The following is a 142778-nucleotide window of genomic DNA, read 5'->3' on the forward strand; positions in this document are numbered from 1 at the left end:
TTCATTGATTAATTAACTGTTAAAAATCTGCAAAATAGCTACAGAAATTCTCAACAGCTACTTATATTCAGCCAGAACCTTACAGAGACATTCCTCCACAACCAGTGATATAGTTGCTGGAGGACAGTGATTTAACTGCAACGTGACATTGGCACTCAGCAATTTTGCTTATAGGAACCAGAATATAAGACTTGAATAAAGAAAATTAATCAAGCCTGAGATGAAGCATATTGGCCACTGCAAAAACTGCCATTGCCAAGCTCAGGTTCAGAGCCAACATGTATTACAGGTAATAAAATTCCCTAAAATAGAAAAATAGTTAATGATAATATAGATTATCAACGTAGATTGCAAACAAGAGGACCTTGAGCTTGACTTTTTTGTCAGTTCACTAATTTGTCTTTTAATAAAATAAAAACAAGTTAGACAAAGAGCAGACAATTTCACCTTACATCATAAAATATACAGACAATTCCTCTGCTTTTAGCCAAAAACACTACCAGCTTTATACTCACTAAACCAGCTGCTTATTATCTTGATCTTCTGAGAGAGATCTGTAGAGTGAGAAAGTCCTCTGCCAGAATCACATCTACCCCAGTGTCCTGCAAAGCCTCTTCAGCCTGTCTCTTTAACTCTGAAACATGGTCTTCATCTCCTTCCTTCACCATGGCGCTGGGTTTGTACCGCTGACTGAAGTGATTTAGCACCAGCCTCCGTGCACAGCAAGCCCGTGCTACTGCCGCTGCCATCTCAGGTGTGCTGTGCCCATGGTCCACTGCTTTCTCTCGGTGCTCGTTCCCAAGGGTGGCCTCATGAACCAGAATGTCCGCTCCGCTGCACAACCTCTGCGGCCCTTCCCCAAGCACCGAGCTACAGTCCCCTAAAATGCAGACTTTCCTCCCAGGAATAGCTTCTTCTAGCACCTCACTAGGCTGCACCACACGCCCGCTTTCAAGAGTTACTGACTCCCCAGCTTTGAGGCGCCCATAGAGAGGGCCTGGTTTCAGGCCTGTAGGATACAAAATGAGACCAGCTGCAAGGGTTGCTTTTCTGAAATTGTTTCTTGCATTAATAAATAATTGGTGACGACAGTTATTTCCATCTACTTTATATGCAGGGAATTTATATTTTTAATATTACACAAATAATGAAGAGATATTAAAAGAACAGAAAATGCCTCTCACCTAGTTCCTTCAGCAGTTCTGTTTTCAACCTTCCAGGTCGATCTCGCTCCTGAATGCAAAAACCAAAGGAAGGGATGCGGTGAAACAACCTGAAGGCTTTGACCGCAAACTTCTGGTCTTCAAAGAGAAGATAAGTGTCACTGGAGACATCCAAGGAGATTGTTCTGCCTGGTTGCTCCTGAGGATGGAGAGGACCGCACTCTGCTGCCATCTGGGGAGACAAGAGAGGTGCTAGTATTCGTCAGAAAAAAACAGCATACAAGTGGACAAAATACAAAATGTAAATGCTCAGGTGGAAACTGCCATAACTGGTGAGCTGAGGAGATATGCTCAAACATGTACCAGCGCAAGTCAAAGGAGGCATATCAGCAACAATTTGCACGCTGATGTCTTTTAAATAAACAACTAAACTATCATGCATAGTAATAAAAAAAAAAACAGAAAAAAGCTACAATTTAAAGATGACCCTAAACACATCACACACAGGGAAGTGATCATGTAAAGAGGAAAGCTGTGAAGATGCACTTTCTCTGGAGGAAGAGTATGACTGTCCTGCATGACAGAAAATCATATATATTTTTATAAAAACATAAATGAAATGATGAACCCACAAAAAGAGAATTTTTTTTAATCTTTTTGGCAAACATAGACTTTTTCATACCTCTTCAAAGTCTTTTTTAGGGCTAAGATCAACTTTTAAAGTAAAAGTTGGAATTAGGTTTAGATTGAGGGTTTAGCACACAGTTAAACCTAGGGGTAAGAATCTTAAGAAGGTATTACTGTCAGTGAATGTCCTCACAAATATAACACTTACACTCTGTCAGATCAACACGATTGGTGTAGCTAGTGGTGTATTTAAGTCTGTATTAAAATGTTGTGATGAGCAGTACTGAAAGCTGCACTGAGGTCTAGCAGGACAAGGACAAAGACAAGACCACTGATAGAGGCCATAAGATCACTAGGAACTTTCACTACATCTTTATCATTTTCTAAATAGAAAATATGAATTCCAGATTTCATCATTTAGTAAAAACAGGGACTGACAGCAGGGAGAGGTGATATTCTACAACACAGGAACATCAAAACAACAAAATCAACGACTTACCTCTGGGTTAAGTTTTCCTTCTTCTGGGCTCTGGTCAGGTGTGGGCTCCAATTCATGCACTAAAAACCAAGAGAAAAGATGTGAACTATTATATCTTTAACCAGGATATAACTTAGGTATAACTTGAATTATTTGATCAGTGTTCATCAAGCAGCATATCTGAGCCATCTACTAGGTTTCTTAAAGATTCTTTTTTAAAATGATGCAGCTGCATTAAAAAAAAAACAGCAGCAAATTATAAATAGCCCAGGGAACAAGATTCAGACTCAGAGAAACTAGTAAACAGAGCATCCACAACAAGCTACACCGTCTGCTTGTTCTTAAACCCCTGTATTGAATGCTTTCAATCTTGTATCAATACACCAATCAGGTATAACATTATGACCACGTGCAAGGGAAGTCAATAACACTGACTAACCCATCATGCCACATGGTAATCAGCGGGATATATTAAGGAACAGCTGAACATTTTGTCTTCAAAGTTGATGTGTTAATCGCAGGAGAAATGGGCAAGTGTAAGGATTTGAGTGAGTTTGGGAGCCAAACTGTGATGGCTAGATGACTAGGTCAGACCATCTCCAAAACTGTAGCTCCAGTGGAGCGTTCCTGGTCTGCATTTGTCAGTTTCTATTAAAAGTGCTCCAAGTAAGGAACAGTGGTGAACCAGCATATGGGTCATGGGTGGTCAAGGCTCACTGATGCACGTGGGGAGCAAAGGCTGTGTATAGGGCTGCATAGCTGCAGACCAGTCAGGGTGCCCATGCTGACCCCAGTCCACTGCCAAAAGCGCCAACAATAGGAATCTGAGCATCAGAACTGGACCACCGAAGTTGGCCTGGTGTGATGAATCATATGTTCTTTGACATCATGTGGATGGCTGGGGGGGTGTATGAAAAAACCTGGGAAACACCCATATAGCTTCTGTATTGAGCTTCCAGTTCATGGAAATGGTATTCCCTGCTGGCTGTGGCCTCTTTTAGCAGGATAATATGCACTGCACACTTGATGTGTTGACTTGGTTTCCAAATTCTTCAGATCTCAATCCAATTGAATCTGATCCATGGATGCCCACTTCGCAAGTTACGGACTTAAACGATCTGTTACTAACACCTTGACGCCACCACAGCACACCTTCAGTGGTCTAGGGGAGTCTGTGCCACGATGGGTCAGGGCTGTTTTGGCAGCAGAACCGGGGCAAACGTCAGGCAGGTGGTCATAATGTTGTGCCTGATCAATTTATCAGGCCTTGGACCTGCCTGCGTAAGGGAAGAGCAGCTGTGATCCAGTGATGCCAAGAGTGACTCTGAGAAAGTGTCTGAGACCCCGTGGCCCATAGATGTCCACACAGTTCAGGTCCTGCTGAGATTCAGGGCTGGTGTTGAGACTCACAGTGCAGAGGAGACCAGGTAAACCGAACAGGTGATCTCCATGCAAGTGGGAGATGAAAACCTTGGTGATTCGCCCTGTGTGAAAAGCACATCACATTTTTACACCTTCATATCAAGTCGGGCATTTTGCTGTAAACTGAATTAAACTATATGCACTTAAAACAGGTTCATGTCAAGATGGAGATGAGGAATTTTTTTTTCTTTTCCTAAACAACACTGTGCACTGTTTTGTCTGTTTCATATTTATGAGCACTTATAAAAGGAAGTCTTAATTAGCCTACAAACAAATGATTTGGGGTATGGAAAGGCATGAACAGATTTGTTTCAATGACAGGAAGTTTATTCAGGGGAAAACTTTTTTTTATTTTTCCAGAAATATTTAAAGGACAGACAGACTGTGTGTGTGAGGATCTGAAGTGGCACACCGGCTCTGAGCTGGCTCTTCATTAGCTGGATCTGGGTTCCCTCTCCGCAGTCAAACAGCCAGCACTCCCCGTCCGTCCGCAGCACCAGAGCCGAGGCACCGCGGTGAGGGGACGGGTACGCCGAGCCCGTCCCGAGGAAAGTCAAATCCATGGTCATCCTCCCGGAGTTACAGAAAACTGTTTTTTACTATCTGCCACACAGTAGCAAGCATGCCATGTCAATGAAAATACTGTCGCCCGCTGATGACGTAGGATGCGTGACGTGTCCGGTTAGGTACGATTGGTCGTAATTTTAAGATCACATATCAAAGACGATGTTATATTCCCTCTGTATCCTATTGGGGAAACTGCGGGGAGAAATTGAACTGGGTAAAAATATGACCTCTTCCACAAAATTTCTTAATTCTTATTAAGTTAAAAAAGTTTCTTTTATCCAACCAAACACTTCCTTCTGAAATATAAAGCTTATGTAGATATCTCCTACTCTTTCTGTAAGCTTATCCGTGGACATGTATTCATTTTTTTTATTTTTTGAAAATGTACCCATTCACAGAACCTTCGGAAAGACATTGCTGCTCTGATCTATTAATGTCCAACCTGATTTTCTGCTGTTTGTTTGTTTTTGTTTTGATTTTGGTTGGAATCACAGAGCTCAATGTGAAAGACTCATCTGTTGTATTTTTTATCAGTCTGATTTTGTTTCATGCAAAATTGCTATATCTATAAAAGCAAAACAATGAATGGGAAACCGCTTTTTGACCTCTTTGTAAAGGATCTGTCCGGTAAATGGTGCAGAGAGTGTTCAGTGTCCTCCTTTCCACCACAGCTTCAGAAGTGTCCATTTTGCAGTGAATCACAGAGCCACCCTTCCTGATCACTGTATTTAGTCTATTGTTTACCGTGTTACCAGCTCCAACCCACCTCCAGCAGACCACAGCAGTGTGCTGGGCCCACCACGACTGAGTGATAAGAGTATCACCATCATTTCTGCAGCTTACTTCTCACCCCCTTTTGGTATACAGCCTCTGTATCGGTTTTCCAGTTCAGCTTGTTGTCAGTATGGATGCCCATGTACCTGTACTTCTTCAAAACAAAGGACGTCACAGCCTCGGGCCTGATGCTGTCAGGGCCAGCAGCCTTGCTTTGGTTCTCAGGCTGTCTCCTAATCTGGCCAGAAGTCACACTCAAACAGAAGGTGTTTAACCGATGTGGGGGTGTTATCTACAGAATTCACTTGAAGAAGTGCAGCGTGGAGGCCAGTGTGTGGTAGAGAAGGCAGTAGAAAGCTGTGAACTAAAGAATCTGTGTAGCTCTTTGCTCTCTCCATAGAGTGCTCACTGGCTGGCTGTCACCTTAAACCCAGAGATCTTCTTTCCACACCACACATCACTTATGTTGTTCGGCTTGAGCTCAGCCTCCAGCTTCCTCCTGTAGGAGTCCTTGGAGTTCCTCAGCTTCCCCCTTAGGTCGGGCTGCACTCTCCTCAGTTCTCCTCTTTCAGCTTTCTTCTTTTTATTAAGCAGTTAAGATCAGTAGTGATCAAAGTCTTATTGTTCTCAAAGCAGCATGCAGTCCTGGGCTGGTAAGTTGGCATGTTTACAATTTGATGCATTCGGTAATGCAGCCATGAAAACTGTTAGTGTCCTCTTTAAGTGGTCCACAAAATACATTCCAGTTGTTGACTCAAAGCGGACTCATGCATCGTCCTCCTAACAACTGGACACAGCTAGCTGTTTAGACGAACGTACTTTGGTATCAGCAGGATTAAATTATAGTGAGAATATAGAGAGAATTCAGTAAGGGTTCAAAAAGGAGGTCACTGTAGTAAACTGCCTGTTAAAAGCAGTTTAAAAGATGAATCTGTTAAGAAAGAAAAGGAAGAAAAATAAATGGGATTAAAAAAAATAATAATAAATTGAAAGACAAGGGAGCCGATGTAAAAATTGGTTTTATTCTGGAGTTTTCACACCTCAAGTATAATAAAACAAACATACTGCACTCTGGTATACAAACATGACTGCACCAAAAATCAGTGTCAGACTGCATGGGAATACTTATGAATACTGAAACCACTAAGAGTCACATGAACTAACCACTCATCGAACAAAACAGCAAAAACCTCAAACTGGACAATTACAGTCAACATCTTAACAAACACGTGAGCAACACACCGATGACATTACAGTGTTTACATATCATTAAACCACTGAAAAGTTTGCATTAAATCTAACATTTATTAGAGAAAGCACTGTATGCTCAATGCTACAGTTACACCATTTCATAACAAAACAATAATGTCAATAATTATAGTGTGGCTATCTGCATGGTTAACTTAATGAGGCATGGGAGTGACTATGAAGGGACACTGTAATTTGTGCAGGCACTTAAATGTATGCGGTTGGAAGGTCCTTGAGTTAAAGTTTTACAGTGTAAATCGATGGATGACAATTTAAAGGAAAAAGAAGGCGGCTTTTTGCTGGCATGGTTACAGGGAGCATTCACTGCATATGAACCATGAAGCACTTCTATCCTGATGTAGGTGCCCTCTCCTTGTTAAAATACTCATTTTCTTTCTTTAACCTGTCAACCATCTCCATTTTACACACATCTCTGAAGACCAATGTGCAATGCTGCCAATGCCCCTGTCATAAAGCAGTTTAAAGTCTTAGAAATATGATCAGAGCATAGATTGAATCCTGCATTTTACATGAAACACTGTGGTATACCTTTAGTTTATTTGCTATTACAATGCAGCAATCTGTCACAGAACTGAGCAAAAACAAAGCGCTAACAGAGAACCTCAGCAGGTTAACGGTCAGCAGTGTGTCCTACTGGTATTAGGTCAGTACATCAAACTGACACGTGGATTTGTACACTGTATAGCCGACTTGCACTTTATCACAAAGATATTTTGCCAGTCTATACAGTGCTTAGGCACCATTGCTATTCAGTACGAAGGACTTAATCAACCAGGGCTTTTCAGTCAATATTTTCTAATCCCAATAATATTTTCAAACAGTTCAGTTTACATCACTTGGCTGAGTCAAAAAAGACTTATTACATGAGGAGCACTTGTGCTAGAATACATAACCTGTGTTTTAACCTCGTGGTGGATCATAACACTGAAGAGAAGCTTGGCCTGTGAGTTTGTACAGTCTGCTCAGACGAAACAATAGTAGTAAAACCAACATACCTCAATGCCACACACTGCGCATCAGACCAAAAAAGTTCATTTAACAACATAAATGAGTATCTAATGATTATATACTGCACATATTTTCTTAAGTATTCATATAACACTTAAGCAAAATTGTTCATTTTATGGGATACATTCTTCATGAGACCATTCCTTAAGGAGTGTTGAAGAGAGGCTTTTCAAAACAGTTGAATACAAAAAAAAAAAACATGAATTCAAAGAAATAAATATTAGGTGACACAATTAATCAAACAAACAAAAGGCTGGAGTGGATGTTAAAAGGTTGTCTGCCTACATTTTTTTTTAAATATATAACTTTCATGTATTTTCCCTTCAGAAAATCTCAATTTTAGTGAATCGGTCTTTGTTTGCCTCTAACAGAAAGGCTCTCCTCTTCAGTCCTCTGCTCTGCTAGATGTCTTATACTGGGTATTAATGAGAAGAGGAAAACTGACCAGAGCCTTATTTAAGGTGGACAAAGGCAATACACAAATACATACTGGATATTACTAAATGTTACGAAATTGAGGTCATTTCTTGCAAGCTTGCAAGAATACTAGAAGACGGAGTACAAGTAAAGAATGGAGTTTGTGCGTGCTAACTGAAGACAGCAAATATCAGAAATGTACACAACAAAATGACAGATTAGTCATTATTAGATTACAGATACAGTGAAACAATAACATCTTAAAAATTAATGGGAAAAAAAATTCATGAAATTTATGCAAATTTAGTGCTGAGTTTTTGATGGAGCAGCATGGAAAATAGATGTAACCACTGCCCATTTCCACCACCAGGTGGCCATCTGGCTTTGTGCAGGTTTCTACATTATGCACATAATGGAGAAGTGTAATTTAAAATGAGAATGGCTGATCTCATTTCAATGCCCTTCTCTTCACTTTCCACTTTGACTGTTCACAGATCCAATAAGACTGGTTTGGTGAAAATGTAGCAGCATGGCTACTGTGGTCTATTTTTAAGCATATGTTTAAAGTAAGGCAATCTTACAAAATCTGTGATTAGGTATAAAGCAGGAAAAAAAGGAAGAGAAGGCCATTATGACATGAGCCACAGTGAGTGTGCCCTATTTCTAGATGGACTTGGGGCTAAAGTTGACACCTGGCCAATCATAGGTGTCCGGCAGGAAAGATTCATAGTCGGTCTTCCAGACAGTAGCCCGCACAAAGGCGTCCTTGTCCACTGGCTCAGGGTAGTGGAACGCCATGCCTTTAGCATAGAGATACTCCACCACCTTTAGTGGGAAAGAGAAAATTTATCACTGACCAAACGTAAGGAGTGACACAGGAACTACAACATGACTTTGACCAAAAGGAGAACAGTGTTTGATAGGTTATGTTACGGTTTGTCCGGCTGCAGGGCATGAATTTCTTTTTTCAAAAAAAAAAAAATCCGTTGAACACAGAGATTATTTCTTGGAGACTGTTAATATGTAAACTGACCTTGACAATAACCAAAATTTAAACTGGAGGAGGCTTACCTTGACAGCCATCTGGATAGAGACCTCCCTGATGTTGGACAGAGGAGGGTAGAGTCTGCCTTCTGCAAGCTCTTTATCTGTCAGCTGCTCTGCAAGTGTCTGAAAGGAACATAAGATTGCATTTACAATAAAGAATAATTTCTAGGTCACAAAAACCAGACAAAACTACTACTACTGTTTGTCTACCCACACTAGTCATGTGATTTTGGCCAGTTGTCATTACAAAAGTAATCAAACCCCTTCTAGTACTATTAACACCATGCAAATCAGTGTTTCTGACACTGAACAGTAACAAAAACACTGGCAACAAAGCACAGTGATCATCTGTTGCACTGATTAGTGTTAATGTATCAAATGCAGCCCAGCAAAGAGAAGCTCTTCATCTGTTATGCCAGTCTAAAAAGAGAGGGAAGAGGAGACATCGAAGGGTTAAACAGGGCTGAGATGAGCATATAGTGAATATAGAATAGAAGAACAGAATGCCTTTATTGTCACTATACAATTGTACAATGAGATACAGAGCATCTCCTACTCAGTGCAAACATGCTGGGGGGGTCAGTTTTGCAGCACTATATACATATGAACAGTATTAACAGAGAAAAAAAATATATAAAATGTACGAATATACAAACCAGTGTAAAAAAGTAAATATGTAATAAATAGTGTTATGTATATATGGATGGATATAAGGGTGGTTATGGGCTTTGGGAAGAAACTGTATGAAGAATATGCATACATGAAAGAGTCAGCAAGACAATACAGGATGGAGTGAGGGAAAAGTTAAAGATGAACTTAAAGAACAGGTAGAAAAATATTTAGTAGTGTCTTCAGACCTTGGCAGCCTCTAAGAAAACCGTGTCACTGATGTGTCTCACTCCACTCAGGATCACAGCCAGGCCCACGCCTGAAATGCATGAAGACCAATTACAACATACTGCATTCAAATTTGCAGGATGTAATGCAATTCATACCATCTTAAGAGTGCTGCATTTAATGTAAATAATGAATAATCAATTTTTTTTCCCCCTCTCACCTGGAAAAATGTAAGCGTTGTTCCCTTGTCCTGGTGTAAGGATGCGACCATCGCTCAGAGTCACTGGACCGAAAGGGCTGCCGCTCGCAAAAAGACATCTTCCCTGTGAGACACAGAAACAAATCTTGAGAGGTGATGAGGTAGGAAAAACACAATCTGAATGCATAACTTAAGAGTTTGTCAAAAAAGAGGAAAAAAGTTAAGCCTAGAAAAAAAAATGTGTACATCTGTCAGAGTGTAGGCCTCCTCTGCTGTGCACTCTGCTTTATTGGTTGGGTTGCTCAGGGCAAAGATGATTGGCCGTTCATTCAGGGTTCCCATGGACTTGATGACATCATGGGTAAACAGACGTCCAGCTCCTGCCACACCTGGAAAAAAGGAGAGACTGATTTATTATTACTGTTCAAAGAAGGTCTGAAATAAGACTACAACCTTTTTGTAACTGACTGAGTTTATTGTTTATTATTAACAAACAATATTTTAATAAAATAGATATTTGTATAATTCTTTCTGGTTGGCAAGCAGTGCTACAAGGCTACAATTATATGAATACAAAAAAATAAATAAATAAATTAAAGGTCCACACCAATGATAGCTGTAGGTTTGATGGCATTGACAGCATCTAGGAAGCTCTGTACATCCCCTGGACTCTCATGGGTAAATGCTTCCTGGTTAGAGTCAGTTCCCTGCTGTCTGCCCTGGAGTCACATGTGACACATTAGACACAATTACTAATAAACACTTGTTCAGTGAAAATGCCGTTGACTGTTTAGACCGTGGACCAGCCAGGAAAGTAGACAAAATTGTATCATTTTCTTATTATAAATTCCTGTGTCACACACTTACCTTTACAAGTAAGCCATCTTTATCATACATCCAGATTTTCTTCCTGGCCTCAGCTTGGGTCATTCCCGTCTCCATCATGGCCATCACAATCAGATTGGCAATTCCAAGGGCAGCCTACCAAATAATAAATAAAAGAATGAATAAACAAAATAAAAACACAAAAAAATTTACACAAAGAAAACATGAACGATTATTCTCTAAATAGACAATGGAGCAACTCCTCAGGTTTTTTGTTCTGTTTGTGGTCAGTCGGGAACAGTACGCTTCTTCCAATTGTGCCTTTTTTGCCATTTTCAAATACGTAACTTTCATATAGCAAAGTCAAGAGAACAAAAAAACAAAGAAAATCTTGAGAAGTTCAATTGATTAAAACGATGAATATCAGCTTACCTCTCCTGCTCCCAGGAACAGCACCCGGTGTTCAGTGATGGGTTTGCCAACTGCTCTCTGAGCTGCTAACAGACCGCCAAGAGCTACAGACGCAGTGCCTGGAAACATGTAGACAAACAGAAGAGTAAACAATCGAGTCTCTGCCTCAAAGACATCCAAACACTCATGATAATTTGTCTAAAATCAGAAAGATTTTCAAGGAAAACAGCTCATGAATGCATCTTATTTCAGCATCACTCACAACAGATGATTTCTGAAATGCTCCACAGTAATTTAATCCAACAATAAAAATTTACATTGAGTTTCAGGTGGACTCTAATAAAGCAGCGATCCTTTTAGAAACAGCTCCAGTAACTTAACAGTTAAGGCCGTAAGTCATTTGTATGGATGGGCCTAAACTTGCAAATCTTATAGAACTGTTCTTAGGAAATACTCCGATCTGTAAATATTGCTAAACTTTGAGCCTTTGAATCAGCTGGAAAAATACATAAACATAAAACTGTAAGTTAAGCACTTTGTGTGGTGTAACCTGAATGTGAATTAGGACGACAGAGTCATACAACAAGGTAGACATTATCTGCACCTATTTAACTACAGTAGTCTCAAAGTGCTGTGTCAGGGGTTATGTGTGAACCTTGGATGTCATCGTTGAAGGTGCAGTACTTCTCCCTGTACTTTCTAAGGAAGCGGAACGCGTTGTGGTTCCCAAAGTCTTCAAACTGGATCAGCGTGTCCTGCCCGTATTTGTCCACGACAGCTTCCATGAACTCATCAATGAGATCGTCATATGCTTGGGAGCGGTCTCGCTTCTGGTACAGCCCCATGTAAAGCGGATCCTTAAGGAGAGTCTAACGGGAGGACAAGGGCAACCATGAGAAGCCAAAGTAAACACAGTTATTATATTTCTCTTCTCTCACACATGCAATAAACAGAAAGAAAAAAAACAAAACAAAAAGCCAACACCTAGCCTTCCTACCTCGTTATCCGTCCCAACATCGATCACCACAGGGAGACATTTCTCAGGTCTGATGCCAGCACAGGCAGTGTACAGGCAAAGTTTCCCAACAGGTATTCCCATTCCATAAACACCCAGGTCCCCTAATCCCAAGATACGCTCTCCATCAGTTACTACTACTACCTACACAAAGAAGAGATGGAAGAAGCACATTAGTTGGAAAACTGAAGATTAAAATTTGACATATTTATAAGCAACTGTCATATCTTTATGACATATTTTTTGACTTTTTTTCCAATGTAATATCTGAAAAGGTTTTACTATAGTGAGGATTTTGAGACTTACTGCAACATTAGTGTCTGGCCAGTTGTCAAGGATGGAGCGGATATGTCCTCTGTCCAGAATGGAGATAAACAGGCCTCTAGAGAGATAAACAGGATGACAGTTTAGCTATTGCAGCAATCGTGATTAAATCCTAACTTTAACTAAGCAGAAAAAGAAAATGCATCTTCAGCATAAAACCACTTTTTAACATTATGTGCATAAGATTCAATACGCCTGCCATCAAAAATAAAACACGTAAGAGCTTTTCCTGACTAAAGCAGGTCTCCCTTCACTTGGTAAGGTCTCAAAGGTCTCGCCTGAAAGGAGCTTCTGTCCTAATTTTAGAAGAATCAATAGGATCTTGCATACATAACATTCCTGCTCCTTTAGACTGAAGATAAGAGCTGTGTTAGCCATATTTGGATAGACAATCTCAGACATGAACACAGTATTATTTGTCCTTGTAAGGATATAGCCTTCAGAACTGGCTGTCAATATGCTGTGTCAAGACATATAGCAATCTCTCTTCTCTTCCATATCAAGCTTTTCTGCACACCTCTGGACGATTTCCTCCCAGCGACAAAATACCTGGCTGTGTAGAACTGGAGCAACAAAACCTACATTAAAAACTCAAATTATCTGCTAAGGCCTTACTTTGGTCTTCTAAAGATATGTCCATACTGCGTACAGGCAAGCCCTACAGTGGGAGTGTAAACAATCGGCATCAGCTCCTCTATGTCTTCCATCAACACCCTATAGAAAAGCTTCTCATTCCTTTCCTGGATGCCCATCAGGTAGATGTACCTGTATGGAAAAAGAAAAGTTAAGCTGTGTACAGGAAGACAAATGCTCGGTTTTTATTTAAAAACATGTTTACGCTTTCCAGTACAACAAGAAAAATGCATCCTTACTTCTCCAGGGGATCGTGCAGCTTTTTGAGATTTTTCTGAAAGCGCAGGGCCTGAATTTCCTGAGTCTCCACTTTGGGAGGCAGCAGACCATGTATCCCCAAAATCTGACGCTCCTGAAGGGAAAAGGCCATACCCTGTGGAGGAACACAAAAACATGACATTTTAGCTTCTTCAGCTCTGCATTTCTTTTCCTGACTGCCACCGTCTCCAAACCACACACAGCAGGTCTCACCACCATCTTTTTCCACTCTTACTGCTATCCTTCTGTCACAAATCACCTCTGACACTTGCCTCCACCCGCTCGACCCTGCCTGCACTCTCATGAATAATATGAGGGGTATTTTTAATGTGTGTGGTCAGGGTTGTTTTCATTCTTCAGACTACTTAAAGAAATTGAAAGAAAACTTGTCTGAGAGTTCAGCCTGTATTATAGAATAAAAGGTGGCCTTGTGTTTATAAGACATGTTCATATAAATCTGCACTTGCTTCAATAAATTGCTCCACCTAGTTCCCATTTTTCTAGCAAAATATTAAGAAATAATGGGTGAGTCAAGATTTTTGCACACTACTGTATATTGCGTCTATTATCAACCTCTACTTGGGACGCTAAAAGTACTAACGCAACACCCCCTGTAACCGTCTGACATCAAAGTCTGCTGTAGCCATTTCTTAACAGGACCGTTTTTGTGAAATTTACTGGCAAACCATAAAAAACAGGACTCCTCCTGCAACCTGTAGTTGGGGGCAGGGCTTTATTTGTTTATGTCAACCATCCCCCTACTCATGGCTAAGGCATACCACATTTCTGTCCTGTTCTTTATAAAATATAGCAGTTTCTGGACTAACTGTTCATGTACTGTAATGGAGTTTGTTTAGACGGTGCACTGCCTCATTATGGGACCTTTAACTGAGTTTACCTTTTCAGCATTTACAGAAATAAATTCAGGCTGACGGAATGAAGAAAAACAAAACGAAAGCAATTTTGCAGCAGGACAAAGACGGACGGAGAGTGGGGGTAGTAGTGGAGGAGGAGGAGTAGCCTCAAAGAAACCAATGAAGACCACTGTGGGCTGAAACACCCCAATTTTTAAATGAGAGGATGGGGGAGGTGAGAGGTGGATGCAATGTGTTTGCATGTCCCTGCAGTGTACAAGCTCCTATCCGACTGAAATATGGGCGTAACAAAGAGGCCGCCATGCCTGGGGCTGCAGAAGGGGGCGGATTATTTTGTCAGAATGATGAATGCTGGGGCTCCCCTCGAAAAATGCTTAGTCATGCTGATAGAGCATTTCACTTCACACAGCTCTACCAATCAGTTCCTTTCAGCGCAATGCCACATGCTGCAAACACCTTAATCTAGCATTTGTCCTTTTGCATAAAATTGAAAGTAACATTTTTGTAAGATTTCAGGAGCTGAGCACTTCCCTATGAAAGACCATCTTGAGCAAGCCCATGATTAGCACTTTAGAAATGCAATTTCAACACTTCCAAGACAGGAATATACTGGATAAAGGTATTAATACATTCTGTACAGTGAACACTTTCCCTGCACAGCTCACCCTACATTTAGGGTGAAGGAATTTGAGATCCTAGCCCTTTTAACAGTCATACCAGACTACATTTCAAACACAGTGACCTTTACTGCTACAGTACACTGCTGATGCAAGTCACATCAAGTACTGCTCTTATATTTGTAATCTAGAACCAGCTGGCATGTTCTCGTTTAGAAACTGAGACTTTTAATGCAAGAAGAATTTCAAGTTGACTTTAAAAAATTTTTTTTTTAAAAAAATGCCGAACCAAACCATGGAATTAGGTTTGTGCCTCTTTCTTGAGTGCAAGTACATAAACTCAATTTGTAGAGAATTTACTATAATGCAATAATTTTAATTTGAGCAAATAAATAAATGGATTTTAAAGTTTTATCTAATGCTGTTTACTTATTATCTCAGTTATGTATGTGGGTGTCCTTTTCCTGGATGCCTGCAAACTCTCGGACTCCCACTCAGGATTTTTAATAGGTGCCAATTACAGTCATTTTGCCCATGCCTTTAACTTTAGGATACAGCATGCCATATATTGTCTGGCAGTGCTTGGTTGGTATGGTTGCTAGTTGTATTGTGAGGTAGTCAGGGAGGAGGGGAGTACTGACAGACCTGAAAGCAGCTCTATAGGCCTTTTATATCAGTGTTTTTCTATATACAGTCTTCATTGCAAGCCTGCTTTTACAAACCATTATTAAATCAAGCATGGAGCTATGCAGGAGCTCAAAAACTGGCTGAAAAAACAGTAGTTGAAACCCCAGTTTGTGGGACCACTGGTCAGCTGGTCTGTGTCCAGTTTGCATGTAGGTTGGAATTTCTATATTTATCTGGTATGGGCTAAGTTTAGCAAAAGGTCAAATCACCTCAAGCAGCAAAATGTACATGTTACAAATATCACTTGTAACTCTCAGTAGTTGGCAAACCTCCTGAAAAATCAAACCCTCCAAGCCAAATGCTTCACAGCATCATTTCAATTTAGCAAATACACGACACTGTAATTGTCTCACTTGTATGCGCACTGCTAGATACCCTGCTGTGAGCATTTTAAAACAGACAGCGAAAATCACAAACACCTTAAAGAAAAATTCAGAAAGCAGCCAAATAACAATGTGCTAGACAGGCATTGACAGACAGGCACCGTTCATCATAAATAGTCAATAGCTACAGATATGGGAATACAAATAACTGAAGCATAAACTTCTTTTACAACTTTTGTATTTTGGTTGCAGACTACTAAAAATGGTTATGCCAGTTTATATCAGTCACACACAAGCTTAGCTCCCCACTATTCTATTGTCTGAGATATAAACAGATATTGGCATCTGCAGTGGGATAGACTATGGCATTTAAACGTGTGGAAAATATACAGGCCTAAAATTTAAAAGATTACATTATAACCACTGTTATGACATCTTGCAGTAAATTTCTACTCATTTCTGGACACTGTAACCAAACAATAACATTTCAACAATTCATTATAGTTATTTTCTGTCCAGGCACACAGAGAAAAATAATCCTTCTTCACATAATGACATAATTAACATTGATCAAGACAAAAACGGGCTGTCGTCACCGTGTCTTAAAACCCCAACACAAGGTAGGTCCACCTACTTTGTTGGTGCGAGGGCTGAGCATGAGGGGCTTGCCCTTTTCTTTGGTGTGGACCCATCTGCAAAGAGAGATGCATGGCCTCAGAGACCAGGTTGTCCTTAATCTGGACAACATGGTAGACAGTCACCGGTGTGGGTCCACTGGTGCTTTCTAGAAGATCCACTGGTTTCTGAGGGAGACAAGACAGGGAAAGATGAAAAAATACTGACCATGTGCAAATGATATGCACAACCTGGCTGTAGAAATGATTATAGCTTTACTGACAAAAGTATTGATGTGCAGCACAGTGATTACATCACCATGGTGACACATTTCAGATTTTAAGTTGTTAAGTCTTAACTGTCTACATGGTGCATTACCATTTGGGCTTTTTGGCAGGTTAGAGTCAAAGACTTACTATTAATTATTCTTGTTTCTGACAGTCAAACCGTGCAGTGCACTGTTACCAAAGCCTTTTAATATGACAGTATCAGATTATCACATCTTAATACGTTATAAAGCTAACCGCAGTCAGTGCTGTCAGCTTACAGACACACACACCTATTCACAGTAGCCAATGAATCCTCTTTGTGTGCATGGACAGCACTTGAGGATTACAAATGCTGGAAGCAGTGGCCAACATTAATCTGGACGTGGCCTGAAGCGATTTAGTGTGCGCTCTAAGAAACAAAGCTTTGACAGATTGTCATAATCCCTTTCGTGATGAGCTCTGCATGAAGACACAGAACAAGATAAATCGCTATGGCATCACAACAACAACAACAATCTTTATTTATAGAGCACATTTAAAAGCCTTGGGCATACCAAAGCGCTTTACATAAAACAATAAAAAAAATAAAACAGTTCACACATTAACATCAAATACATAAAGGTAACGAATTATGCTCACAGATAAAAGCCACCAATAAGAGTAAACTGCAGCACATAGGTTATAGCAAGGTAAGACTGTACCACCATGATAAAAGACACCAATAATGGAAAGATAGCAGAGAATTTAATACAATAGGTCAATAGGTCACTGCAAGCAAGCCAGCATTTAACTGGTAAAAAAGGCAAGTTTAAAAAGATATGTTTTTAGCTGTGATTTAAAAGAATGAATAGAATCAGACGCCCGGATGCCAATCGGGAGATTGTTCCACAGCTCTGGTGCAACTAGAGCAAACGATCGATCACCTCTAGATTTCAGTCGAGATCTGGGCTGAACCAGCAGTAACTGTGAGGATGACCTTAAAGCCCTAGCAGGAGCATATGGGTTTAAAAGTTCCTTAACTCATTCACTGCCAGGGTTTTTGAGCATTTTTACTCATTTTTGAAGAGCCACAGAAAACTGTGTGTTATGATCACATAAACGCTGAACCTACCAAAATGAAGAACAGACTCTCTTCTTCCATCCACAAAAAAAAAAAAGCTTGTTTCTACCATTTTCTGTTCTTTAGTAATCAGCTGTAGAAGAGAGGTGGGTTCCACCAAAAATGCCTGTTTTGACCAAAAAAAGGGAGAAAACGAGCTTTTTGTGAAAAATACATTTCAAGCAGTCTGATGTTCACTGACAAGCTGCCCGAGGTTTTATTCTAGCCCCTCCCATTGAAAACGTAATTGACGTCTATAGACGTCAATGGCAGTCAACGTAAGTTTTTCAATTGACGTCTATAGACGTCAATGGCAGTGAATGAGTTAAGATAGCTTGGTGCAGTGTTATTGGTAATTTTAAAAGTAAACAACAAAATTTGAAATTGAATACGATATTTGACAGGCAACCAGTGCAGATCAGCAAGGACAGGAGTAATGTGGGCAAACTTCTTGGTTTTAGTTAGAATGCGTGCTGCAGCATTCTGAACTGTCTGTAATCTATGTAAAAGGGAAGAGTGGAGACCACAATAAAGTGAATTACAGTAATCTAGCCTTGACGTTACAAAGGCGTGGATGAGCTTTTCTAGGTCTTTATACGGGATATAGTGCCTGGCCTTAGAAATAAGGCGAAGCTGGTAAAAACTAGATCTGACAACAGCAGACACTTGTTTATCAAGTGTAAATGAGCTGTCAAATAAGACACCCAGATTCCTAACAGTGTCAGAGAAAGAACTAGTGAGAAAACCAAAGGCATCCCGAAGTTTGGCACGAAGGGCATTACTACCAAAAATCATAATTTCGGTTTTCTTATCATTAAGGATAAGAGTATTTGCCAAAAGCCATTTCTTGACCTCCCACATGCATTCTCGGAAGCTATTCAAAGACAGAGCAAGATCATCGTTTAACTCAAAATAGATCTGGATATCATCCGCATAATAGTGAAAAGCAATGTGGTATTTCTCAAAGATAGCACTTAAAGGAAGCATGTACAATGAGAAAAGGGTAGGGCCTAACACAGATCCCTGGGGGACACCACAGCAAACAGGTACAGCCGAAGAAGAGGATGTGGCCAGATGTACCGAAGAGAGCCGATTGGAGAGGTAGGATTTAAACCAATCCAAGGCAGCGCCCTTAATGCCTACAGTGTGCTCTAGTCTCGCCAGTAGTATGTTATGGTCAACCATGTCAAATGCCGATGAAAGATCCAATAGCACTAGGACAGAGGGGCGTCCATTGTCAGCCATTAGTAAAAGATCATTGAAAACACGAAGCAGCGCTGATTCAGTGCTGTGATGTTGTTTGAAGGCCGATTGAAATTTATCATTTATATTATTCTCATCCAGGTAGGTCTGCAGTTGAAGCAGAACCACCTTCTCAAGAATTTTAGCCAGAAAGGGAAGCTTAGAAATCGGCCTATAGTTGGCAAAATCACTATGATCAAGGTTCCTTTTTTTTAGAACAGGTTGAATTATAGCATGTTTGAGAGCTGAAGGTACATAGCCAGAAAGCAAGGAAAGGTTCAATATGGACAATAAACAAGGTCCAATTGCATTAAAACAATCCTTGACTATACGGGATGGGAGAACATCATGTACAAAATTAGTATTGTTCAGTTTATCAATTAGACGCTTCAGAGTAGAGAGTGAAACGGGTTCAAATTGATAAAGAGTAGCAGAACAATCAGGAATAGACATACTATCAGTCACCAAAGGAAGAGTAGATTTAAGAGATAAAACTTTATCTAAAAAATAGTTTGAAAATTTTTCACAAAGACCCGGGGAGCACGGCAGTGGCATAGAGGGGCAGGGGTTCACCACAGAGTTAAAATTTTTAAATCATCCAGCAATGGACCGATGGGAAAGACAGACAAACAACAGGGATCGCATGACAGAAAGCAAGACTCCAACTAATAACTGCAGAAATGACCTGGCATGTGTACTGCAAACAAGAAGGAATGCAAAGATTTTCACTACTTTTAGACTAAAGCAGACAAAAAAAACCCCAGTAAAGAACTTGGAAAGAAAGCGATTGGACTTCTTTAAATTTTGTGAAGATGTTAAAAGAGATGTAAACCACTTCTTACAATTTTTTTGTATCTAGCAAAATTCCTGTTAGCCTTCCTTAATGTCACAGGAAATGCAATTTGACAACATTGCAGTTTCTATATCAGTTCCTTTTAAATAAGCAGCCAAGGCTTGCATTTCTGCAAAAAACATACTAAACTGAAATGCAAGACGCACAAGGAAACCACAGCAGATTATTAGAAATAAGAATTAACAAAGTGTATTTTTCCATTGCAATTTAATCCCAGTGAGGCTTGAAATAGAATTTGTATTCATTTCTCGGCCTGGAACAACATGCAGCTGAGCTCAGCTGGCAAAAAAACAAAGTTGGTGTCAGTTAATGTGACAAAAGGCACTCATGTGTGCGGTCAGTATTATCCTGCCTCCTTCCTTTCCTTGTTCATCCACATTTGATCATAATTAAAAATTACCAACACAAAATTAAGTAGTATTAAGCTAAACAAATATTAAAAATACAATATGCTATGCTGATGAGCAGCTATATCAAAACAAGAAAACAACTGAAAAGCAAATTAGCCTATCCTTTTCTGATCAACAAATTCAAGCACTTCACACTGAATTATGTATCCCTCTATTTGACCATAATGTCTGGATGAAGGAAACAACAAGTGGAGCCAGCTGGACGAGATGCTGCTTAGAAAGCAGCATTAAAGCGGCAGACTGCATAAGCAGCTCCAACAACCAGCAGACATTTTAATGATCTGTTGATTTGATATCAAAGAGGAAGCTGTCTCGATGCAGCGTCTGTGAAATGTCAGTCTTTATGACTCAAACTGTACAAAGATCTTTTCTTGTTAGGTTAGGTTTGCGACCTCTTTCAGAAGCAAAAAAAGGCCACGGCTAATGGGAAGGATAATATTTGATGTGGTGTAGATACCAAATAATTTTTCCATTTGTAGCAAACAAGGTAATCTTTGTACATGTGCCAGCTTCGCATCATTATTGTAACACAGAGCATGAATGCACACCATTACAGCCAGAAAGTGCTTGGGACTTTTTGTAGGAGTAATTGTCTGCAAACAGAGTATGAATGGAGACAAGAAACCTGCCTATAATTATGCACCTGGACTGCTCTAAATGGGAATCAAAATGATAGCAAAATTGTGCTGAGATCAGAAAATGTACAGCATGAGCTCACCAGTACTGCAGCTAGATACAGATGCTCTGTAAGTTTAGAAACCATAACTTAGAAACGTTTAATTAAATGCCATTCAAAATCAGGCATCTCACTTGCCATCTGTCTTCCTGTGGAGTACTGGTAATTTAATTTCTTTGTAAACAGGTGAGACAAATAAGGCAGTACAATTTAAACTGCTAATAAATCTTTTCTTATTGGTTCTGGAATAATAACTGGTGCAAACAACAACTGTGTTAACTAAACCAGTCATAATGTAATAACATGCATTGTATCCACCCTCTTGTGCACACTGGGCACCTTTTTTCAAGCTCCGAATCTCACCCACATGCATGATTTTAAGTGTAAATCTTTTATGGTCTCACATGATCAGGGTAAAGTGGTTTGAAGACAGATGATACTTTAGGTTATTAGTTTCCTCAACTGACCAGACAGACTTAACACAGCTGTTAGGTGTGGCCTTACTAACAGGTTATTGTTCTCAGTCTTTCTCACTCACCCTGTCAGTGTGTCTGATCACTGAACGTAAAAAACCCACCGGTGGAGGTTAAATATTAGCAGAACCTGCAATAAAAGGCAAGGAAATACTCAACTGTCCCAAGCTTTAACACTCAAGGGAATGAGAAGATAATTGGGGGCAAATGCCAAATGTGACCTTATAACATGTTGGAGATCTTTCAAAAACAAAACCCCCCAAAAACTGATATCCACCACAACTGCAAGCCATTAGCCTCACAACCACAGGAGCTAAAAGCTAACCTTTTGCTAACTTTAAGTTAAAATAAAGCAGAGGGTGTCGTCATTTGAACACCTCTGTCACCTAAGTCTTAATGTCTGAAGCTACTAAACTGATTAAGCACACCGACACTAGGCACTTTTTATTCGGATGACTTAACTAAATGCAGTCACTTACTCATCACAGCCCTGCTTGCTGCCATCTCTCTTGGCTCAGTAAGCAGGAAGTTCTCAAATGACACACACTTTCTACAATTTAGAGAACAACGACTCCGCTTACCTGCTCTTGAGTAATATAATACTGCCGTTCAATGTCTGTTAGGCACAACTCTTATGATATTCGCTGTGCCTAACTTCTGTGGACTGACCCTGGGATTAGCCTGCCTGCCAGCACACATACACCAGATTGAGTCGCGAGGAGAGGAAACGCTGTAGAAGAACCCGGCCGCTCGACCAATCAGATGCTGGGGTTTCCCCTCTCGATTACCGTAAATACTCCAACACGCGCATTTTATTTTGCGCATGTTATGTCATATTACTAGTTTATCCTAAGCTGTGGTACTGTATTGCGTAGAAAATTTGTGGCTATGTGGTGCGTGCGTGGTTTACATATTTATCTAAGAAGCAAAACATCCCTGTTCAGTCTTAGGAGAAGACATCTCTCTGGGATGTGTCAGGAAGTGCATCCAGGGTAAAGAATCTGCCAAATCAGACATGCGGAGCTACCAACTGTGCTCACCCCTTGTGAATAAGGAAGTATCTACCATATATATTTATTTGAAGGCTACACAGCACAGAAACTGGTAGATAATGATGAACTGAGTTTAATAGTGCCTATGCTCTGAGTAAACACTCATTGCTCTCCTAAACTAACCTACAATAATATTGACAGATTAACAGATGTTAGGATATTGCTAGAGGTCTTAACAGAAGAATGCAAAAAGATCACGAAAGGCATATTTATATATTTATCTGAAAGCAACAAAAATGGAATGTATATTTATTGGCATGATTTAATGAATGCTAAATGTAGATTGTACATAAAAACTGACAGTGTCTTTCAGTCGATATGTATGCTGATATTTTTTTAACACACTATTTTATACAAGAGAATGCATTTACATTTTAAATGCAATTTAAAATACAAATTTAGCGAAACAAGCCAATTTTCTAACAGTTTTTTCAACCCTCCCCCCAAGTGCATTATCATAAACTGAGTAACGAAATATACATTCTGTATTCTGATTAGTCATAACATTTCCCCCTCGTGTTGCCAAAACAACTCTAACATGTGGACATAGAAACTGTGGGGGCTTCCTGTGAAAGCTGGCAGATCATTTGGATTCTGTGGATTTTGGGCTGAGACTCCCATCTGTGCTTGACAGAGTTAGGATTGGAGTTGTGTTTCCTGCTAGGGAGTGTTGCTGCCTGAGTTTCCCCACCATTACATTATTATACCAGTGCAGTCAAATATGACATCAAAAAATTTGTTTTAGTACTGTTTTATTAATTTTCCAGCAAGAACAGAAACTCCAAAAGAGATACTATCAATATAGAGAGAATTAAAAATGTCACAGATTCTCCCAAATGAAAAGCTGAGGCCTCCCTGAAGCATGGATACAACATAAATAGGTGCCCACAGAAACATGACTCTTATCACAAAGTGACACATGATGAAAACAACAACCGTTGAGCTTTTTGAAGAGCCATGCAGAAGGAAAAGGACACGTTACATTCAGCAAGCTGGAAGTATTGAGGTGTACCGAGGCACATTTTCTACATTGCTTTAAACACTTAAAATAATTAACTTCGGCTCAGTACCGACATGTGTTACAGATACTTTTCAGTGACGTTATTGCTGGCTTTGCTCTACCTGCAGCTCAGAAGAAATTTGCTAATGCAAAATATGATCCTTTGTGTTTGACTTAAAGCAAAATTCCTTTTGATTAGGTGGACCGCAGTTTACTGGCAAAAAATAGGGTGAACTCCTGTATTTCTGTATGTGCTAGTGACACTACCTGTGCTTCACTGTGATGTTTAAAAGAACCAACTCGGCTTTGCTGTCTCGTAGGTTGTACTTATGGCAAATCTCATGTATGGCTCAATTCTTTGGAAGTCATACTAAGTTGTGCAAGTGAAAATGTGCCTACAGCATCTGTATGTAGGCTACACCATGCATTACAGGTGCAGACAGCATGAGAGTCAACTGTTTTAGAACAACTTACATCTGCACAGTTAACAGCTAAGACTCGAGACAACTTCGACCTGTGTGTGGCTTGTATGGATTTTAAGGAAGGATTCAACTTATTATTTGATAATACGAAAGGAATAAAACATTCTTATTCTGTTGTGTTGCTGGCAGTATGTTTCACGTACACTATATGGACAAAAGTGACAGGCCACACCCTTTAATCTTTGAATTCAGGTGTTTTCAGTCCTGTGGTATATAAAATCAAGCATTTATACAGTCTACCTGTACAAACATATGTGAAGGAAGTAATAGGATGCTAAACACACAGTTACACAGTAAGAATGCCACTGTTGCAATGCCAGTTTGTATTTATGTGTGTCTGTGGATGGATTTTGTCACTTTTTCAAATGTATTTTATCTTCCATTATCAACTTTAAGGGTTATTTTTTGCACTGCTGACTCAATAACTGCAGTGATCAAAACCTCCTCTGGCATTCACATCAGGACAAAAACTGTGCACGGGGAGCTTCGTGGAATTGGTTTCCATCCCAGCTCCTGTAGGGGTAATATTTAGGTGCCCCAGTACTTCTATCCATATAGTGTATTTCAGCATTACAACTCAACTCGTACATTCTTTGATCAGTTAACAGCAGAATATCACATTTCAAACAGTGACATTTGAGATGGAGGGATTGAGGCCACAGAATAAAAGGAATGTTAAATTAACTGGGTTACGTTTGGCACTAGCGTTGAAGAGTTTTGTAAAGCCAGTTTTAGCTCCACAGTTCAAGAGAATGTGAGAAGCTCTTGACTAACAGACTATGAGGCACAAGCCAGCAGCCTTCACCTACTGCTTAATGTTCACCTGCCATTTACCTGGGTCTATTTTTTAAATTCTTTTTATTTGAGTTTCATGTATTAATCTGGCTGCTGCAAACCACTAAAAAGTTTTGAGTACAAATAATTTCCTGCAAAGGTTGTAAAGTATCCATATACTTCAAAATATAGTATACCGTTGTTTGCATGAAAGCTTTCTGTGTGGCTGTCTTGGAACGAGAGGATAGTATATGTTCAGTGTAAAACAGACCTTGCTTGGTGCATCAAGCAAACAAGAAACCATAGCTGTCTGATAGTCAAAAATTACTACCACAGGGCATTCCACATTCAACAAGAACACAATTCACTCCAAATAACATGAACATGGGTTGTAGCAATGAACAAAGAGCACAAGAAAAATACAAACACAAAAATACTAGTCATTGAGAAATATAGTATGTAATTAAATCTGACTGTATTTTTTACAAGTTGACAGGCCGTTTGGAGCAGTGACAAAATGAAGTTGCTGTTAGAGTGTTAAACTCCTTATGGGTCATCGTGTAGCATAATATGATGGATTATTTTTCCAATAAATACATTCAGAGACACACCGGAAAAACACCTTCTGTGTCACTATTATTAGCTGGTGAAACTCACCGCTGGAAGACCACTTGAATTTTTGTTCTGAAAAGGATTACAAACAGTAAGAAGTAGAGAATAAGTACAGAATCTTGTAAGAAAAACAAATTGAAAGCAAGCCTAAAACAGGCTTAAGCTATTAGTTATTAATAGCGTAGGGAGGTGATACCAGCAGCTGACTGTTCCTTCTTTTGTCATTTGCAAATGTTTGTGGCACAAAATGAAATTGTTGTCTGATCGATCAGAGCAAACCTCAGTTAATAAGGAATGTCAGCTGATTGCTTTAAAATATGCTCATGTAAATCAAATCTTTGCTGCTTGCATTGGCAAATGTGGTCCACATTTCTGACCTCTAACTGCCTGAGAACATCTCACGACGAAGCTGGAAGATTGCTTGCTTAAGTCAGGGGGTTGTTTTATCACAGCATATAGTGCGTTGTTGCAATAGTACCAAAAAAGACAAAAGCTGCTAACACTATGGTCTAATGTTTAAGCAGCATATTAAACCACGGGCACTGCTCACAATGTAAAGCACTATGAGCATTTGGGAGTGCTACCCGGTATGATGCTGTGGTGTACCTGCAGTTGAAATTCAACATCAAGAGTTGGGAGTCTGTGGTGATGGAGTCCTGTGCTCTGGGAAGCCGGGTACTTTTCGGTTAATGTTTGGCTGTTTGCTTTCTTCCATCCATCCTCCTTCTTTCGCTTTCTTCCCGCTTGCTTTCTCCTTTCTCTGCCTGCACAGTTTCAGTGCTCGGGATATAAACACATCTAGGTCAAACAGACGCTCTTTTTGTTTGACAGGAAGAGACTCCAGGGAGTCAGCGTTTACTGGCTGAGAAAGGGAAGAAGTGGAAGAAAGCGGCTGAGATTCTGTGGGCTGGAAAAATTGTGTGGTGGTGGTGGGGGAAGACACCGTTTGATATGAATGAGGAGGATGTAGGGAGGTGGGAGATGAAGGAAGAAGTAATGGGAGGGCATAAGAGGAAGACATGATAGGGCGAAATGGGCTTAGTCTGCCTTCATCGTACTCTGATGGTTGCCGCACAACCTCCGTGTAGTGGAAGACTGGAGTTGGGAGGTCAGTAGGGGACAGAGGGAGAGGTGGCGAGGAAGTGTAGCAGGAAGGTGACTGCTGCTCCAAAGAAGGACTGGGACTGGGTGAGTGCAGACGAGACTGGGTGCTCTCAACCCAGCGAGAGATTTCCTGGAACAAATCCCCTGTCTCCTTGTCTTCCTCTTCCTTCGCTGCCTCCTCCTCCTTCATCTCTCCCAGATCCTCCATGCTGCCACCAATAGGCTCAGGAGGCACAAGGAGGCTGTTAATGTTACGCTTCCAGTGTGACAGATCAAGGATGAGCTTAGGCTCTGAGTAGTGTTGAGGTTTTCCCTCTCGCCAGGCAATTTTATCCAGATACGAAGGAGAGCCCACTTTGTAATCACAGGAGCGGCCACAGTCAACCTCCCCGTATCCCAAACCGCAGGCACGTTCCAGAGAGGAGTGAGAGTTTTCCAGGAAGCGCTCCGCCGAGCTGCTGTGGGAATATTTGCGTGGATCAACCTATATGAGACAGTTGGTGAGGGAAAAGTAATTAATTTCAATAAGCAATTAATTCTAGTTGTGTTGACTCATATCCCATGTGTTCAATGAAACTTAAGCTCATGACAGAATAAATACTACAGAGAAAGGACAAAAGCATAGTCAAGTGTGACACAGTCAAAAGTTGCCAGAATAAGTTATCAGCAGGTCTGAAATATACTCAGAAGCCTGGCCATGTAGGGTTTTATATGTAATTAATAACATTTTAAATGAATTCTGAATCTCTGTGGAAGCCAGTGAGAGGAAGCAAGAAGAGGGGGGAATTATAGGAACTGAGACAATATGGTCATCTCACTGTGACAAGAGCCAACAGGGTTACAAGAACTGCTGACACTTGCAGTATCCCTGCTTTAAAATGTAGAAAAATTATTGACCAACATCCAACATCTTCACTTATGTCTTTGCATAACAAAGACATTACAGTACTAGTAGTGCCAGTACAGCAGTCTCCTAGTATCTAGAAAAGGGAGGAAGCATATCCAACCTGAGCCTCCTCTACAAGTGAGCTGGAACTGGCCCGGGGGTCTCTCTGCACCTCCTCTTCCTCTGTAGTGTCTCCCAGGTCAGAGGTAATGTGACAAGGGGGCACGCAGCGACACCTCCCACCTGATTGTTGCCAGCACATAACTGTTGATAAACTGTTTTCGTACCTGCAGAAAGGCAGAAATTACAAGTCAGGAGTAAATAATTTGTGCTCAAACACATACATTTAAGTTGTAATCTGAAAATACACGAATGAACAGCTGAGATTGGTAGTTGATTTGATGAGAAAATGATCAACAGATCATTTTTAGTAGTATTTTTATTATTAAAACATACTAAGAATGACTAGGAAAACATGATCCAATTTTCCCCACTGGTGATTAAAAAAAATCCACACACCTGTCCCACTGGATGCTGGAGGCCTGACTATTGCTGTTGCTGAGGCTCTGCTCAGTGATGAGGCTGTCCTCCAGCTCATCCTCAATGCGGAAGGGATGCGATGAAGTGGGCTCGTCCTCTGGACAAGAGTACTGCTGAAGGAAGGGGTGAGACAACGCCGCTTCAGCTGTCAGGCGATCCATGGGGTTAAAGGTCAAGATACGCTCAAGGAAGTCCACAGCTGGGAGGGGAAAAGAAGGTGTGGGAGTAAAGCCTAAATTATATGTGTTAGACCTCCAAACATCTTCACACGACTCCAGCATCACTTCATCTGTCACAGGTCAGAAGAGCTGTGGTTTTCTATATCTTTTTTTCTCCCTTCTAGCACTTCCATTATTTGTTCCCTTCATACTTTAAAGTCCTTGACCTTCCTCTTCTCCCCATCACTCAGTCCCCATCACTCACCCTGAGGATCCACTTCAGGCAGAAGTTCAGAAAAGGGTTTCTTCACCTTCCATTCATGACTGACATATGAAGGCATCACCTAGAAATGCATGGTTAAAATATTACTTATGTTTCATTATTTTATTTATTTATTTTGTTTACATTTAAGGCATTCCACGCTGAAAAAAGACACATTTAACCTTGTACAAAATTAAGCCTTTCAGAACATCAGACGTTAATAACTTGATTAATAAAAATGATAATATCTCACTATTCAAAGAAAATTTGGGGAAAAAGTAAAAGCAATAAAATGGTCGGGTGAATGAAACATATATTTTGTTCATCATGCGTCTTATTGCGTCTTGTTAGATTTATTAAATTCAAAATGCAAGTTCACAGAGGTGAAGTGACATAGTCTTTAGTCTACATTCATAACAAAAACAGGGGGGAGTGCATGATTATTTCAGATATTATAATATGTGCAGTTCTTGACATAATCAATATTTTTTTTTTCTTTTTTTTAAATTGCTCTCCAAAGCTGGGAAAATGAATGTCAGGCTTAATAATCAGTCAGACATTATAATGCTAATATGACTTGCAGTAGCCTCTGATGTTTGACCTGTAGCAGATCCTGCCTGTCCTCCTCTCTCAGCACCGGCACTGTGTTGAGAATCAGCTGCATCTGCTCCAGCTCATGAGCTCCTGGGAGCAAGACACAACCAATCAGAAGCAAGTTCAGAAGAGACAGAGGATCAGTTACATAAGCTGGGGGGAAACGTCAACTTTAAGAGTCAAGCATGAATATCTGGGAGATGGAAGATGTCAATTTAAAGACACAGTAAGTTAACAACTAGGTGGAAATTACTACTAAAGCATTCAAATTTCACACCACACCCTGTGGAATCAGTAAACTTGAAACTTTGGGCACACTGTTCTTTTGGCCACTCTCACATTAAGGAATAAACATCCTGCAACCCATCTACACTGGCAGACATCTACTCTAACTACCCTAGCTTGTTGCTGTGCCTGCATCAACTGGGAGGAATCAGTTGTCGTAACTCAGTTATAGTTCACAAAGAGCATTTTACCTCTGACAGCTGGAGGGAAAATTCATATTTTGAAGTCACTGAATGCGGAGTAATCAGAAGTGTAGCATGCTTCTGTGGCATGCAAGTCTTCTTCTAACACAGAGCAGCAAAGCAGCATTTTCAGCTCATCTGACACATGGTGAAGTTCCCTTTAAATGTTTCATAAAGCCAATGGACACCAGCAGGTGGAGCTATATCAACAGAGTCGTAGCTGCAAGAAATATGCAAGCAGTGGTAGTTTGTTTGGAAGGGAGAATGCGGTCTCCTCTCTGGTAAACAAATATATGCTGTTTCCACTCTAGTCTGCGGGTTAAGTAAAAGCCAAGGAAAACACCTCTAACATCTGATGTATGAAATTTAAAAAAATGCAGGAACACTAAGGAACAAAGAACACCTATATGTTTATGATGCCAGCCCTGTGGTGTAGAGGGCTGATGGAGGTCAAACCAGCCTGTGAGGAAGAACTACATCTACTCTGGAGAGTGAGAATTTCTCTATCATCATTGTCATTCTAGTCAGGCAAAGAAGTAGTGTGCAGAAAGAGAGCAAAGTGTCTTTGGTGGAGGACACTGTCAAAGGAAAAAAAACCAAACTCTCTTTGCTCTAACTGGATGGCGTCACTAGTGTGATGCAATTATTATAATTATGTTCAGTTCAGTTCAATGACAACAACAGTTGTCTCAAGGTGCTTTATATTTTAGAGTAAATGCAAAAACAAAAACAAAAAAAAACCCCAAACAACAATCAGATGAGCAAGCACTTTGGTGACAGTGGGAAGGAAAAACTCCCTTTTAAGAGGAAGAAACCTCCGGCAAAGCCAGGCTCAGGGAGGGGCAGTTATCTGCGGTTTGGGGTGATATATTAGTAATAAGGTTGAAAATGACAGTACTTAAACGGTGAACGCATTAAAAACAGTAGACATACCTGCAAATAGCATGCGTCCAGTGAGCATCTCAACCAGTATGCAGCCCGCAGCCCACATGTCTATGGCCTTGGTATAATTGTTGGGTGACAGCAGCAGACGTGGGGAGCAATACCATTTAGTTACCAAACCTTCCGACAGATAGCCCTGGATAAGGAAAGCAGAGGGATAAAATTGTTGAAAGTGAGAAATACAGAAAATGAAAGCTCTGAGAATCTTAAGTTATTTTCATATACGACGGGCATGCATCAGATTGGACTGTTAGCAGGCTGCATGTACTTGAATACGTATAAAGTTTGCTGGTAGTTGTTTGTCTTTAAAATGGATTGCCCTGAATTTCCACCGAAGCAACAACATAAGTCCTCATTAGTGCTGCTCTGACAGGATTCAGAGGACTCTATCTAATTCTCTAAAAAATCCTCTGTGAATAATGATGTTATGCACAGAGATACGCCAGTCACCACAGAGATAAGTCCGCATATTCCCTGATGTAGAGATAATGAGATGTTTCTGCCTGTTGCTATCATTAACACTTTCCCCACCTCTTGTATATCACCCCACCTCTCACTCTCCAGCCTTGTAAAATCTCAAAATACCTTCACTTACTACATCATATTTCTATTCCCCTCGTAGTTCTCCTGAGCCAAATTTCACTGCCCCAGGCTCTTAAACTTCTTCACAGCCCAGCTTGAAAAGAGAGCAGACTGCACGAGAAAATGCGGTTATATTTCCCCTCACACATTTTTAGATTTCTTGGCAGGAAAAGGCAGATGTAGTCTTCACTGCTTTTCCACTCAGCTGCTGTGAATTGTTTTATAATGACTGACATCACTCACATAAACTTTTCATTGTGCTGGGACGCTATTCTGTTGCCCATCTCTCAGGCTAATTTGAATTTGATGACTAACTGGCAAAGATCAGAAATAGATAGAAAATGAACCCCACAATGGCTCATGGCATACATGTCTAATATGCCTCTTAGCACTATTCTCTTATCCTTTCTGCCTCTCTAGCCCTCATTTTTTTTTATCCTCGTTGCTCTTCTTTCCTTCTATCCTCCGCTCTCCTAAAGTAATTTTCTATTCTCCTTTTCACCAGTCTCCTATCTTCTTATCTATTTTTTGGGGGGAAAGAGTTACTCTATTTAAGCCAATAAAATACAGACAGCTTGAATTTTTTTCCTCATTCAGATAAGCTATCACACTTGAAACTCTTCATGTCAGTAAATCATCTGGGGGTACTATGCCAAAAAAGGGCTGGCCTGCTTTCTCACGCTTTTGATGCGTCCCAAAGCTGCTTCATATTTTCGACAGCTTGAAAATAAGTGCCTTCTCGATAGGAAAAAGAAAAAGGGTAATTTTTCTTGATCAGCAGGTTATGAGTATGACTCAGAGTCTTCTTCACTGTGGGCCACCCACACCAAGATTCCCACTTAGACATCGCTGTGCGCGGTGTGCCTGGCCGAAGTAGGTTTTCTTTGCATGTCAAAACGACTGTACAACTCTTTTTTAAAAAGTTAGACTACTCCTACGTGCATTGAATGTAACTGCTAAGTCACTGCCTGTTCTCTTCTTTGTGGCAGGAGACAGTGCAAAAAATGATGCTGACTACTCAGTGACCTTATCTTCTATCTGTCTGGCCCGCTGTTGCCTTTTCATATCTGAGCTCTTGTTTACGCTCCCTGGTGAGAGTTTGATAGATGTTTCAAAAGTACCAAAGTACATTTCTTTCAGGGCCAACCCAAGCCTGGACACAGTTTTTAAGGGAAAAGCAAATTTAGGCCTCAGTTTTATAAAGCAATGCATAGATGTGGTCACATATGTCATTTGTAGCTGTGTTTGCTTTGTTTCCAAAACTATCCCCACTTCTGTTTTAGTGTTTTTGCTACTCTTTAAGATTACGGGGTGATTTCCCCCATCTTTGCTTCGTCTTTGTCCCCATTGACCTTCTTCCTCCTGCTTTTTCCTCCCACTTTTTTTTATCATTCGTTCATCCCAACCTCCCACCTCAGTATTTCTCTGCGTCATCATTAGCTGCGCCTGTTCCCCTTCCCTTCCTCTTTTCTTCACACTTATTCTCTTTCTTCTAGCCTTTAGTGCATCTCAACAAGCTTCCTTTACCTCCTTTCTCATCTGTTTCTTCCCTCCTTCTCTTCTCTCCAGGTACTTTTAAACACTCTGTCCTTATCCAACTGTCTTCCCCCTTCCTCTGCTCTGACCTTCATCCAGGTAATGAATAATTTCTGGGCAGATCCAGCACTGCCTCAGCAGGTGGCATTCACACATACACATTCACAGAAGCACCAAGATCTTACCGGTGTAGACTGTAAATAACATCACAAATAATGTTGTTTTCCCCCTCTGTTTTCTGCCTCTCTCCTCTCAGCCCTTCTGTCATCTCTCTCTGCCTGAGTAAATGTTTGCTCTGTGTAGTCAGAAACACACTTCCAGACAGCTCTTCAAACAACCTAATTTCAATGCCTGGACTGAGATACAGTACAAGTATTAAAAGGTATGGCTAATGCAGAGAAGAAGTCTGTCTGATCATTGAGTAGGAAGAATTACACATCACAACTTTCTTTCAAAAAAAAACATGATATAAAATCTTCATAAGTTCTTCTGTGATACTAAAGCATTAACCAGTCTTATTTAAAGTTAACAGCATTTGTGAATTTCCATCACAGCTGAGGTTAATGCGGCCTACGCCCATTAACAGAAAATGCCTGAAAAGGCACTTTTGGTTTGCATTATTGAATAAGAGCAACAGAGAGAGAATGCTATTGTATTCACTGAAAGCATCTGCTTTGGTATCAAAACTGCATCACAAATAGCCCAAATAGCATCAGACGTTATCCATCCATAATAATTTGAGAAATCCTTTGCAGCATTATCTAACTTATGAATGAGATTATTCTTCTTTTCTTGAATATTTTGCAAAAATCTTTAGACGTTTTTAATTTGTGTGAGCTGTCATCTGAAGATTGGTCCATGTTGTTGTCAAAACCATTTAAAGCATATTTATAGAGCTTAAGTGCAACACAGATGCAGCACTTTGTGAACATACTGGATTCTGCCTAGATAAACATTCATGGGGGTAATAACCAACCACCTTGAAGATGAAGGATGTGATGTGGGTAGAATACAGAAGACATCCCCTTGTTGCAGTACAAGGAAGAGTATTAAGTGCTTGGTCATGTAGCCAAACAGAGGGACAGAATGTCCACTGGTTCCTAAGACTATTTTGCTACTATAATAAAGCCTATTTTTTTTTGGCATTGACAGTCTGCATGCCATTGTTCTGTTTTTATCTTTTTCCTTTTTCTTTTGTATTGCTGTATTTTACTTCATTTTCAATTATAGGATTCTTTTTCTACAACAAATACTAATCTTTTGCTTTATAAGGTAGAATTTAAAACCTTGAAAACAACATCCAAAGAGTATTAGCTTTGATTCGTATTAGCAGTCAGTTATTCTCAGCAAATCAATGGTCTGATACAATAATATCAGTCATGATACGCAGGACAAGAAACAGTCGTGTGAAAAAGAAGAGACACCATGTTTCAGTGCTGAGGACAATAAACATAATTTAGAATATTGTCTGTAGTCTATATTATTAAAATACAAACCCAGATGTTAAACAACAAAACATATTACACCATGTCATTATTTATTAAAAACTAAAGCAAGCCAAATATAGAAGCAGTGTGTGAAAAACTAATTACACCCCATCATTCGGTGGTTTGAGGAAGCACCTTTGGCAGCAATAACTTGAAGTAAGCATTTTCTGTCTGACTTTATGAGTTTTTCACATTGTTGTGGAGGATTCCACTCAAATTTGAAATATTGCTTCAGTTTATTGAGGTTTGTGGGCATTTGCACAGTTCTCTTAAAGTCACACTACAGCATTTCAGTCAGGTTGGGGCCTGGACTTTGACTGGGCCATTTGATTCTTGTCATTGTGACTCATTCTAATGTAGACTTGGTGGTTTGTCTGAGATCATAGCCTTGCTGCATGACCCAGTTTCAGCCAGGCTTTACATGACGAACAGATGACCTCGCATTTAACTCTAGAAAACTTTGGCAAACAGAGGATGTCACGGCTGACTCGATAACTGTAAGGTGCCCACTTCCTGTGGCTGCAGAACAAGCCCAAATCATCATCCCTCCACCACCATGCTTGACAGTTGGTATGAAGTGTATGCGCTGATATGCTGTGTTTGGTTTTCTCCAAGAATCTGCTGTATATTATAGCCACGCATTTCCACCTTCGTCTCATCTGTCCAAAGGAAATTTTCCAGTAGTCTTGTAATGTGGTGAGATGCAGCTTTTCAAATCTAAGCCATGCTGCCCTGGTTTTGTTTTTTTTTTAGAGAGAGAAGAGACTTTCTCTTGTCTCCTAGCAACCCTTCCAAACAAGCCATACTTGTTCAGCTTTTTTCTAATTGTATTTCCATGAACTTTAACATTTAACATGCTAACTGAACTCTATAGAGTCTGAGATATAGCTGGTGGATTTCTTTTGCTTTTTTTTTGCAGGGTCTCTGAGCAATACACAGTTTGACCTTGGGGGGAATCTTCTGTGACGTGCATTCCTGGGAAGACTGGCAACAGACTTGAATGTTTTCCACTTGTGAATAATCTTTCTCGCTGTAAAATCACAAGCTTCAAATTGTTTAGAAATGGATTTCTAACAGCAGCAACAGTTACTTGTCTGAGATCATTGCTGATGTCTTTGCATTGTGTTAACAGGCAGTCGAATACTGCAGACCAGCAAAATGACAAAACCTCTGCTTTATAAATGTGCTCAGTTAATCGGGTTGATTTGATTAGCAGCACCTGTCTGTTACTTACTCTCTTAATTCCTATGGAAGTTGGTGGGTGTTGGAAGAGAAAGGTTGAATATGTGTTTTTCCACACACTGCTTCTGCATTTAGGCTTAATATTTGTTAAATAAATAATGAGATGTGACATGTAATATGTCTGAGGTTCCATTTATCTAATTGCAAGACCTGATAAGGACAAAAAAAATTAAAATTGTATCTTGATAATAAAAAAATCTTAGAACCAAAAGCGAGTGTACTTCACATTCACATGACTGTGTGAGTGGTGTTGGAAAACACTTTTTCAGTACTGAAATAGTGTTTTGGAGAAATGTGTTTGAAAAACTGTAGCCTCTGACTTTTTCTCGCCCTTGTCTGACGTCTCCGCTTTGAGCTTTTCTCCACGTTCTTTCTTTTTCTCCCTGCCTCTGCTTTCATACTTTTTTACAAAGCTTTTTAGCTCTTTCGCTCAGCCTTCCCCGGTTTAAAATTTCTCACTCTTGCTTCTCATCTGTTCTTTCTCTCCCTTCTCTTCTTCCCTTCCACCCCCCCTCTCCGAATGCACCCCTGTGTCTGCACCCAGCTGATCCCCAGTCCCGTGCTCTGAGCTGACAAAGATCGCCTTTCACAAGAGCTCCTCTTCACAAGCACAAACCCAAACCCCCCCACACACAAACATATAAGCTTGCACACACATTCAGTCCCGCTAGTGTTACAGTGTGGCTTTGGGCTCTTTGCACACAATAAAGCTGAACAATAGAGCAGTAAATCTTCACACTAATCTTTCAGAAGTCTTTATATGCCATTGCCAGACTATCCACAGAGTTTAATTAGTGAAAAACTTGATATCAGCTCTGGGAAGAAGACATAAATAGCTGGGTTCGGGGTGAAGGGGAAGCTTCTTGTGAAAAACGCAGGTTGGCAATATCAAACAGGGAGATGTGTAATCAGAGAATATATGAAACAAACATTAGCCTGCACTGCAATGCGTAAGGAGAGATACATCAGTTACACACTTCTCAAAATTGGAGATTATGAAATTCTGGCTGCTTGGTCCACAGGTGCACTTTACATACGCAGGATCAGACTATTGATAAGCATCCAGTTGTAAAATAAAATGGAAACCTGATAGATTCCTCATTGCAAATTGAAATATAGAAAGAATTTTCTTTGAAAGGATTCTTTTACAGCACTACACTATTTATTGTGTGTGATCAGCTGCCTGATAACCACATAGGGTTTGAGGAATTGGTGTCTCTTCCCTAATAACAACTCTACCATAATGAGATGGAGCAGAGATAATGTTTGATATTACAATGTGCTGCCTAGATGTAGCCATCAGCAGTTGAATGGCATACGGTGCTTCAGAGAAATGAGAAGAGAGGAAAAGAAATCCCCTGCAAGTTGGCTGAAATGTTTGGTATGATTAGTTTTTGTAGAACAAGCTGCACAAAGTATTTCATTTTTTATTTTTTTTATTTTGATTTCAAAATCAATGTGGCCAACAGAGCCCTTCGTGGTTGATCAGGGATTTAAAGATTTATATAAAAAAATGAAAAGGCATTAATTAGCTTCCAGTCAAAATAGATCTTGGCACTCTGGCTTTATTTACATGCCCTACAAAAACATTAAGTGAGAATAATTGGGATACATCTGGGAATGTTTGTGCACATATCACAATCTCTTCTTTGGTCATCACACCAGTATTTTCTTATAGACATGCACTTAAATAAAGACTACAAAAACTACAGTACTGTGCAAAAAGCTTGAGCACTTCTTATTTCATCATCCATCCATCGAGTTCTGGGTCACAGGAGGGCTGGAGCATATCCCAGCTGTCATAAGGCAAGAGGACATGATCAATCAAATTTGAAAATTTTGTTTCTAATCGTTGTCAATGATGTATGGAGGAGGTCCGGATAGAGGTACAACAATACGTCAAAACTGATGGAATTATGAACGCAGAAAGTACAGTCGGACTTTGATCCACCATTCAATACCATCTTGAAAGCATCTGCTTGGCAGCAGCTTCATTTTTCAGTGTGACAGTGATTCCAAACACAATGCCAGTCCAGTAAAAACATGCCCTGATAGAACTACACACTGAAACACTATCATAGATTGGCCTCCCCAGAGCCTGGATCTCAACATTATTGGATCAGTGTGTGATCATCTTGACAGAGGACGGAACAAAAGGCAGCTAACATCCAAAGAAGAACTTAAGGAAGCCTGGAGACTACCTGAAGAAATGACAATAAAATTTGCCTTGGAGAGTTCAGGCTGTGTTGGAGGATGAAGCTGGTAACACTAAATATTGACATTCAAACTTCTTAGAATTGTACAAACTCGTGTTTTAATAAATCGATGCACCAATCTCCAGTTTTCCTTGCAAAATAGAAAGAAATGAGGGTTGGCTCAAGACTTTTGCACAGTACTGCTGTAATATGACTCATCCATTTACCAATTTGAAAAGACACTGTAGGCCATTTGGAAAACTTTTTTGAGCGAGCTATCCATGCAATGAGCTGCCACCTTGTCAGCATGAGTCTCCCTGCAGATCATGCACTTCTGTGTGTGTTTGTGTGCCTGTGTGTGCGTGGGTCCTTCAGTGGTCCTTGTGCGTCTTCACGCTTACCTTATGAGAATAATGAGGGTCGACTATTCTGGCCAGCCCGAAGTCTCCGATCTTGAGCAGCAGTTGGTCCGTGTTGATAAATGTGTTGGCTGGCTTCAGGTCTCTGTGCAGGACGTTGGCAGAGTGGATAAACTTCAGTCCCCTCAGCAGCTGGTAGAACAGCAGAGTAGCATGACCTGCTCAAGGGCAAAAATCAAATCAGCACATCACGATGTACCCCAATGTCCATATGCAATGTATAAGCACATATTTTCTTCTTTAAAAAACATCTATTATCATGTCTGGATATAGGTAATAGTAAAAAATAAATACGTATCCCTCTGGCCTGTATTTCTGTTTATCCATCTTGACTGTTTTGATGTGAGATTTCTGCCTTGCCAAATTGTTATAAAAAAAACCCTGCTTTGTTTATAACTTTGTGGTGATTTGCTGGGCAAGTTTTCTGTATTCTTCCTTTTATTTACCTGTATGTAGCGGCCCTTGCTCCAGCAGTCGAGCCAGATCAGTCTCCATGCACTCCTGGACAATGTAGAGGGCGCTGAGCTGGGTTGGATCTCGGGGCAAGGGCCGTCCATATGGAGCTAAAACCTCGTGGACTCTCACCACATTTTCATGGTGCAGCCGTCGGGTGATCTTTACCTCCCGCAGGGCATGTTTCACCGTCACGGCGTCTCGCATCACCAGCTTTTTAATTGCTACACACTTTCCAGTCCGCTGGTCCACAGCAGACAGGACCAAGCCTGTGACACCTGTACCGAGAGGTCGAGGGTCAACAAAGTGACCACCGAGGTCGAAGCCATGGAGAAAGTGCGGTGTGTCCTGTGTGGCCATCGCTGCTCACTCTGGAGGTAACAGGGATGTATGATTCGAGGTACCAGACGGTAGATTTAATCTCTTGATTAGCAATGATTGTTTCACTCTTTTATGCACACGTTACATCTTGCTGGTGAGTGGAGACCTGAATTTTATTTACTTAGCTGCTGCATTTAGATACATGTAGATAGATGTTTCCTTGTAGACAAAAGCACAATGCAGGACTATTCCTACGGAAAATGGTGACAATTCAAGAGACCAACCAAAACTTTAAAAGGGATTATTAAGAAATGCTTGTGCTGAATTTCAGAGCTATTCTTAGTATTGCAAGAAAAGAAATGATCTCCATGGGATCTAAAGAATAAGATTTTGTGCGTCATTTGACCTCTTCATTTAGTCCAGTGTGGAGCAATTCAAGTTGCACTTCACCATCTGTTGCCTGTGTGTCCCAAACTAAGGACAAAGAAGATGAACTCTGATGCCTTTGAGAAAAGGTGCAACTGAGCAAAACCTCAAACTCAGTACAGCTAAAAATATGCAAAACTGTAATGTTCGGCTTTAGTCAGTGATCACACAGGGACACTTTTAACATGCTGGTAAAGCCTCTACAGTGGATGTTTAAAAATAACTTATTTTTTTCCTCCAGCATCTTCCTCTTGACTCTTGATGGTGATGATGTCTGTCTCTCCCTCACAGATTTTTTATTTTAGAGCTGAAGTCTGCTGCAGGGGTGTACTTCTAATCTCTGCCTGTATCTTCATGCACAGATAGTCAGAATATCAGGGAGCCTTATTAATACTACTCAGGGCATGGGGTATCCATAGAAACAACCCTCCGTGTGGCTGATTCTTGACTTGATGTATCATGGGACAGCAGCAGCAGCAGCAGGCGGATGGTCGGCTCTGCACTCTTCTCTGTTTATGCACGCTCCGCTGTTTGTTACAAGTCATCAAGCAGCCTTTGATGGTGAGGCAAGGAAAAAAAAAGGGAGGAGCAGTCATGTGTTTTATATTCAATAAGACTCTGTTGGCTCCTCCTCTTCTTCCATGATACCAGTGAGTGCCTCTCTCAGGCACGCGAGTTCATTCAAAGGGAGCTCCACACCTGGGTGCCAGCCAAATCCTAGAACTGTGGTATCCGCTCAGTATGCATATGTGTACATGTGCTTGGGTGTAATCCCTCAGAAATCTGCTTCCTGTTGCCTTTTCCTGAATGTAGGGATTTCAGCAGCATCAGCATCAAGGCCAGTATAGGAAGACACCACCATTAGCTGCGTCGCTCAGCACATCTGCTGCTCCTGCTGCTGGGGAGGGAAAGAGGAAATGGGGTGAGAGCTTGGAGACGAGGAAGATAACAAGGAAAGTTAGACGGCAGCAGAGCCCGGGTGTTAACGTTGTCTGTTGCGGCAGAGTTACCATTACATAACACCAAATGGCAGTGTAACCTAATCTATGCAAGCAACTTTGAGTGCATAGAGAGAGGATGATCAATTTTATGGTGCTTTAATATGCGCTATATGAAACTGTTATCACATCAAAGCAAAAAGTCTATTTGACAGGGTGGACTAGATTGACATGATTGCAGTTTCTTGTTCATCCTTTCAGTTTTTGATCTGCTTTAGACAATTTTAGTTCCAATTTCTAACCCAGGAAGGTCACATAGAGGTAGCAAACAAAAGAATTGACTTTGTCCTTCTCTTCAGCCCCAGAGGTGAAGTCATCAATCCATAAAACAAATCTCTGTGCTACCGGAAGCCTCGAGGCACGGTTGAGAATGAACTCATCCCTCTTTTAGCTCTTTCTTACTTGAATTGGAGAGCATACACCCTGTAACTGAACTGGACTGCAGGTACTTTTATCCCCCCCCCCCCCCATTTCCACAGCCTTTAAAATACTTAAACACTCATGTTAAGCTCAGTCAGAGGCTGCAAGAGTGTAAGGTGAGAACAGAGAGACTAGAGAGGCAGCACTGACAGTGGGTCTGGGTGGGAGGTGCAGCACTGGGGTAACTTTATAAATAATGCATAACCACTAACGACATGTTGGTGCTCTCTCTCTCTCTCACACACACACACAAACTGAGCATTTATTCTCTATATTTCTTCGGGTTATGCAACAGTGCTATATATTATGAATAACAATGCAGTGGCTTTATCCAGTCCAAAAAATGTTTATGTCAAAAACAATTGATTTAAATTCAGAGTGCATGCTTTTTAAAATAATATAATGTAGTTATTCATTCATATTTAAGAGGAGGGAAATAAAAGTCAACTCTTGGCATGAGCCAATATGATGTTACTAAATTTGTAGGTGATAGCAGATATGAGCAAATAAGGGCACATCTGTCATACTCCTGGCTTTGTGCTGATGATTTTCTGTCCCAGAGGAACCTCTGTAGCTTTGTTTTCTACTCTTTCTTTTCCATCTTCCTCTCTCTCTCTCTCTCTCTCTCTCTCTCTCTCTGTCGCGCTCTCTTTTATACTCGGTTTACTTCCCAATAAGCGTAAAGGCAGTTTTAGCCCACTTTACATCATGGGAAACACTACATGTTCTTCCTCTGCGCATGCTGGCTTGATGCAGCTGCCTTTGTGTGTCTACACACACTCTAGAAACGCCCCTCTGACAGAACAAAAACAATGTAATGGAAGTGCATGTAATAAAACATAAAGCCCAGTTTATAAGGGGAAAAGTATTCCAAACATTAACAACCCTATGTCAGACACATATCTCAGATATCTTATCAGAGCATCTGTTCTGTGGCAAACGACAAGAGGAAGAAGAAAGAAATACACGCAAAGATAACACCAGGAACCATCCAGCACTCACCGGGGCATTACACAGCCGCAGCCTGCCGTCCAGAAACAAAGATCCGGGGAAACGATGCGAGCTCCGTGCAAGCAAAGAAAGTGAAACACGACCGCAGCTCTGCCTCTATGGTGTGTCGGGGAGATTCAGTTGATAGAGAGGGGAACAGTCGGTGCGGGTCGGCACCGGGGCTGGGGGGAGATGAGATAAGCCGGAGGCTGCTACAGAGCCGGTTATTGTGAGCGACTGTCCGCTCTCTGTCAGCGCTTCAGAGCGATGATCTGAGTGAGGGGGCGGAGAGGAAGCGATCACCCCGATTCAGGTGCATCCAGCAGACCCGAGTGGCCTCGTAGGCTCTCTCACACACTGCACCACACACGATTAAGTACTAATCTCTCTCCCTCTCCCTCTCCCTCCTCACTTTCACATCTCTCCCTCATATCTCCGTGACTCCCGGCAGCATCTCCCAGACCTTAGTTTCCACGAGTGTCACAGTTACTGGTCTCCAAACCCGCTGAAGGATAAACAAAGAGAAAATTATAATTCAGACCCCATCTTTCTCATCCCTTCGCCCCTCCATCTCACTCCAGTTTCGTTATTATAGCTTGATGATTACCACGGCCATCTATCATCCTGACAGGCACAACATCTGTGGGTCTGAGATCCCCCAAGACAGGAAGCCAGAGAGGAGCCTTTGTTGACTGTGGGTTCTGCAGAACATCTACCTGGTGAGGAGCTGGTGAGGAGAGTGAAAATGAAAAACACACGGCTTTTGTGAGCATGGCATTGGTTAGTGTTTAAAAGAGGAACAGAAGAAAATGGCTGCTGATGAACTAAAGTGTGCCAGTTTTATTATATAAATTATGATGAAATTAGTCTATTTCACAAGCCATTTGAGCCATGCTGTTGTTGCTAAAAAACTGAGGGGAAAAACAGTGATGTTAAAGGTAAATCTACAGCTATAGTTGGATAAACGCAGTGTGATTGGTTCCTCATTCTCAAGCCATATTAAGATATGATTTCTTGCTTTCCTAAACCCTTTTCTGACAACTCCAGAAAACTGCGTGAGCTCAAAGTGTGTGGGTTGTTGACCTTTATGAAGACTAACAGAGCGGAAAAAACAGGAAAAAGCAAAGTTTCTCCAGCATCTCAATAATCTGTTGACTTACAAACCTCAGCAGCCGCTGGAAGGTCACGGTGAGCGTAATAATTATGCAGGGTTGCTTCAGCTGAGGGATTAATAAAGAGGAGAGAGGCTCCACAGAGAACAGATCCATGAGTCACCTAATGTAATGAACTGTGTGTGATGCTGTTATGATGTTGTGGGTTTGTCAAGGAGAAGACACAGTTACAGATACACTTCTGCATTTTGTGTTCCATTTCTGCCTCATTAGTGTACAGATATCTAAGCTAATGGGGATTCATGGCGTGAGAGCACAGATGAAGATGTCTTTCTCACCTCTAATCTGAAACATCGTGGCATAAAACAGTTTGGGAAACAAGACTTTATTAGGTCTTCAGACTGGAAAAAGTATCTTACAATGTTTGGCTGAATTATGTTTCGGGGATGAATCATTTGCTAAACACAAGCCAGTAAGTGGGTCTGTGGTTTCTTTGTAATTACAGAAGGAGGTTTGAAACCAGAGAGCCGCTGCTATCGCTAAGATGAAAAGTGACAAGAAATATTTCCAACAACAGGATTTCTGTCTCTCGCTCTCCTTTTTTTTAATGTATCTAAAGGGAATCTTGGTATAGTCTATCAAATTTGCATCTTACAGAAGCATATCTGCTCTTTGTCCTGCAAAAATAGAACAGGTTTACAAATGGAAAGTAGAAAACTGTCAAATGCTTTGGTTGCAGTTGCACCCAAAGAGACTTCCTCTAAGGATGGTTTTATTCAGTAGCAGGAAAATAATCAAAATGCATGGTGACAACCATCCTGACCGATATCCCAGCTAACCTATCCCAGCTACCATAGGGCAAGAGGTAAGTTACATCCTGGACAGGTCAGCAGTCTGACACAGAGGAACAGGCAACCATTTGCACTCACATTCACAGTTATGGGCAATTTAGAGTCATCATATAACCCAACCCTACCAACTGCATTGGACTGTGTGAGGAAGCTGGAGTACCCGGACACAGAGAGAACATGCAACTCCCCCCCACATAGGTGGTGGAGGCGACTCAGTTTGACCTTCTTGCTGTGAGGCAACAGTACCACTGCACCACCCCCTTGTTTAAAAGCCTGTTTCTAGTCCATTGAATCCTTGTAAATGTAAAACAGAGATGGACACCTTTTGCTATGTTATGCAACTGGTGACCAGACATTTCAAAAACACATCTGTCTGCAGATTTTGTTTTTCCTGTGAATATTTTCTGCAACAAACTTAAATGACAAAAATTAAAAAAATACTGATATAGAAAAGATGGACAAAAATAACCCTTTGTTTGGGGATATATTTTTAAAATTCATTCTCCATTTCTGTTCTGATCGTTCATGTGGCAAATCAGATTCTTTGTTGAGCAACATAAGCTGGGTGTAAAGGAAATGAGGTAAATAAATAAATAAATAAATAAATGAAAGGAGGAGACGATGGAATAATGAGAAAAAGGGCAAAGGAATATAAAAAAAGGAGCTAGAAGATACGGATATCTCCTTCAACAATGCATGCTGTGAAGATACACAATTATAGGTAATATGGACAGAGCTGTGACCTGCTGCTCCTCATGTGGTCTATTTCAGCCTCTGTTCTCTGTCCTGTGTGTCTGGGCCTCTTCTCTGGCTTCCCTCTCTAATTAACAGTGATGGCGTAGAACAAATGGAGACATCACAGCGTCGGTTGTGGATGAATATGTAGAGAAGCACACATAAACAGTAGTGGGCATGCTTGCTGTCAGTAGCACCTGCTCTTGGTCCTGACAATGCATATTTAATATTTGGTCTCAAAGGATGGTGAAAGGTTGGAAAATCAAATAAACCTTGACACTACTACAATTTGTTTGTATAACTTTTTAATAAAAAGGAGACAAATCCCACCTTTTTCCCCCTGCTGTACCTATAAGAAAGCAAACATCCCCCTAATCCACCATGTGATACACTTCAAGGCATGTTCTTTGTTAAACCTTTGATGGTAAAGCTGACAAAGGCAGCAGTTATGAAACAAATCCAGAAAAGACACTTAGTAGCTGAATAGCTGCACACATCATGAAGGAATTCTTCAGGTAAGTGTCCTCAAATCTTTTCAAAGAGGCAGAAAAACAGTCCTTCTGAACTTTTTGTCCATCTTCCTGCAGGAAGTGAGCAGCAGCACTGTATGTGCGTCCTCCTCAGGTTAGCTCCTGTCAAAATAAATAAATAAAAGCAAAGATCCCTCTCTAAGTAGGAAAGGAAATAAATAAATTAGAGGGCAGGCAGAAATCTTCTTGTGATGACATTTGGCATGTGCACTTGGGTTGTGAGGAATTTCTTCCTGTGAGTTGATGGCCCAAATTGGAAAGCGTGTGAGAGAGCGAGAAAGGGGCCACATCTGGAGGTGTCCACGTAAGACAACAGAAAATGCCACGGTAATAAATTATCCACACAAGTGACTCACAACCTCATGAATTCATCGCTCTCTGGTTGGTTCTTTTTATCTTCAAAGTGAACACGATACTGTCATAAAACAACAAACAAACCTAGTGTTTTCCTCCAGTATGCAAACGGGATTCCTAAAAAAAAGGTGTTTGGTCTGTGTAAAATATAAATATAATATTTCATTTTTAACAGAACACAGAAAACATGTCAGATGTTTAAGCTGAAAAAAAAAAGATTCTTGCTGCTCAACAGTTCTTTGTCACATTTGGTCCCTCTCTTCCTTAGCCCACAGAATGCAACGTGCATGTTTTCCAAAATGATTTTCAAATTTTGATTTGTCTGTCCGCATAACATTTTTCCACTCTGCGTTTCTGGATCATGTTCATACAGTATTTGGCTTCTTCCTTGCACGATAGAGCTTTAACTTGCATTTGAGAATGGCACGATGAACCGTGTTTATAGCAGTGATTTCTGGAAGTGTTCCTGAGCCCCTACATCGATTTCCATGACAGAATCGTACCTGTTTTAAATGCAGCGCTGCCCGAGGGCCCCAATCCAATCCAATATTGATTTTTGTCCCTTTTGCACAGAAATTTCTCCATATTCTCTGAATCCTTTGATGTTATTATTTACTGTAGATGAGATATTCAAAGTCTTTGCATTTTAACACTGAGGAATATTGTTGCAAAATTTGTAGATTTGTCACCAATCTGTAGTTTTTTTTACAGATTGGTGAACATCTGCCCAACTCTACTTCTGAGAAACTCTGCATCTCTGAGATGCTCTTTTTATACCCAATCACGTTACTGACCTGTTCCCAATTAACCTAATTTGTTGGAAAATATTCCTCCAGTTGTTTCTTTTTAGTACCCCCTAAAAAGCCTTTCGCAGCCTTCTGCTGCAATAAAATTCAAAATGAGCTAATAATTTGCATGAAATAGAAAGAGTGTGTTTTCTCTGTTCTATAATAAAACATGCGTTCATCAGATTTCCATATCATTGGGTTCTGTTTTTATTTACATTTTACACAGCCTCCTAAACTTTTTGGAAACTGGGTTTGTATAAATATAAGAGTATAACACTGTTTTCACACAGGAGCTTTATTCTAATATGCATTTTATGCACTGATTAGACACAACTTTTAAATAGACTTGCTTAATATAGTTAAGCAAGTGCTTAATTCAGATTAACACCTTTTTAGTTCATGATTTTAATTAACTGACCTACTTTTTATAGACAGCTGCTGTGTTGAGAACGATTGGTATTATTCGCAGTATTCAGCAAGAGTGAGTGAGAAAGAGCACTATCTTCGTTGCTGCACCAGCTGATATGATAAGGGTTAACACTCGTGAGAGAAGTTCAGAAAAACAAGAAGACAGAACAGAAAACAGATGGGTGCTCCAGGTGTCAGATAGAGATGCAAATACACTTTTAAATGTCAACAAAAAGAAAAAGAATAAGAGCAAACAAAAATGTATGACAAGAAAGAAGAAGGTGAGGCTAGGGAAATGGCACAAACACACAAGAAGAAACTGCCATGAAAGCGAAAGAGAGAGAGAGAGAGAGAGAGGAGAAAAAAGCAGTTTGAGGAACAGGCAAGTCTCGGAGCTGACAAGGTTATCTAGGAGTGTGCGTGCCAAGTTCTCTCTGAAAAGGAACAGCCTGTCTAAATGTCAACACAGCCTGGGGCAGTGGGGATGTGCACGGCATAAGATATGCAGCCAGGAGATATGAGAGGGACCCAGAATGACACGCAGCAGCAGGGTCATTTACATCAGTCGATGTCATTAATACAGCAGCAACCACGGAAAGATCCCAGGCAGACGAAGAGCAACTAAACTTTATCAGAGATGTAAGATTTGCGAGTGTAAATGTAACGGTTAAAAAAAAAAATTTCAGATGTCTCTTTAGGCTCTAAACCATCACATCTTACCTTTCAAGTAATTACTGACAAATTATGAACTATCTTCCACAGAAGTCAATGTTTTGAGGTCCCGGTCACAGCTACAGCTGATGGTTTAAACTTTAAACTCAGATAAAAGGTTCTCTAGCACCATATACAGGATTTTATATGTTATTGCAACTAAATACACAGCATCCAACATGACTATGCATTATCAAATGTCACAGCTGCAAACTGAAAAATTGAAGGAACAAATAGGGAAACAAATGAGGATTGAAGTGTGAACAGCTTGAATGTGTCATTAATTTCAAAAACGTAGTACAGGGATCATTTGAGATTAAATGGTTGAAAATAGTTTTATCTACAGCTTCATCAGTGACTGCTATATCAGGTTCCTCTTGCACATTGATTGAATAATGATCTCCTGGACAGGAGTCTGTATTATTTATCTCTTTGAACGCTAACTTTGCTTATGCAATATGAATACTCCTATCTTCTGTATGTGCCACACTGAGGGGCCTCTTTATCAGCAGAGTCAGGAGGTAACAGATAAATGCTTTGGGTCACGTTTAATAGGATGCTCTGAACACCGTGCAGCAGTGAATAGTAAAGCTAGAAGGCACTAAAGTGGCCACAGGAGTAGACAACTGCTCCCTCTGCCCTCAGTTCAGAACAACAGCAACAGAAACAAGAAATGCGATGCTTGCCATTTCTATAAAAATCATTGAATGTTGCAAATAAGTTGACAAAGAAAAAAAAAAAAAGAAAAAAGGAAAGAAAGTGACACAACCACACCACACGCTTGTGAGATATTCACCTTTTTTAATTTAGAAATATAATAAACACAGTAAAAGTCAAAGTGGAACTACAACTCAATTTACCAGAGTTAACTGACCATAAAGTGTTGCATGTATTCATTCGTGCAGGTGGTTATAAACTCTGCTGTCCTAGATAAGGCATATAACTGCTGTCTTTTTGTTTACGATCACATACAGCTTAAAACAAGGACAGAGCTCATTCATTAAAGTACAGTGGAAATGCAAAGCGTAATTTCCTCTTAATGAGTATCTACAAGATGCAGCAGGGCAGGAAGGGCCCAGCAGGATTTACAAGCACATGAGTAAATGTTCATATTCGTTCTCTTTTTTTCCCCTTTGATGAAATGGCAGCTATGACGATGGCCTGCGCTGGAAGCACAATCGAGCTGCGAACAACATTTATGATTATTTAAACTATTTTGAAAACGATACCAAAGAAATGAAGGAGAGAAAAAAAAAAAATTCCAAACCATAGCTGGAAAACAAAAACAAAAACTACGAATAAAGAGCTGCGTTCACATTAACCAAAAAGATTCACCAAGATTTCTTTCGTGCAGGAATGTTCCGGTATGACCCCATTAAGGCCCAGACAATGATCGTCATGTAATTACTTAAATAGAACTAGAAGAGCACAACGAACAGATGCTTCTGTGCAATGTAGAGCAAGCACTCAGAAATCCCAGTGGAGCTAAATGAGGAGGAGGTACAGTGGGAGGTTGCGGGAACTGTTTCAAGCGTAGAGGGGTTCGTAACCATTCCTTCGGCTTTTACAGGTTATCGCACACACGCTCACCATCCCAAAAAACTGGAAAAGGAAAAAATAAAAATCAGAGACACAATTAAAATATGTTTTCTGTTTAGGTTACATGAACCGACTAATAAGGGGGATGAAATTTTTTATCTTACAAACCTATCACAAAGTTTGGCTTCCTGAGTGAAAAAAAACAAAACCTTGAAATATATATTTATATATAAAATTGAATTATGTAACACCCTACAATAATACAGACATGCTTGCAGGAAATTTTTTTTTTTTTTTTTTTTTTTAGAATTTCTTTAACAATTCATTTTTTTTTCTTCACATAGAAGACAAAATGATCACACAAGTGCTAAGTTAACAAATCCATGCACTTCAGAGTTTGAAAGACGCAGGTCAATGACATATCCTCATTTACCTGCCAAACCACATTTAAGCTTGGTCTTACCTTGATGATGGCAAAAGCAACAACGACCAGCATGGCGTAGGTCAGAACATCCTGTATGAACTTCTCCAGCTTGGGCTCACAACCCTAAAAACACATACACAATCGTTGTGAGTATACATACAGTACATGCACATCAAAGGTATTTACTTGACTTTAGCTCCTTTTTTGTTGCCTTTACTGCTGGGAGTTTTTGCAGACTTAAAAACTGTCATAATAACATTTTTTTTAATCATTAAAAAAAATAAAAAAAATCTGAGACTGAATGACAGAAGTATCCAAACTGCAGGTGAACACGCAGTCAGAGTAAACATCGTACAGTCCAGAGAAAGACAAACACGTGTGACTCAAGTGTGATTCACCTCAGTGTTAAACTGGTCCTTTTCTTCCAGTTTGCCATTGCACTGTGGCGATGAGGAGTTTTTACAGCAGGACAAAGGCAGCGTTTTGTTTGTAGAAAAATAGGTGGTGTTGGTCCAGTCGGTGTAATTCTTGACACCGCAGCACTTTAACTGCAAAAAGTCAAAGAGAAGAGGGTCATGTGCAAACGGAAACTATGATAAAGGTACAGGTAAAGATAAAGGTCCTACAAGAAGTTGAGCTAAGGGAAATATGGTACTGCGGCTGTGTTGCAGTGTTTCAAGTTTTGTACACACTGGATCGGTTTCTTCTTCTAATCCAGTTATCAGTTTCCCACAGTTACGTTTGACAGACACAGGAGAAGTAAAAGTGGTGCATGTAGGTCATGAAGCTGTAAAGTGCAACGACTTCCTATGAACTTCATTTTTATTTTTATTGTTGTCTTCTGAAGACAAAATTGGAGGGAGAAGAGGAAGTGAAACCATGTAAGAGAGAGAATGCACACAACAACAAAAGAGACAATGGAGAATGAAAATAGAATCAAGAAAACAAATCTATTATCAAAGTGGAAAATACACTAACCAAAGTCTGCATGCTGTCCACTGCTTCGGTATCAGAGTTCTTCTCCCCATTATACTTGGAAAGAGAGTCTCTTATGGGCTTCTCAAGCTGTCCATTGATCTGTTGAGAAACAGTCATGTAAGTTAACCATGAGCTACGACAAGTATATTTTCCCTACTGTTACTTAAAATAAATAACTAAACACAGATTAATATTCTAGGATTATTTAGAACACCTGAAGCGTCTGTGACTCACCTTGCCGCGGTAGATGAAGCTAAACACCAAAGCAGTCACTTCAGCTGCAAAGATCAACATGATGATCAGAAAGAACTAAAATGAATGGAAAAAAGAAATGAGATGTAAATTTGGATCCTAAAACAGAGCGAAAGATCAACAGAAACAAACATAAATGTAACAGAAAGGATGGTAAGTAACTTCATAGCTGAGGTGATAAGGGTTTGCTCTTGGGCTTCTACCTTCAGATTTTACAGATGAGCATATAAACATTAAGGAATTGGGAATATGATTAAGGCACAAATCACGTCTTGTCCTAATTCCCTCACACACACTTACAAAGCTGAGGCCACATTTGGACTCGCGGAGGGTTGAGCAGCATCCCACGATCCCAACAAAGAACATCACCGCACTGATTCCGATGATAATGGCTGCTGGGATTAGAGTTGACTTATTTTGAATCAGACTGTCAAAGCTGCCGAAGGACTTGATCACGTAGTGACCGACATAGGCCAGTCCTGCTCCTGCAGCCTGAAGGAAATGGGGACAGAACAAAAAAAGATTCCACTATAAATAAACACAGGTTACAATAGATGCCAAATCATCTGCACCTTCACAAGTCATTCTGACGATTTCATGAAGAAACTGACGTTCTAGACATGAAGTTGCTAGAAACCAGACTGCAACCGGTTTTTAAAAGCTTACACTGTTAAAATTCGAGTCAGTCACATGCTCCTTGCTTTGTCAACACAACATTAAAACCAGACACACCGCATCATACTTCCTCCTCTACAACACTTCTGTTTCTGACATGTTACACTGGCCAAACCTATAACTGTTAAAATCAATTATTTGTTTTAGTTCTATTTTTTGTATTGATTTTAAAACTTTTTGTTAAAACTGAGCACAAAGATGTTTGTTCTTATTTTTCTGTCCTACTGGCTCTCATGTGATTAACATACTCTGTGAGAGTCACTGATAGTCTGCCCCATTGAACTTTGATGCATATCTGGCGTTAAGTCACACTGCCATCACGACCTTACTGCTAGTCATGCTTTAGTAGTGAGATCACCAGTCATATGACCGCAGGTATGAGGGCCAAGTTTGTGCATAGGGAGCTCACACCTAAAAACAAAGGGGAAAAAAAAAAAAAAAGAATCACACTGATTCTTCACACTGAAATAATTAAAAAAAAAAAAAAAAAAAAAAAAAAAACCTACTGTAGCAATGAAAAAAAAAAAAAGATATTTAAAAAATGCTTCATTAACTAATAAGCTAACATTTTTGTATCTAGTCTATGAAAGATTCTTTCTTCATACGTTGGTGATGTCAGTCAGAACACAGGAACAGAGGAGGTGTTAACCAGCAACGTTTTCATTTCTGTAGCAGACGGAAAGTCTCAGACACAAAGTTTCCACGAGGTAAGTCATTCATGCAATTTTCAGTTTTACTTCCCCTCATAGTTAAGCAACTTATACATTGGTTGCTTGTGTCTAGCGCATCCTAACAATTCACTTTGTAGCTCAGCCCCATGACTCACTTTTCTTGATCACTTCACGGTCACGGGAACCCTGTGGGTTTGTTACGCTGTGCCCCCCCCCCCCCGCCCATCCAGTGCTCACCCCCTAATCCCTCCAGAATCTCAGATCCTGGGGCTCAGAAGCAGCACAAAGAGGCTTACACAACGTAAAACGCAACCTCTCTGGAATGTAACTAGCTCTCTGAGGCCATGAGGGGTTCTCTGAAGGTCCAGCTTCAATCTGATTCCAGGAAAAGACAAGACTTACTGTAAATTTTGTGAACCAGGAACCATTTAACTTATCGTTTCCTTAAATCAGATACATGAACTTTATTGCTGTGAAGCAGCAGAAATCCTGTTTTATAAAAGCAAACTATGAACATGTTCACTAAATCTAACCATGAAATATCAGCAACTGTTTAAAACACGTGTGAGGATCTGTGTAATGTTTATCACTGTGGGTCATAGTTCAGTTCAATCTTTTGAATGATTTTCTTTAAACAATCCCCCAGAATGAAACTGGCTGTTTATCATTTAAAAAATGTTCACTTTCCCACAGAAAGCTGAAACTCCTTAATTTATCAAATTGCTGGGTATATCATGAAGGTCAATAGTTAATTCAACCGGATACGTGATTTCTTCATCAACTCATGTCTAATCAGGGCTCTTGCTCTGATAAATCAGCAACAAAAAAAACAAAAAATGTCAAACTTGCACATTCAGCCTGAAGCTCAAACACAGGAATGCTGTTTGTTGGCTAAACAATCTCAGCAGGTTTGACTAACTCCACATCTGAGCTGTGCAACAAAGGAGGAAAAAAAAAAAAGCAGAGGTGTTTTTAAAATATGGAGTCATTTGTTGTCTGTAATGCTCACATGCTGGGAGGGAGTGAACATTACTGAAATAAAGTGAAGGTCAGAGAAATGCAATAACACCTTCATTTAATTCAAAGAGGCTCGGTAATCCAACCCAAGGCTGCTGGATGTAAGATGGTAAGTGTGGCATAGAAAGAGAAAGTATACAGGCTGGAACAGAAGATAGGAAAACTAGGAAGTGGAGAGGAGAGGAAAAAAGGATTTGAATACTCAAATTAAAGCACGTCCATGTTGTCTCTGGTAAATAATCACACACACAGGCTGTTTCTGTCTTACAGTTATCCAATTAGGCACACACATTAACCACGGAAGGGACAGGCTGGGAAATTTACCCACTCCTTTCAAAAGCCTTCGTAAGGTCACTGAAGAGGACACAGGCGGGGAAGCTTGGGTTTATTAAGTCAACATTAACGAGCAGCACACAACTGAAAGTACTCCAACACAAAGACAGACATGACTGCACGAGGGAGTGAATGGCCGGAAAAATAAGAGCAGAGTCGGGCAGGTCAGTGATCTCATGAAAATTTCCCAGGCCTTTTTATTTCAGAGCTACATACGTTAGAAGTCTATTAAAGGGTAGGTGGGGTGAAATGAGGAAGTGCTCTGTAATGCTGCGACTGTGCTAGAATAAAAAAAGGAGGGCGGGGGGCTGACTACTGGGATCTTTATCAAACCATAATACTGATTTGTTTACACCCCAAACAGCACAATTCACACAGGAGGAGTAAAGAGAAAACAAATAGCAGCAGATTTTTTTTTTTTTTTTTGAGAAACACAAATAGAAAAGCCCCCACATTTATTTTTTCCCTTTCCGCATCACAGAGCGTCGTCAGTAGGAAATAAAATCTCTGCAGGTGGACGAACGACAGAATTACACAGCGACTCACCCAAAATATCAAGCTGATAAACAGGAGGATGATCTTGGCGACTCCGCAGTCCATGGCGTCTCAGTGGATGGTGGAGGAGAGAAAGAAAAAGACCGAATGTCCAGCTTTTTATGTCGCTTTTTATGTACGCCGAGTTTCTCCAGCTGCCCGCCCGCTTTGGTCACAAGTTTCCGTTGTGTTCTGACTGTACCGACTGATCACCTGGTCACATGATGATGGGAGGAGAGCAAAGCTACACAGCAGATCCTGCAGCTCCCCCTCCCACTCCAACCCGTGCATCACGTCATACATCAGTCTCACACGAGGAAGCCCGAGACTCTATCAAGCTGCTTGATATCACACGCGTTTTATTTTGGTTAAAGGATTTTAACATAATTTTGCGTAGAAAGGATTCTACTTTTAAATGCCTTTGGCATTTAAAAATGTATTTTTATTCATTCCCCCCTTTAATTCAACATGCAGTTCAGTTAAGTTCCATTATAAAGCCAAAGATCTTATAAATTTGTAGAAAATAAAATTACCTATTTGCAGTTTGTGACAGCCATTAGAAAAATAAAAATAAAAACAAATACACAAAGGATGGAACTTCGAGGCAAAGAAGAGTGCACATAAGCAGCATGCTTTTCATATCACTGCATGAGGAAGGTGTGTTTAAGCTTACTGTTTAAGCATACATTTTTTTGAAGGTTATGTCTCAAATTTGCATATTGGTTTTAATCCCACCGATGTGCTCCAGTAATGTAATTTAATGTTGGCATCAATTATACAGTCATTGGTTGTGAAATACAGCACAAGATTCATTGTCCTTCATTGTCTAAGTATGTGAGATAATAGGGGGGTCACATTTCTTTTTTTTATTGTTATTAATAACAGAAAAAATATGTATTTTAGTCGTGTGAAGCATGCTTAAGTAGTGACTCTTTTTGCAGTAACTCTGAGGACAATAGGCAGCTATTCTTTCGGATTGAGTCAAAAGGTTATGTGGATGGGAGTTATAGAAAGAGAAAACCACAACACAGACAATTTGCAGCCACAAAAACAATTGTTTTATTCAGAGTAGTTCAGCAGAAGGCTTCGTTTGACCTGTATGCGCTCAGTTCTGTATCACTGCAAGAGATTAAAGCAACTGACACATTTAGATTAAAGCAATTGACACTCATTTAAATGAATGCGGGAGCGGCAGAAATATTCAGTTGCTCTTCCGACTGTGACATGGGTTATAACTGTTAAACCACGGCTGCACGCTATTCAGAGGAACACGTAGAAGCCTCGGAGTAGGTCTCTTTGCCTATAGAAGTAAAGGTTTTGTATTGATAATGAGGCCAAGATGACCAACAACTGCAAAATCAGTCAAGGCTTTGTTGTTAAAGAGGATGAAAGTCCAGCATCTGCCAGGGAGTTTCTCCCACTCTGGGTCCAAATTCCAAGAGTTTATTGCAGCCTTATCAGACGTGCTGCAGTATACCTGCATCATCCTGCTCTGCATACAAGCCCACGATTAAAAGCTTCCACACGCGAGAAACAAAAACTACACATCTGAGGCTTTCAGTGGGCACTTCAAGCTGGTCTCCCGTGACAACACTCTCACCACCTACAGGTCTCCATCAGAACTGCACTCCAGCCAAACAAAACTCCAGTGTTTGTGAGGAGGCGCTATCAGCGCACTACAGAAGGCACGGAAACGTTTGCCAATCTTTTCCCTCGCGCGCACGCACACACAAGTACATATCTTATCTCACATTAATAATAAGAAAACAAACAAAAGTAGCGCGAGAAACCACGAAGAAGAGAAAAACACATCCCTCTTTCACTGGAGACGTTTTTGATGGATTGCACTAAGACTGTAATATTAAAACATTCCCAGAAGTATGTCTGATAATTGCATTCATTTTAAAACTGATATAAAAATAATATAAAATTAATATAAAACAAAGACTCCAATGTTGGACTACACGATTTAGTTTTTTCTGGTTTATTTTCCCGCTGTTTGGCTCCACCTGTGGCAGATTTTATTGCGTGTTTTTGTAAACAAATATCACAACCCCCCTGTCCCCCATGGGTATGTAACAATCCTGTAAAACCCAATAAAACCGATGGTTTATCATTAAAAGGTCAAACAGCTAAGCCGTGTAAAGCGCGTCAGAGTGCCTGAAGTTTGTTTTGGTTTCACAGATGCGCAAGTAAAGGATGGTTTTTGTACATTCATGTGTGCTGTGCTGTTTTACCAAAACCAACACAGGCTGAGGAAAACTGACCCGAGGACATTTAAGTGCAGTGTAATGAAACATGATTCGTGTTTTTGCATTTATATGCGCAGAACTGTTATAATCTCATAAGTGAAGTTATTTTTGCACAATTTTTACGCAGCAGTTCCTCATAAAAGTTAATTGATGCATAAATAAGAAATGATCTAAATTCAAATTAATTTAAATTTATATTTATGTACAAGCACCCCACTGGAGTCATTCCACAAAGTGTCTCGTTAAAAAGAAAGCCCGGGAAATTAATCAGAAATTCGTTTCTTGGGCTGCCCCTCCTCACAGGCTGATAACTACTCTGGCTTTGGTCCATCTATACACAGGGAATACACAATGTGTAGCCTTAATTTCACTTTCATGTTACATATATTCATATCAAACAAAATTTTCTATTAATTATACTTTAACACATCATCCCCAACTCAAAGACCGCCCTTGCTTTGATTCCAAGTTGAATATTTATCATTAGAAGTCTCTCTGTGGTTACCTCGAAATAGAATCAAGGGAAGTGTGTTTCTTGAGTCTTCTTTAGGTGAAAATATTTCACAATAACGGTGGAAATAAAACTAAATTTTGGGCTCGGTGTACTAGACACGTCGCTATGTTAGAGTTTATTTAATTGTAAAACTTTTTTCTTACTTATTTGGGAAATATAACATAGTCAAAATGTTAAAAGCACGATTCCCACATTGCATTCTTCGTTTGTCAGCTTCTAATCGCTCAACAGGTGCTAATATATTTGAACGCATGCTGAATAAAAATACACAGACAGACAGTTCACATTTCCCTGATTGCTGTGAAGTGACTTTTATATAGTTGTATGACAATTAACGTTGGAATTTTAAAGAATTATCCAGTTGAAGAAAACACAAATTTGATCAAGTGGCGGAGGAGGAGAAGAGGCGCACTGTGGCAGTGGGACTGACTCTACACGGTTCTCATTGGGGTTTTATAAAGCCTCAACCAGCCAAGAGGGCAAGCAGAGATATCACTCTCTACTGATTCTGTCTGTGGCCCTCACTGACTTCATCTCGGTATCACAGCTGTTACAATGTCTTCTGCTGCGATTGCTTTGACTCCGCCAGCTCCGGCCAAATCTCCTAAAAAGAGAGCTAAGTCTCCGAGGAAGAAAACAGGCCTGACTGTGTCAGACTTGATACTGAAGGCTCTGTCCACATCCACACAGCGTGGCGGTGTGTCTCTGGTAGCCCTGAAGAAGGCTCTGAAGGCCGGTGGATATGATGTGGTGAAAAACAATGCCAGGATTCTCATCGCCGTGAAGCGCTTGGTGACCAAAAAGTCTCTGGTCCAGACCAAGGGCAGCGGGGCTTCGGGCTCTTTCAAGCTCAACAAAAAGCCCCCCACACCTAGGAAGAGGAAGGTGGTGAGAAAGAAGAAGCCAAAGGCGAAAAAGGTCAAGCGGGCCAGCGTCAAGAAAACAGCAGCAGCAGGAGCCATTCCTGCAGCCAAGAAGTCCCCCAAGAAAAGGAGAAAGTCAAAGAGCCCGAAGAAAGCCAAGAGACCCGCTGCGGCCAAGAAGCCCAAGAAGCCAAAGAGCCCAAAGAAGACCAAACGCAGAGTCTCCAAGACCAGGTCTGTTGCCAAGAAGTGAATGCTCTTCCACTGAACACTAAATGCCGGTCTTTGTGGACTCTATGCGGACTGAGCTGCATTCAAGTCAAGCTTTAAGTAGGTTTTTTTTTCTAAAGTAGAAAAAATGAACTCGCAGTTTGTACAAGCCTTTCTTTCCTGCTTCCTGTCATGATGTTTTAATGAACTGAATAGCACTTGCTTGAAATAAAATTATTTTCATTTACAGAGCGTACAGTGTGCTTTTATCTGAAAAAGAAATTCTCCAGCCTGATAAAATTTAATTGAAAAAACAAACCATATCGGGAAAAGAAAAAAATCGATGTTTTCTGAACGGCGGTTAACTTTTTTTGGTGCGTGACGCCTTAACAGCTGATTTGCCTGACTCACGGCTAAGTTTGGGAGGAGTGCGTATTAAGCGCAATTACGCACAATTACGCACAGGGAGCTAGTTTCCCAGAGTTATATAGTTTTCAACTCTATGTAATCCGTTTCTTGGGAAGTGGTAGATTATCTTTTTTAGTCCCACAGTGTCAAACGATTTTATGGAAGATAGTAAGTAGTAAAACAAACAAACAAACAAACAAACAAACAAACAAACAAACAAACAAACAAACAAACAAACAAACAAACAAACAAACACAAAACTTTGGGCCATCCTTATCCATATGTCACAACATCGGGTTATTATCTCAAAATTCCTACTTAGTAGTCAAGTTTTTTCTCAGAAGTTTGAGTTATTAAATTAAATTGTTGAGATACTTATGCAAAGTTTTCACTTTTCCTATTATTCCACATTGATTTAAAAAAAAAGAATAGATAAAGAAACCGGTTAGATACTCATATAAATGTGAAAAAAGGAAAATCGACAGGAAGTGACACCCATAAGAGTTCACCAATACTAAGAAGAGTGAGGCTTCATGGGCGTATCACAACATGGTTTCCGCTTATCTCCCAAAAGGGGCTTATTTTATCACACTCATTATCGCAGTTTATGACTGAATGTACACAGCAGAGGACAGCTGTTCCTCTGAGCTTAGCATGAGAACGTGATAGGGATGAAGGGGTGATATTGTTGTTAATTATTATATTCTGACTTCATGAGGTTTTAAACTAATGCGAAATAATCTACAAAACCATTCACACCAGGGGGTACCTCAAAAATAATTATTTAACTACTCAGAAATTACACCCAGTTTCACAAAGGTTTAAGTATAAATAGACTCCTGACTAAAAACCAAGCTCACAGCTTGAGCAATTAAAGACACGTGATACAAGTAAGTTAAAATGACAAAACCATCAACAGTAGATTTCTATAAAGCCTCTCAAACTAAAGCCTACATTTAAAATCACACCTTGATTGCGTTTTGAAGGTGCTTTACAGAAGCAAAACAAAGAAAGATTGTAGGTATCCAAACAGCAGTGACTCGCGCCACTGTGCGATTCATTAGCTGAGTGGTTTAGTGTTGCCACCTGCTGGCGGGATTAATTAACAACTGTTAACTGGAAATGTAGGCAACGTTTATCTGGGGTCAGATGCATAGACTGTGTGTGGTTTAATTTCACTGTAACATGCAGATTACTGACGAAAAATGTAACCAACTAAGTATTTTACAGAACCCTATTGCACAAATACAAGCTGGCATCCCTCTCACTCAAAAAATTGTCATAAAACTGAGTGAGCTTTTTTTTTTCTTGTAAATTAAATAACAGATGAAAAATGTTAAAATTGTTTAAAATGGAGACAGTGCCCATGCTACTGTAATGTATTTCCTGTAACTCTGGAAGTTTTACTCCGTTTGTCAGTGGCAGAGCATGAGAGAGGAACTGAGAGAAAAGTGTGAACATACTGATTTATTCAGTGCCAAACATTAACCCAAAATAAACCGAAACAAATAACAATCAGTTGTTCTCCCTTTGCTGTTTTGAATTGATGCATTAATTGAAATTCTGCAGTTTATTCGTACAAATCGTTTTCTTTTTGTTTATTTTTTCCATTAAAATATGTAGTTTGCTAAAGATTAGAACTTTATTGTTGGGCTTAGGAAGTACCAGGAGATCATTGGCCATGTAAAGTGGTGCATTTGAGTTTATGAACAGTTTTCAATTGTCTGCATTTCTTTATGAATATGACCTAAATCATCATCAGGTCTGCACTCAAATAGACATGATGATGAATTGGATTCTACGGAACCGTATGTTTGAAAACAAAGCATGGCTATACATTTACTTCATGTTTTCTGTTTAATAATAACACTGACATTGTGCTAGTCTTAGCTTAGACTAAGAATAAATGTTAGTTCCCTTTTCTGCTACATACTTCCTCACTTGTATTTGAACAGGTAACAGTTTTTGTGTTTGTAAATACTAATAAAAAAGAAAGTAGTGAGTTACTTTTGAAATGAATAAAATAGATTTGACAGAAGAAAGCAAAGGTCCCTCATTTACTTGCAACTCTCCTAAGTGGCTTCTCATGTTGTCCACATGGAACTTTCCTTTAAAACTGAACTTAGACAATTAAAAAACACAAATCACTGTGTTATCTGATAGTCCAATTGCACAACAGATTCAGCATCATGGCTGTTACCTAAACATTTAACCCAATAATCTCTAATGGTGGTTTTTCTGACACTGCCTTTTACTAAGGCTAGAGTTTAATCTAGTCTGCTTGAAGTAATTTTTCTGTGACTGGAAATAGTCTCATTCTTCAGGTCCTTATACTGGTAGTCATGTGTACCTGTATGTAATTAAGCAGCGTGGCATGTCATAACCTGACGACATAGGATGAGGGATGAACACACAGCTAACGCAGAGGACGCGACAAAGGGCAGGGAAAAACACAGGGCTTAAATACATACTGGCGTAATAAAGGAATGCGAGACAGGAGGGAGACACAGCTGGGACAATGCAGGGACGATGAAAGACGGGGAAGCAACACTGAAACCAGAAACATGGGACAAGGATTACCAAAGTAAAACAGGAAACTGAGAATAACACCATGATGCAGACTCGGCACTAAAACATGGAACATGGGAACATGAAGCACTATCAAGAACTATCAACGATAAACCCAATAATAATAAACTCAAGGCACTGAATAGCTTTTTCACGCATTTTATAAACAACAAATAAATAACATTTTATTTACGTAGCACCTTTCTAGACAGAATCACGAAATACTGCAAAAAGATAAGTCATGAAAGGTAAAACAGACAATATAAAACAGGCAAAAATGAACCAAAAGCTAGGTTTTGATATAATCTAGGCAGTCATTCAGAAGCTGGAGCTTGGATAAATCTTGGGGCTTAAAACTGAATGTCATCAGCATAACAGTGATAAGAGATGTCCTTGAAGGAGCCCATTATATGCTGGAGGGGGAGAAGATATATTAAAAACAATAAAGGCCCCAAGACCGAACCTTGAGGGACACCATAAGTAAGGGAGGTAGAGGATGACCTAAAAGCAGAAACCTCATAGAAAAACATCGGTGATGTAAATATGAGGAGAACCACTCTAAAGCAGTTCCACATACACCAACCCAAAGTTTTGGCCTTTCAAGCAGGATATGGTGGTCAACTGTGTCAAACGCCAACGTGAGGTCCAACATAAGCAGAACAGAGCATTTTCCTGCATCATTACTCATCAAAATGTTGCTAGAGACCCTAAGAAGGGCTGTTTGCGTGGAATGAACTCTACGAAAGCCGGACTGAAACGTATCAAGAAAAGCTATCTTTGTCCAGAGCCTCTATAAGTTGCTTAGCCACAACCTCTTCTAGAAGCTTAGAAATTAACAGTAATTTAGAGATTGGCCTGTAACTGCTCCAAAGAGAAGGGTCTGACTGGGATTTTTTTTAAAGTGGGAGAATAGCAGCATTTTTAAAATAAACCAGAACTATACCAGATGCCAGTGAAAAGTTGATTAAAGTGAGCACACATGGACCAACAGACTGGAAGACATTTTTGAATAATGATACAGGTACAACAACAACAAGAGGATGCTTTCACTGAATTCACTAGTTTTACCAGCGCAGGTAGTAAAACAGGAGCGAAAGTATCCAAGATGATGGTCCGAGATGGGGTAGAGACAGACAAAACAGGTACTGATTGTAAAAAAAAATCATTCTTACATTATTAATTTTTGCAAGCAGAAAAGACAGAAAATTTTCACAATCTTCATTAGAGGAAATAGGGGCTGCAGGTAGAGCAGGAGTAACAATGGTGACTAATGGTTGAATAACACCTTATGATTACCTCTGCTCTTTGTAACCATTTGTTAGAAATAGGCAGCCCTCGCATCTCTGATAGCATTATTAAAAGAAGCTAAAAGAAATTCAGTTCACAACATGTACCTGTGCACGGTACAAGCCTGTTGCAAAAACACATCATATGTTCACATTTCTTTAGTTGACTCTAAGTAGATTTTTATGTCAAAGACAACACTTTGGAGATATAAAATAGTATTTGTGCACAAACAAAATGATTTTGCATAAGCAAAACCGGGCATGTGGTGCAATTAAAAAAAAATAAATAAATAAAAGAGGGAAATGCACAATCACAGGACAAAAGAAGAAGTTGCAGGCCTAAAAAAAAACATCAACAGCAGATGAACTGTATCTAAAAGTCCTGTCCTTAAGAAACAGGAAAGACTCTAAAAGACCTCGCACGGGACCTGAAAACTGCATCTGGGCCTTGAGTCAAAAGTTAAAATGATCTCATCAAAAGGGTGGCTGTCAGGCCATTCTTAAGGAAGGGAAACAGGAAAAAAAAGCCAGATGTATGCCAAATTACACAAGAACTGGAGTGAAAATCAGGGACAACAGGTTTTATGAAGTGATGAACCCAAACTTGACCTTTTTTAGTTGATATTGCATGTGTGGAGGAGGTAAGGAAAGCGGTAGAACAGTGGGGTGTTGCATTTCAGACAGTGGTGTTGGGGATCTTGCCAAAACCGAGGTCCCAATTAAGGCTTTTTCCATACAGCAGACAGGAAACAAGAGCTGAATGTGTGGAGAGTGTGTCGTCCCCCCCGCCCCTTTTTTTTCACATAACCAAAAGAAGTTACACATCAAAAATAAACTATTGGAAATGAGGTAGACATCACCATGCATGTAAGAGGAAACATGCAGAAAGCTTATTATCAACTTCTGGGTAGAAACTGAGAAATTTTCAGGAAAACCCCAATGACGTGTACTCATGTGACTTACTTGCAAATACGTGTGAAAACAGACACAACATGTTTTCAGATCAACTTTCAGTTCCTTTTAATATGAGGAAGACTTAACCAGTCTACCCGTTTCTGGTACAGAGGTTTTTGATTTTACTTCTCTTACTTAAATATTATTTTCTTTTGCCAGATTATTGTGCATTTTTGCAAGTTTAATAAATATTTTTTTCCTCCTAGGAGCTCTCATTTACCCAACTAACTGCACTTTCCTATGAATTCATTCAATTTTGAATTCATTTCAGCACACTTTGCCACTGACTGATGAAATAACAGCTTTAAATGACCTGAAACATTAGATAAATCACTGCAGGTTTATGTGCAGTAGGTAAATAAAAGGTGTGGTGCCTTTACTGTGGCTACATTTTACTGATAAGACATTTTTATGTGTGGGAATAAGCTAATAAGCTAAAGTTGTGGAAAAAGATGTTCCTCTTTGTCATATGATAAACTGCCCAAAAGTAGGAGGGGCTTAGGGTTTATAGTCAGTGGTGTCAGCACTCACTTTTGACACAGTCATCATGAAAACTGCAGTGGCCCTCCTGGCTCTCTCTTTCCTTCATGTCTGCTCTTCAGTACCTGTGAGCCGTCCAACAAACTGGCTCAGACAATGCCGTGCTTCTACCAACCTCTCCATCACAGCACTGGAGGTGCTGCCAGGTGGAGGCTGGGACAACCTCCGGAACATGGACATGGGTCGAGTCATGAACCTCAGCTACTCCCAGTGCCAGACCACTGAGGATGGGCTCTACCTCATTCCAGATGAAGTGTTTGTCATCCCTCAAAAACAGACAGGTGTGGAGACCAGCTCAGAGATCATCAGTTCCTGGCTTGAGCAGAAAAGCTCAACATCTCACTCCATTAATGCAGACATATCCTTCCTCACGGTGCTCAATGGTAAATTTTCTGTTGAGAACACTAGAATGAAAACCCATCAGGTCAGAGACTCTTCAACCACAGCCAGAGTGCAGGTAAGTTTTCAGATGTTTTGAATAAATAACAATAAAGGTAAAGGAAAATGCACAGTACTGATGTTGAGACTTTTTTTATATTAAGCAATTTACCATTTATTAATCATACAGTATTTGTACAGTATGCTAAGACATTATATTTAGAATAGAATAGAATAGAATAAACCTTTATTATCCCACGAATGAGAAATTTGGGTGCTATACAACTCTTATAGCAAGAGGAATATAGACACAAAGTAGTCCTATATACATAAGCCACTGAGATATGCATAAAAGTGTACAGAGACATGTACAAAAGTGTGTGTGTGTGTGTGTGTGTGTGTGTGTGTGTGTGTGTGTTGGAGGGGGGGAGAGGGTTATGAATACCATGAATATGTACAAACAAGATGCAAATGACTAACAGCAATTAAAAACAAGTGATATGTCAATTAAACCGGTAATGAGTAAGATAACCATGTTAAACTGTGTTATAGATTCTGACAGCTGCTACCAGTTTGTTATGTTTCCCCATGTCCCTCTCTGCCATTCCACCACGCCAGCAGACCACAGCATAAAAATAGCAGACGCCAGCACAGTGTTGTAGAACATCCTTAGAAATTTAGCTTTAGCATTTTATTCCTTTATGATCCTATATAATGCACTTTTAAAATCACTGTAAAAATATTAGAGTTAGCCAAAAAAAAAGCTTTTTTAACTGTAGTCTCAGCACATATGTTAAAAGTAATTTTAATTACAGAAAATAAAGAAGAGATTGAGATACACAGTGATGTACAACAATAATTAATCTTATAATCCTCTCTTTCAAAGGTTCGTAACTTCCTCTACACAGTTAAGGCTTATCCAGACTTCACTCTGGACACACGATTTGTTCAGCAAGTCAGAGACATCGCTGATGCAATTGAAAACAACCAGACGAAAAATGCAGACTATCTCTCGGAGAAGATGGTGCTGGACTATGGGACTCATGTCATCACTACTGTGGATGCTGGGGCTGCTTTGGTGCAGGAGGACTATCTCCGTTCCTCTTATGTGTCAGACAGCCAGTCACAAAGCTCCTCTGTGAAAGCACAGGCTGGATTAAACTTCTTTGATAAGCTAAAGTTTGACATTAGCAGTCAAAGTGCCCAACAGAGCTCATCACTTCATACATATCAATCCAACATTACATACTCTCTCATTCAAAGCAATGGAGGCACAACCTTTTATCCTGGTATCACTCTGCAGAAGTGGCAGGAAAGTACCAGAAACAACCTCGTTGCCATCGATCGCTCAGGATTTCCTCTGCACTATTTCATAAACACCAACACTCTCACTGATCTGCCACACCCTACGATTGGAAAAGTTGCTCTTAAAGTCAGTCAGGCTGTAGAGCGCTACTACAAGATCAATACTCGCCCCGGATGTGTTGATGTCAACTCCAAGAACTTCAACTTCCAGGCTAACATGGATGATAATTCCTGTGAGGGTCCCGCTACAAACCTCAGTTTTGGTGGTGTCTACCAAGAGTGTGTTAAAATCAGCTCAGATGCAGATCCACTATGTGATGCCCTGGCCCAGAAAAACCCAGATACAGGTGACTTCTCCTGTCGTCCACCTTACTCACCAACTTTACTCAGATCAGAGGTGAGACTTCAGAGTTACTCTAAGTATGAATGTCATAGGGAAAGTCATTCCTGTTGGGGTTTTTTCACTTGTCACAAAACGCGTTGTCAAGACAACAACTATGTTCGTTCTGCTCGCATCAACACCTACTGGTGCTCTATAAATGGACAGGCTCCAGAAAACTCAGGGTATCTGTTTGGAGGCATATACAGCCCCTCACTCCTGAACCCCCTCACGAAAAGCAAAAGCTGCCCCCCAAATTTCATTCCAGTAAATTTTTTCTCAGATGGTGAGGTGATCTGTATGAGTAAAGACTATGAGGCAGGTACCAGATTCTCAGTACCATTCGGGGGTCTCTTCAGCTGTCAGTCAACAAACCCACTGGCAAGGAATCAACGCAGGTGCCCTCCCAAGTTCAGTCAGCACCTTGCTGCAATCAGTGATGGCTGTGAAATCCTCTACTGTGTTCAGTCTGGACTGTTCACAGGTGGAGAGCTCAAACCAATTCGTCTGCCTCCATTCACCAAACCTCCACTTATCAGCGTGCAAGCCACCAACACAGTGATGGTGATGACTGAAGGAGAAAACAGCTGGGTGAGAGTGGGCCAGACCAAAATGTGGAAACTTGCCAAACCAGAAGAAATCCAGGAAATTGTTCAAGGCCTTAACCCTGAACTCAGTCAAATGTCTAATGGAGAAAAGGCAGGTGTAGTTTTTGGTGTGATGGGTGTGATGCTGATGGTGGCCATAGTGGGAGTAGTCCTATTCAAGCGGAGGAGGAGGATGTCAGGGCTTAGAAGTAGAGGTTATGAGGAAATACGTGAAGAAGTTGAGAGGGAGTCACAGGAAGATGAGGCTCCTGAGCAGAACACAGCTTAGAAGTTTGATCACTCACATAGAGAAATGAAACCGGTGTGGCAGGTTTAGCTTTGAACTTCTCTTTTGATTGTCTCCACATTCATGCTTCTTACAGCACTGGAAAATATTTACATTTAAGAGCTTCTATTTTGAATCAGTCTTTGCATTACTTTAGTTTATTATGCTCCACATTTTGTACTTTAACCTGTAGACTATTAACATATATGCAGGGAGAAATGACTTTGTAGCAGTCTGCCTCTGAAATCACCAGATGGAGCCATCAAAAAGGGAAAGCAGGGGTGATTTTATACTAAGGCCCAAGATGCATAAGATCATGCTGTAAAATTTTTTTTGTAAATATCTAAGCACTGTATGCATGATTTTGTTTGCAAATACTTTCAAGAAAACATGTATAATAGATAATCTGAGAAGGGTTTTCATTTTTTCCACAATATATTCTAATAAACAAGCAAAGAAAAAGAGTTTTCTGTTTTGTGTAGTTTCTTGCACACCTTTTCTGTTATGTATCTTAAGCTGATTAAAATGAAAACTGTTTTTATTGTGCACATTACTAATATTATGCATTGTATGCTTCTAGCCCTGTAGAGGCCCAGAATGAAAGCGGCTATGAAAGTTTGTATTTCTTTTACATGACACCCCTTATGGCAGAGTTTTTAAAAACACTTACCGGTACAATTACAATAAAATACAATCTGCGCCAAATTCAAGACTTTCTCTGTAAGTCGATAGCGGCACAGAGAAGATTGTGCTATGGAGATCACATCATCATCAGTCTTGATGCAGGATGTGTTTGATGGAGGAGGAAGTGGCTATCTTTGGTTTGTACTGTTTCTATCTTGATCTTAACTTCTACTTCCAAGCTCTACATGTGTGAGGCTGACAAGAGACTGTCTTATGCATCTTTGCCAACAATGGTTTGTCAACCATGCAGTCTTAATTTTGGGTACTGTATATGTGGACAGATAGCTTTGTCACACCATCTTTGAAAGTACTAAGTGGTGCTTTTAAAACAGAAATCAGAGATTTCCAAACTCCACATTGAACCAATACTGCCCTCTTCAGGCCCAGCTGCAGAATTCCATGTTGATTATAAATAATTTTGTACAAATATTGAGAGGTTGCATGAAACTTTGTTTAGAACTACGTTAAATAAAACACACATAACCAGAGAGCGGGAAGTAACAATTTACAAATACATACTTTACTTAAGTACAATTATCAGGTATCTATAGTTTATTTGTTTACTTTACGTTAACTTTTTAATTTTACTCTCTACATTCTTTAAACAAATATCTGTAATTTCTACTTCTTGTGTTTTCAAAACAGGCTCGTTACTTTTGGTTTGACACATTTGCGTTATTATTTCGTCACTGTGGGCCTTTAAACATCAAACTAATTTTCCTAAAAGTAACACATGAAACTCAATCCTGTTCCTGTATTAATCACCAGAGGATGTTGCATAAAAATAGATGAAAGAGGCAAAACTGAGTGCTATAGTCAGGGGTTTAAGTGGGGATGTTTGTCCTTTTTCCTTTTATTTATTTATTTTTTGTTGAACACCGGAACAACTGCAGGTGTCCATAAATTGCGGTACTTCAGTATCTTGCTAGCCATCAGCTCAACAAACATCAGTAAAGAAACAAACTGCTTGTATGCAGTTTGCACAGTGTGTTGCTAGCTAAAGGTCCAGCTGCTGTATTGCACAGGGAGATTAGTAACATATCTAATTACTAATTACTCTTTGCTGACTTTATAAACGCCCAATTAGGATAACCGCATAACGGCAATATGTCTGTGAAGGTTCTCAGTTATCCAGGTCATCGTAGTCTAAGGAGCTTGGAAAGAAAAGCGTCTGGACTTCTTTAAGTTGCTTGAAGACGTTTCACCTCTCATCTGAGAAGCTTCTTCAGTTCTAGGGTCAAATGGTGGAGAGTCCCAGATGGTTTGTATAGCATTCACACTCCACCTATAGAACATCTCCACACCCTGTTGCCAATGATGGGGATTCATTTAGCCTTCCATTAGGTGATGCATGAGTGTTCTGGCAAGTAGTGTGGACGTGGAACTTAAAAAAGTCTTATAATGTCAAAGTAAACCCAACAAGCTGCCTGTTGACTCCCTCAGCTCACTGACAAAGGGTCATCAGAACTTTTAATCACCCGATGACACATATTGGTTAAACCATATCCATGCATGTAAAAGAACAAAAATACTTGGATATTGCATTTCACTAAAAATGTCAGACTTGATATTCAATCAGGATGACCTGCAGTAGCACTGTGAAACAGCCTGGAGTCATTTTTGACCAGGACATATCCTTTAGTGCACAAATTAATCAAATGTCATTCACATGTGAAGGCTGGATGACTGGGGGACCAAGGTAGCTCGATGATTAGCACTGTTGTCTCACAGCAAGAAGGTCCTAATGTCTAATCCATCATCTGGCCTTTCTCAGTGGAGTTTGATTGGAGTGGAGGTGATTTTAAACTGGCCAATGTGAGTGTAAGTGGTTGTCTGCCACTCTGTGTTAGCCCTGCAACAGATTGGCAACCTGTCCAGGTAATCTTGTATGCTTCACATTGTGAACCTCATTATACCAGTAAATAAACAGTGTTGCAAGTGAATGTGTGTCACTTTGGCAGTAGAGGGCAGCAGAGTGCCTTGGAACTCAGTTGTTCGCATAGCCGTCTTAAACTTGCCATTCTGGCGAACAGCAGCATGTTTCCTCAGCTTGTTATCTCTCCTGTTTTACAGGATTGTAATCTGTCTTCATATCCACTATATTTGAGTATGTACAGCACTCTGAAAATGTGTTTTCTTATTTCCTCTTCCTTATTTATTGCACTTGTCACACTTATGTTTCAACATTTTGAGACATGTCACTGAAACAAAGAATGAATGTTATACACGTAGCTATGATTGTGGGTTTTTTGACATGTCAACTTGTTATGATCATTGGTGTCGGGACAACACCTATGTTCGCTCTGCTCGCATCAACACCTACTGGTGCTCCGTAAATGGAAGGGCTCCAGAAAATTCAGGGTATCTGTTTGGAGGTATTTACAACCCCAATCTCCCAAACCCCCTCACGAAAAGCAAAAGCTGTCCTCCAAACTTTATTCCGCTAAAGTTCCTCTCAGATGGTGAGGTAATCTGTATGAGTAATGACTATGAGACAGGTACCAGATTCTCAGTACCATTCGGAGGTCTCTTCAGCTGTCAGTCAACCAACCCACTGGCAAGGAGTCAACGCAGGTGCCCTCCCAAGTTTAGTCAGCACCTTGCTGCAATCAGTGATGGCTGTGAAATCCTCTACTGTGTTCAGTCTGGACTGTTCACAGGTGGGGAGCTGAATCCCATCGATCTGCCTCCGTTCACCAAACCTCCACTTATCAGCATGCAAGCCACCAACACAGTGATGGTGATGACTGAAGGAGAAAACAGCTGGGTGAGAGTGGGCCAGACCAAGACGTGGAAACTTGCCAAACCAGAAGAAATCAAGGAATTTATTCAAAATCTTCATCCTAAACTGAATCAGATGTCTAGTGGCGAAAAGGCAGGTGTAGCTTTTGGGGTGATCGGTATGATACTGCTGGTGGCCATAGTGGCAGTTTTCTTGGTGAAAAGAAGGAGGAGGATGTCAGGGTTTAGAACTATGAGAGGTTATGAGAAAATACCTGAAGAGGCTGAAATGGATACACAACAAGATGTAATAAGAACATAATACCTTGATCAACTAGATACAAAGATTATAGTAATGTGACTCTATTGGTTGTTATGCTTCTTACAGCACTGAAAAATGTTAAGAGCTTTTATTTTGGATCAGCCTTTTCAGTTTGTTTTTTTGTGTTTTGTACTCGAGAACTTTATACTGTTATACTATAGCTCTGGAAAAATGTTTTGACTCTTTTTTTAAAAAAGAAGGTGAAGAGATTTTCAAAGTTAACATTAAGCCCAACGGCTCCCCCTTGAGGTCAATATGCACATGCCATGTTTTATATTAATTCAATTTTTGCTCCAATAAAAGAACTTTGTGTATGATTTTCACACTGCTTGCAATAAACCGTGTATAATTCATAAACGAAGAACACTTTATTTGTAATTTCACAATGTCTAAATACAAAGTATATCATTATTTTTGTATTTAGATGCTGTTTGCATCATGGACCAGTTACTAAGATCTATGAGATGGTTTTTTAAAGTCGACTTAAGTACGAACTAGACTGGTCTAACTCTAAGCCTTGTCTACAGTAATTGTCAAAAACTACTGTAGACATAAATCTGTGGCACCACACAGGATACAAATAATTGCCTGATAATTATTTGTATCCTAACTTTACTGTATTAAGAGCTAAAACCTCAAAAATGTCTGGAGTAATAAGTTATTTTAAGAAGTGTTTGTGAACTAAAAACCAAGAATGTGAGATACTATTTGTCCATGATTTAGACAGCTGCTGCGTGCTCCTGATGCAGGGGAAATTTTTCTGTTGGGGATACCTACCTTGGCACAAAACCGGGCAACTTCTTTTGGAGGATGCTGTTTCAATTTTAGCAGAGGGAACATGAGCTTTGAGAGTGTCTAAATTCTTCTTGCTGTCCTCCAGCAAGAAGAACTAGCAGATGTGTCTTTCTCATTAACTCAATGGAGGTTTGATTTACTTGCAACTGGACATGTTTTGACAGGTCCTAATGATTTTCATAGGCAAATATTATGCTACAGCTGTATTATATAGTAACCTGTGGTTGAGTGCGGGAGAAGGAGCCAAAAGTGGACACAAGCAAACAGAAACTAGAGTTTAACAAGCCTAATTGGACAAATACCTGGTTCCCATATAGTTTATTCTGTTCATCTGGACGTAGTGTTTTCAGTGGGAGAAATGTTTCATCACTCATCCAAGTGACTTCTTCACCCTCAGCTGACTACCTTATAAACAGTACATTGCACAATGACTGAAACTAGCACCACTTTGATCAGTAGTTGTTGATCAATGGTCATGAGAATTTGCACATTAATGATCAAGGAACTCACCTCACAGCCCATTGTTCATTCGGGTGCTAGTTTCATTGTGCAAATGCACTTTTTTTCAAGGTTGGGGAAACCTGCAGTCAGCTGAGATTCATGAATTCTCGAGTCTCAGCTGAATTAGTGACAAAATGTTTGTCCCACTGAAAACGTTACGTCCAGATGAACAAAATCAATCTTTTGGAGTACAAATCTAAAGTATCACATGTTTTTTTTTTTATGTTGATACTTTCTGTCTCTAAGGCCTACTATAAAAACTGGTGTGACTCTGAAAGTGCACTAGAGCATAGCAGACATTATATGGATCAGTCTTTATTTTATCATTGTATTGATTAATGGTATTTCTCTAACCATGTAGACTCCCTTTAGAAGGCAAACAAGGTTCACAACTCCCACTCCAAACCATTTTTAATCAGTCATTAACATTAGTCAAAGTCAAAGTCAGCTTTATTGTCAAAACATATGTACAGCTCATACACAGGAACTTGAAAGTGCAGTGTAAAGAACAAAATTTTAACAGTGAAGGGAACTTACACTAGGAAAACTTGCATAAATCTGTGGCACCACACAAAATATTCTTTATTCAAATATGAACTGAATACCTCTTACACTGAATGAAACCTTTTGCATAAAGACATGTTTCTCTCCTTTGTCCTCACTGAGAAAAAACCACAAACACGCCACCCACATCCAGAAATAGACAGTGGCAAAGCTGAGCTCATGGTTTTGGTAAGGTTATCAGCACACAGACAGGCCAGCTCAGACATTATGTGAACGAAAGCACAGATTCAGTCCAGCAGACATACACCCGTGCACTGTACACTCACATGTACAAACATACATAAATACACGCCCATTTCCCGTAAAGACTGCTCAGACCACTGTTCATCTTTTCTCTCGTGACTACACAAAATTTCCCTCCCCCACAAATGCACATGCACGTGCACAGACATACAGGGCTGTGAGGGATTTACAGAACTGGGTCTTGAGAATAAAAACAAACCCGCTCATGCTGAGGAAATTGGGAAGGCCTTGGGGTAGAGAGGGAGAGAGACAGAGAGGGAGAGAGCAGCATAGCCAGGCAACTCCCTCCATGTTTTTTTTAAAAGGCAGATGATAGACCAAAGTGTGCACGCAGCAGGCTTCCAGCACAACCTCTCAGCAACGCTAAGGCTCGTCCAACCGTGATTTTATTTCCAGCAGGATCGAGACGTCAGCTTGAGGTTCCATTGTTCACAGCAAGCTGTGCAATCAACGGTGCAAATAAGGAGGGGGACTTAAAATCAAGAGATTTATTTTGGCTGTGGAAAAAATACTGGACAACAACGAAACGTAGAGGACAAAGAAAGCTAGGACAAGGTAAGAATGTATGCCACCAATGTGCACATTCTCAGCTTTAACAAAATATCTGTGGCCTGATTACAGCTTATATATTTAAGAGGATTAGAAGCTCATCTGCATTTACATCAATAAAAAAAATGACATTTTCTTTATTTCAAAGGAAAATAACTCAGTTACAAAAATGTGCTTATACACAGTAACCATTAATATCCACTGACTCCCTTTTTTATCCCTCACTGTACCTTTAGGTAACCATGTGTGCAGGAGGATACCAGCAGAGACACATTTTCCTGTTTATGTTGGCTTTGCCAATTATGCTGGAAGACTGCAGTGTCCAGGCCTGTCGGAGTGGCACAGGGTCCCAGTGTGAGAAAGCTCCTTTTGTACCAGGCCACAATCTGGCTGGAGAAGGCTTTGACGTGGTGCGGATGCGTCGGACAGGAGCATATGTCATCAATGTCAAAGCCCACCTAGCTGACAACCACACCTGCACACTGTGTCCGAACCGATTCCAAAAAGGAGAGGTGAAAACATGAAACCTACTACTTAACCTTCACACTCTTTATCAGCCTCAAGTTCATTCCTTCACCCTGTTTTTTTCTGTACTTTCCTGCATTTTTCCTCCCCCTCAACTTCCTATATTTTCCTCCACCACCTGCATCCCGCTCCACTTCCTGCCTTTCATCTGCTCCACAGATTCAGAGACTCCCAGCTTCAGTGCTTGACTGGCGTCCCTTCAGCCGCTGCTCTAAGCAGCTTTCCAGTGCACTTCACCACTCTGTGGACTCCCTGCTGCGCAGCTCCAACTCGCTGGTTAACAACAACTGGGATTTGGGTTTGAGCCTTGACAACATTGGAAAGGCAGTTCTGGGAGGAAGCCGCTCAGATTTGGCAAAGTTTGCGCGTTCGCAGCACAGTGTGGACAAAGCCACTTTTGCCATTCATGAAATCAGTTGCACCTATTACAGGTAAAGCAACACAGGCTCATCCTTTCAGTTGTATGTGTTACAACTGAAAGGATGACCTCGATTATAATGTGAGAGAAATGTTTACTTTTGGAATTGTTGGACTCAGTGGACTGAGCTTCTTATCATCCCTCTTACAGAAAAGCAAGGTTCAGTTGCTGTTGTTTCATGATTGAACTCCACATGCCTTTTGTTTTTGCAGCTACAGGCTGGCTGATCATCCACCGCTGAGTGCAGAGTTCACAAAGCATCTCAAGAGACTCCCACAGAGTTTAAACACAAGCCAGAACAGAGCCCTATACAGACGTCTAATAGACACTTATGGAACACACTATATACACCAGGTCAGTGAAACTTGTTGGATACACAGGGGTTTAATGCTGCAATATGTAGGCTGTGGAAAGCATTTCGGGTGCAAAATAATGGTGATGTTATAATGCATTCTATTACTGTTTTGTGTTAGGTCCAGCTCGGTGGTAAGGTGAGGCGAATCACTGCCTTCAGGACCTGCCTGGCCACCCTGAAGGGCTTTTCAGAGGCAGAGATCAAAAACTGCCTGAACGTTGAACTCCGTATGGCATTGGGTTTCCTCCCGGCCAATGTATCTTTCTCCAACAGGTGTGACAGCCTATTTAAAGGCAACATGAGCATGGGCTTTTACCAAGGCTTCATGACCCATAAGATTGAGGTTACTGGAGGAGAGAGGTACTTCCCTGACATCCTCTACCAGCAGGACCCATCTGAAGCCTACTACAGCTGGATGAACAGCCTTCATGAAAACCCCGATGTGGTTTCTTATGCCATCTTCCCTCTGCATCACTTGGTGGAGGATTCACAAATCAGCGCTAATCTGATAAGGACTGTCTCAGAGTACATAAAAGAGAACCAGCTGAAGGAAGACCAACTTGGTTTCAAGAACTGCTCACCGACTCCCAACCTGGACCATAACTGCTGCCCTTTAAGGGCTGGTAGAGGAACTCTCCAACTGGAGATTCACAGAGCTGCAGGCCTGAGGGCAGACACCTTCACGAAAACAGATGCCTATGTGAAGATCTTCTACAATGGCATATATGAAGAGACTGACACGGTGATGGATGACAATGACCCGATATGGAATGCCACCTATGACTTTGGCTCAGTGGAACTGGGTCAGGAGTTGAGGTTTGAAGTCTGGGATAGGGATGTGCTTTACAATGATATTGCAGGGAGGTGTATTGTGTTTCCAGAGCGAGGAATTCATTCCTTAAGCTGTCAGCTGCGCAAAGGAGTTCTCTATTTTACCTACAGAATCAACTGTGATGCTCACTTGACAGGATATAGGTGTGGACGATACTCCCCCAATGCTGAGTAGATTAGGTATGGATTTACAGTAGTGCAAAAGTCTGTACCTCATTTCTTTGTTTCTCCATATTTTGCTATGAAAACAGGAAATAGGTGCAGCAACAAACATTACAAGATCAACATTTATTTAAAAAAAAAAATCTAAGACAAAATAAGGGTTTGTACATTTGTAATGAGCTTAAAAGTCAATATTTGGTATGACCAGCTGTAGTCTTCAACACAGACTGAATTCTGTTAGACAAGCTTTCTTGTCATTTTTTTTAAGTAGCCTTCAGAAGTAGATCTCCAGGCTTCTTGAAGGACATTCCAATGCTGTACTTTGTATGTTGGCTACTTTTTGCTTTGTTCTCTGTCAAGATGATCCCCAGACTGCTACAATAATGCTGACGTTCAGATTCTGATCTATGACTGAGCGTTTGTGTTTTTCTATCCATGCATTCTTTTACTGCATTCATGGATAGAATATTGTCATGCTGAAAAATGAAGCTGTGGCCATTCAGATGATTCCCAAAACCACTGGTTCCAATGCAGCCCCAAACCAAGACAGTTTCAACCATGTCTTACAATGGCTGTGGCTGTTAAGACCTGTTGCTTTTAATTTTCAGTCCAGTTCTTGTGTAATTGGCCACGCCCCAGCCTTTTATCTTTCCCTTACTTGAACAGCTCCTCGACAGCCATTTTTCTCTTAAGACCATTTCTGATGATGCTTCAGTGACTGGTCGATGGATAAACTGGAAAAGCAGATTTCTCTCTCAGATACCATCTATGGTCTTTGACATATTTAAGTCCTCCTATTTTTAAGGACACGCTGAACACCATGCTGAAATATGTCAAGTTTTAACCGTTTTTAACTTAAAACTGTTTCTTTGCCAAGCTATCTGTGCATAGACAGTACTGGAATAGGTGCTTTTTATTATGCTTGAATAAGCCATGGGTCAGTGTTGCATGGTACAAGGTACAAGGACTGGACTTTAAATGAGTGACCAACTAAAAACAAAGACACTTTAAAAATTACAATAAACTCTTGGAAACAAAAAGGAATTAGATATGGCTCAAGACTTTTGCACAGTACTCTATATAATCATTTGGTGGTTCTGTTTTCCAAGACATTAAGTCCTTCTTGTGATTTGCCTATATGGCAGAACAACTTGGTAAAATGTGCACCAAAATGGTATTTGAGCACATTTTTACAGGAACAAATTTTTCCTAATTTTTTAATCTGACATGAATGCATTCTAATGATATACATATATAATGAATGATAAAGTGTGCAATTGTACATTATATTATATTGATACATTTTGATAGCCTACTTGTTGTTAGTCTTCTATATACATGTCAGCAGCATTTTTGTATAAACCAAAATTAAAAAACAATTGAATCCAGACATTACCAGTTTCATTTTTAAGTACCCTTGACTTTTCTTAAGCCTGTTGGAACTGTCTACATCAGCAACAAGGTAACAATACGCACTTATACAAACAATTATTTTCTGAAAAAATATCAGACCTCCCAATTTCAGTTTATTAATAAGTTCTTATATTATTGCTCTGTGATTATTTTGGCACTCTTTCATTAGATTAATCAAAGAATCTTTTACCGTTTCCCCAAATGAAAAATTGGAAATGTAATTATAGTTCAGTAATGTATACTACTACAGACCGTTACCAACTCTGGCCTTTGGGAGGATCTTTGTAATCTCTGATAATAAGAGTTAAAAAATTGTCATTGGCTCCCTCTACTGGTGCACTGTTATAGACACCACACAAACAATTATTCCAATATTTATTATTCAGTTTTAACAAGAAACTAAAAAAAACAAACAAACATACACATGACTTAGTAAAAGCTTTTACAGTAACACTTTTACAATAACAACAAATTATCTACTTATACAGTACACGAATGCGGCAGCTGCTTCCTTAAATCGAAAAGTCTTCTCTCGGCACGATAATTAAAGGAGTAGAAACAGCTATGAAAGAAATTCAAGCACCATAGGTTTTTTCTTACATACCAGGATAAGAATTAAAATATCTGTATGCTTGATGCAGTCTGCCTTTCCTAAATATGTAATTAGAAGATGACAACAGGATGTAAGACATTACACTTAACACTGACAAAGTCCATATACATGTGATGCAGCCACAAATTTTAAAAACGGTAGAGGAATTTAATGTGAACAACATTTTCAGTATACTTGCTATTTGAACTGTATTTCTCTGAACACGCAAACACTGTATGGAACAGCGGGTAAAGATATATCCACCATTCTCCATGCTCGAACCTTTTTCTTTAAGACCTAGATTTTAAAATATTTCCTGTATCAAAGTTTGGCAAGTAAGCATCATTCTCCTTACCACCATGTTACTTTTATCTGAATGGGAGCAGTGCAACACTGCATATGTTTAAACTTAAACGACACTTTAATTCTGTCAGACCAGTGTGATAGTGTACTTTAAATACCTTTTTATTACTAAAGATTTAAAAATCACACTCTTTCAAGTTTTTACTGCTTGGTACACTTACAAAATGCAGAGGCTAAAATGCAGTTTATACTGGTCTTGTAGTCAAAGTGAGAGCAAAAACTGTGCGTATGTAAAAACTGTTTTAGGCACAGCTGCCATGTCACACTGTAAATCTGATCTATCGGATTTCAGTGTTTGCATGGCAGTTTATGGTTTACAGCAGTTCTCAAGTACAGACACAATGGTGTTAGCTCAGTCAGAATACTCAAGTCTTCCCGAAATCTCAGGAGACTCCATACAAATGCATTTGTACAGTTTCAAGTTTCACATGTTTGTGTATCACAGTCCCAGTGAGGCTTTGATCAAAGATGCCATATCCTCAGGTATGGTCCCCTCATCACCTAAAGGACAAATCATTTGTTAGCATTACTTTTGCATTATCCTAACCAACTTAGCTATTCCAGTTAACAAAAGGCAGGGTACACACTGCAAAAAATATCTACATTTTCCTGTGATTATCTTCTCAATCCTCATTGTTTGCACTTCACCTGCCTAATAATGTTAATCAATTTCCCACATTTTTCATAATAGAATCAGGTTAATCCAATAACTGCTCCTGGAATTCATGCACTTTCCAAACAGAAAAACCCAATAAAACGTGGACCCAGTTTTAAAGTCAGCTGGAGTTTTAGCAGAAATCAAAAGCAAATATTTACAGATGTAGACACTGTAGTCAGAGGCTTGCAACCTTTATCTGAAAAAAATATGTCGTACACATAAGCTAAAGATAGTGGCTGTGGTGTTTAAAAATGTCACTCAAAGACAGAAAGAAGAAAAATAGAGTATCGATTCGGGTGCTCACACAGAGAAAGAGAAGTGTCAGATGGCCAGTAAGTATTACTTGCTAAAATAAAAATTCAAAGTGTCTGCTTGCAGAGCACAGACGTGAGTGAGGGGCAATAATCTCTCTGACAAATTTGGTACTCGTACAAAATTTGCAGGAGTTTATTGTGAAAGCAGCTGACCATGTTTAAAAGAACAGAAGCACACTTTGGGCCTTAAAGGTTAGAACTTCTTAATGAAATCCTTACTACTTTTTTTTAATGTTTTGAGTATTTTTTTCATGTTTATTTTAAAAACCGAAACAAATGCATTTATCTAATCGAATTTATCCACTAGAGAAACCTTCGGTGAAAATAGGTACAGCACATATCTTTAGATATCTCCTTACTTTGTTCAGATGAGATCATGTCCTGCTCCAGCTTTAGTTTCTTGTTGCCCAGTTGCAGGATGCAGTCCTCTATAGTGTCCTTACTGATCAGCTTAATCACCTGTACAGTTCTGATACACAGAAGTAGATCCATCACTACACACTGCATGTGTGCAACCATACTAACCACAGAATTTCCTCCCAACAGAACCTGCATTGATATTGCAAAACACTTTTCTGCCCAGTAACTGACATGATAAGGCACAATCACAAGACATTGTTGGGTAAAATATATCTAGGATTGTACACAGATTCCATCTAACCTGGTCTGGCCCACACGGTGACACCTATCCTCTGCTTGTTTGTCATTGTAGGGATTGCAGTCGATGTCATGTAGAATCACAACGTTAGCGGAGGTCAGGTTTATGCCGAGGCCGCCAGCACGGGTTGACAGCAGGAACACAAATATGTCAGGGTCTGTGTTGAACTCATCAATCAACACAATCCTGAAGGAGAAAGAAAACCATTTAACAGCTACAGGTGGGTACAAGCTGAATTGAACAGACATTGCTTCCATTTTGACACATTTTTACCTGATGCAACAGCTAGAATAACAGATGTGCTAAACTTTTCAAACAGCTTAAACTTTAACAAACACTTCTGCAGGATTTAAGGTGCCTTTACTGTAATGTAATATCTGATGTTGTTGAAGTTCCAGTCAAAGTGTCTGTATAGACATCCACATGTGCACAACGTGACCTTTTAGATATTAAATTTAAATCATGTTACAATTTTATTCTACTGGTTTGCAGAACATAGAATATAACTAGAATCTAAGGAGCTTGGGGAAAAAAAGTGACTCAAAAGAAGTTTAAAGAAGTCTAGTCGCTTTTCTTTCCAAGCTCCTTAGATAAGCATGACCTATATGACTGAGAACCGCAAGAATGAAGTCCAATAAATAATTTTAAAGGAAAAGATTTAGACCTAATAACATCAAATGCTTGATGCCTTGTTAGCTACAATGATCTTATTTCAATATTTGAAACCCACCTGTCCGCTATGGGTGTGGATCCATCCAGTCTGATGTAACGATGCATAAGATGTTTCAGCAGCACTTCCACAATATCAAGCATCATGGTGAACTGACTGAATAATACCACTCGGTCCCCCTGTATGACGACAGGAAGGTTGTGCTGTAAAAAATCTTAAACCTGTGCTCCAAAAATCAAAAACGTAGAACGAAATAGTTCGGTATATTTCTATCTACCTTCTCTTTAAGTGAGGCCAGCAGCTTTGTAAGGTGGTGGAATTTTCCAGAGTCAAGCAGGAGATCATTTTCAAGCTGGTAGGAGCTGATAGTGGAGTACTGCTGGCACAGACGATTCAGCTCAAAATCTGACATCACCTCCATGTCCTCCTGTATCAGAACAGGATCTGCATCATAGTGTGTTGGCTCCTGAGGAGAGAGAAAAAGAGACGACCCAAAATGTATGAAAATGTACTAAATCAAAGTCCAGCATTCAGCTAGTCAACAGCGTACCAGGATCCAAAAAATGATGATGGCAAAGAAATCTAAATGTTTGGTGTTGTGAGCCAAATCTGCAAGCTAAATATCACAACTTCAAGACGTTTCTGGATAACAGAATAAAAAACCAGAATGTCAATAACTTCACGATTCAAAGGTTGTTGTAATGTGTGAAGCAGAGAAAGTGATATTTTCATGTCATTGGTTGTATTGAACTAATGACTAATGAGAATCACATTCCCTTGAAAACCACCAAAAGTGACATTGAACTCGAACACTATCAGCAAAGACTTATTAGGTGATCACTGTGTGCAACTTTCACAAAAACAAGGAGTCCTCCAGAACATAGTAGTGATTCTTAGGAAATGTGGACAGAGGGCTCACTGTCTTAGCATGAGCTAATCAATAATTCAGCCAACAAGACAAACAAAACACAATAAAGAACACAAACAATGGTTGTTGGGGAGTATCCTCACCTTGAGCATAAGCTTGCTCATGGCTTTTAGTTTTTCAGTGGTGTAGTACTGTCTATGAAGCAGAGGATGGTTGGCCATCTTCCTCAGCTGCATCATCACATTACACATCTCTCGCTCTGAAGAGAAGATGCATGTCAGGAATTATTAATCAAACATTGTTCTATATTACTGTAAAATAGTATCCCGAGTTATACTAAAGAGCTCTAATTCCACACAGTTCATTTAATATGGGGCTTACTTTCGCCATTCGTGGTGGATTTGAGTTTTTGAAAGAGGTTCTGGTACAGACCCCGCTGCTTCTCACTCATTGAGCAGAACTCCACCGTCTCTTCCTTTGCTGGAAGCTGCTGAAGGACCTTGGGGGGGAAAAGGAGCACCATTAGTTAATTAGTACATATAATCCCTGTAAATGTGTATGATTAAAACGGTTTGTTAGTTTTTCCTGGAAGCTTATCTTTTAGCCAAATAGTCATTTAAATAAGATCAACTCCAGACAAGAAGGATTTTCATAGAAAATGTATGAATATTTATTTAATTCTAACTCAATTATGACTTGAAGAAGTTCATTACTATTAAGAGTTTCACACATCTTGGGCAAAAAAAACGAAAGCTGTAATGCAGGCTTTCATTCCAAATACTTGAAATTACAGTACAAATGTGCAACTTTCTCAGATTAACCGACCTCGCTCTTGATCCGTCGGAGGATGAAAGGTTTCATGATGAGTTTGGCCTGAGAAATACGATCCCTCTCGAAACGACTCTGCTCTTCATGTGATTTCTAACATGCAATGTAACAAGCAATTTGAGTCAGATAGGAGACAGAACAACAGAACACGTTACTACTAAACAGATTTTTCATGTTCTTCTTGCACTGTTTTAACCTGTGAAACAAAAGATCATGACATTTGTCTGTAATTAAAGTGAAAACCAGGGGACAATGAATAATCAGTTAATTTCAGAGGCTCAAGTTTATTTTCAAACCCTGTTCCTTGATGCAGCACCTGTTTTGGTATTTGAGCTGTTTTAATCACTCAAATTCTTATTTAATAAGAGAAGACATGACCGACTACAGTTTAACATAAGAAGATAGAGAAAGGAGTTGCATTTTCTTGTAATTATGGAGTTATTTAGTGCTTAAAAAGTACAAAAAACCCCACTTCTGTCAAAACAAAATCGACTTGACAGACACTTACCATAGAAAACATTTTTGAGAGCTGGGAGGTGGAGCTGGAGAACATAGATGGCATGATGAAGTTCAGAAGAGACATCAGCTCTAAGAGGTTGTTCTGTAACGGAGTTCCTGTCAGCAGCAAGCGATGCTCTGCCTACAGGGAACCAGACAGAAACCGAACCCCGTTAGGCGCAACAAAGAAAAACCACAGTGGTGTTTAAAAAAAAAAAAGACTACACAGAGGTCAGCTTACATTAATAGCCATAAGATGCCGATAGCGCAAAGAGTTCATGTTCTTCAGCATGTGGCCTTCATCAAAAATGGCATATATCAGCCGCAGCTTACGAAACAGGCTGCGGTCGCTGTCGTTTCCTATTGCCAAGTTATAACTGTAAAGAAACAAATGAAAATGAAATAAGAGCAAAGGTATGAGTGAAAAGTTTCTATCATTTCCTCCAGGAGCTCATACTTGACTGCACTAATTCGATCTCCTGGTAGCATGTTTGCTAAAATGATGAGTGATCTGTGTTTGCTTACGTGGTCACAATGACATTGAAGTCAACATCTCCATTCAGGATGTCATGTTTGAGGTAGCGACGATCTTCTATAGATCCTATACAGAATAAAGGAACACAAACACAATGCTTTGTTTACCAAACTGAGGAAATTAGATTTTTAAGCAAGGTCAGATACAAACATTCTGAAGCAAAAATCAAATGCACAATTTAAAAAAAAACTTTTTTAATTGTGCAAGTGCACACAGCAGACATGTGACATCCAGCTAAACTTCTAACAATCACCACAGATTATGCATATTTACATGTGAACATCATGCTCCACAGAACACAAATCCTCGAGTTCCTAAAACTGTTTCAGTTAATTTTCTAGCAACACTTAATTAACTATAACCTTACCATAATAGACGAGAACTTTGAGATCTGGACACCAGAGTTTCATCTCTCTGACCCAATTATCTACAAGACAAATTGAAAACAACACAGGTCAGAAATTGTCATTTCTTTAGGTTTTATGTAAATAAAAAGATTCAGATAGAAATATTGAAGTTTGTACCATAAATGTTAATGAAGATAAAAATCTGTGTGTATATTGTTCTGTTTCAATTTTCAAGTTATAATTTCAATAAAGTATCTATCTATGTGGACTATTATTCAAGCTGAAAGATTACACGGTATAAAGTGAAGTGGCAAAGCGCGTGACATGTGGAGTTCATTACCCAGTGTAGAAGAAGGCACAGTGATGAGGTGAGGCCCTTCAATACCATTCTGGTACAGCTGAGCTAGAAATGCTATAGCCTGGATAGTTTTCCCTAAACCCTGCAGGTTGGACAGTGAAAGAGACAAAGCGATACAATCAGACATGAGACACGAACAGTAGCAACAGTGTTCAAACACTTATGTTTGAACACTGTTGTTTCTCAACAATATTAAGAACAAAATGTTGACCCACTGCACAAATCAGTGCTCTCTTGCCATTTTTAGGCTAAAACAACACATTTGCTTTAATTCAGTATCCATATTTATACTTTTTGGGAAGAAAAAAACAAACTTATACAAACTTATGTCGGATTTAACATTTAACAACAGGTCCCAAGCTTATTGCCTCACCATTTCATCAGCAAGGATACCGCTCAATTTGTGTTCATGAAGAAGCAGCAGCCACTTTAGCCCAATTAGCTGATAGGGTTTCAGCTGGAACCTGAAGAACAACAATAATTACAGACTGAGAAAAAGAACTAGGTCTGTCTTTTTTTCCCAAACACACCCTGCATGCATAATTTATGGAGAAATGATGAAAAGCTGTTATAACAGCAGTTATGGCCAAGTTCATTCTGAGGTCACAAATCACCTCAGTCTTCCTACATTGGTTCCTACACTGTTTGCAAATTCTGCACTTTCCTTCCAACATTGGAGAGTTAAGTTAAAGATCGTTCAGCTTTCACTCAGTAGCAAAAACATTCAGACATTTCTTTCTAATACTCTGCACATCATACTCGCTTGTTTTTTGTATCACATTTGCTTGTCTTATACATTGAAATGACAACAGAAAGCCTCCTTTATCAAGTTACAAAATATTTTTTAAAAGTTCTGTAAAGACATTTTTAACAATCTTGTTATAATAAAGAACTGATTTTTTTTATTACGAAATTTCAATTTTTTTGGTTACAAATTATTGAAACAATCGACAGTTTGCACAAATATCTTGAACTGACCTTCGTCTTTTTATAGAGATACATTCAACAATTGTGCAAACAAAAACCCATTAAAAAAATATAGCATGAAAAGTACAAACAGTGACATCAGTGGAGACATTTAATTTTTTAAACACTGTTTCACTTCAGCTCTTTATATGTTGTAACTTCATTCTTCCCCATGGCTGACAGATGAACCAATAGCAGTACATGTAAGAGCGGCCCACAGACCGGCTATACCACATATTTTTGACACTTGCCCCAATTTGACAACAGACACTCTCTGCAGATAGTCTGAAGCTCCCCACAACAGCCCACATGCTACCACCACTGAACTATTATTTCCCCATTATTCTTTAACACAGCCTGAACTCTCGGAGACAGTTTTCTTTTAATTTCTAGAAGTACGTTTCAGAATATTTACTTTGAACCCTTGCATTAGAATCTGATGTTGGTCATACTACACAAAAACTTAAGAAATTTAAGATGGTTCACAAACTGTTTTCAAGAATTACACTGTACTCACTGGGTGTTGAGCACTGTGGGCTGTTTCATGGTTCCTGTCCCTTTCTCCATCACTTGAGTGACTTGTTTGACCATTTTTGATGAAATCGTCTCGCATTTGCTCATCAGCCCCAGGACAACCTTCCTCTCCTTGAGGACGACTCTGCAGCCCGCCAGCAAGTCTTCTGAAAGTCCATTGTTCTTATTGAGAACATCAACCTGGAGGAGAAAAACATCAAACAACAATTAACATGACAAATAAATCTGACTAAATATAGAGAGGAGTCATTACTACTCTATTTGTACACATTCTGATAAATCTTATCCATCTTTGCATATTTACCCTCTGATGATAGAGGTGTGGAGAAAAAGAAAACTATTGTGATAAAACTATTGTGCTGAACAGAGCATGTTATCTGCAGAACAAGCCAATACAGCATAAACAAAAGGTTGCATTCAGTCAGATGATTTCAGACTGTGAATACAGCCCTTTGTTTTTATACCTCTTTGGACAAAAACTCTATCAAACTGTTTTATTTAACATAAATAATCTGCTGGAAATCTATTTGTGGTTTCATGCTTCTTGTTTAGAAACACATGGCCTCTTACCAAGCTTTTCCAGCTTTTAAAGGGTCTCAGTTCCACAATTTTCTGTGCCTTTTTAATGGAGCACCCAGACATTAGTGACAGTTCGTCTAGTGATGCATCCTGGAAGAATGCAAGAATCTCCCTCTTCACTTCTGTCAAGCCTACTTTAGAGTCCAGCTCATCATCTGAATCCTCAAACTCGCTGCTTACTGGGTCTTCATAGTCGTTTTCGCCCTCTGAACTGACATGTTCATCGGAGGCACGCGCCTTCCTCTTTCTCTCTGCCGCCTGCTTCTTAGCTATGCTGGTTCCACTGGCAAATCTGGACAAAGTCTGGGCAGCAGATAAAGAGGAAGAGGACTTCAGCGAGGAAGAGGTAGTAGTTTTGTTGGCAGAGGATGATGAAGCCGCTGGACCAGATTTTCTTACAATCCAAGAAGACAGAGTGGCACTTTTCTCTTTGGAGTCTTCGTTGTCTTCCAAGTCAGAATCATCTTCACTGTCCATTGTATTTTCAGAATCATCTGTACTGTCATCCTCCGTTTCACTGACATGGTCTTGCCTCTTTTCAGCATTTTTCTGGTCTTTTCGGGGCCTCAGCTCTCTCTTTGACTCGTCTTTCTTCTTTGATTTGCTGGATACCTTTCCTTCTGACCCATGCGAGCTGAAACTTGTATTATCTAATATCAGAAAACAAACGGAGGTTTCAGAACCAGTTAAGCACTTCAACATTAAATTGAAAGTACATATAAACTGCTTGTTAAACAGTGAAAATATTCAGATGACAGCTGTTGTGTTTGCACCTGTGTCTGAGAACATCTGTAGAACCTGCAGAGCATCTTCAAAATTAAAGTCATGTTCCTGCAGCACCATCCTCAGCTCCTACAACACACAGACTACGGATCAGTCGTCAAACTAACACAAAACATTGTTTCAGAAACAGCTGTAATTTTGACCGACTTCCTTTTCTTACTATTTTGTGTCGATGTAATTTTCTTTGAACTCATCAGTAAATGTTCAACTACATCTTCTCCACCTTTATACGGTGCTTAATACATTTATTAGGGGATGAAAACAAACATTTTAGAAATCTTGTTTTAAACAAAAACTTTCACTTAAAGACATTGTACATACTGGTGGATAGACCATTGTAGAAGGCAGCTGTGGTAAAAACCATACACTTGGTCATGGTCTAATAAATTTGTCAAGCACTGTATGTATATTTTAAGTTTACTTGTTGGCCTTCTAGGACTGTGGCATGTAAAAAAGAAGGCAGAGCCAGAAGGGGAATTCCCAGGGTGGAATTGAACCAGGACACTACAGCAAGGGTTGCCTTCTCACCAGCCGAACTAAAGTGGCACATTGACACATTTACTTTTTACTGCAGTGTTGCAGGCCATTTTATACAGTTTTTGTAACATATTTTTTACATCAGTGGAAATGTTAATTGCGACATTGTGAATTTAAGACGTCTCTCACTCACCTCCTTGTCCTGGTCAGGAAATTTCTTCTGCAGTCTTCTGACCATAGATGCCTGCTTCTCCCAGCTTGGCTCTTTGTCCTCATTTTCTTCCTCATCAGAGGCCTGTCCGTTAAAAAATGCAATAAAATTACCATTTTAATTTACAAAAAAACAAAACAAAGCAGGAGTCAGTTCTTGTAAACCACGCTTTTGTTCTGTTTAAAAGAAAATTAAAGTATTCCCAGTGTTCTGTGCACACTGTTTTCATGCTGTATCATGACTGAAGTCACCATTAGTGTCGCAAAGATGCACAATTCTTCCCATTTTAAACTATTAAGACACAGTTAGAAGGCTTACCGCTGATGGTTTTGTCTTCTTGCTAGGTTGAATCTCAACACTGTCTTTAGAGCTGCTGCTTCCATCCTGCTTTCTCTTCCTGCTTTGACTCGGGCCTGAGAGGACAAAACAGACAGTGTTCCTAATAAATCTAACTAATTAAGAAACAGATCTATCTACTTTAATCACTTTAAGAGGATGTTATTTTTACAATAACATGCTCATATATTTGGAATAATTATTTTTCACACCTAATAATTGCTTCTTTTTTTCTTTTTACTCTTACTTACTCTCTATAGGTTTAGATTTGGTATATTCTTTGTAGAACTAAAGATTTCCCTTTAAGTTATAAAATAAACCTCAATATGAAAAGTAAAATAAATACTTACCTTCTTTATCACCATATTTTAAAAGGCAAGCAGCTACAGCCCCATCCAGTGTGCTTGTACTTTCAACGATCTGAAAGGAAAACCGAACGGATCATCTCTAATGAACAGTGACTACATTTGAAGTGGCTAATATATAAATACAGTTTTCAATCACCATTATAAATATTACATTTGGGAAGGGTGCTGAAAAACCAGGCAGCAGGCTGGTTCTGATTTTTAAACACTAAATAATTTCTAAAGCAAACATAAAAAATATAGAACTTATTTTAGGTATTCTCTATGAAGAAGTTATATTCAATGCTAGCAGTTTACAGGCCACACACAAATTTAACTAAAGTAAATGAACATGGGTTAAAGAAAATCAATCGTAAACATTAGTGGGCTGATTATTTACTGAGCAAAGAATTAGCTAAAAAAAAAAAAAATGTAGCCTGAAATGGACAGACCATTGAGCTCTTATTGGCACAAAAAAACCCATTCACCCCTAATGTTTTATACTTGGCAACTGGCATTAATGCATAAAGATACTAGGGCTTCCACAAACGATTATTTTGATAGTTGACTAGTCACCAATTAATTTTGCGATTAGTCGGCTAATCAGATCATGCATCCATTGGACGTAACACGTACAACTTATTGACTATGTGCACGTTAGCATATGCTACTTCCGGTGCGGAAACTGCTGTGGGGAGCTTTGTTTCCGGTGTCCAATTCGCGCCTGGTTTACGGTCCAAAACAAGTTAAGCAAATGAATGAATCAAGCGGCGATTTACATTTCTATAGATGTCTTGGGCATTTACCCAATATACTGTATCTGTAAATGATGTTCATCGACTTGTCGATATTTTTTCCCCCGCACCTCAGAGCAAAAGAGAAAAGGGATTCAAATTAGGGCTGGGCGATATGACCCAAAATTCATATCTCGATATTTTTTAGCTGGATGGCGATATAAGATATATATCTCGATATATTTTTTTAAAGCCATAAAGTAAGAACAAAAAGAGAGTTCTTAGTCAAAGCTGTGTCCCAGATGTCACACAGGCACTTTTATTAACATAGAGCAGATGTACATAAAATTTACTCAAAACTAAATTATGAGCATTTATTAAATAATAAAGCTCCATAAATAAAAGAAAACAATGTTGTTTTTGTGCATAACAAAAAGATCACAATTGTGCAGTCAAAATGTAAACTAAAAGACGCTGAGCACAATAACAAAGACAGATTTCACAGCTGCTCTGTTCCCAACTTGTACTGCGTGACTGACAGCCTGGAGTTTTTAAATCCGCTTCGCAACCACGTCTCTTAACAGGTGCCATTTATGGTCCTTATACACAGGGTAATATTACGTTGAAGCACAGTACGTATCACTCCGCGAGGCTCAGCCGTAATGCTCCGACAATCCATCAAGCGGTGCAGCTCCGTAGTTTACCAAAGTCGTACTAAAACATTTTTTGACAGATTGCTGAGCGCCGCGTTCCACATAAAATCGGTTCGCGGCCATCAAGCACAACCAGAATTCATACATAAGGCGCGCTGTCAACTTTTGAGAAAATGAAAGGATTTTAGTCCGTGCAGCACCTCTGGGCTGCATGGCGTTAGCGTGGTTAGCTCGTTAGCGTGGTTAGCTAGCTAACACACTGACGCCGTCCAGCCCCACGCACGGGGCGATGCGCAGTAACTCGTTAATGGAGATTTGCCGTGTCCATCTTGTCGCTTCCTGCAGGTGAAGCGATGGGGGAGGAGGGGGAGTTGTGTTCAGTGAAGGAGAGGCGAGGCCGAGTAACGTTGCGTAAAGACGAAAGTGGACGAAAGAGAGGCAAACTTGCGGCTCCACAAGTATAATTATAACGTAACATAGACTATATCGATATAAAGGATATTGTCACATCTTATATCTCGTATAAAAATATATCGATATTTTTTAAAAACTCGATATATCGCCCAGCTCTAAAAATGTTATATTTCTCAGCTGTCCCTCGTTTATCGTGGGTGTTATGTTCTAAAAATAATCAGCCATAGGTGAAATCAAGTAGCCAATTTTATTTTTTGACGGTGCAAAACATTTCGTGGACATACAATACTGCACTTCAGAGTCACACTGCTAGCGATCGATGCAGCGATTGTGTACTGTACAGGAGAGACGGCACGGAGGAGATCGTCTGCAGCGATCAGGACGCAGGACACAAGGTGACGTAAAAAAAATAAGCATGCAAACTTGCACTAAAAAATCTGCGAAACAGCGAGGTGAAATGTGAACCGTGTTATAGTGAGGGACCGCTGTAATTTTTAAGGTAAGTCACAACATACCCTTCGTAAATACTAATGTATAAAAACCGTTACCAGCAATCATTCATTTTTGTGTGGCTTTTTTCACGGTTTGTTAACATGCTGTGTATGTGTGTACTTGACTAGCTGATCTTGACATAACGGGGGAAACATCTGGTTTGACTATTCTTCCCCTGTAGTTTGAATGCTGAACATTTGCCTGTTTAAATCATAAGACCAGTCACTATACAGAGATGTGCTTCTGAATGTGGACGATGTGTCTTCTGCTGCAGTGATGCAGTTCTGCTTGTGTTGAGTGATGTAAACAACTGATCGATCTAAACTCTTTAAACGTCAAAATTGATCATTAGATTTTTTATGACACAACAGTGGTGAGTGTTCCCACCTTCTGCTCTTTGTAACTTAACGCGATCTTTCCGTTTTGGACATGATTTTGGAGTATATCTTCGCAGTAGCGATTGACCGCAAAGTAAAGCTACCGGAAATGTACAACCCCACATCCAGTCTCAAACCAGGAAGTTAGCATTTTCTCGTGCACAGGGTCAATTGAACCAGCATGCATCTGCTCTTATATAACTATCATTAGCTTACAGCTTTAAGTGTTTAAGGTATGTCCTAACTAAAAATAAAGACAAGATGGTAGTTTATTAAATTTTCATGAAATTTGCTGATTGTTTCAGCTAAGTTTAATAAACTCCTTGCTATCTAAAATATAACGGGACACCGGAGTATATTCTCGAGCATCTCACACTTCTGATAATCAGTTGTCTTCTTGACATTTATTCAGCTGTGTAAAAACTAACTTTAATCTCAGCCAAACCGATTTAGTGCTGTAAATCGGTTACTGCCGAAGTAGTGCTGTCTTGATAAACTGAGCAGATATTTGAGGTTTACACAGCTACATTCTTGTCTGAACATATATTAAATGTTTATTTTGTGACCCAGAAAGAATAAGAGTAATATTAAAACTAACTAGCTGCCGCCATTGTTGGAAACTGAGCTGGGTTGTGCTATGAATTCTGGGACAGGGCTACTTCTTCTTCTTCGGGGTTTAACAGCAGCTGGTATCCTTGTACATGCAGTGCTGCCATCTTCTGTTTCAGTCCGTTATTACACTCTTAAATCCTACTTCTTATTCCTGCGTCTGTTGTGATCTTACAAAGCTTCAAACGACAGGTCGACTATTAAATCAGTCGTCAACGATTTTGATAGTCGACGTAATCGTGACTAGTTGACTAATCGTGGCATCCCTAAAAGATACAAAACTTTTATTGAAACTCACCTCCAGCGCATCCAGTCTTGTCAGCTCAGGAAACATCTCCATTAGTCTGTTCAATTTGTCATCCAATTCATTGTCCACATCCGTATCATCGTCCACATCCGTATCATCCAGCACTACAATTTGGGATGCTTTACCAGCAGGCTTGCTATAAAAGAAAGATAACAACTCTAAAATATGCAGTGGATCAGTGAATGAATGCATACATTTGGGGGGAAAAAAATAATTACTAGTTATTTTAGCATATACACACTTGGAGTTTTTTGTTAACGACATCTTGGTTTTTGGTTCAGAAATGACTTCATCCTCCTCTAAATCAATAGTAAAGACTTCCTCAAAAACAACTCCTCGGGCGACGGATTTTGGTGGGGCTTTGACAGGCTTTGTCTGAGCTGGGGGGAAAAAAGACAGCAGAAACATGTTGGTAGATGTTTTCCTAACAGCAGACAAAGAAATTTCATTCGATATATTAAAATTAATGTTTGCAGGAAAAATACCAGTGAAGAAGACCAGTGATACTACAAATTGTATGACACATGTCTGCTTTTACGTTTTTCTTGGCAAAACATGGAACATAACCACATGCATGGAACTACTTGAAGTTAAAGAAGGTGGATATGAAAAGGACCAAATCCTGAAATTATGGTTGACTTGTGAACCCTGGTACACAAGACATCATCATAATACTGAGCTTAGTGTTTGTATGCTGCTAAAAGATGAAGATTAGACTGACATCACCTCAAATCTCTAATAGGATTTCTGAAATGGCTTAACAATTGTTGTCTTTTATGCTGTAGGTGTAATATTTGATTGTGTAAATGGCCAGCTATAGATTGAAAGAATTATTTCTAAATATCTACCTCAATACTGCTGCGGGGGGAAGCCATGCTGAGCTGTTAAAGTGATACAGGTCATGCTAACGATAGCATTTCAACACATCTAGCTATCAGCAATGCAGAGCTAGCCTTTACATGTAGCTGCTGGTTACCTGGTTTGTTCTCCTTTTCAGACTCTGGACTTTTTGACCCGTTAACCTGGTCCTTGCTGCATGCCCTCTCATCAAAACGGAACCGGTCTAAATTGAAGAGACTCATTTTACCAGGTCCTTTATGTGCCTGACAGCGGCACTTCTTTGTCTCTTCCTACTCAGCCGTATTTTTTTCCTGTTCAGCCGTACGAAGCACAACGTGATGCACGATGTGAGTCCGCTAACTAGCACCAGATATTAGCATAGAGGGTAAGAAAGCTGTGTCACTGCTCCGTTTTTAACGGCATTAGCTTAAAATTGATCGGTAATGTCACACGGGTTTTGTAACAAAGAAAGCGGTTAAACTCCCGAGTTATGTATGCTGCATCCCTACTATACCCGGTTTCCCGCGAACTCCCTCGGCCCTGGAGGAATCCGAGCCGGCACAGCTCATTGGTAAGAGGAAGAAGTGGGCGGAAACTCATCGGTAAGTCAAGATGGTACTCTGTAGCATACTTCCGCTTTCGCTCACATTGAGTTTTACAGGGCTAATGGTAATGTAATGAGTGTCAGCGTCTCATCGCGAATATAAATACATATGAATGCATCCGTGAGGTATCACGGCGTTTTCCTTTCCACTAGTGGGCAGAAGAGAAGGAGGTTCATTATTTTCACGGCAGTGTTGACGTCGCTTATGAAATCACTGATGTATAAAATTACACACCCGGTAGCACTTGTGGGTAACCATATCATTTGAATGTATGGATCATTAACTGCAATATGCACTTTGTTTTAAATTGTCTGGGTATGAGCTAATTACAAAGATACAGACATGTCTTTCTAAATTGTAATTACTATGCAATTTACAGGTACTAGCCAAGTCCATGAAATTTGTTTAGAATGGGGTCGTCGGTTTTTACAGAGCGTTGACAATGAGCAATTCTAAGTAAATCGTGGTGCAATATTAATAATGATGATAACAATAATGATAATAATAATTTCCATCATGAACATCAAACTGCTGGATGTACTGTGAAAACAAATAGCATTGCATGCCTACAGGGAATGCCTGTTTTTGTGAACCCAGATTTGTCTTGGAAGGATATGTTCTGTTTTCATTAATGTATTTATTACCATCAAAGCAATAATAACTTATTTCTTCTGCATTTAACCATCCAACACGAGAACTCTTAATGGGAAATATAAATATAAATTTATATTGGGAATATACATTTTTTCCCAAAGTCTTCTAAATACAACAAATTTTCCTGCTCTATATGCCATTTATCCCCAGATAATACCCAATATGTAAAATCTGGCTCTGTCAGGAGAAGGCTCTTATCCCCTGACTTGACGCATGAAGTCCTTAGAAACTCTTTTTTTCTCTAAATTTTGCTTTTAAGGAGCCAGACTTTATTGTATATTTGAAATTGTGCTTGAGTGCTCTAGGATTTCTGAAGAGCTTTCAAGGTTTTTATTTGGGCAAAGGCAGATTTTCCACTCATTTTTAGTTCAGTCCTTCCTTCTACCTTACCATTTTCAAATGAATGGAGTTTTGTTGTAGTCGTTTCTTAAGCCACTTAACACTAACACAATGGCTTGACCAATGAATCATTCAAGCACAAAAACACACCTAATTGCAGGCATGAACGAGTGTTCACATAGCAGACCATTTAGCAAAGAATAGCAAAGCATCTGATCAGGGATGGCTTCACTTTTCAGCATGACAGTGAGCTCCAACACACTGCCAATGCAGTAAAAGCATACCTGGAAGGAGAGGCCAGACCTCAACATTATAAAAGCAGTGTGGGATCATCTTGAACTCAAAGAATGTTTTTTTTCTAATTTACTTAAGTAGTTTCACACAACTATGTTTAGTAACTCATATGAAACATCTTAATTTTGACTTTATTTATCTGTTTTTTCAGTTAAATACTGTAAATACTCAATGCCTTTACATTCACTCAGTTTAAAAATTTAGAGTACAACAGTCAATTTCTTTGGAGTTACTCAACACAGTTGGGTGGAAACATTTGAAATAACCTTTTTAATTTTACTTAAATAACACAAATAACTTAAGTAAACTTAAAAAAACTCATATGTTAAGTAAATCCAACTGAAGAGGATATTTTAAAACCAACAATAGTGAGATTTCATTGTGTGTGTGTGTGTGTGTGTGTGTGTGATACCAAAGCCTGTTACATTTGTACAAACTCTGTTCTAGCTTTATATCCTGTATTTCCATGTACTGTACGGTTAGCAGTGTTTCCATGAATTCCTGCAGCTATTTTCCCATCTTCCCAATGAAAGGGGTGGCTCAAGACTTTCACAAAGTACAGTGTATAAAACACATTTAGATCAAATGTATTGATGCATTTTTGCAATAAATATACAAGATGTTTAAACTTATTTTGTCCTTATAATCTGATAAATATCCCGTTACTCAGCAACCAAATCCCCCAGAGTTTAAAAACGAAAAAAATGAAAAAGTGCCAAACACTGTCACACATTCACAGATCAGCAGGTGGCAGCAGATACATTTTTTTTGAGATGGGGTAAAGGACTACAAAGTTTCCTTCACTTCCTTTTGTAACTTCAGCATCCTCTGGAGGTGTGTTCTCTTTGCTCTCATTTAAGTACCACTTTGGGAGAATACAGTTTGTTCATCCTTATATATTAAAAAAAACCTATCATTATACAGTCCTAGAACTGTCAAACTAGTTCTTCTATATTAAATCTCTGTGTGCAAGGTACAGCCCATTTTAATGGGCGCAGAAACAATAAAGTTGTTAAAGAAATAACAACTTTATTGTCAATTGCCAATTTTCTGGCATTAGATGAAGATCACAGTGATAATTTAAATAACTGATGTATTTGTGGAAACTGATGTATCTGGTGTTTCTTTTTTGTTGTCAGATGGATGTTTCAGTATCTGCTATGCTACAGGAGATCAAGAAAGGAAGAATTGAAGCATGCTTTGTTTCAGTTCAGAGAATTCCACCGGTTCACTTAAAAGTGATACTCAGACGCTTTTAAGTGATATTACTTAGCAGTAACTGCAGACCATTGGGAGCGGAGCAGGCACTCACCTGTTATTGGTGTGTACTTGAAGCTATTTTTATGTAAGGTAGCATAATAATAACAATCATCAAGTGAGTATTGGGCTTCTGCAGATTTTTTTTTTTTGGTTGACAGGTTATTTAATCAGCTGACCTTTGCTGCTGCTCTCTCTTAAGCCACATAATTCAGTATATTAACATAAGTTACATAAAATGTCATGCCTGTTTAAATGGTAAGTGGCCTGCATTTGTAAAGCACTTTACTTTGTTCCTGAGGACCCCAAAGCGCTTTACACTACATTTAGTCGTTCACCCATTCACACACTGGTGATGGGATTGGGGAAGGATATTTGGCATGCAGCCTGGGATCGAACCACCAATCTTCTGATTAGTGGCTGACCTGCTCTGCCACCTGAGCTACAGCCACCCCAAACCCGAGCCAAGGTTTAAATAAAAAAATAACAAGGGTGTTATGTTCTCTCTTATAACTTAACTGCTATGGTAACAACACCTTTTTGTTGAAGTAACTTACTTTATTTAACATGTTTTGCAAGGGCGCAGGCATATCAATGCGCACATACACCACACTTGGTGTTCTCTATTTTATAACATAAAGTAGTACCACTACACAATATATTGCTTTTACTAAATACATAACAAAGGGAAACTAAAGAGGGTCATAAATTCAAATTATATTGGCTGTGCAAATAAAATATATAAATTTTTCTTTTTAGTCCTGCACTTTGTAGATGTTCTTTGTGCACTTGTCTCACAGCTGGCTCAAAGAAAGCAAAGTTATTTATTTCCATTACAAGTTAAAAATGTTGCTTTCTAACAAATCTTCTCACCTAAGAGAAGCAAATTTGTGAAGCAACAACAACTAAGATTGAGCTCTACTGTAGTTCCTCAACCATCCAACTGGTCTGCCTTCCTCCTGGGCAGTCACGCACACACGCACGCACACACGCACACACACACACACACACACACACAGAGCTTGAATCAGGTTGTGGTTTGACAGGATGTGGTGACAGATGGATTTAAACTGTATTTCATGTGCAGACTGTGTGCACAGATTATGTGTTAGAGATGGTCTGGCTACATGTCAGACAAACATGTCTGCAGTAAAACCTGATTGAACTTTGAATGTTCTTCTAATGACACATCACAAAACACTTTAAAACACCGGCCTCTTCCATAAACCCAGTTTTCACCAAACCTGGCAACATGATGTCACTACACCTTGCGTCAGAGCAGTGTTGATGGTTACATTTGGTCGTCTCATCATAACACCTCAGCAGCCAGTACAGCGCCATTTTGCCGCCTTACTGTCGCCCCCACCATTGTCATGGAGACCATGTAAGTTATAGCATTGCTTGTGTGTATGTGTGTGTGTTTGTACTCTACCCAAAGCACAATAGACAGACTGACATAGAGTCTGATAGGGGTTGTGACCCTTCACAGCAGGATGCTCAAACTGTGGCTCCTGGCTTCTCCTGTCTCCTGGTCAAGGTTTGTGTGTATATGTGTTCGTGCATGTGTGTGTATGCGTGTGTGTTTGTACTTTCCATTAAAGTTAGAATGTTTTTTCCTTTGTTAGTTTTGCTTTGTCAGGGTTGTTATACATGGGCTTTTCTACTATGTATTTATCAAACTCAGGATTGCACACAGATTCAAAAATAAAACAAGCAAGCATGTCGTGTTTCCACGTGTGAGGCAAGAACCATTTGTACGGTATGTTTTTGCTCGAGTTAATAAGCGAAACAAAAGTATGGAAACATACACAGAGCAAAAGTGAAGCAAGTGATATGACATCCTGCTGCTTTAAAACCAAATTATTAATGTAACAAATACACACACACACAGATAATTTGCTTGCACTTCTCATACTGTAAATCTAAATAGTGTTTATGTTCTCCTGTAATATGTGAAAAGCTTGCATCCACATATTCGTTTATGAGGGCCTGTGTCAAGTGCATGTGTAAGTCCACGCCTTACATGCATGCCCGCGCGCTCGTTGTGTGTGCACTTTTAAGGTTGACCCATCCATGATGTCCCAGTGGACTTGTCACAGTGTCTGTCACCACCCAGTCACCATGGCGCCCAACTTGGCCGAGACCCGACGGCGGCAAGGAGCACCTTGTCACCCTGGTAACACGTCTGGGATGTAACCCCCCCACCCCAACTCCCCCAAGAAATGCAGGGAGACACACACGCACGCACACACACACACACACACACACACACACACACACACACACACACACACACACACTCATTGAGTGTAGGACATATTTCATGTTAGAAGTAACTGTAACAATCAACATGAACTGATGTGAAAACACTGAGAAACAGATTCTAGGTTTCTTTTTTGCACAAAGCCACCAAACATAATGTTAGCACTATCTCATTGTGATGTGGCTATTGGTTTTAAACAGCTTATGATATTTCAAAACAGTTTTGAAGCTCTACTAACATTCATTTACCAAGTTCCACACCACAGACACTATAATACATTTGTGGAGCTGTAGATTACTCTCATATATCCAGCTCTGTCTATACAGCCAACCCTGCACAGCTACTGTATGTTCAATTAACAGAAGGTTTTCCATTGATGTTGTATAAAAAAATGTGCCGCCTCAATTTGCCGCCACAATGCTATGCTTACATGAGCTTATTTAGCAAATTATTGTTATTGTGTCATAGCCAGCCACTGGGTACTTTATGCAAGTTTTGCTTTAGGAAACTGAAATAAGTGAAATAAGTCACCTAACCTTATTTGTTCCTTTGTGGTTGCTACCAGAGATGCAGTGTATAAAAAGAAATACCAACACATGCGAGTGAACAGTATGCTGTGAAAACTTTTATGGATGTGGTGACTCTTATTTCTGCTGGGAAAACTTGTCACTATTACATTTTGGTATAACTGACATAAAGTCAAGGTGACCACAACTGTTCTATAAAGAGAGAAACTCACACATATCCACATTTGACACGTAGAGGGGTAAAAGTTTAATAATAAAAGAGTATCACTAACTGCGTATCTTACTTTCACTTTTGGCAAACAATATCAAAATAGCCTATAAGTCAAGTTTAGCTTATGCTCATGCACCGGGAAACAAACAATATCATAAAGATTTTTTATGATATTTCCAAAAGGTTAGCAGACAAGACTGTGCAGTGCATAATAACTGCAACCAATAAATATGATTTCCTGGAAAAAGGTGGCCAGAATAATTTACAGTGACATAAAAACACAAACCAAGAAAGAAGACAGGATTTGAGGACTGCAGCAATATGCTTTTTATGGACAGCATTTGGGTTATTAAAACATATCCACTTGAAAATCTGCTGTCAGAAAACTTATAAAACACTTTACAGAAAAAACTGCTTTTGTTTAGTCATCACTCATAACCTCTCTCTCTGCAGGCAAAGCGAAACAGCAGTGGGGGAGAATTCCCCTGTTGCTGGCGGTGATGCTGCGGAGCAGCGAGACAACACACCAATCACAGAGAGACAATGACTGATCCTCCTGGCTGCCTTACAGAACATCAGTCAAACAGAGCTTTGTTAGCGCTGCATTCCTCTGTATTGTCCTCTTTGCACTCCGTTAATGAAACATTGTTAATTAGATCTGTGTCAAAAAATGAAAATATATATTGCTACTGTAATCTCTGCATTTGCTTTGTAGCGATAGCGTCCCGTTATTGTGTTTGCCTGAAGTGTGGCACAACTAAACGGTGATTTTCCTTCCTTTCAGCGGCTGCAGTCAACTCTGATGGTTCTGTCACATTATTGCAGTGTTTTAATTAAGCAGAAGGAGACATGCAGAAAGACAGGCGGACAATGAATGATCCCCAGGCTGCCTTATACGACGTTGTTCAGACAGAGCTTTGTTGGCGCTCCATGCCTTTGCATTGTCTGCCTGTCTGCAATTGTTTGAGTCAAATGATGCCAATTATGTCTCTGTCATTTAGACAAATAATATTGTTGGCTTCATGATTTATTTTTCTGCTTTTACCAACTGATTATTGTCCTACTTGGATTGCTTGGTGTAATCTACTACTGCTACAATTTTGTCCCCACAGTTTAGCCTGAAACTGTTGATTTTAATATAAAGGGAGGGTCTGCCTTAAACTTTACCGTTGAAGTGGGAAAAAGTGAAATATAAAATGCAGGCACAATACTAGAGGACATGACTTGGCTCACTGAAATAAGTGCTAGGTGTCCATTCGATTTACTGGTGCCTGAACTTGTTCAGTGGTATTTGCCATATTTTTACTTTTAGGGCTTGTTTCTGGTTGAAAACAAGCCCTAAAAGTAAGTATACACATGTTTACTTGCAGTATTTTAGCACCTGCCTGTGTCAGGAGTTCACTTTCAGCCTTTTGTATGAAGAGATTCAGGTTGTTTGACTCCATGACTTTACACCTATGCACACAAATGTACACTTGCAAGCTCCAGGAAAACTTTCACCCTTGTTAAAAAAACAAAGCTGTCCTGAGAGAAGAGAGCTCGGACAAAGTCTTGTTAGGTTGTTTCTGTTTGTTGGCAGTCTTTCTGGGACAGTCGTGACTGTGTGAGTTCATATGTGCGTGTCCTGGCCTCTCTAGTCTGTAAAGTGGCAGGGACGTTTGAGGTGGCTGAGATGGGAATGCCAGCATAAGATCAGCACCCCTGCTGGTGGACACCAGTTGGGGGTCTGTCCCCTCTAGAACGCCACTGCATCTAAATAGGTGGGTCTGATGGGGCTTGTGAATGAGTGTGTGAGTGCGTTTTGAATTATGTGCGTACATCATAAATATGTTTGCGTCTACGTGGAAGTTAGAGGCCGTGTCTGGGCCTTTTTGTGGGTGGGGGGAGGTTAGTGTGGTGACAGGCTCAGCTGTGCTGAATAGTGGGATAAAAAGAGCTGACGCGACGGGAGTTGATGTCTGACATGACCCCTCTCAGCAGGCGCACCGCAGTGAGCTGGGAGCTGCCACGGTGCGTGCCTGTATGTCTCAGTGTATTATTGGGAAAGTGAAGGAAAGCAATGAAGTTAAGAAGTGAGTTACAGAAAACAGCGGGGGGGGGGGAATAACTTTTTTCACCACCCTGATACATAGCAACACACACAGCAGAGTCCCTCTGTCTATGAAACTCCACCTATGTGGATGTAGCTCTGGTGTACTCTTGTGTAATACAATCTTCTCTGGCCCTTTCCTCCCTTAGCTTTCTGTTTTCTCGGACTCCATATGATATACCTCTCCTTGACCTTCTCGCTCTTTGTCAGTGTCCCTGCGCTCCCTTCTTCCACCTCTTTCCGACTTCTTCAGTCTCTCCTGAAGGTGCATTCAGGCTGGTAAAGTGATCTCCAGCGTGCTATGGCTCTCCTCATTCGTCTCCGTTCTCTTTCATCCCCCTTTGCTCGTCACAGTTTCTTGTCTCATCTGTATTTGCATCATCCCTTTTTTTTCTGGGCTCATTCCTCATTCACTTCCACATCCTCAGTCCAACACGCACACACAGAAACACACACACCTTGGTCCATTTCTATTCACTGTCTCTCCTCTCTGGGTCCAGTTCTTGCCATCAGTCTGATAAGTGTCAACAAAGCCCCCACTGTCTAATATGACCCTCTATTCTTCCCCCATCCCCTCTCTCTCCGTCTCTCTCCATCCTGGAGCAGCCAAGCGTGAGCTAAAGGGAGAGGTGGGGTGGGGGGGGTGGGGGGGGTATTTATCATGTGCACACATCACAACTTCTTTTACCTCTACGCCCACCTTTTTCCTCTCTTTCTCCCCATCATACTTTTTGTTTTGATGTATTGTTTATGCTCCGACACATCCTCCTTAATTTCTTGAACTTTCTGTCATTCTCTGTCTCCTTTTCCCCCTCTTTTTTTCCCTCCAGCCATCCGCAGCTTGCATGGAAACCTTGCCCTCCCAGCTCTCACAATGGACACCGATGCTTTTAATGTGGAACAATGGGACAGATCTGAAAGTTTAGCCAGCCCTTTGCACTGTATCCCCATGCACTCGCCTCCCTCCGCTGAGCCTTCTCTTTCTTATGCTGCTACATAGACCTGATTTTATTCTCCACCCCAAGCCTTAATTGTTTAAATCTTTGAATATAAGTTAATTAATATTATTATTTGTGACCATTTTTATTATTTTTATTTTTCATTTTAAAAAATGTCTTATAGCCTGGTACTTGTATAGTGCTTTTCTACTCTAACTGAACCTTTTACAACAAGCCTCAGTCACCCAATCACACACATTCATACAAATGCTATTTTCCTATACCTAAGCACCTTGTCTACATTCACACACACGCTTTGATGGATGCATCACAGGCAACTCTGGGTTCAGTATCCTGCCTGAGAATACTTTGAGATGCAGTCAGGAAGAAGTGGGAAGCAAACCACTCACCTTCCAATTGGGAGATGACCCACTTTACCTACAAAGCTCCGGTCGTTAAGTCTGAACGTCACTAGCCGTGTCTGGGCCTAAACTCCGCTGCAGGTCCATATATCAAACGATCACTATGGCATTACTGAGAGTTGAAAAATTGTCTAAAGTCTTTCATCTTTAATAAAAATGATCAGTGTTCTGCTCTACGAGGTGTAACAATTGAGTTTAACATCCAGGCATCCATGAAAACGGAATTTATGACATTTAACAGAGTTAGAAGTTAGCAGGAAGTTAGCTCGCTAGCTTCTATCTAAATACAATATAGCATGTCCTGACTGCGGGGTTTTGGAAACATATTAAAACGTACAGCTCTGTTATCACTTCCAACATAAATGAAGACAGAAAACTAAACAGCAGTGACGTTTGTAGGGTTACTGAAGTTTGGCTAGCTGGTATATAATGATGTGACAGCTGGTGACACAGCTATGTTAGCATAATATAAACTTTTTTCCCACTCGATAAAAGTTAACACGAGTGTTCTCGGTGGTCAGGAACAAATGTAATCGCATGGCAGGATGCTGTAAAAGGACCAAACTTCAGCCAGGAGAACAACTGAGATAATCCATCCACAATACGAGGTTAGTCATTCATATACTGCTGCATGGGCTGGGCTGTAGTTACATCCTAAGGTTTTAAAAACTGAGCTTAAATAAATGATTAGCGGTAATAAAAGCCGAGGGAGGTCAACAGTGATCACTGACTGTTTTAGGAGCTTTTTGAGATTAAATAGAAGGAAATACAAAATATTAAACATGTTAACAACACAAAAGCCATATTAAACGCAGACTACTTTAGGCCCAGAAGTAGGATTCGCCACGTCATCACTTAACGACCGGATAGCCACCCATTATGCACCATGCTTTTGGTATAATTTCTCAAAAAAATTATGAGCTTAAGGTAAAGAATAAAAATAAAAATCACACATTGCACAAAATAGTGTCTATTAAAGGCGGCGTAATAAGACTGAATCTTTCTGTAGATAGTCATAATGTGCAATTATAGTTTTTGCTCGGATGTCCCACTTAAAAATCTTTCTAGTGATCTGCTGTGTTGGCATATTCACAAGCAAGTCTCAAGATGAGATCATCTCACATTTGGGTTTAGTGACCCTTTGTGGCACATTCTATCCATTTATCTTTTAAAAACTGTGAGAAGTAAATCAAATTACATTTTTTATAGCCACTTCATTTATTAAGTGATAAAACTGACTTTTGCAGTTTGCCCCATTACAAAAAAAGGATGTTAAATCATTTTATAAGTGAACATAAATACACTGTATGAAAAAGTTTTATTAATTTGAACTTTTGTTCACCTTAACACATAAATTAACCAGACAGTGATTAAGTTATGTGTACAAATGTGTATGTAATCACGCTTTACTTTTAATGCTCCTTCTTTCTACCCATCACTCCTGTCACTCCGCAGCCTAATCAGTCATTCAGTCAGTCTGCCCGCCATTGCTCTGAAAGTCTAAGAAGTAATAATGGACCTTGTTAGCCACTTAACTGCCAGGCCTGCACACCCCCCCCCCCCCCCCCCCCCTCTCTCTCTCTTTCTACGTAGGAAAAGAATAACCCTAATGGTGCTTGTTTGCCACTCCACTGCTCTCCCTTATCCTCATATGGCTTTATCTTTGCTGATCAGTGAACCCAGAGATAAGTCTCTCTATGACTCTGCAGTATCCTCTTCCTTAAGCTTTTATCGGCCCCGATCAGTGTACCTGGAGTTTTCTGTTAGAGACCCCGTCTGAGAAGGTCATGTTTTCATTCTCCCCAATCAGCTCACAGACCGATAAGACAATTTGTAAGGTGGAAATCAGAGAGGCCTCTTTTTGATCACCAGGAGGACAGAGATGGAGGAAGGAGCTCAAGAAGAGAAATACTAGTGCAATATTGTTTTTCAAAATTTCAGGAATATCTACGAATGATTGCAAAGATTTCCAAGGTGATTTTTGTGTGTTTATTATTAGCAATAACATTGTCCCAAAAGGACACCTGAAATTTGGTTGTGTCTAAAAGTCACGAAAAGTGAGGCAAAGATTTAAAGTGAAAGTCAATTTCAATATCATTTAACACGGCCTGAGCCCAAATGGAAAGCTATTCAATGGTCTGACCAATCAAAGTTTGACATTCTTTTGGAATATTGTGGATGATGCATCCTCTGGTCCCTCTCCTCTAGAGCTCATTCTTGGGACCAGGCCTTACTTATTTCAACAACACAATGCCAAACTACATCTTTGCACTTACTTAAAGAGTAAAATAGACTTTATCCTACACTGGTCACCTGCTTACGGAGCCCCGCAGGGGACATGGGAGAAAAAAAAATTAAGACGGACTTTTGCGAGATCTCGCAAAACAAACTCGGGATCTTGCATTCTTTGGAGGCCGCCAGCTCAAAGCCGACCGGGAGGTCGAGGCACGATGTGCCGGGAAAGCGGTGTTCCTCCCGGCTGTAGTAGGTCTCGACCTCCCGTTAGCTTCGAGATGGTGGGTGTCAGATCTCCGAAAACGTCGGAGCACTTTTGCACATATGTGATGTCTTGTAAACCGAGCATGTATCTGACGTTTACACAACTACATTCACGCCTCAAAGTATTTTGTGACCCAGAAAGAGTAATATTACAACTAAGTAGCTGCCGCCATTGTTGGAATTCAACTTTTGCAAAAGTCCGTCTTAATTTTTTTTCTCCCATGTCCCCTGCGGGGCTCCGTACCTGCTGAAAACATTTGGGACATTTTGAAACTTAGTTGGGGCCCAAAGTGTTGACCAATGAAAATCCAGTATCAGCAAGAGTTGGAAAACATGATACTTTCAGAATTACAACACACTGTCTTCATGTCCTCAGTTTTCAAACACTCACACAGTGCTGTAAATAGAAGAGGTTGCACCTTCTGTTACAGAATATTCTACATTAAATATAGAGTTTAAGTGATTTGGATATTTTATCATAAATGTACAAAAAAAATTTCCAGTGCTTCCTGATGTTCTCAGACTAAAACAAAGCAAATACGTCATGTGGTAAAAAGTATTACTTTTTTGACTGGTTACTTCTGGACCTTCTCATCAGTATTCACCCCTTCTCCCTGAAGGTTTCTCACTTTAGCCCTCGATAATCAAATCATCTCCTCTGCAGTCTCACATAAAGCCTCCAATAGTCCAGCCACGGCCCCTTAATCGACATGTTATTGCCCACAATCACATTTACAGCACAGAGGCAAATCTGCACAGATGCGATTGTGTCGGCTGCTAATCCAATAAGTCCTCGCTCACTGTTCTTTTACTCAGCATCTTTCATCTTCAAAAACAAGGTGACAGTGTTTTAATTTTCATTCTTGGGTTACTCTTCATCAGTTTAGCTCACGGTGTGTGGTGGAGCTTATGGACCGAGACACATGTAGGTGCCGATTATTGTACAAGCGCGTCTCTCCTGTGGGAAAATGAAGTGCAGGGTTTTTTGGTTTAGATGTCATTAGAATGGGTGCTTTTTGTTATTATTTATTTACAGATGCAATGTCTATTGGATCATGCTGTGAAGATTTGTTCAAGCATGGTGGCTTAGCACTCATTGTTTGTATTTGATATCTGCTACTGGTCAGTCAGAATAGAGGACAAAGACACTCCTAGTTAGCAAATGTAAAAAAAACCAACAAAAAACACAAAACTACCAGTTCTTATTATGCAGTTCTTGATGCGAATAAGATGCTATAAGAAAAATCAGTGAAGATTAATAAAACAAACAAACAAATAAACAAACAAAAAATATTATATTATTTTTACATTTTTAGATGTCTCCTGAAATCCTGACTGTAGTCAGTAAAAATTGTTCATAACTACTCATATTAACACATTCATTTCATCTTGGTCAACACAGGGGGTAGTCAGGTGGCCAGTGAACCATCCTTTGAGTACTTGGGTGGACCCCTCAGCTCTCAGGGGGAAGAATGTGTTGATGTGTGTGTTGGTGACTCAACCCCAGGTCTCCAGGTCAGAGTTCCTGACACACACTCACACCCAGCGGGGTGACAAAATAATTAACTCAGAAGCTGATTGACAGACAGTGCATCACACTGGTACACATGCATGTACACACACACACACACACACACACACACACACACGCACACACACACACACACACACACACACACACACACACACACACACACAGTTCCTGTTCTGAAATAAAGATACTAAATAAATAAATAAAAGGTCTCAACTGAACATGTAAAAGATAGTAAAGTAAATGATTCACAAGAAGTTAGTAGTACCTCTGTTCCTGCATATGTTGTGAAGAAACAGAGGTTTTTTTTTTCCTTTTTCTTTTTGTTGTTGTTTTTTGAATGTTAAAGTCATTAATACTTAACAATTATCTTGGCTTGCTTGGAAATGACTTGGTATCCCCCACGGATGAGCTGGAAGAGATGGCCGGGGTGAGGGAAGTTTGGGCTTCTCTGTTCAGACTGCTGCCCCTGCTATCTGAATCCAGATAAGTGGTAAAAAAAATGGATGGATGGATGAATGGATGGATGGACATTAATGTACTTATTTAAGCAAATGGCTGAGAAACCATGTGATGGTTTCCCCTTTTGTCTGTATCTCTTAAGTTGTCATATTTCATATAAATCAATGGAATTACTACCTAAAGATCATCCTTAAATCCTGCCTGTGGTCAGCTATGGGACTTTCCCAGAAGACATATATTTTCATCTATGCCATAATTGAGCTATTTGTTTTTTTCTTTGGTGATCTTCCTTCATAAGTCTTGCAACACTTCTCTATTTTTATATTGTTCAATTTTTATTTACTTCTTTATTTCTTGACTGCTTTCAAATTCTTACGAGAAGATAGCATTGCTAAAATCCAATGTGGGAAGCAAGCAAATGAAAATGCCTCAGAAGAGAAAAAAAATAAAAGAGAGGGAGAAAAATAGAAGCATCTCGTTCTTGGAGGTACTGTAACACAGACCGCTCTGTCTCAGATAGCATGTTCACCTTTGAAGGGTGCACTTAAAAGTCTGGGTGCATGCGGGGTGGAGAGGGGGCGGTAAAAGCGCGACTGGGTGGGTGGATAAGGGCTAACCCGTGGACTGAAATAGTGTGCCACCCTTTGCTCGCCCCCTCCCTCCTCCCCCGTCCCCTTCGCTCTGAGAGGCCGTTTTTCTCTACGGCCACAAAGGGACAGGGGTCGGATTGCGCCGGCACATTCACGAGCCCACTTTGTTTTCAAATGGTTTTGTTTAGTTGTGACACTGTAGACACCCAACACCTTCCAAGAATCCGAACTCTTCTGTGGGGGAGTGCAGAGGGCAGGTGGGTGGTGTGCAGGCATGAGGAGAGAGAAAGTGGGGAGGCAGGGAAGCAGAGAGGAGGAAATTTGGGGGTGGAGGGGAAAATATGGATTCTGCTACAGCATCTTCTCTTTTCTTGCACATGTAGTCTTCCTCGTTCTTCTGTGCTTTATGTGTCTTCACTAAATGAATTGTTATCTTTTGCTGCCCCTTCCTGCTCTCTGACTCCTGCGCCCCACCCTCTTCTATACTACCAGCATCCCTGCCCTCTGCTCAGCGCTCTCAGTGCTGCCTCGTGCCTTCAGGCATTCACACTGTTTAAGCTTTTCCACCTTTGAGTGTTTAAGAAGCTTAACACAGCAGGATCTGGACCACTTAGCCTAAAGTCGGCTCATGCTCAACAGCTAATACAAGACTAATTCTAGGCTTAGCCCTGACTTTTACATGGCATTTTCTGCCAGTCTGTTGATATTGATATGTGATGCCCAACAAGCAGGTACACAGGCACTGCAAATATTTACTTTATGCAAGCCATTTAACATCTTCGTCCTTTAACAAAAGCATTCTGTTACTCTGTTTCCTCTCTCGTTGGTAGGATATTTTCCAAATGCAGTTTTCCAAGAGCCATACTGAAAAGTTCATACTTTCATTTAATAAATTCTGCTTTTGACCTTAAGAAAAATACTTTTAAAAAATCAGTTATCACAATTTAGTTTTAATCTTAAGTCACAATAGACAAGAGAGTTCCTGCAAAGGTTTACCTGCTCACTGATTATGTATATTTGATAATCTGCTGATTATTATTGCTTATGAGTCAAAGAGTTCTGTGGTTAACAAGGCACACAGACAGCCTTTGTAAATGCTTCTTGACATGCTTGACAAGGCAATAGTACCTGAGCTCACAGGGGCAATGGAGTCAATTGCTACACATACGCAGTGCTTTGAAGGGCAGGGGTTGTGTTCTGTGCAGAGCTGGGGGAGGCTTACTCACACACACACAAATGCACACACACAATCCATTTCCAAACTGCATCCCAATGGACGGATGGTGCAGTGGCGGGCTGCAAATTCAACCTCACCAAATGGTATTCAGCCAGTAAAAGCCAAACACACCCGCTAAAAGAAGAATGTGTTTTGACTGTGTGGATTTTGAGTGAATGTAAGGCAGCAAAAGAGGAAAAAGGCCTAAAAAGACAGGTGGGAAAGAGCATGTGTCTCGGAGAGAAAAGAATAAATAAAGAGACATGGAAAGAGAGCAAGGGAAAGACTATCTGCTGCATTAACCTTCCCCTCCACAGTGCCAGCATAGAGTCTTTTCTGCACTCCTCTTTCAGCAGAAAGGACCCAGGGGACAGTAATGCTAAGCCCTACTCCATTCTTCCACCAGAAACTTTGATTTCCTATTAAGTTCCTTCTGATGGGGACTGATGGGGACAGGAGGGGAGAAAAGGAAAGCAAGAAAGGGCAGATATGGAGATGGAGTAGAAAAAAGGAGGTAGAAAGTAGAAGAGGCAAGAAGGAGAAAAAGTAGAAAAGGTTGGCAAAAATCATTAAACAATTTCAGAAAGCATAGGGGAGAAAAATGGAAAACAATAAAGAGGTGACCAGTGACCACACACAACATGCACTGATGGCAGGACGGCGGCTGTGGGACGTTGGCTGTCCCTGTCCTAGGTACCAAAGGCATTGTTTACACTCAGCCCATTTAGCCCTGACCTTTCCTACCTGGCAGACATACAGACTGAGAGGTAAAATGGAACACTAAGAAGCAGACAGGTTGGTATGCAGACAGACAGGTGAGATAAGAGAACGACAGAACAACAAAGTGTGCAAATCACAAAAAAAGGAGAGAAATAAAATCGGGTGTGTAGGGTGGCATTCAAAACAACAAACGGGTGATAGATAGCTGAGGCATGTATCTTTGTCTCATTTTATCCCATATACTGTAATCCGTTTCATATCAGTATCTGCCACTATGCATAATGATAACCATCTTGGATTGTTCATGTTGTCAAATAATTCATCAAGCGATCGCACTCCTAATTTCCTGCTCTGTTTGCAACTATCAAACCTAAATTGTTTTTTTTCTGATTCAGGAGCCACATTTTTTTTAACAGTAGTTCACAAATAGATCGATCATTTCATATTTAAGACAATAAAATAGAAGGGCACTCTAGCAAACACTAAATAAATTGAAATAAATGGATTTTCAGCTGTTGATGACTGATGGTGAGCTGAACTAGCAAGCATTTATGACAGCGGTCCCCAACCTTTTTTTGCGCCACGGACCGGTTTATGCCCGACATTATTTTCACGGACCGGCCTTTAAGGTGTCGCGGATAAATACAACAAAATAATTTCGGTACCGAAAAAAAGAAGATGTATTCATAACACACGTGAAAAGACCCAGGAAAACCGAGTTAACGATAAAAACGATAACAAAATAACGCTGAAAACCGATAAAAACCCTGAAAACCATACATTTCACACCTGAGCCTCAACTCTCGCAGCCCGGTACCAAACGACTCACGGACCGATACCGGTCCGAGGCCTGGGGGTTGGGGACCGCTGATTTATGAGATCAGGAAGGCTTTGGCCTTTTGCTTCACATGTTCATTAGATTATCTGATAAGAGGAAACATCGAGACTATCACTGTACTTGTCATTGAGTATCTTTTTTTGTTCCAGTCTGCATGCCAAAGAACTCTGGTCAAGATATGGAACCCCAAGTTTCTCTCCAAGAGTGTGAATGTTACACAAAAAGCACTCAGTTGTGTGAATGAATGAATATGTAAAAACGGGATTTACCAAATACAGAGCAGCAAAATCAAATTCAAAGTAGAAAAACAGAGAAAAGACAATACCACCCTTGGCAGCACAAACTACAATGAAGCCCTTGCAAAAACAGGCAATGAGTTTTTCCCATCTTCTTTACAGAATTGTTTTCACTCAGGCACATTGAAGTTTTGTAAGCATGAAAAGCCTGTTTAAGGTCAAGCAAAAACATCTCAATTGGATTTGAAACCAGACTTTGACTAGGCAACTTGAAAAATTCCATTTTGTTTTAAGCCATTCAGAGAGGGACTTGCTGGTGTGTTTTCAACCATTGTCTTGCTGCATTACCCAATAATGCTTAAAACTCAGGGAACAAAATGATGGACTGATATTGGCCTTTAGGATTTTCTGGTACAGAGCAGAATTCATGGTTCCATCAGTTGCAGCAAATTGTCCTCAAGCAGCAAAGTAGCCCGAGACCATCACCCTACCACCACCATGTTTTTACTGCTGATATGATGTTCTTTTTATACAGTGCTTTGTTAGTTTTATGTGGATGGATCCAAATGAAACCTTTGTCTTGTCAGTCCACAGGATATTTCCCCAAAATTCTTGCGAATCATGAAGATGTTTTTTGGTCAAATGTGAGATGAACCTTTGTGTTTTTGTATGGTCAGCAATGGATATCTCCTTGGACTCTCCTATGGAAGACGTTTGTTCCCAGACATTGATCTTATCTGAGGCAAGTGAGGGCTGGGGTTCTTAAAGTGTTATTTGGGGTTCTTTGGGGACTTCCTGGATGAGCAGTTGCTGCGTTCTTGGGGTAATTTTGGTAGGTTGGCCACTCCTGAGAAGGTTTGCCTTATTAAGTGTCTCTATTTGTCGATAATGGCTCTCACCATGGTTCATTAGAGTGCCAAAGCCTTGGAAATGACTTTGTAATCCTTTCAAGACTCAATGTTATGTTTCTCATCTGTTCTTGAGTTTCTTTAGATCATGGCATTATTTGTTGCTTTTGTTTTCTGCTTTTTAAATTATTTCTCGACTCAGCTCATCTGGCAGTAGTCAGGTCTGGGTGTGGCTAGTGAAACTGAAATTGAATAATTGTGGTCTACAGTGTATGTAGAAAATTAAAAATATACAGTAATAAATACCTCAATAATAACAGCTACTTGCTGATGGTTACAGTTCACCACCCAAAGAGCCTTCTTCAGTGGCCGCTTTTCTAAGAATTGCTCGACAACATTTATCTGTGTTCTTATGATAAATAGTTCCCATGTTGCGTGTGGGAAAGAAGGAAGCGAGCGATATTAAAGTTGTGTAGGCGAGACAGAGAGATATGGAGACAGATACATACAGAGAGAGACAAAAGGAAGCAGGAGAGAGCTAGTCAGATGGAGAATGATTGATTGATGTGGTCAGTGAGGCGTCACTGATCTCCACAGGACCCCGCCCCCAAAGAGGAGGATGTGGATTGGCCTTAATGATGTGAAAACAAGGAAAATGAAGCACAGATCTGGGAGGAGAGAGATCAGGATGGTAAAATTAGCCAACACAAACTCCGTCAGTGAGCTTAGATATTTTTTCCAATTTCCATTAAAAAACCTGATTTACATTTTTCAACCTCCTTTGACCGTGCAACAGTTAATTTAGGTTTTTATGTCTTATATTGTTTAGGCTTGCATTTGAGTTCCAAGTTCCAAAAATCAACTAAAGTCTTTTTTTTCCACAAGCAGGAAAATACGGTATTTTTTTTTTTTTAACTTTAAATAGAGTCTGAATGAAATCTGAATGGAAATGTGGTACACAGCTAGTTTCAGTTTTTAGAAAGCAAGTGGTTTATGTCTCACCAGGAGAAATGATGAGGTTAACAGGTGGAATTTGAGTCACATCTTATAGTTAGTTAAACAACCATTTTTTGTGTGTTTGTGCTGCCCCGCTAAGAAGCTCATTAGTCCTTTACAGTGCTCAGAAATGTCTGGCTATGTTATCCTGCTGGGATCCTACAGATTCCTTTAAATGCCCCACAGCTCATCCTACCAACAGAAAACAAATACTTAGAAATGTTAAGAGTTAAGGGTTTCATAAGCTTTATGATATGCTTTTAAATTGTCACAATTAAATTATTTCAAAAAATGAAAAAGAAAAAACAAACAAACTTAATCTTATAAACAACATTCTTGTGAGGGTTTTTTTTTTTTGGGCGGGGGGGGGGGGGGGGGGGTGAGGGGGGCACTTTCCTTCCTGTGTAGTTGAAAAGATCTGTGTTAATCCTCTTCCTTCACTGTAGGAAGTATCGTGCTGTTGTTTTTTTTCTACTGGGGGGCTTGTTGTTTCTGAGTATGCCCTATAGCTATTGCTCTGTGTGTAAAAGAACCAGTCAAGAACCACGTGACAGCACTGCTATGCTGATTAAGTGGGTGATGTGTGAAGTTAGTTGAGCTTTAACTCAGAAGCAAACAACATAATCAGTCTTTTCAGCATTTAATGAAAGCTTCAGGTTTAATCAATAATACACACATAGATTGCTAATTCAAGAAAATCAGATCGTAATCAAGCAATCTGTGCCTCTAACACTGAATCCTATCGACATAGCTGGTGGGTATAATAAGTAGGGCAAAGGTGTGTGAAGACACACTGAACTGACAATAGTGGAAAGCCAATATTGATTAATTTTTCTATGTGTTGTGTGCATAAGCGTTTGAACATTTTAAAATTATCCAGATACTATAAACTTATGCATAACTCTTAGTCACTAAATCTCAATTCCTGGCTTTGCAGTGCAAAGAAATGACTTTTCACAGCTCCACTGTGGATTGCCTCCACCCGGGATCAGTGACTGAGCGGACAGGTTGAAAAGACAGATGAAAAAGATAGGACATGTATCTCGAATTGGTAAGACTTGGAAAAGACGCTTGTGTCTCCATGTACGTGTGAACGCACATCAAAACCACTGAGTGTGCACCCGAGAGAGGGAGATAGGCAAGGTGAAGGGGTGCGCTGTTGGTGCCTGTGTACTCTGCGCTGTGTAAGTGCAGGAGGGAGGCTGTAAGTGATACCCTTGTCTGTTCCCTACTTGCCCCACTCTGAGACCGCTCCACCCAGGCCAGCCCGGTAGAGTGGGGGTCCCCTGGGAACTGGACAGGACAGGGAGGAGGGAGCAGCATGGAGGCCAGGCTTTCAGCTGCTCTGAAAAGGAGCGGAATCAAATACAAGAAAAATCTCCTTCAATATACTGTATCCCTCACCTGAGTAGGGCAACTAGCTGAAAGGAGAGCTCGTATAGGGCAACTGTACAATGGGCACAGGAAGGACAAGACAGGAGATCAGAGAGGAGAGAAAAGTTAACCATGACCACTCCATTACCTTACCTTTGTGTTTTTTACTACTGGCAGCTGTGTGTTCCCTGGTTAAAAAGTTTACTTTTCATTACATTGTGTTCATTAATATTGCAACAGAGTATTTGAATCCAACACGTTATCATTCCCTCCACCTCAACACCTTACATATTGCAATGCAGAGTGGAGTAAGGTCCTCATTGCAGGCTGAATTAAGCGAAAGACAAGGTCTTATTGAGGCTGGTTGCAAGTCCAACACAAAATTGGAAAAAAGTCCATTTGAAAACATGATGCAAAACAAAAACAGGCACAGGAAGCAACGACATAACAATTAGGGATGAGGCAAAGCAGGGAAATCAGCACATTATCAACACAGGGGGAAATAAATAGTCAAGGCTATCAAGAGACAGGAAGCAAAACTAAGCATGAAAGAAAACCAGCCCTCAAAGTAAGACAGGAAACAAGCAAGATATTTAATACTGGCATGGATACTAACACTTAATAGGAGATCAGACACAGGGAGGTGACACATTAGCAAAAGAGACAATGGGAGGAACAGACAGGGAAACACCGAGAGAACAAAAACTACCCAAACAAAGTATGCAAAACTGACACTTATATGGAAACATCCTAAATGGTTGTTCGGGTCAGAAGACCTTTTCCCTTTATCAGTGGAAATAAATTCTCAATCAATGCTGCATTCATCTTTTGTGTGGTCTGACAGTTGCAGTGATTGTTCAATCTCACACTCAGATTGACTAATTATAAAACAATACACTTACTGGCCATTTTATTATTTACAAGATGGGAAAAAATACACTCACATCCACACCAAAAAAATGCATTGAGCCAAAAAGTGAATCAACACATGAAAATAAACAATTAGCTTTCACACTGCAGTACTCCAATACTAGCAGCATGTACTCTTTCAAGCACACTTGCTCTTCACTTTATTATTTACTACTGTTCAGCTGTTTGTTCACATAAATATCTAATTAACCAATCACATGGTGGCATTTATGCATTTAGACATTGTCAAGATGACTTGCTGAAAAGTGAGCCTTGGATCTCTGTGTTATTGATGTCAGATATCAGAGGAGAATGGTCACACTGCTTCGATCTGCTAGGAAGGCAAAACAAACTCTGATTGCAACCAAGGTATGCAGAAGATTCTGTGATCCCACAACATGTCAAATCTTGAAGAAGACGGACTACAGCAGCAGAACTCTACACCAGGTGCATGTCAATGAATGTCTAATCCTGCTGCAACATTGGGATGGCATCAATGATTAAGGCTGCTGTTGGGTATGTGATAGTGTGGGTGATATATTCTTGATGCATTTTGGGGCCCTTATAGCTAGTACCTTCTCAGCTCAGCTCCGCTCAACTTGACTCAACTCGACTCAGTTTTGGATGTTTTCCATTACAACTGAGTACCACCTAATGTGTGTGAGATCTTTATAGCAACGTGGCCGAAAGTCCTATGTCATCATTTGTATGCTACACAAAAATCTCAACACTGGAGGACGTCGAGGTGATGGTATACCAATTCAGTTCAATTTAGTTTTATTTGTACAGCGCCAAATCACAGCAACAGTTGCCTCAAAGCACTTTATATTGTAAGGTAGACCCTACAGTAATACATATAGAGAAAAACCCAACAATCATTTGACCCCCTATGAGCAAGTACTTCGGCGACATATGAGGTTAGTCATTAATATACTGCTGCAGCATCACCCTGTTTTTTTTTTTTTGTGCAACCATTGCCCTCGTTACCAGGCTACAAAAAAGGCAGTTTTTATTTTTGTGAAGGAGACGCTGTAAAATGATTCAGCAATGCTACTGACTAGGCAATCAGTTGCGTGAAGTCTCTTGATGTCACATTTTTGGATCACCTTGGAAACCCGGCTGAGTAGGTACTGAATGAGTACCTGGTACCAGGTACTGTACTACCACTTATTAGAAAACCCTAAAAACCAAGTCGAGTTGAGTCGAACTGACCCCAAGTAGGTACAAGAGGAAAAGGGCTCATAGTTGACCTCTGTCAACTTAATGGTGAAACACGAATCCTTTCCCAACCTGTATTTGTGCATTTTATGCAAAACTGAGAAGTAAAATAACAACAAGCTTCAAGAGATCACCAATATTTGCATTGCCAAAGTGCATGTTTGTAATCTTAGAGCTGCAGGTACATTCAGTCTGCTATGTGGTTGAGCTACACTGACAGTGCAACCCGGCTGACCCTGCACCATCCTGCTCACAATGTGTTCTGCTTGGATTACCTTATATTTTTATAAGTTTTAATTATAGGTCGTGTGGAGGAGGGAGCAGATCTTTTTATATCAAAATGACGTGTGGAGTAAAACTGAAACTTTTGTTTTCCAATTATCAAAATCTTCTACCCTTGAATTTGACCTGAATTAACCCTTTAAAGCCGGTCAGAGCAGCACGCTCTGTTTTGCGTAACTATTTTTAAATCCCTGTAGAACCGGAACCATGTAAGCTAGCGCAATAATTTTTTTTGCATATGAAACCGGAGGAGTTGTACTTACATCTTATGTCATCAGCTTGTCCTAGGTCACGGTTTCCTTCCACACATAGCTTTGCAAAGGTTGCATAAAAAGCGCTTGCAGGAACAAAAACATAATATTCCAGAAACATACTTTGCCGATCCGATCAGCTATTCAGAACACTTCCTACATTGAAATAGACGTCAGCGCAAACGATTGCATGTCCGCCATTACCTGCCCGAAACCGGAAGTGACGTCATTTTCACGGAAAATGTAGTTTTTTACTTGTAGGCCTTAGAAGCCTATACTGGTGTTTTTATAAGTCATGTTTGACTTTAGGCTTTTCTGAATAGTTTCTGTGATGCTTAGAACTCAAATTGCACTGCTTAAAATAGTTTATTTTGATGCACCTGCTGTTTTCTTTGCAAATTTGCATCATAAGATTGTTTTTCTTTTTTTCTGCAGTATATAAAAATTGGTGTATCTCAAAAATAAAACTATGAAGACACTCAAAATAAATTTCCTCTTGTTGTAAACTATTTTTTGCAACTTTTTTGTATTTAAAGTTTTGAGGGATAAACCTCTTAAATTTCTCCAAGTAGAAATATATGTAAAAAAACAAAAACGATCTTCAATTTTTTTGTAGTTCATTGCACTTTTTTTTGCAATTTCTGTTGTTACTATGGACTTAATCCATACATATTATTAAAATTTGGGCTATAATGCTTGTATTGATGTATAGCAACTTGGAATGCTCCCTAAAATGGCACTACAGCATGTAAAAATATGGCTACATGGTTTTTAGATAAGTGTCCATATTTATTCTTCCCCTCACACTCTTCTTCACTTCCTTTTATTCTTATTTACGTCGTCTTCTTCTTCTTCTTCTTTTGCTAAAACCTTTCTTCTTCTTCTTCTTGTTAAACAGGACGTACTGTAGCTTTAAGCCTTTGCAGTTCAGAGCTCTTGAAACCAAAACCCAATATGTGACATTGCACAGATGCTGGTTCTAGCCAATGACTGTAGAAAAGACCATTGACTGTTTTCTACAGTCAATGGTTGTAGCCTGTCAGATCATCAGGGTCAGACTGATGCAGTCACTGCTTCTTCCTCTTCTTCTTCTTTTTTTTTTTTAACTAATATTTAATTAATTAAGCCTTTTAATGCAGGGATGAAGCTTATACTAAAACAAGCTTAGGTCACATTTTTAAAGTAAATAGAGCCTTTTGAAGTGATGCTAGGTGATGTATGACCTTGTGTTATGGCATGCACACATGTTTGTATTGTACACGTGAATCTGGCAGATAGCCAGCAAGGGTTACAGCTGGTAAAAATCACTGGTGTCAAGTTAAAGAGTTGGTGTCACACTAAAGAAGCTTAGGTGTGTAACAAGCTGTAAACACGCAGACACACACACACTTACACACCAATGAGCTGAAGCTAGCTCTCTACATTCACGCCCTCGTGGACCTCTCATGTTTAAATGTGTGAAAAAGATAGTAATGCACCTGCAGCCAAATCACTTCAGAAGCTTACAGAGGTTTCCTTTCATGTTTGCAGAGTCTTGGTGGAGGTCTCTAAATGCAGACCGACTCCACAGAGGATGGGCTGAACACCCTTTGTAATCCAACCCTGGTGAAAATCACGCTGTGTGAAAAGGAGTAAAAATATTTGCAGTTAAGGTGTCTTCATATTGGGGTGAAGAACTGCAATTCGGGTACCATAAATAGAAATAATCAAGGCACTGCTGAGGTCTATAGCCAGCAGTTTTATGTCAATAAAATTCAGGGAAGTCATTCCAAAAAAGTCATATAAATAAATAAAAAATATGTGAAATATTTATATCTCATTTTAAAAAGTAACCCCCCCCCCCCCCCCCCCCACACACACACACACACACACAAAACAAAGAAAAAAAATAAAAGTTTACAAGATTTAGCACATAGGACCATAAAGGAAAAACACACTCTCTTACATATAAAGACACACACTGAGTAATGCTGCATGCACAGATGTACCCAGACACATACTTACAGATCAAAGCTTTACATCGTCAAACATGCAAATATAACATACACACCCCTTCTCTCAGGCATAAATACACACACAAAAACACACACAAAGCCATGTAACTGATTCCACAGGAGCATTGAGCTCTGTGGATAATTGGTAGCACCATTGTGCTGTTCTTCAATGGGCCGGTTACCCAAGAAGCCTCATGTTCGTGTTCATGTACATTTGCTTTGAAGGTGGTGGACACAAAGAGGTGAACCCTGCCCAGAACAAAGCCCTGGGAGACCCTGCTTCACCCATGGACATCTTTCATGGAGCGAACCGCAGAGATAAATGATCTTCTTCCTTGTCGTAGTGCGACTGCTTTGGTGTGTTCGTGTGCAGGCTGAAATGCTCTGAGGCATGGGCGGCATGTAATCACTGAAACCACAGGATGTATTTTGTCAAAATAGCTTAACACCTTTTTTTTTACAAGGATGGACAGCCCTGGGGTCTTAGACCCTTTCAAAATAAAAGCAGAAGTGTGCTTAATAGTATTTTCTTTTCTGTAACAATCACATTTTTTGTATTTTCTGTTTTGTGGCTCTTTTTTTATTTTTTATTTTATTTTTTTTAGAGAATCAGGACATTAACTAAACTCAAACTCCCAACTTTGTTGCTTGAACCCTACTGAGAAATATATTTATGCTTACTCATAGCTTTATTTTCTAGGAGGAAATCCATATATATCCTACACATATATGCCATTTTGCTACTGTGAAGATTTTTAATTTTGCAGAATTTTCTGAAATTTGTTGCATTTTTAATGTCAGCGAGTCTCGGAGTGGGGATACAAAAATTTAGAGAGACACGAGCGCAGGCATGTGTGTAAAATGAAGCAGTGCCTGTGTGAGCACATCACATGTTCATACTCATGTCTCATTTGTGCCAGCTCTGATCTTATCAAACAATACTTAGAACAAAAATAACTCAAAAATAACTTTATCGATCTCAAAGGGAAATTCATACTTGCCATTAAATTACGTGCCCATTGTTCACGTTTTCCTTTCCTGCTATGAGTTTTAATTTAACTAAATTGCATTTAAAAATCTATTCTACAATATAAAATTAGGTGATTTTACACAGACTGACTATCATAAGCTCACTGAAAATGCAAAGTAAATCCATTAAAAAAAAATGTAATATTTCCCAAAGCATTACATAAATGCTGTCCTCCCACTCTTTGGCTGTTCCTCAGTCAGCAACACTGAGACCTGTGCTCATCTGAATCCAGTGTACACTTTGCTTTATTTACAGTATGTGACAAGTTCTGTTTTTACCAGTAGTTTCACTGTAAAATTACACAAAGGATAACTTTGTTATTCAGTGTCAACATTTCCAATGAAACTCATTAACAATTAATAGCATCACTGAGTTGGAGCATGCAATGCAACAGGTGCTCCTTGCATCACAGCTGCATTGTGTGTTTGCTGGTCACTATAGGTTACATTGCAACACGTTATGATAGGCAACTAATGAAAGGTGGGTTCTTTAGGCTAATATGAGGATCAAATAAAGATCAAATAGGTGTTTAGTTATTGTGTGTGTTAGCCCTTTACAGTTGGTTAAACTGAATAGAAATTAAGTTATTCCAACTTTTGATTGCCCTTACTCTCATCCTGTTCCCTGTTGCTGCTCTTCTTCTCTTTCGTCCCCCCCACCAGCACCACACACACACACACACACACACACACACACACACACACACACACACACACACACGCACGCACACACACACACACACACACACACACACACACACACACACACACACTCACTCATTGTTCCATCTCTATATCTGCCCATGGTGTCCTCACTCACTGCCCTCTCTCTACCTCTCTTTCTCTCTGTCTCTGAGACAGCAGATGGAAACTATGGCCCAGTTCTGCCTTTTGTTCTGGGTCCCCAGAGAGACCAGTGGCTTTTTGGACAGCACACAACTCGGCTCCCCATATCTCATACAAAATGCAAGTGCCTTTCTTTTCATTAAAAAAAGTTGGGGAATGCACATTTTCTGAATATATTTATAGAAATGAGCACGAAGGTACACAAGCCTCAGATGCATTGACTGTTTATCATCCCAGGACTTCACTGGAACTTTTAAACTTCTTAATGCAGGAAAAATAGAATTAAAAAATAATTATTTCATTGATCCCTGCTGATTTAACCAGTTTGCACAAAACTTGCACCTTTTTTTCAGTGTTATGCACTGTGCATGATGCATTTAAGTTTCTTATTCTTTTGGCATCTGCACAGGTCGAAAATATGTTAAAGCAGTAAAGACAATGTGCAAAACTTACATCTGAGTTTAAGCTTTAGCCACAAGCAAATTAAGCTCTATGTGCGTTTGTTGTTCTGTTTCTACTTTTTGCTTCTCCTTTTACTCGCAGCAGTATCCACACGCGTCAGGGGCCCCATTCTCCCGAACTCTGTTTTTTTTTCTTTCATAACGTCCATGCATTAATAATTAATGTGCCTGAAACAGCGAGACCTCCACCTGCCTACCAGCATCCCACCTGTTACAGATATGCTTTTTTTAAAATGTTTTTTTTTAACTTTGTATATGTTTGTTTATAGAAATTTTAACCCTAATGTAGCCGAAAAATTGTGTCGTTTTATATTAAGAAAGAAGTCAGCAAATTACTCTACCCTGCAAAAAATAAGATAAAATAAAGGTATTGCATTATTAGAAGTCGAATCCTGTGGTTTCTGCGGTAAACCATCAATTTAAATCCAAATAGCCTGTCATATTATAGAAACTCCTCGGAAAGCTCAGCGGTTGTGGGTTTCCCAGTTAAGCCTGAGTATTTGCATAGCCCATCAAACATGAATGCTTCAGAAATAAAAACAAACTGCTTCGCTTAAACATAAAGCGTCGGGCGCCACATTCTTTGTTGTGCGTGGATGTCGTTTTACAGCTAATCTCGTTTCATTTGTTTACTTATTTATTTGTTTTTATCTGATTCAGACAGCTGTTAACATTGCGCTGAATAACGAGAAGTGTCAGTGATTCTTTGAACCCGATCCTAGACCAGAATTTGAATACTTGTTGTGGCCTCATTCTAGTCGGTTACGTCTTAAACATCTCTGCGGGGGGTTGGTGGTTACACAGATGATCAGTGTTACTGTTCTGGCTCTTCTGTATCCATTTGAAAAAAAAATGTTTACGAAACTTGAGCTCGCTTCACCGCAAAACGAACTCGGCTCAAATTGCTGTCCGATCATACTCGGATACAGCTCTAGCTGCATAAATTCTTTTAATAATTTAACACGGATTCCTTATTATATTCCCCTTTATTCCCTGCCTTCGAGGGGCGAGCGCAGGGGCGCAGACTGCGATTGGCTCATAACAGTGGGTGGGAGACATAGCAGTGACAGGTAGCAAACAGGTTGCTCACCATCATGAATAATTTCGAAGGTGCCTATTTTGCTCCTCTCCTCTGTAGCAGGCACCTTTATCCGCCAGGGTTTTTAAGCATTGTAGTAAATAGCCTGAAGAAAGAGGGGCGGGGGTGGAGGGGACGACTAATTTGAGCCTGAGTCACGCAGCAGCCCAGGTTGCCAGAGCCCGCGCGAGCGGGGTGCGTGCGTTCCACGTGCGTGTTTGTCTAAGTTGACGGAAAGAAAGAAAGAGAAAGAAAGAAGCGGAGGCGAAGAGGTGTACACGTGTGTCAGTGTGTGCGTGTATGTGCGCGCACCCGTGTGTGTGCAGGCCTTTCTTTAATGGAGAAAAGTGTGTTCCCTCTCGAGTCAGGTCCTCGGGGACACGGTGGGGACCCGTGAGCGCTCACCAGCTGACAGAGCGTGCTTCACTGAGGCCATCCAACACCTCGGCCCACGAGCCTGCCAACAATAGCCTGAAATTAATGCACATTCCCCATTAATAAATCCGATATTCACCAAATGGACAGCGTGGCAAGAGTTCAGGAAAAAGAAAAAAAAAAGTTTGTTTCAAGGAAGCAACAGACTGAAATTAATTAAAGCGAACTTTTCTGTGTTGAAGGAGTCGATCACTGCAACTTTGGAGCACAAGGTGCAACAAGCCAGGGGGGGGGGCGCGTGTACCTGCAACATATGCGAGCGCGTGTTTACATCACATTACATAAGAGAAGCTCAAATATTAAAAGCGTCTATAATTAGACATAAATGCGTGTTTAAATTTGTTTTTTCCTCCTATAGCTTTAGGGATAAAATCAAACTTCTTGGCCTATTTGTATTTGCCTAACTCATAAAACCTATGGAACCAAAACTGACGTTAACGTTATTTTATCGATTCAAAATTCGTTGTTAAGGTTTATGCATTATATGCAAGAATTAGGCAATAAAACGTTTTGGTGCTATTTTACTTGGAACTTATCCATAGAAATAAAGAAATTATTATTATTATTATTATCATCATCAACAGGGTCACAGAAACAGAGACATGACATTTTCGTTTGCTTTTTTTTTTTTATTATTTCCAAAATCAAATTAACATAACTAAGAATGGCGAATGATTGCTTTTTTCCTGGGGCAAATTTAACTTAAAAAAGCAAATCACATGAAACATGGGCTATGAGCAATAAATACATTACATACAAGAACAAAAACAGTTACCAACCAAAGAAAAAAGACACACAAGCTGATGTGAAGATAAAAAAAAAGAAAATACAAAAGGCGGCAGCAATGATGGCTACATTAAATAGGCTATTTGTATGGAGTTGGCAGCACTACACTAACAAACAAAGCAAACCTCTATTTTTATATTTATGGTGTGAAAACAAACAAACAACAAACAAAGCCTCTGGCTCTTATAGTTTAAAGTGCACATCGTGAACTTTTAAAGTTGCAAAACAAAATTCATTTTTACAAAAAAAAAAACATAAATCACAACAAAACTCATTTCATAGCTACAAAAACGTATTTACATTATCAAATATAAGCAATTATCCATAAACTTGTGATTTTTTTGTGGAAGACAGCTTTTTGGTTGGAGGGACGTGGGAAATACCCGTGGCAGTGCTGCGCGCGACATGGCAGAGGGGTCTTCCAACCACGTCTCCATGGAGACTGAAAAATTATAGGATAGATATTTATTGGCAGAATCGAATTAGGCCTTACTCACATTTTAAAAAAAGATCTTTAAACGATGCAACATGTTAAATTAAACATTAAACTTCTTTTTCTTTTATTTGCAAAAAGCAAGAATTTCTCTTACAAACGCATTTCGTCAACGCAGGACTATCGCTATGATTGACACGTCTTATGGACATTACTTCACTGTAGGCTATAGAGAAACTTCGCTATACTGTGTCTTTATGTGGGAATTTAGAAGGAAATTGTGCGGTGATGGTGTGAGGGCAGCTTCAGTTCTGAAAGATCGTCTTCTTCACTCGAATGAAGCTCCATCGCTATTTCATCCGAGTCACTGAAGTGGGAGTGCGGGGAAAACTCTCCGTCGCTCCGGGGAGACGCTTTCCTCCCATTTGCAAACTGCGAACTGCCCGCCCGAGCAGATGCCGAAGGAGACGGGGAACACATCGCTTTTTCAACTCTAGTGGAAAACGAACTTTCGTCGAAGGAGGAACAGAAGGGCACCCCGCTGATGTGCACAGGTAAGCTGCTACCTGAAACGGGCGCAGGGTCCGCTGCTCTGCAGGTTGAGGGAGACTGAGAGGCCCTGTCCTTCATCCCGTCATAACCAGCGGTGGACGAGAGCATAATGTCACACTTTGGCGAGCTGGTGTTGTTGGAGATGTCGTTATTACTGCTGCTGCTGCTGCTGGAGGAAGAGGAGGAGGACACTGGACCTTGGAGAAGCTCGGCGAGGGCGTTGATGTAAATCTGCGCCATCTGCAGAGTTTCATACTTCGAGAGCTTCTTGTCGTTGTCAAACGCTGGGATGACGCTGCGCAGCTCATCAAACGCATGGTTGAGCCCGTGCATTCGCCTTCTCTCACGCGCGTTGGCGGCCACTCTCCTTTGCCTTTGAATCCCATTGACAGGCTTGTGGGAGGGGGCTCTCTGTCTCACGGAGGCCTCCTCTTCGGGCCCGGTGAGGGTGCCTTTAAGGCGACACAACTCCCTGACTTTGAGAGAAGAAGACGTGAGGCTCTTGGCAGGTTTTCTGTAGCTCTGTGGGCTGGGATGGCCTGAGGAACCCGGGGAGCCAGTCTCTGAAAAATGAAAAGAAATTAAGCTACACTCTGGGTTGTGAAAAAAGCGTATCAGTACTATTTTAGACAATAAACTCGTTACAACTTTCCAACTGCGCAAAAAACGTTATAATTTACATAAAGGCAGCGCTCCTTCTGTTTATATTTAACTTCCAGAGCTTGATAAATTACATCAGTTACCACCAATAGCCCCTGCTGCCTGTTGCATGAGCCGGTTTTTAGATAATAAAAGCTGCTCAAAAGTTGCACGCACTGGTGCTGTTCCTCACCGTGGTAGGAGCCGGTACTCGGACATGGCGAGTGCCGCAGGTAGTCGGGTGAAGTGGCGTGTGCCGCACAGGTGCCAGAAGCGGAAGCCAGCCAGGCGCGTGGGTCGCTATCGCTGTCCACGAGCGTCAGCCCAGGTTCGTAGCGGGACTCCTCGAACTGTTGCTTCCCTCCCCTCTCCACCTCTCTGGGGCTCCCACAACTCTGCTGCCGCGAGTGCGTGGCCGGCGCCTCACGTGCGCATTTGCTCCAGCCCTCCACAGTTAGGACATCCATGATTCCCCCCAAGAAAAACACTGTGGAGAAAAAAAGTTATCGGAGGCACGCACAGCTATGTTGTCTCACCGTGTGAATGTGAGTGTCGCGTGCGAGACTCCTTCTCTGGTGTCTCAAGGCGCGGCGTCGGTTTAAAAAGCGGCACGCGCCTGGAAGCCCCCCTCCTCGCGTCGGTCGCGTGTTGACGTCCAATGAGAAGTCTCGGTAAAGCCCGAGAGAGGCGATTATGACCCCCCGACGGTGGACTGTTTATGATAACGTTACAATTTAAGGGGGTGTTTAACACAAGGGAGGTAAGGGGAACCTCCCACAGGACGCACGTGCAAGTGATGACGGTTTTTAGGTGAGGAGCGTGGACGGGACAAGAACACCTACCTGCTTCTGAGCCCGTGTTACATCTCAGGAATGACGCAGAGTAGGGAGAGGGTTAAAGAGGCGCATGGCAAGGTTCAAGTGGTTAATTTGCTACCCACGGCTGTGGAAGCGGCGACTCGGTTAGTTCATTTAATGCTTTCCACTATAAAACCGCTTCAGCCAAAACCAAACTGCTGGATTTCACCAGTAGCAGAAATGAACAAAGTTGAGGAAGAAAAGTCGTGGGTAGATGAAGCGTGACCAAAAGCCAAAAAAAAAAGAAAAAAAAAAAAAGAAAAAAAAAAAGAATGTAGCGGTTCCTGGGGCTCGCGCGCTCATTCATTCATTCTCAGATCATCTCCAGTTTCCATTTTTCTTTTGTAGAGGCTCTAAAACCTTTTGATCCAGCTCTCGGAACCGCCCTTTCGGTAAAAAAGGGCTTCACAGGGAACGGAAACATGAGTAGGGGTCTCAACACTGTTTCCATACTGACACAAGTGGCGCGCAGTTGAAGGGTTCTCTCGCGCGCACACACACACCGACGTTATTGCCAAACTTCACCATGCCTTCTATAAGATAGGCGACCTTTAGAAAAACGAAATACGGCTTTTAAAGCTACAGTTAAAAAAAATCAACGGGAAGCAAATTGAACCACGTTCAGTCTGATGATCAAAGGAGCCGTGCTTACCGAGATGTAAACTTTAGGCATCTGGCAAAATAGCAAGAGGGTGATTGCTGATGGGAAATGGGCTCAGCGCAGTCAATTAGAAGGATTAGAAGGATATGCACAAGATCGGTGTATGGGACACAAAGATCAAGAGATGCAAACCCGAATGTAGCTGCCAAAGTATCCTGGTAATATTAAAAAAAAATCTAACCAAATTCAAATGAAATAAACTTATCAAATAATAAAAAAAAAAATAAAGAATTCTTTTTTTTGCGTTTTCATTCATAATCCGCGAGATATCCACGACACAATATATGGCAAGGAATTGTGTGAAGGAACCCCATAATTTCAGAGATAATCCGACATCAGTCTTTTCCATTTTTTATTCATGTATTCATCATGGGGACGTCTTGCGGGCTAGAGGTCTGGCGCCGAGCGTTTGCCCCCTCTTCCCACCTACGAGCCCCCCCATCTAACGGGCTGTGCCGGGCTCCTGAAGCTACCGACAGGTTGGATATTGTAGCTGACGATTATTAAAGTGTCGCAGCCACAATGGAGACTCTATGTTCCATTGGTCACGCCTGGGGGGCTCCTCGAGGGAGAGTGGCGGGCTCCCATTCCAGTGCGCGAGAGGAGTCTGCGTGCTGCCCCTTCTCATTCCCATCTCCCTGGAGACAGGGGCGCGACGGGCACGAGACTGGGGTGAGGGGAGCTGGACAGGGATTTCAAAACGTATCTGCGTTTCAACTAAATCAACTAAACCCGCATAGATCAGGGATTGCTTCGGATGAAGTAATCTTCTAAATGTGTAACTTTAAAATAGGAAACAACGGAGGGGAAGCTTCCTGTTCCCGAAAAATGAAGATCATGGAATTTAAATACTTGATGTTTTAATTGGAACTCACTGGAACTCATCCATTTTACCTACAGGAGCTGTGTCAATAAAACTCGAAATTAACAGCATTTCAACTAGACTCCCTTCATTATAGCTAAACCAGTATAGACTTAATCTTTAGTAAAATCATATTTAACAAAGCTTTGTGCGTGTCTATATTATTTTCTTGAGGCTTCTCATTAAATATATAGAGATCTATTACAAGTTATATTTTATGCCATAAAAAGAATCCATAGTTGTTTTAGAGTCTATAATCTATATGCTTCCTCTTCAAAAGGGTGAAATGTGAGTGGTTAAGTCTACATTAAGTTGCTTACAGTGATCTCAGACCTTTAGTTCAAATTTGCTGTGGCTCAGCTGTGTCCATCACTGTCTTCCATTAATTCTAATTAGCTCTGGGAATGCCTGACAACCATTCAACTCATCACTGAGTGCTAACAGTAAGTTCAGAGAGACACTTGTGGGAGCTATGTAGTGCCACTATCTGGTTCACAAAGGCTATTGCAATGTAATGCTCCAGTGAACTTGACAGCAGTCATCCTTAGCAGGATCTCTATCCAGCTGTTAACAGCAGTATATGGGCCTTTGAAGTGATAGCCTATATAGGAAAGACACAAAAGCTTAGCTCAGGCTTGAACTTCACACGTATTCCACACATGAAATGAACTCACAAAACATTTGTATCCACTTCTATCATGATTCTGATATCCAGTATCTGGATCAACGCTGCCGTAAAATACATGAAAACGGTGAAAGCTGTGAATTTAAATCTTTAGATGCTTCCTTTATAAGAAAAAAATGTGAAGAGTTTTCCCTTGTGTTGGGAACCAGGAAGTGATATGTTTAGTGCAGTGTTTCTCAGTCTGTGGTGGGATTTAGAGCCACTGCAGGTGGGACACAGCCAAGCATGTTAGAAAAAAGCAAAAGTGACACTATGTAGAATTACTTTTTTCCTCAGAAATAAACAATAGTTTGCTGATGTTACTGTGCTAATGTTTACATCACAGAGAATTCATCTGGTTGTTTTTATATTGTAAAGAATTGATGAAAGTCATGGGGCAGGGGGAACATGCCAAAATAAGTTTGAGCACAGCTGTTTAATGTAAGGAACGATAAATATCCCCTTCTTTAACTAATTATTCACAAACTGTTGTGTTTTTTCATGTTGAATTTTGAAGTGTGACTTTCCTCTGATGGTTGTCTACATTAGCAAAGACAACAAATACCATCCCACTGTAGAAAACCTGTTTATTAGACAAATTATACACAGAAAGCTTTGCCACTTGTAACAGAGGCCCCAGTTTGTTCGGTTTTTGAATAATATGCAACACATACAACAAAATAGGCCTATATTAAATACTGTACATCATAAATTTTTGAAAATTATCAAGTAAATCCTGTAGTTCTATGTATGAAATTAAAAATGTTAACAGATAGCAAAACAGCAAGTTTGTGCATGCTTTCTTTTTAGTGAACTTGCCACTTTTCGTTATTTAGCTAGCAAATAATAAAATGAACTCAGGATGACATGAGAAAAGCAAACGGTTCGTGTGTGTTCATGTTTACCATGGGCAAGACAAGGGAAAAGCCAAATGCAGCAATGTGACTGCTCAAACTCAACACCAAAGCCCAATGTGATATACTCTTTTCTTTTTGTTAAACAAAAATAGCATTGACATGTAAAATATACATTTTTATAATGTCTCTTTCGTTTATACTAAATAAAAATTTTTAAATGTCTGTGTCCTATTTGTCATTCGATAGCCATACTGTAGCCTAATATAAGAAAAGAATGCCTAAGAACGCTTGCTTCAAAACACTGTGGCGTGACTGAATTCTCTACACACAACATTTTGCAGTTTTAGTTCTTTAAGATAACAAACTGAAAACTTGTTCTAAACAACTATCGTTATCAATTATTAATACAGCGTTAGTGAAAAAGGTTTGGTTCCGTTTTACCAACCCCGCCCACCCCCCTCCCGTGACCCATAAAATATTCCTTTAATGCTCTCAGTGTACCATTCCCCACCCCAAAATGCACCTTAATGGTCTCATTTTAATTAATTGGCACTTAAAAAAACAAACAAACAAACAGACACACAAACAAAAAGTTATATAAACAGTACCCTTAACATGAAAAGTATGAAACAGAACCGCATTTTGGACTCGTCTCGCAAAAGGCAGCCATTGAGTTGTGATGGCCTTTGGATCTTCATAACTTTCCCATCACCCGCAGCACAACCACTGATCTGTTCTTCTTAAATAGTCCCAGTACACTGATATATTGGGTTTAACTGGAAGCTGGGAGGTTACAGCGAACTAGTTGTCACGTAAGGCCTGCACTGAAGATGCTGTTGCAATGGCTTCTCCTCAACACAAAATAAAACTCCATTTCACCACTTGAACCTGATAAGAAGTGATTCATGAACTTGATGACATTACAGAGTGACATTTTATCTTTTTTTAAACACCCGAGCCATGGTAGCACTAAAAGTAAGCAAAACAAAGAAAAAACAAAAATCAAACGTCTGAATGACTTAATGATGCAAAACCAGAGACTACAGCACTCATTTAGCAGTTTTTCAAAATTTGCTGAAAAATAAAAAAACAACATAGACAGCTTAGAACAATGTTAATTTTTTTTCTTGTACTTCCTGACCAAAACACATTCCACGCATTAAAATCTATTTTTTTTTCCAAAAACAAAATTCAATAAAAGACATATAATAAGCATAAGCTTTTTGAAGTCTTTCAGCTTGTCCTTTATGGGTTTTTTTAGTTTTTTTTTTTAAGCTGCTTTTTACTATACCTCTTAGAGTCAGATTAGAGGATCTCACCTTGACTTGAAAAGCAGATAGCACAGTACAGGTGAGAAAAGAAAAGGTCAGATCTACATACAATCACTTACAGGTCTGTGGGCACTGGTACAGTGCAGTGGGATTGACAAAGAGTTTAATGTGCATCAGAATGGTGAAAACAGTTTCAAGCTGATGCACCAAAAAAAGAAAAAAAATGGCAGAAGTAGTTTAAGATTGATGCACCAAACTGGCAATTTCTACAGTGTCATACTGTTGCACTGTCATGGCATTTCAACAGTTTCCAGATCGATGCACCAGGAAGGTGTCGCTATGTGTTCAGCCTTCTCTTTAGTCAGGCCACAGTGTGGACACCATCTTGGAGATGATTACAGATTTAGAGCCCCAGGTATTGGTGAAACGCCACCAGAAAAGAGAAAACAGCGTGAAAAGGCAGAGTTAAACTGGCGAAGTGGATTCTTCCAATATTCATTGAGTTGGGGCCTTTTCAAAACACTACACGGGCTGTGTACTGTATGTATTCCGAGGGCCACTGACAAAAGTATATGTGTTTTATATACCTTCACAAAATAACAGCCCCATAATTGCTTAGTAGTAGAAGCCCCCTTGAAGTTGTTTCATGGCTAAAGAGATCACCAGTCATCCACAAATGACAGCCCTGGAGCTAACAAGAATATAAGAGTATTTCCTGGAGCTGAACTAGTATAAACTAAACCCTCCGAGACGGGAGTTTAGATAGTAATAGGAGTCAGGTTGTTTCATCAGATCCCGTAACATGAGGCAGATCCCATGTCATAAAACTGAAACAATAAAAAAAACAAGATTCCCTTTCACACCCATCTCAAAAATAATCCCCCAATCACAAGAACAACAACAATAAAGCAAAGAGTCAAGCCCCCTCCCGCACCCTTTCCCCTCTTGCACCTCACCACCGTGGTTTGCACAAATGAGGAACACCCCAACAGACTTCCACCTCCTTTGACTTCCCCATGTATAAAATAGACACCCCTGGAAACACCCCAGCTGAAACTGAAAACAGAAAGATTCCTATGTACACAGATCTCCACCTTCTGACTTTCGAACTTAGCCACATCATATCTGTTCTACCACCTATGACTGACTAGAACCACCTCGCCTCCTCCTGCATATAACTCTTCTTCCTGAAACAACCTTAGCAACTCCTCATATGGAGGTGCCCCTGTCTGGATCATTGCCATAGCCAAAGTTGGGTCCTGGACCTGTGGGCTGGTAGGGAATGGAGGACATTGTTTTAATGGGGCTGCGGAAGAAGCCACCATTGGGGGCCCTCTGCCTGAAAGGGCCCATCCCACCAGTCCGGTGGTCCTGGAGGACACCCCCGCCACTGCCACCGCTACTGAAACCAGCAGAAAATCCAGCGGCGGCTTTGGCAGAGAGGCTACGGCTTAGGGTCTGGATCTGCTCAGGGATGAAGGTGGTGGTGGTGATGTGGGTGTTGCGGAAATCGCTGATCTGCTCAAGCGCCTGGCGGGCAGCAGGTAGCGCATCCATGTCAAGGGGTGTTAAATCGACGGAAGAGGTGGAGAACTGCTTGTGGGGGCTTTCGTCCTCGGTGCACAAGCTGTTAACCCGGCGGTGTAGGTGCTCCAGGTCGATCTCCTTATCGTCCTGTAGGTGGGGAGGGGCAGGGAAGGAGTAGAACGGAGAAGAGGTGATGGTAAATGGAAAGAGGGGAAAATGTTAATGGGAAGTGAGGGAAAATGGAAGAAGACGTTTGAAAGGAAAGGCGAGTAGGGATGGGATAGAAGAAAGATCGAGGGACAATGTTTAAGAATGGGAGATGGAGATAAGGAGATATGGAGAAGGACAAGATAAGAGGAATGCAAATGGGAGGGATAAATTGAGGAAAGTTGGATAAAGGAAGAGAAGGAGGTAAAGGGAGTAAAGGAAAGGAGTGAGGGTAGTGCAAATACAGGAGTAAGGAAGAGAGGAAGAGAACAACAAAGGAAACAGAGTATGTGCAGAGAGGACATAGTATGGGGTGTATTTGTATTCAGCAAAAGGGATGTCATCCATCCAACCAGTATAAATGGTTATTAAAAATAATAGTGAAAGCAAGAGAAAGGTGTTAGACAAAGCAGATGGTGAAACGATGAGGGCGGGACAACAAGCAAACATGACACACGATTTCAAGTCGTTGTATTTGCAATAGTTCAGCACAAAAATGTTTTGATGGCCACAGGGAAACATGGATTTGGCAGGAAGCAGGAGAGCAAAAAGAGAGGAGGGGAAGGATGGAAGGGAAAGATAGAGAAGCACACTCTGAGCTGTGGTCAGGATATTGGAAGAGAGAAACATACACACACTTGTACAAGGTCTGTAAGGGAGTGCAGATAATCTGGAATACCAGCAGGAAACACACTGCAGTCATGCTGTGTGCTCTGTGATTCCAGGGTGTTAGGTCAATTATCAAGCAAGCATTACCATACATTATCTACTTAATCTTCAAATACAACTTATTCTATGCAAGACAGTTCAAATGTTGGACAGTACCTGACTTTGTCTTATGTATTTTACCTGGTTCATTATGGCCACTTTGATAAGGAAAATTCACATTGAGATTAACATCTCGTAAATTTGGTACCAGGCCATAATTTATTGCTGAAGTTCTTCTTTTTTAGGATTGCATCATTAACTTAAATCAAAAAATGTCTAACAATTAACAATCTTAACAATTCCACTTGAAACACAGCAAATACATTAACTTAAGCTTTAACTTAACTTACAGTATCAGTTAAATGAAACTTATAAAGAAATATGACTATATTCACATTTACTTATATGATAACTTATCCACATAGTCTAAAAAATGGTAACACTCAGTGAGAGGTGTTTCATGCTTTTACTGCATAGGGTAGGGTGGATAGTAGTGCAGGGGAGTTCAGTTTGCAATGAATGAGGTGAGCACATAGACGAGAGAGGGCTCAGGTGAGCAGAAGACAGTGCTGGAGAAGTTTCCACAACTTTTACGTTGTTCATTGTCCACAAACGTGCCAGTGTGCTTCTGTAGGTTTTTAGGTGGTGAGATGAGGTAAGGTTTTCTGTCTCAGAGGTAGGTGAGGTGGGAGGAACCACATAACTTGGATGTTTCATTTTTGGTGTTTTAAATTCCAGGGTAGTATTATTTAGGTAACGTCATACAGGGTTTTTGTGATGATAGGAGTCACATTAATACAGGTAGGGGGGATAGAGAGTTTTACTGACCGTGTCCTTTGGGTCTGGGGGATTCTGGAGGGGGCTCTGGCCCTACTGTATGTAGTTCACAGGACGAGGGGACCAGGAGTGATGCCCCATCTAAAGGAGGGACAGTGGGAGGAAGGAGAGGACGAGGGGGCGCTAACGTCTGTCGTGAAACTATCATACAAACACTAAAAGTTTGAGTTAGGGGACATCAACGGGGCAGTGTTGGTACAGAAAGAAATGCGGGGGAGTTGAAAGAGAAGAGTGAATCACAAATGGTCAGCCTGCTGTCTGTGAAAGGAGACTAATGGGTAACTGGGTGAACAAAAGGGACTGAAGCAAGGAAAAATGGAAGGTTTCTTTCCTCTTTTTTAAGAAGATCCCAGAGCCAGATCTGACTACAAGATTATGTTATACTGTGAAGAGTGTAACATTTCCCAGCATCACAAGATCTATTATAACATTACATAAGATATAGCAACACTAAGTCACTTATTAAGAACTATAATGGCCTATAAGTAAAATAATTAATGTAAAACTCAAATTTTTCAGTCAAGGCCATATTTGAAGAACAATGTTTGGTTTAGACAGAATATTTTGTGGCTTCATTTGGGATATAAAATGTAGCAAAAGTCTCTGTGACCTAAAAATAAACACTTCGCTGACCTGACATACACATTTATCTTAGAAAGATGGTGCTTAATTTGCCTCAAAATAGAGCGACAGCACCCTCTCGTGGTATAAAGGCATGATTGCACAGTTCAGCTGGCACCATGCCAGATGACAAAACTTTTTTTTTTCTTTAAAATGAGGTACTTCTGCATCCGGCATTTGCACCATTCTTCCTGATTTTCATTATATCTCTTAATAAATAATCATTCATATTGACATTTCAAAAACACATCGGGCTACAAGCATTAATAACCAATTATATATATATTTTTAAATCTTCTATTGTATATATAACCTTGGGGTTGGAGGTGAGGTGGTGAAGGTTGTCATTCTCATTTTGGGGGTGAGCTCGGAGGGGTTTGTGGGTTCGAAAGAGTGCTGGACAATCAGGGCGCAGGGAATGTCACAGCATGCTGGGGGCTGGTAATGGGTGGCTGTAGGGGCAGTGGTGTTGGCAGTGTTGGGGGTCTGGTTCTGGGTTTGACCGCCCAGGGCAAGGGGGTGCTCGCTGGGGTTGTGAGAACATGGATCGGCAGCTTGCCTGGCAGATGGGCCATCTGCCTGTGTCTGGTGTGAGTGTGTGATGTGCAAGCGCGTAAGTGTGTAGGTTTGAGAGAAGAGAGACAGAAAGAGAGCGGTGGAGTGAATCATACGCATGTATGTGTGTTTGTGTTCATGCAAGTTGAGTGAGAAGATTAAAACAAGAACCCCGCCAAGGAAGAAGCCAAATTGATGCACAGGCAGACGAACGGAAGACGGGCAGAGACGGAGAAGGGGATGAGTGACAGACAAGATCAGGCAGATGGGAGGACGGTAAGGTGGAGGAGAGAGAGAAGGAAATTGGAAAGACAGATGGGTGGGGGGTGAGTGAGAAGAAAGACATGGCAGTCAGTCAGCACACACAGTTAAGCAGGTCGCTCTGTGTTTTGTCCTCAGAGAGACATTCACACAGTCGTTATATACCTGGAAAGGGGAGATGTTTAAATGCCATTTTGTATTGCTCTCTCCCTCTCTCTCTTTCTCCCCCTCGCCCGCTACACCCCTCAACACAGAGTACTTATCTACAAAAACAAAGCAAAAAGGCAATATGAGAGCTTTGAGCCACAGTGACACAGATCATTGTGTAGAGGTAGAACAAGAAGAGTGGCAATTCCCATCCAAACCACCAAGAAAAAACAAAAGAGAGAGCGATAAGAAGTCACCTGTTTTGTGTGTATCAAAGAACCTGATACACAAGGAAGTGCCAGCTCCTCTCATGCTAAATCTACACAGTCAAAACCACAGATGTTACCATTATGGAAGAGTTCTGACAGTGATTGTGATGTGATTTCCGAAGTTCCTCTCAGATTTGAAGTTTTGAAGATTGAGTCCAATGACAGAACTCTTTCATACAAACCTCTGGTTGAACATATATATGTGTGTGTGTGTGTGTGTGTGTGTATGTGTGTGTATAGGTAAAAAGGGGTAAAGCAGCACAGCCACCCTGTTATGAATGAAATGGGCTTCAGACACTCATCTAGAAAGAGCTTGTCAAAAAAAGCATCAAGAGCAACTTCTAAAGTAACGTTAAGGGTTGATCAGTTTTAGCCACCCTTGTGACCATTAGCACATAATGAATTCAGAAATCATGCCTGTGCCTTAAGAATGAACATGAACTGCAGTCATAACTCATTTGAGAAGAGTGAATGACTGTAAAAAAAAACCCCAAAGAACTGCAGGAAGGACTTGCAGGGAGACTGTTAATACACAGTCATACAAACTCCCCTTTATTTTCCCTACATAATATCCTTTTTAAGTGTGCTCAGGATGAAATTAATATCATTGGTTACTCACACGAGTCAGGCCTGTGGAAGTGTGTCTTTGTGTATTTGTGAGTGTATAAGCCCGATTTAAAACAAAGAAACAAACAAAAAAAAAACCTCTTAAGCAAACTCTATGCACAGAAGCAGGCTCATAGATAACAATGTCAGCCATTCCACAACACAGAACACAACAGCAGCATGAACACCGACAGCTCACAGTCAACACAAGATACAGCGTATAGTATGAATGTGAAGGCATGTAAAGACATGTACAATATGTGATTATGCATGTTTTAATATTTATAAGAAACACAGAGACACAATTAGTTGTATTAGTGTTTGAACAGTGAATTGCTGATCGTCAGGTATGCAGAAAGCTTGTATGGCTGTAGGTATGTGCAAGTGAAGGCGCTGCGTTGGCCAAATGTTTGATGGATGAATGTAGTCATGATTTGTGCAAGTGATTACTTTTTATGAGTGGTTTGCATTCATCATAGGGTGCTCATGTGGCCCGCTAAGAGCAAAACAACCCGATTCTTCATTGCTGCTGGTGAATGGACGTACACCCGGGCCAACGAAGCATGTTTAATACAAATTGTATACCTTGATTTTAATGGGTTTTTATGACATGGCATATCTTACGCAAAGTTTGAGCATTCGTCACTTTGAGGCAAGCCTGACATGATGGAAGAGGTGAGCTAAAACCGAGGCAGCAATGACATGTATGCATGCACGCATGAGGGTGAACTCAAAAGATCTATTTAGGTGTAAAGGAGGCCATGTTCATGTATCATGGGCGACAAATCTGGATTTGTCTTTGATGTTCTTTAATCAGACATGATTACATGTATAAGTGCACTTTTTAGTACAGAATCTGGAGATGTTTGTCTCCTTTGACAAACATCTGTGGGAGGAGCGACCTATCTGATCACCCCAGTGACATATTTACACTTAGAGTGTTTCTCAGTCGTGTTTTATCTTTTTTCACTTGTAGAGGAAATCATTCAAACCACCGGGTGGCAGATATCAAAGTGAATTCTCTATAAAGATAGTCTATAAATTGTATGGTTACTGGACAGAGTAACTAACTGTGTTGGAGTAGGGCAGTGGAAAGAGTCCTCGTGCCAAGTCTGCACTCCCAATGTATCTTTCAGCTGCCAGTGCATCTTACTAAGCCAATTTTTCTGTGCTCACGCATAAAGAGTGGGTCACCAGGCTTTTCCTACTTTATGTGAAGCTTTCAAAAATGAACAAAGAGCCACACGCTCTTGACCCGTTGTAATGGTTTCAAGTGGTTTCAACATTCACTCTGACAGTAAGACAGAGGCCATCAAGTTCTTTATTTAAACTGTTAGAAAGTAAAGCATGGAGTTAATTACAAGCTTTATGGCTTGATTCACTTTATTAATTTAACTTTTGGAAGCTGACTTTGAACGCACTAGGCTTACTCCACTGGCCATGACTAAGGCCAAATTGCATGCAGATGCAGAGATTTCCCAAGTCGATAAATTGCAACATATGCAATTTATCTAATTAGCTGCTTTGAAGTTGACTTAAATTTGTCTTCCTTCCTCCACTGAGTCAGGACATGCTGCAGTGGTCCCAGCTTGACACTCTCCTGTTCTGTTCTCAGCAACCGTCTTTGCAGCTGGCTGCCCGTTTGAAAACACTCTGCACAGATGGTGATTTGAGATCAGAGTGTGGCATTTGCACAGTTTTTGCAAGACACGAAATACCATTTCGGCCAAATAAAAATGTCCAACGAGGCGAATTCTATTTTAAACTTACCTTTGTAGACAAATATACATTTTTCTTCATGTTTGACTATGAAAGCTCTAATGTTCAAAGCTGCGGTGAAACATAATTATCTGATAGTCATATATGGATGCACATAGTACACACGTAGGGCCAGTAACTCCTCAATGAATTTCATGTTTGGTGAAAAGTGATGGTAGAAGCTGCGCGGAGAGTGAAAATAGAGAGCTTGAAAGACAAGTTCACATCCTGCCTACATTTCCCCCTCCACGTCTATCATTGAGTGAGCTGACCACGCTTGTTAGATTGTTGGTTTCAGAGAGGCTGCGAATGGGAAACGTGTAGGTGTCGAAGGTTTCAGATGCTGTTCGATGATCCGGCAGGCATTGCATTTGAAGCATACTGACTCCTTTATGTTCAGCGGTTGCTCTGGGCAAACCTTGAGCTATACAACAGCAATCAATAGGTCAATGCTGTGACAGGGTGAAGGATGAATGTCAGGGGTCAGCCATCAAAAACAATCACGGCTGACTGAGCCAACTTCATTTCAACACGGAGCCGGTGAATGGACTATTTTAACGATGCTCTATTAGTCTGGTCTTAACTTTGATATCCCATCTGTTTGCTCCCACTGCTTTATGAGGGCTTTGTTTTGATTCACACTCAAATAATATCTCACTCCCTCATCTACACAACTATTGGTTCTCACTGACATATATCCATTATGGTTATATAACATCCATATTAAAGGGAAAGTGTCTTAACATGTTAAATATAAGATCACCAGATCCAGCTGCCACCCATGACATGCATCCAACTAAATTGATAATAATAGTGAGTTCTCTGTGACTACCTGAGTCCTTGATATGTAAAACCTTTATTCTCCACAAAGAGAATCAAATGCCTGCTGTCCTTCCTGTCGTCATTGACGCGATTCCACTCCCGTGTTCAATCTGGGGCTGATTCCACTGGCTGCTCTTAGTGGTTAATGAAGATAGCAGGGGGGTTGGGGGTGTGTGTGTGTGTTTGTTTGTGTTTCAGCTGAGCCACACTGGGCTTAACATGACTTTGGGTCAACTCAAGGTTTGGTGTCTTTGTGTCTGCTCAGTGGCAGACATGACTACTGGTCTGAATGACAGATTAAAGCTGCTAACTGAGCCGGGAATTAGAGGTAGGGGGTACATTGTGTGTGAGTGTGTATTTAAAAAAAAAGAGAGAGAGAGAGCTAGAAAAAAGCTGACTGATAATAAACAATGAAACATTGGCATCTTGACTAACTGCCAATGTTGCATATGTTGCCATCCGACGCATGTTGTGGAAGAAGAGCTTACAATTAATAACTGTTTTTTTTTCTTATTAGCTACAATGCTTAGGCAGGAACTCAACTAAGAAATATACCATCTCTGCCTCACTTACATCTAGAATGATCTCTACATGAGTGCGAGCATGCTGGGTAAACATCTAATACATTTAACTTGATTTACCAAAGCAATTAGATGATAGAAAATGAAATTACAGCCTCAGTATAGAAGAAACTAAATAACAGTCAAGCAGAGAGGACTGCAGTCAACATGTTGCTCTATTTTCACCGCAGCTTGTAGTCAGCTTAATGACACATTATACCAGATGCATGGAAAACTTCCCATATGACCTTATAGCTCGCTCTTACATATTCAGAAAAGAGCACAAAGCCCTTCATAACATTAGCAAATCAAGCCTTAAATTGATTAAGTCTTTAAAGAGGAAAGAATCAACACTGAGACCGAATGTAACTGTGCAATTACATTGATCAGTGGACGAGGAGCCTGAAGGATGTGTAATAAACACAACTAAACATTTGTTCCCATTGAGCCGTTGCAGGTGCTATATTGGAGTGAAGTGAACAAAGGTGCTATAAGTCCAACTTTCAGGTTTTGTGCCAAACAGTCTCGTGCACATTAGCCGATGAGGCGCATTGTTCAAACAACAAAACACCCCTCTGCTCTCCTCTAGTGTAATTCTGCCCTTCATGTTACAGGACATCACCATTTAAGTTACTAAATTACCATAACTAGAGAGAATTTAGATATTGTAGCGATGCAGTAATTTTCTGATGACATATCAATGTTCTCCACATTCACTTAATGATTTATAGAGTTTTCAAGCTAAAACTTTCAACTAATTGACTTTCCAGATGAGTAGTGTTATTGGTGTTTTATCATGAAAAGTAACCTGAACAGTCTCTAAATCATCCTGACTGTACAGTCACAGTTTCCACTCCCCCTCTATTTGTCATTTTTTCCAAATTATTCTTAGCGGAATTTTAAATTAGCGTGACACCGGTGATTAAGGAGAGGGGACAGGCTTCTTTTACTTGTTTCTCGTCTTCAGAGTCACGCAGATAACAAATCAGTAGCCGAAGACATTTTTTTTCCGCAGCCCAAACATCAGTAACACATTATGTTAGACATTTCAAAACACCTCTCATCTGACTGCCAGTAAGATGTTTTTATGATGTTCTGGTTAAGAATCAATTTAGCATGAGTTTTTTTAAACCATTACATACGGGTTAACCTTAACCTGTCTTCATTAGACAGCCTCCTGAGAAAGGGGGGAAAAAGCAGCTGTTTGAAGCTGAAGTAATTTACCTGATGGGAAAAACATTTTCAGCTAAAAATTAATCTGTGCTGCTTCATGTCTCACTCTAATTTGCTGCAGATGCAAAAATAATAAACTTTTCAGCAAAAGTGAAAATATTATTTCACACATAGTTACATTTCTCTCAGTTCATCAATGGCATGTTTTGCATATGCATATATACTTATTAACAATTTCTCCTTCTGTTCTGGCAAACTGAGTTCGTGGATAAATCAGCACAGTGGTTGCAGCAATAGCTATCGCGTCTTTAAAGCAGATGAGCCTGATGAGTCTGTGTCAGGGCAAATTGTTGGATGCCACCAAATGTGGCATCAAAAGTAAAATACTACCATTTGGGCTTTTCTTTGAAGATATCAGCAGTTTTATTAATGAGGGAGCAAACAAAGCTACCATGTCACACATACCGCAGGGTTCCTACCAGAAGAAGATGTTACCAGAGTCATTTTGATTGCCTCAAATGATATTCCTGCTGAGGTGATCAACCGCACACAGCCTGATTGGATATTTCACAGGGTGCTGCTGCTAATTTACAAGGTGGAGTGTTGCCACTGTTTAGTACGCTGGTATAAATATCCATGTTTAATACTGTGAGTCAGTGCTCTTTGGTCTGCAGCTTTCCAACAGGCCCTCTGGCTGTTTCTGTATTCTGCTTTTAACAGTGCCAGTGTCCTCTTTTCTCTCTCACAAAATATTAACTTAAAAATAAGTGGTTGATCATCCTGTTGACACTGATGCATTTGTGCCACTTTTATTTAGCTAACGCGATCAAAAGACCATTAATTAAGCATTAAAAATGAGGTGAGATTTCACAGGACAGCAGCTGTGGGAAACTAAATCCATTATAGGGCAAATATTCTCTAATTCTGAAAGAGTATAAAAAGAGTAATGACAACAGTTTATCAATAACCTGAGTCCAAACTGGGGTTGTATGTTTTGTATCAAATCCTGTAGAGGCTTTTGTGATGACAGAGTTAACCAGGCGTTGGTGCACGTGTGTTGGGCTTGCGATTTAACTGTCAAGATATTAATCTACTTGGACGTGTCACCCAGATCGTTGTCAGTTATTAATATTTGATTTTATTTGACATCACTATAAATTGGGAGTATACCGTAATGATGATTAAGTAGGACTAACACATGAGCGAAAAATTAACACTCACTTCAATTAACCTAAGTTAAATTTGCTGCTTAATTCAGTTTACACTGACATTCAATTTGCTTTTGGAAGACAATGTCTCTGGTTAATCATTTCGATAATTTGATGGTTACTTTAATTACAAAAACAATTGGAATTTAAAACATGACAGCATGTTTTATAAGCTAATAGTCTGTGTGTTCAGATGGTGATTGTGGGTAAAAGTAAAATGAATTGTTTTTTTCCCTCCACTGAGCTTCTGAAATCGTTGAAGTCGTGATTTACCTTTTTTGTTTTCTACCATTGTAGAGCTTTATATTCACAAGACTAAGCAAAAGATCAATGCCAGTTATATTACTGGAGAGCTAATAAAGGACTTCCAAAATTCTTTTTGACAGATTATGCAAAAGCATAGCAAATAATGCAGTTACAATGTGCGCCATAGAAAGTGTATTGCTGACACTGCTTATGTGCAAATTCACTTTAGGGGAAGTAACGTTGTGAACGAGGGTGATTTTCAGCAGTTTTGGGGGCTGTTAGAGTTCACGCCTCCCTTATTATGAAGTCTCTGCTCATGTGTTTGGTGCTCCTGCATCCCAAACTGGAGGGATTTGTTGATAACTTTAATTACATAATTATTTAAAGTCTAAACTTTTTGTTATATCCTTCTCCCCTTTCTTTAGCTTGACCTGTAAGTAAACCCATCCCCCATTCCATCAAAGTCTCTCTACTTTCACTTTACACTTTTTTCCCTGTCTTGATCCATCCATTCCCTTTGTTCAACCTATTACATATTTATGCTTTTCCCTTTTCACGGGATGAAAAGAGGTAGAATCTATTGTAGGTCCTGTACCTCCTGCTATATCATTGCTCCTCCTTTCAGTCACTCATCCATCACCCTACCTCCTTGGAGGGGACCCTGGATCCCTTCCTTCGTGACCACCAGCTTTCCACCATGGCAATGAGACAGGAAAGCACCACGCCAGCAGCCAGGACGCAGAAAACGCCAGCAAAGCTGTGGATATCAAGGGCACTGCCACGCTGTCGTGTCTGGACTGAACTGTAGAGGTCACAGGGGCTGTCCTTGGGCCACCACTTGAGTTTTAGTATATCCATGTCACCGTTCTGCTGGAGTTCCAAGATTCTAGGATATAGGCAAGGAAGGCAGGCATGTTAGTCATAAAATTATCCATCCATACTTTAAATAAGTACTTCAAAATCTCTGTTTAGGCATATTCAAATTTCTGGCAAATGGAAAATGTCAACACACACAAAGTTCATGTAAAAAAAAGAAAAGGAAATGTTCAGCAAGCCAGCAGCTACACAGAATTAGACGAATTAAGTAACTGATGGTATCTGAGCGACTTTTTAATGATTAAAGAGTGCAATCAAACACACAGCATGTTTGCATGTCACACAACCTGGCGACACTGCAGCGTTTCCTGCAGCTGCTGTAACTCCTCTCTTCCATTTGAGGGCAGTGTTTGCCAATTGAAATTCGCCCTGATCCCTGACAACCATATTGGGCTGTCAAACTCATTATGGCTAACATTAATATGTTTTGCAGCACAGCGAGAGTACACTGTCACAATGTCATTATGCAGCCTAGCTTTAGTCTCACGATTGATGGCTTCAGAGAGGATACAGCTCAGAGGTTGATGGGGTCCCTCTGTTAGCCTTCAGCTTATTATTTAACTGGGTCGTTCATTTCAGTTTGGAGGAGAGCTGCAGACACACAAGCGTATAGATATTTAACAGGTAATCTGGCGAGGAGTAGAGAGGGGCACAGAAAAAGAGAAAGAGAGGAGTTTGGGAATATGCATATCCAGTACCTTACAGACACATACACACTAACACAGAAAACAAATAGATTCATCAAAGACAAACTAAGCCTCCACACTGACTGGCACCAGGATTGTGAATGCACAACCAGGCGTGCACAAAGGTCGCACATTTGACTGCCACGCATGTTCAAACTGATTCGGGATTCATACATGTGCACATCAAGACAGATGCTTGCAATTATCTGCAGAACTTCCTGAGGGCAAACGCCTTTCTTGCAATTTCAATGGTCACACAAACGTCAGTGCCCATCTCCCCTCTTCGTTTTTTTCATCACACAAAACGGACAGAAATCAATCAAGAAATGCAAATGAGCACCGCAGTTAGTTTACATAATTAATTTCATTCACAATACCTAAAAAAAACAAAAACCCAAACAACATAGATCATTTAGATGTAAATCAGGTAAACATGCACGGCACGTCGCGTTATAGCAACGCCACTCTCATTTAGGGATGTTTTCTATGCTGGTGGGAATGCGTGGCACTGTACAGTTGCAATGGCAGCTATGACTGAAATTGATGGGGTGAAAAAAAAGGAAGGAAGAGAAATGAAGAGGAGAGGAAGAAAATAAGACAACAACAAACTAATTTGAACAGCAAATCCACCGACAGTCACTCGAATGAGAGATCATGTCCGTCAACTGTCGACTTGATTGTGCAATTGTTCGGCTCAAATCAGCGCAGATTAGTGCCATGATTAGATAAGACTTTGATAGTAATGATGCGGATTAGTCACTCAAATCGAACCGATCTGCATTGATAGCCATTATAGTAAACAGACACTACTGGCCTAGTCACGTCCTGGTTGTAAAACTCTCTCATCACATATCAACCGTGCATTTGTTTTCTTCTTGGTAACACAGCCTGCTCTGCTTCTTTTCCTTTCAAACATGTTATTACAGTTTTTTCTGAATGCTTAAACCCTAACTGTGATTCCTGTAGCACAATCTCTAAAACTATTCAGACTTATAGCAAAACCACTCACTGAGTTTGCAAAACTAAAAGCACAAAAACTGCTTTGCACTCAGTTTGCAATTTTGTAACACACACTTTGCAAGACTGTAGGCACAATTCACTGCACAACACTCAATTTCCAAATTTCCAACACACTCCTAGCAAAAGTATACACATGTATGGCTATCATTAACACTAATTTGCCAACTGTCTGGCACACTTTCACATGTGAAAACTTTCTTAGATAATTAGTTCACTTTGCAATCAGCCTAAGCACTATAATACAGGTAAGCTGTGTGTGCGGAGTACAATGGTGGGAGCAGAAAGAGTGAGAAGTAGAGGAGGCCGAGGAAGAGGACGTGGAGGTGAAGAAGTAGGATGAAGAGGACGACAAGGAAAGGAGGAGCAAGAGGAAGACGAGGAGGGGGGAGAGGAAGCATGTTCACTGCAGACCACGTAACCCATATAGTCATTATGGCGATTGCAAATAATCCTATACTTGGAAATAAACACT

At 40.2% G+C, this 142778-nt stretch overlaps 11 protein-coding genes across 21 annotated transcripts in view; 4 read left to right on the top strand and 7 right to left on the bottom strand.

Moving 5' to 3' along the window:
* The window catches only part of elac1 (elaC ribonuclease Z 1), a 6410-nt gene extending 2071 nt beyond the window's left edge, over positions 1 to 4339 (bottom strand). Inside the window, exons 1-5 of the mRNA XM_082556139.1 lie at positions 4103 to 4339; positions 3546 to 3752; positions 2290 to 2348; positions 1185 to 1395; positions 1 to 1009 (exon numbers count right to left, since the gene is read on the bottom strand). The exon at positions 1 to 1009 is cut by the window's left edge and continues 2071 nt beyond it. Of these exons, the coding sequence (XP_082412265.1) occupies positions 531 to 1009; positions 1185 to 1395; positions 2290 to 2348; positions 3546 to 3752; positions 4103 to 4259 (1113 nt within the window). The 5' untranslated portion in view covers positions 4260 to 4339 and the 3' untranslated portion in view covers positions 1 to 530. The remainder of the gene's footprint in view (positions 1010 to 1184; positions 1396 to 2289; positions 2349 to 3545; positions 3753 to 4102) is intronic.
* A 1693-nt stretch (positions 4340 to 6032) lies between these two features.
* On the bottom strand, positions 6033 to 22149 carry me2 (malic enzyme 2, NAD(+)-dependent, mitochondrial). Of its 2 annotated transcripts, XM_082553615.1 has the most exons (16): positions 21995 to 22149; positions 16951 to 17119; positions 16411 to 16579; positions 13256 to 13389; positions 12999 to 13148; positions 12366 to 12441; positions 12042 to 12203; positions 11700 to 11913; positions 11066 to 11163; positions 10676 to 10789; positions 10416 to 10527; positions 10055 to 10197; positions 9830 to 9932; positions 9630 to 9700; positions 8797 to 8895; positions 6033 to 8550 (listed from the first exon to the last, which is right to left on the bottom strand). In XM_082553615.1, exons 3-16 carry the CDS (start codon positions 16522 to 16524, stop codon positions 8389 to 8391), a joined length of 1752 nt encoding a protein of 583 aa, XP_082409741.1. In that variant the 5' UTR covers positions 16525 to 16579; positions 16951 to 17119; positions 21995 to 22149; the 3' UTR covers positions 6033 to 8388. The 2 variants fall into 2 exon arrangements, with proteins under 2 accessions (XP_082409741.1, XP_082409740.1); XM_082553614.1 differs by lacking the exon at positions 16951 to 17119.
* A 1051-nt stretch (positions 22150 to 23200) lies between these two features.
* mapk4 (mitogen-activated protein kinase 4) lies at positions 23201 to 42176 on the bottom strand. 3 transcript variants are annotated; one of them, XM_082553787.1, is made up of 10 exons: positions 41963 to 42071; positions 41368 to 41860; positions 38194 to 39842; positions 37730 to 37905; positions 30278 to 30422; positions 28885 to 28967; positions 28287 to 28365; positions 27843 to 28062; positions 27445 to 27610; positions 23201 to 26921 (listed from the first exon to the last, which is right to left on the bottom strand). In XM_082553787.1, exons 3-10 carry the CDS (start codon positions 38558 to 38560, stop codon positions 25959 to 25961), a joined length of 2199 nt encoding a protein of 732 aa, XP_082409913.1. In that variant the 5' UTR covers positions 38561 to 39842; positions 41368 to 41860; positions 41963 to 42071; the 3' UTR covers positions 23201 to 25958. The 3 variants fall into 3 exon arrangements, with proteins under 3 accessions (XP_082409913.1, XP_082409911.1, XP_082409912.1); XM_082553785.1 differs by having other exon boundaries at positions 41368 to 42176; XM_082553786.1 differs by having other exon boundaries at positions 38194 to 39845; positions 41368 to 42076.
* Positions 42177 to 47625: 5449 nt separating this feature from the next.
* Positions 47626 to 53527, bottom strand: tspan36 (tetraspanin 36). The gene is made up of 7 exons (XM_082555099.1): positions 53280 to 53527; positions 50338 to 50529; positions 50020 to 50094; positions 49786 to 49884; positions 49206 to 49355; positions 48847 to 48930; positions 47626 to 48446 (listed from the first exon to the last, which is right to left on the bottom strand). Exons 1-7 carry the CDS (start codon positions 53331 to 53333, stop codon positions 48372 to 48374), a joined length of 729 nt encoding a protein of 242 aa, XP_082411225.1. The 5' UTR covers positions 53334 to 53527; the 3' UTR covers positions 47626 to 48371.
* A 2970-nt stretch (positions 53528 to 56497) lies between these two features.
* LOC309718985 (histone H1.5) lies at positions 56498 to 57353 on the top strand. Its single transcript, XM_082554690.1, has one exon. The coding sequence runs from the start codon at positions 56589 to 56591 to the stop codon at positions 57147 to 57149; it is 561 nt and encodes a 186-aa protein (XP_082410816.1). The 5' UTR covers positions 56498 to 56588; the 3' UTR covers positions 57150 to 57353.
* Positions 57354 to 62833: 5480 nt separating this feature from the next.
* On the top strand, positions 62834 to 66261 carry mpeg1.1 (macrophage expressed 1, tandem duplicate 1). Its single transcript, XM_082553448.1, has 2 exons — positions 62834 to 63319; positions 64127 to 66261. The coding sequence occupies exons 1-2, from the start codon at positions 62870 to 62872 to the stop codon at positions 65798 to 65800; spliced, it is 2124 nt and encodes a 707-aa protein (XP_082409574.1). The 5' UTR covers positions 62834 to 62869; the 3' UTR covers positions 65801 to 66261.
* Positions 66262 to 68694: 2433 nt separating this feature from the next.
* LOC309718334 (macrophage-expressed gene 1 protein-like) lies at positions 68695 to 69596 on the top strand. The gene has a single exon (XM_082553449.1). It carries the CDS (start codon positions 68736 to 68738, stop codon positions 69522 to 69524), a length of 789 nt encoding a protein of 262 aa, XP_082409575.1. The 5' UTR covers positions 68695 to 68735; the 3' UTR covers positions 69525 to 69596.
* Positions 69597 to 71743: 2147 nt separating this feature from the next.
* LOC309718825 (perforin-1-like) lies at positions 71744 to 76079 on the top strand. The gene is made up of 5 exons (XM_082554407.1): positions 71744 to 72182; positions 72413 to 72688; positions 72861 to 73132; positions 73332 to 73473; positions 73593 to 76079. The coding sequence occupies exons 2-5, from the start codon at positions 72419 to 72421 to the stop codon at positions 74478 to 74480; spliced, it is 1572 nt and encodes a 523-aa protein (XP_082410533.1). The 5' UTR covers positions 71744 to 72182; positions 72413 to 72418; the 3' UTR covers positions 74481 to 76079.
* A 162-nt stretch (positions 76080 to 76241) lies between these two features.
* Positions 76242 to 91840, bottom strand: smarcad1a (SNF2 related chromatin remodeling ATPase with DExD box 1a). 3 transcript variants are annotated; one of them, XM_082554406.1, is made up of 24 exons: positions 91362 to 91822; positions 90627 to 90765; positions 90377 to 90521; positions 86806 to 86875; positions 86438 to 86532; positions 86102 to 86203; positions 85422 to 85500; positions 85048 to 85298; positions 84640 to 84951; positions 84053 to 84249; positions 82943 to 83033; positions 82552 to 82651; positions 82232 to 82291; positions 81855 to 81930; positions 81571 to 81706; positions 81340 to 81471; positions 80829 to 80924; positions 80385 to 80502; positions 80147 to 80262; positions 79413 to 79601; positions 79196 to 79314; positions 78469 to 78651; positions 78167 to 78276; positions 76242 to 77336 (listed from the first exon to the last, which is right to left on the bottom strand). In XM_082554406.1, exons 1-24 carry the CDS (start codon positions 91465 to 91467, stop codon positions 77275 to 77277), a joined length of 3084 nt encoding a protein of 1027 aa, XP_082410532.1. In that variant the 5' UTR covers positions 91468 to 91822; the 3' UTR covers positions 76242 to 77274. The 3 variants fall into 3 exon arrangements, with proteins under 3 accessions (XP_082410532.1, XP_082410530.1, XP_082410531.1); XM_082554404.1 differs by having other exon boundaries at positions 84640 to 85298; positions 91362 to 91536; positions 91740 to 91820; XM_082554405.1 differs by having other exon boundaries at positions 84640 to 85298; positions 91740 to 91840.
* A 29492-nt stretch (positions 91841 to 121332) lies between these two features.
* Positions 121333 to 125042, bottom strand: atoh1a (atonal bHLH transcription factor 1a). Its single transcript, XM_082553617.1, has 2 exons — positions 123241 to 125042; positions 121333 to 122971 (listed from the first exon to the last, which is right to left on the bottom strand). Exons 1-2 carry the CDS (start codon positions 123512 to 123514, stop codon positions 122124 to 122126), a joined length of 1122 nt encoding a protein of 373 aa, XP_082409743.1. The 5' UTR covers positions 123515 to 125042; the 3' UTR covers positions 121333 to 122123.
* Positions 125043 to 126493: 1451 nt separating this feature from the next.
* Positions 126494 to 142778, bottom strand: part of grid2 (glutamate receptor, ionotropic, delta 2) — a 555291-nt gene continuing 539006 nt past the window's right edge. For 2 of the 6 annotated variants that reach the window (XM_082553592.1, XM_082553594.1), the window contains exons 15-17: positions 140370 to 140610; positions 132433 to 132704; positions 129795 to 130552 (exon numbers count right to left, since the gene is read on the bottom strand). In XM_082553592.1, coding sequence (XP_082409718.1) covers positions 130354 to 130552; positions 132433 to 132704; positions 140370 to 140610 — 712 coding nt within the window. In that variant the 3' untranslated portion in view covers positions 129795 to 130353. The other 4 variants (XM_082553595.1, XR_014279959.1, XM_082553593.1 and 1 more) reach the window with 4 other exon arrangements.

Source organism: Aulonocara stuartgranti (genome assembly GCF_965226115.1).
Source record: "Aulonocara stuartgranti genome assembly, chromosome: 12".
Taxonomy (NCBI): Eukaryota; Metazoa; Chordata; class Actinopteri; order Cichliformes; family Cichlidae; genus Aulonocara; species Aulonocara stuartgranti.

Coding starts and splice junctions, on each gene's coding strand:
- me2 (XM_082553614.1), bottom strand. CDS start 16,524: ATGTTGTCCAGATTAAGGACAACCTGGTCTCTGAGGCCATGCATCTCT. Junction 11,914..12,041: donor ATGTTGGGACGGATAACGAG/GTAGGAAGGCTA, acceptor TCCTCCCGTTAG/ACTCTCCTTAAGGATCCGCT. Junction 10,528..10,675: donor AAGATGGCTTACTTGTAAAG/GTAAGTGTGTGA, acceptor ATGTGACTCCAG/GGCAGACAGCAGGGAACTGA.
- tspan36 (XM_082555099.1), bottom strand. CDS start 53,333: ATGGACTGCGGAGTCGCCAAGATCATCCTCCTGTTTATCAGCTTGATA. Junction 50,095..50,337: donor CCAAATGTGGCCTCAGCTTT/GTAAGTGTGTGT, acceptor CATTCATTTTAG/TTCTTTCTGATCATCATGTT. Junction 49,885..50,019: donor GCTTCATCTACCGCGGCAAG/GTGAGTCACAGA, acceptor GTTTCTCAACAG/ATCAATGGACAGCTTGAGAA.
- atoh1a (XM_082553617.1), bottom strand. CDS start 123,514: ATGGATGTCCTAACTGTGGAGGGCTGGAGCAAATGCGCACGTGAGGCG. Junction 122,972..123,240: donor GAGTACCGGCTCCTACCACG/GTGAGGAACAGC, acceptor TTCATTTTTCAG/AGACTGGCTCCCCGGGTTCC.
- mpeg1.1 (XM_082553448.1), top strand. CDS start 62,870: ATGAAAACTGCAGTGGCCCTCCTGGCTCTCTCTTTCCTTCATGTCTGC. Junction 63,320..64,126: donor CAACCACAGCCAGAGTGCAG/GTAAGTTTTCAG, acceptor TCTCTTTCAAAG/GTTCGTAACTTCCTCTACAC.
- LOC309718825 (XM_082554407.1), top strand. CDS start 72,419: ATGTGTGCAGGAGGATACCAGCAGAGACACATTTTCCTGTTTATGTTG. Junction 72,689..72,860: donor ACCGATTCCAAAAAGGAGAG/GTGAAAACATGA, acceptor TCTGCTCCACAG/ATTCAGAGACTCCCAGCTTC. Junction 73,474..73,592: donor GAACACACTATATACACCAG/GTCAGTGAAACT, acceptor GTTTTGTGTTAG/GTCCAGCTCGGTGGTAAGGT.
- smarcad1a (XM_082554404.1), bottom strand. CDS start 91,467: ATGAGTCTCTTCAATTTAGACCGGTTCCGTTTTGATGAGAGGGCATGC. Junction 82,652..82,942: donor GTATCCTTGCTGATGAAATG/GTGAGGCAATAA, acceptor TCCAACCTGCAG/GGTTTAGGGAAAACTATCCA. Junction 81,931..82,231: donor CAAAGTTCTCGTCTATTATG/GTAAGGTTATAG, acceptor TATTCTGTATAG/GATCTATAGAAGATCGTCGC.
- mapk4 (XM_082553785.1), bottom strand. CDS start 38,560: ATGGCCACACAGGACACACCGCACTTTCTCCATGGCTTCGACCTCGGT. Junction 37,906..38,193: donor GCAAGGGCCGCTACATACAG/GTAAATAAAAGG, acceptor GCCCTTGAGCAG/GTCATGCTACTCTGCTGTTC. Junction 30,423..37,729: donor ACCCTCATTATTCTCATAAG/GTAAGCGTGAAG, acceptor TTCCTTATCCAG/GGCTATCTGTCGGAAGGTTT.
- LOC309718985 (XM_082554690.1), top strand. CDS start 56,589: ATGTCTTCTGCTGCGATTGCTTTGACTCCGCCAGCTCCGGCCAAATCT.
- LOC309718334 (XM_082553449.1), top strand. CDS start 68,736: ATGTCAACTTGTTATGATCATTGGTGTCGGGACAACACCTATGTTCGC.